Source organism: Trichosurus vulpecula, chromosome 2 (genome assembly GCF_011100635.1).
Source record: "Trichosurus vulpecula isolate mTriVul1 chromosome 2, mTriVul1.pri, whole genome shotgun sequence".
NCBI lineage: Eukaryota > Metazoa > Chordata > Mammalia > Diprotodontia > Phalangeridae > Trichosurus > Trichosurus vulpecula.
This window is the reverse complement of record NC_050574.1, coordinates 309,838,971-309,983,149: the sequence shown is the minus strand read 5'-3', so window position 1 is coordinate 309,983,149 and position 144,179 is coordinate 309,838,971. Positions and strand designations below refer to the sequence as shown.

The 144,179-nt window shown below is 37.1% G+C and overlaps 4 pseudogenes; all 4 read left to right on the top strand.

Moving 5' to 3' along the window:
- The first annotated feature begins 26,886 nt into the window (after window positions 1-26,886).
- LOC118837080 lies at window positions 26,887-27,448 on the top strand (annotated as a pseudogene).
- A 562-nt stretch (window positions 27,449-28,010) lies between these two features.
- On the top strand, window positions 28,011-56,213 carry LOC118837079 (annotated as a pseudogene).
- A 1,299-nt stretch (window positions 56,214-57,512) lies between these two features.
- LOC118837078 lies at window positions 57,513-62,179 on the top strand (annotated as a pseudogene).
- Window positions 62,180-62,205: 26 nt separating this feature from the next.
- LOC118837077 lies at window positions 62,206-111,082 on the top strand (annotated as a pseudogene).
- The last annotated feature ends 33,097 nt before the right edge of the window (window positions 111,083-144,179 follow it).

The window sequence follows — 144,179 nt, the reverse complement described above, 5'->3', positions numbered from 1 at the left end:
TCACAGAACGAATCCTCTTAATAAAAGGGTTTGTTCTGTAAATCTTGGACTCAGTCAAACATCCCAGGACCTAGAAGGCCACATGTGGCCTCGAGGCTGCAGGTTCCCCACCCTTTTTCTAGTAACTTCCCTTAGTCAATTGTTTCTTATTTATCCTGTACATAACTCATTTGTACATATTGTTCACTTTTTGTCTCATTTTATTGCAAACTGCTTGGGGGCTAGAATTTTCTTTTGCCTTTCTTTGTATCCCTAGCACTTAGCCCAGTTCATGGCACATACCAGGCCCTTTGTAAATGCTTATTGACTGACTGACAGAAAAGGGCTATGTAACTTTTCATTTTTGCATCTCCAGCTTCCAGTACAGGTCCTGACACATAGAAGTAGTTTGTTGAATTTAATTGAAATGAATGTTATCTCAAACCTCACATGAGTGCATAGGCTCACAGAGCAACAATTTAAAATACATATTTACACCTGAATGGAGCTAAAAGAACAGTGCAAATGAAATAACTGTCATCTTAATAAGTAATCAAATGGCAAATTAAATAACTCTACATACATAAAAGACTACTATTCTAACAATCAAATGCAATGGTATCTCTCATATTTTTTTTTCAGGATACAGGACAGTTTGAGTATTATTAGTGGGGTTGGTTATATAGTGGTAACATCACCTTATGGGCTTTTGAAAGAAAATGTTAAGTGGAAGGATATTATAATTTTTAAGAGTCTGCCAACTAATTGTATGCATTGAATTCCCCAATCTTACATAGTTGTTTTTTTTTTTCAAGGAACAGAATGGAGGAAATGTTATGAGGCAGTTAATAGTACAACAGGGAGCCACTTATTGCTTGAGAGTGCTTTTGGCCAGGTTTCTGAAGGATAAATATTAGACACAGGGAAAGACTGCATGTAAGAATATCACAAGCAGGCTTTGCAGGCTGCAGCTGTATCAACACAAGGACAAATTTTCTTCTCGGTTTATAAATAAAATAGAATAAAGTCACTCTACTTTTGATTTCATTGAATGAACTGAACTGTCCATTAATGTATTATATGGACACAACAAAAGACCACAAAGGAGTAAATTGTCACACTCCATCCAGAATGCTGGTTCCTGGTTCCAGAGTGAGGTGTTAGGGAGAGGAAAGATATGAAGGTATGAGAAATAGAAGTTGGTAGGGAGGAGATTGTCAGAGAATGGAAAGTGAAAGTGGAACATGGTGGTAGGGCTTTGCCCATATAGTGGTCTGGCAGAGGCAGTCTCCAGTAAGACCAACCAGGAGGGTTCCAGGGAGGAAGTTTCTTAGAGTGGCAAGGCAGTTATTCAGGAAGAGAGGGACAAAGAGTAGGAAGAGAGGGTATATATGTAACCATAATACTAGGCATAATATGATGGTCATAGCAAGGCAAAAAAAGTGCTACCACCATTATAGTACCACAATGTAGGGAGAGAAAATACCTGGTTGAAGGATCAAGGATAGACATGTGGATGATCCTTTTGAAAAGAAATTTTAAAATGTTTGGGTTTTTAACACACACTGATATATGGGGGTGGTAGGTGGTTGAAATAGTACGGGCAAAAGTAAAGATAGTTTGCAACACAAGGCATATTCATGAAATGGCAAATAGTTCATTTTGTCTGAAGTTCAAAGTGTATCTAAGGCCTGATGGGAAAGAGAGCAGAAAATAATGTTGGGGCCAGAGAATGTAGAAATACTGAGGGTTTGGTTTAGGCACTGGGATAAAACTTGGTAGGATACCATTGATATTATTGTATGGAAACCTGATGTGACCAGAGCAGGATAATATGCAGATAAACTAGAGAATACAACGTTGATGATTACAAACAATAACAACTATTTAATGTGGCAGGGTGAAATGCCCCTTCAGGGCTTCGTTTCCCCAAAGTGACTTCCAGGCTTATTTCAAAATTATACAAGATTTAATACAACAGAGATCATTTTGTTCATCGGTCCTGTGATTGTTAATATCAATGAGGCATAAAACAGCAAGATGCATGCTTGCCAAAGGCATTCAGCGCTATTATGGAAAAACATGGAATCTAGGTTCATGAGGATTTCCCCAATCAATGGTGACCCCTTCCAGAGACTTTTATATTAGGAAGACACTGGGCTTATTGCATAAATCCCTGAACGTTGCACTACCTCGTCAATGAGATCCAAAGCGACTCAAAAGAAAGATACTCAAAAAACCATCTGTCCAGGGAAAACAAAAACAAGTGGATAAAAAATGTTTATTGTCCAAAATCTAATATATAGTTAGAAAATCTTTATATTTTATATATCAGTATGATGTGCGGCCATAATTAGAAGAAGACAGAAAGCTAATTTGACTGGGAAATTGCTTAGTTCTTCTAATGATAACAACCTATTCTCTGAAATAAAGGCCTATCTTTTAAATACCCTTTTTTCCCCTCCTCTACAGCTTTGTGTCTAAGAGTCAATAACACTGAAGAATTCAAAATGAGTATAAGAGCTAATTACATTTTCTTCTCGAAACCCTTCTTTTGTGGGGTGAGGGCACTACCACCCTCTTATTAACCAAGACTTACAATTCTGAGTGTCATCCTTGACTCCTCACACTCCCTCAACATTCAATCTTTTTGTCAAATCCTGATTTTACCTTCACAATATCTCTTACATATGTGTTGTTTTCTCTCCACCTACATAGTGGCTATCCTTGCATAAACCCTTATCACTTCTCACTTGCACTACTGCAATGTCCTCCTGATTAGACTCTCTGCCTTGGATCTCTTCGTCCTCAATCTGCCCTCCACTCAGCTGCCCAAATGATTTTCCTAAAGTGCAAGTCTATGTCAGCCCCTTACTCAATAAACACCAGTGGCTCCTTATTGCCTTCATTAACAAAAATCAAATGCTCTAACTTTTAAAGTTCTTCACAAACAGACCCTTTCCTACAATTACAGTCTTACAATTAATCCTCTTCCACAAACATTAGAATCTAGCAATAGTGGTTTACATTTTGTGCATCACATAATATATTATTTCCCAACTCTGAATTTACACACACTGACACCAATGCCTGGAATGTTCTCCTTCCTCATTCTTAACTCCTGACATCCCTGACTTCCTTCAGAACTTAGACACAATTTCCCCGACTGCCAGAGGCCTTCTCCCCTACCCTCTCTCACCTAATGCCTTCTCTCTTCCATATCTTCTGTTTATCTTTTATGTCCTGATACATACATAGTCATCTGCATTTTGTCTCCTCCATTAGAATGTGTACCATATGAGAGCAAGGACTATGCTTTGGACTGTTATTTGTTTCTCCACAAAATACCTGCTACCTTAGCAAATGCTTGAAAAATGCTTGTTGGCTGACTGATTAGGTGGGAGAGAAATGGAAAAAAATGGAAAAGTACATGATTGGTATTTTTTGAGCCACAAGTTGGATGAAATAATCTCTAAGGTACCTTCCAATTCTGAGATCTCAGGCACCTTTGATTCCTAGGCCCAATGTTTTCTGACATACTCTTTAAAGACATTGACCTGTTCTTATGATTCAAAATAGAATTGTGTCCCTATAATTCATGAAAGGGAATCCTCAGAGGCTTTAAGACACTCCAAATAGGTAATTATAAAGGACAAATCAGTTAAATGATTATACCAAAGAAATATATGAATGGAAAAGAACACAGGCTGACCCTGTGGCTAGATGGAGGGATAATTCTTCATGCTCCGCTAGTTATCATTATGATATCAAGAAAAAGTAAAGAAGGTTCCCAGCATAATGTACGGTTCTTCTGTGGCAAATTTATAGCAAGATACATACAAGAGTCACACAGTTTAGACTGTGTCCATAGTCATCATCACTATCACTGGAGGGAATATTTATTGATAAGATCACCAATCTAACTGGGTGTCTGAGCTAAATCTGAGGATTTAGCACACAGTAGATAATAAATACTTGTTGGGTTGAGTAAAATATGAGAGTTCACTGGGCCTGTGACAAATTTCTCCCATCCAAGGGAAGTTGGTCCCAATTATTGTGTGTCAACTATCACATGAATGGAGTCACATAAAACATTTAAAGAATCTTATAGATAATATTTTCATAATTATACATTTGGTTTAAATGTATGCTATATACATCCATTATTTGATGCCTCATCCTTGCATGGAGGAGACCTTGGCCAAAAGATCACACACTATGGTTGATCCTTCAGATTTCAACCGCAAGTCCCATTGCCAGAAAGGTTGGGTCATATATTAATTAATTTTTTGCAGGGGGAAGAAGTAGCTCATGAAATACATAAATCATGTGAAGCTTTTCATCTGGGTTAGGGGAGAGCCTATATTTGCTAATGACATCATTGAGAACTCAAAGGATCAAAATAAAAAGGTACTACTCTCACTGAGGATTCCCTTTCATGAATCATAGGGACATGTAAATGGCTTTAAAGGTTATAAAGGAAAATATTGTGCCTGGGAGTCAAAGGCTCCCAGGATTTATGGTTAGACCATTTCATCCAACTTATGACTGAGCAAAAACCTCATCTATAATATACTGAACAAAAGGTGCTTGAATACCTCTAGGAATGGGCAATTTCTTACCTCCAGACAGCATCTGTTCCACTTTGGGACAGTTCCAATCATTAGAAAGTTTCCCCTCATATTTAGTCTAAATTTACCTCTTTTTAGTGTCTAACTATCATTACCAGTTCAGCCTCTTGAAGCCAAATGAAACATACCACTTGTGTTCTCATTCCAGTTTAGCTATTATTTAGTTTCAAGGCTTGGAGTACACTTCACTTGCTGGTCCTCAGTTCCCTTGTCTAAAGAATTAGTGGCTTGAACTGAATAGGTGATTTCTGTAGACTTTTCAATGGCTACAATTCTATATAGTCCAAATCTTATTTTTCCCCAATTGATATGTTTTTCACTGCTTTATTCCCAATTAGAAAGGTAGGAGAGCTATAATAAATTCAGTCCAAAATTGTTCAAGGCAGTGCCAGCTTAGGTTCAGAAAAGGGCAAATTGAAATACTTTCGGAGGCTACTCCTGAGAGAAAGTGAAGATAAACAGCCAGGCAGAAACTGAAGATGGGGGCAGATGGTGAGAGAGGATTTTGATTAGTTGTTCAGATTGGCATTAAGGAAGGAACTAAGAGGCTCAGGGAAAAGGATGAAAGTTTATTTTTTCCTGTCGTTTGACTGATGTTTGTCTGAAGTTTAAATACGTTGGGGAGCTCATAACCATTCAGAGAAGTAAGTCTTATGGGCTCAGAGAGAGGAAAAGACGCCTAGTGTCAGTGGCTTTGAAAAGGTTTTTCTCATTTCAGAATTACTTAAATCTTATACAAGGGAAGAGAGTTTCACAAATACTGGGGATCTGAAGGATTATAAACTAGGTACAAAGAAGCTTGATAATTGTTCTAACAGCTAATTCAGTAGTATTCAAGCTGCAGTATAATTTTCATTGCTTTGATCACTGAAAAATAAATATGGCAGTTTTGTTTTCTGTAAATGCAGAGAAATTCACATTTTATTGCACCATTAAATTTCCTATGAAATAGTATTGGATAATTGTTTTCAAGAAGCTTCTACTGTAATCATGAATTGAAAGGTAGGCAAAACTCAGGAGATCCAAACCCAGCCTCCTTCAAAAAACAAACAAACAAAAAGCCAAGAAACCAAACAAAACAAATGAGCAAACAAACAAACATACAAAAAAAAAATCTTGCTGCCTATAAAAAAGACCATTAAGAATGTCTTTTATCTTATGAACACAGGGCAAACAGCAAGATCTCCTTATGGAGAATGTAATGAGGTTCTCCCATAATATATAGGGAGGGAATGGTAGCCAGACTAGAGAGAGCTAAAATATAAGAATGATGGAGCCAATGCCCTAGGGAAATAGGTTTTCTGACAGGAATCATAGCAAGTGAATGGTAGCCTTAATTGGGGGGCACCCAGAGCTTCTTGTGGAAAAACATAGGCCATGACTATGGTCAGTTTCATATGAAAGCTTAGCAGAAAGTCACCTGACTGATAACTTAAATTCACTTAAAAGAAACAAAGCATTTCCTTCTTATTTCAGAGATAAGATTTATAATGCAAATACTTCTGGAAAGGTAACTCAAAGGACTTAAGGCCAGAAAGGATCTTAAATGTCAAAGTCTCCATTTTACAGGTAAAGAAACTGAGGCCTAGAGAAGTTAAATTAGTTGCTCAAGGTCACATTGGTGGCTGCACTAGTATTTAAAGGTGTGGACATTTGCAGAACAAGAGTTCCCCAGCATCCTGCCTATTCCACTCAACCTACTAGAGCTCTGCGAGTCAAGCTAGCTTTATTTCAAGAGTTATGATAGTGGTCCACAAGGTCTTGAAAGGATGGAGTCCATGGGGTCCTTCCCACTTTGGGACTATCTCCCAATCTTAAAAGCAAGGGTAGAAATTTTGGTCTAATTTCTTTACACTTTAGAGAGGTCCCAGCAGCTGGTAGCTTGATCTCTCTTCCTTAAAGTGAAAGCCAGTTATGACTAAATAGGTCTGTCCAGGTAGTAGCTAAGGTCATGAAACTCTTCTACTTCATAGATATGATTGTCTGAGGAATATATGATGATGTGAACTAAGCCAGGGCTGCAAACAGTATCTCTCAGGTCATTCACTGCTTCAAGTTTGGTCCATGGTATCATGCTAAGGGATAAATGACTTATAAGTATATGTAGGAGGGGAGGATACATATATTCTGGGGACCATGGCTATATATAGGTTTTTATGGTGTTTAGAGTCCACTAGATGCAAGGCTAGATGTAAGCAGTGTGTGTAAGTGGGAGATCTTGGACATCACAGAAGCAATCTTCTGTACTTCACTAGTCAGTCAGCCAATATGTATTTAATAAGGGATTCCTTGCAAGAATCTTGCAAAATACTTACAGAATTGTTCCCCTGATAAGTTTCTCTCTGGTTCATAAGCATTCTAGTGGGTTTGAATATGCTTTTTCAAAATGAAGAAAATTGTTACTTTGACCCTGATTAAATTTGTTATATCTTCTCCAAAGGAAAAATCAGTGATTTTTTTTTTCTCAAACAGATAAGTTATATATAGGCTAAGGAGCCCTGATTGAATGAAATGAAAATACAGACCACTGAATAAGCCCTCCCAAACACCATTTAATAAGACTTTTATGTCTAGAGAATGCTAGACTATCTTGGACCACCAGGTGAGATTTTCATTAATTTCTCCTGAATAGCAATATTACAATCCCCCTACATCCCCTCCACACTTCATTTTTCTCCTCAGTGTATTGAGTTTGCCATCATTAGCTATAATCACAGTCATTTTCAGCCTTAAATTTAACTCCCTGGTTCTTATAGCCATTTCCAAATTTTTCCTTTTTTTTGCATTTTTTTAAAAATTAATTTTTCAATCAACAAAAACCTGACCTTTTCACTCATACTTTCCTCCCCTTCACTAAAAAAGAAGATTCCTGTTACAAATATTGCCCATGTCCTCCAACCCCCCAAAAAGAAGCTTTATTTTATACAAAGTCCTTTGTTTTCTATCAGCAAGTCAATAGAATATTTCATTAGTGCCCTGGAATCATGGGGGAAATTTTCATTCATCATACTTCCTATATACTTTAACTAAAAATTACTTTACAATATCTTGTTGTATAAATTGTTCTGGTTCTGCTCACTTTGTCTTGCATCAATTCATACAAGATATTTTTAGCTTTCTCCGGAATCATCATCTTCATCATTTCCTACAGAACAATTATAGTATTCCATCACCTCTGTATCACATAACTTTTTCAAGTATTCCTCAAATGATGTTTGTATAGACTAATGCTTGTACACCTTGATTATATAAAATAATTTTCCCTAACCTTACTTCCTCAATTTTTCTATTCTTCTAGATTCTCTTTCCTGATCTTTCTACTCTTCTTTTAAGATCATCAAGGAATAACAGAAACAAGACCTTTCTAATTAGATTCTGTCTATGACCCCCAAAGATGATAGGGCTTAAAGGGGACATATCATCACCTGATACTACAATGCAAGCCATTTATCCTTGTTTAGTCCCTTTTGATAATTCTTTCATGTTTATCTTTTTTATATTTCTCTTGATTCCTGTTTTTGTACTTCAAAGTTTCTACATAGCTAAAGATTTTCATCTGGAATTCTTGGAATTACTCTATTTCATTCCTCCATAAAATTATACTCGGATTTACTGGGTAATTTATACTTCGTTGTAATCTCATCTGATTTGCCTTCTAGAATATTATGCTATAAGCTCTCTACTCCTTTATAATGGTGGCTTCTCAATCACATATGACACTGGCTGTGACTCTTCAGTGCTTGATTTTTTTTTTTCCTGGCTGCTTGCAGTATTTTTTTCTTTGATAGTGATGCTTCAGACTTTGGCTATAATGTTTCTGGGAGTTTTCACTTTAAGATTTCTTTCAGAAAGTGATGGATTCTGTTTCCATTTTATCCTTTGGTTCTGAGAGGCATAGGCAGTTTTCTTTTAGGATTTATTGAAATGATGTCTAGGCTCTTTCTTTTAGTTATAACTTTCACATAGTTTAATGGTCCTTAAAATTTTATTCCTCAATTTGTTTCCCAGGTCAGTTATTTTTGCTGTGAGATATATTAAACTTTATTCTATTTCATCTCTTTTTAATGTTTTAATATTTCTTATTATGTCATGAAATCTTTAGCTTCTGCTTGGTCCAATTAGCATCTCCCTTAACCTTGGTGCTCAGAACTAGACACCAACACTACAGATATGACTGATTGAAGAAAAATACAATGAGAAAATCCCTTGATTTCTATTAATACATCAGACTTTTACATAGTCACATTGAGCTCATAATTAAATTGTCAATTCAAGTGTCCACATCTTTTTTACATGAAATTCCATCAATGAGACCTCCTAAAACCTATACTTCAGCAATTGTTTTTCTAACATAGCACTTTAACATTTATCTCTATTGAATTCAGTTTTTTAGTTTCAGGAGAAGGATGAACAACAACAACTCCAGTTAGTTTCAGATCATAGAGTCAGATTTCTAGTTTTGCCTCTATTCTGTTTTCCAAAATACCATTCCTTTCTGTCCTAGCCTTCTGTCATGTGATAATACCAACACCACAACTAGTTTTTATTTAGTACTGACTCCCTTTGACATGCACAAATCTGTCAACTTGTCCCTTAACACCCAGTGCAAAAAACTAGCCACCAGTATCACAGATATTTACAAATGTTCTTTTTCCACCTCCCCCCAAAATATGTATATATTTTTAATATTCATTTTTTTATTTGAGTTCCAAATTTTCTCCCTCCTTCCCACCTCTCCCCCATCCACCGAGAAGGCAAGCAAAATGATATCAATTATCTATGTGAAATCATGCAAAATATATTTCTATATTAACCACATCACAAAGAAGAATAAACTAAAGCAAGAAAATTACACTTCAATTTGTACTCAAAATTTATCAGTTCTCTTTCTGGAGGTTGATGGCATTTTTTTTCTTCATGAGTTCCTTGAAATTGTCTTGGATCATTGTGTTGATCAAAGTAGCCAAATTTTTCACAATTAATCATCATTACAGTATTATTCTTACTGTGCACAATGATCTCCTAGTTCTTCTCATTTCACTTTGCATCAATCCATAGAAGTCTTGCCATTTTTTTTAAATCCACCACCTTTATCATTTTTAAAAAAAAATTCTTTTTTCTTTTTATTTTTTTAATGTAAAACATATTTCCATATTAGCCACATTGCAAAAGAAAACACAGAGCAAAAACCAAAACAAAAGAAGAAAAATAAGGAAAATAAAAAAGTAAGCTTTGATCTGCATTCAGATTCCATCAGTTTTTTCTCTGAAGGTGGATAGCCTTTTTTATCATAAATCTTTCAAAACTGGCTAGGATTCTTGTATTGCTGAGAATAAGTAAGTCATTTACAATTCTCCATCATGTAATCCTGCTTTTACTGTGTACAAATGTTCTCCTGTTTCTGCTCAAGTAACTTTGTATCAACTCATGTAAGTCTTCCCAGGTTTTTCTGAAAGCATCCTGCTTATTCCCTTCCTCCCTTCCTCCTTTCCTCCCTCCCACCCTCCCTCCCTTCCTTCCTTCCTTTCTTTTTTGAGTTTTCAACATTCATTTCGACAAGATTTTGATTTCCAAATTTTCTCTCTTACTCCTACTCTAGGTGCATTCTGATTATCCCCTTCCTTCAGTTTGCACTCCTTTCTATCAAGCCCCCCCCTCCATCCCCTTCCCTTTTACTTTCCTGTAGGGTAAGACAGTTTTCTATACCCCATTGTCTTCATATCTTATTTTCCAGCTGCATGTAAAAAGAATTTTTGAAATTTGTTTTTAAAACTTTAGTTCCAGATTCTGTCTTCTTCCCTCCCCAACCACACTCATTGAGAAGGCAAGAAATTCAATATAAGTATAAATGTGTAGTTATGGGAAACATTTCCATAATAGTCATATTTTGAAAAACTAACTATTTTTCCCTCCATTCTGTCCCACCACACATTTATTCTATTTTCTCCTTTGATCCTGTCCCTTTTCAAAAGTGTTTGCTTCTGACTACTACCTCCCCTAATCTCCCCTCCCTTCTATCATCTTGCCCTCTTATCCCCTTCCCCCCTACTCTTCTGTAGGGTAAGATATCCAATTGAATGTGTATGTTATTCCCTCCTTAAGCCAAATCTGATGAGAGTAAGGTTCACTCATTCTCTTTCACTGCCCCCTCTTCCCCTCCATTGTAACAGCTTTTTCTTGCCTCTTTTATGTGAGATAATTTACCCCAACCTATCTCTCCCTTTTTTCTTCTCCCAATATATTCCTCTCTCACTCCTTAATTTTATTTTTAGATATCATCCCTTCGTATTCAACTCACCCTGTGCCCTCTGTCTATATATACGTATATATAATATATATACATATACATACATACACACATACACACACATACACACAGATATATATATAATATATATATATTATATATATATATATATATATATATATATATATATATATATATATATATATATATATATATATATATTCTCTTCAAGTACCCTTATATTGAGAAAGGTCTCATGAGTTACAAATATCATCTTTCTGTGTAGGAATGTAAACAGTTTAACTTTAATATATCACTTATGATTTCTTTTTCCTGTTTATCTTTTCATGTTTCTCTTGATTCCTGTATTTGAAAGTCAAATTTTCTATTTTCCTCTGGTCTTTTCATCAAGAATGCTTGAAAGTCTTCTATTTCATTGAATATCAATTTTTTCTCCTGAAGGATTATACTCAGTTTTGCTGGGTAGGTGATTCTTGGTTTTAATCGTATCTCTTTTGGCCTCTAGAATATCATATTCCCAGCCCTTTGATCCCTTAATGTAGAAGCTGCTAGGTCTTGTGTTATTCTGATTGTGTTTCCACAATACTTGAATTGTTTCTTTCTGGCTGCTTGCAAAATTTTCTCCTTCACCTGGGAACTTTGGAATTTGGCTACAATATTCCCAGGAGTTTTAGTTTTGGGATCTTTTTAAAGAGGTGATCAGGGAATTATTTCAATTTCTATTCTACCCTCTGGTTCTAGAATATCAGAACAGTTTTCCTTGATAATTTCTTGAAATATGATGTCCAGGCTTTTTTTTTTTTTTTTTGATCATGGTTTTCAGGTAGTCCAATAATTTTAAAATTATCTCTCCTGGATGTATTTTCCGGGTCAGTGGTTTTTCCATTGAGATAGTTCACATTGTCTTCTACTTTTTTCATTCTTTTAGTTCTGTTTCTTGATTTCTCATAAAGTCATTAGCTTCCATTTTCTCCATTCTAATTTTTAAGGCATGATTTTCTTCAGTGAGCTTTTGGACCTCTTTTTCCATTTGGCTAATTCTGCTTTTTAAAGCCTCCTTCTCCTCTTTGGCTTTTTGGACCTCTTTTGCCATCTGGGTTAGTCTATTTTTAAGGAGTTATTTTCTTCAGTATTTTGGGGGGTTTCCTTCAGCAAGCTGTTGACTCGTTTTTCATGATTTTTTTGCGTCACTCTCATTTTTCTTCCCAATTTTTTCTATACTTCTCTTACTTGATTTTCAGGCTCCTTTTTGAGCTCTTCCATGGCCTGCAACCAATTCATATTTTTCTTGGAGGCTTTGGATGTAGGAGCTTGAATTTTTTTGTCTTCTTGTTGTTGTTTGTTTTGATCTTCTTAGTCACCAAAGCAAGATTCTATGGTCTGATTTTTTAAACTGTTTGCTCATTTTTCCAGCCCATTACTTGACTTTTGAGCTCTTTGTCAAGGTAAGAGTGTTTCCAGAGTGAAGCATGCTCTGTCCCAAGTTTCAGGGGTTTTGTGCAGCTGTTGTCAGAGATACTTCTAGGCACCTGTACATTTTCAGTTCTTCTAAGATGGTATGATCCAAGAAGAGGTGTTTACTCCTCTCCTGGCCTGTGGTCTGGTCTGTGAGTGACCTTAAGCACTCTTTTCAGCACTGGAACTGTAAGGAAGATTCCCTTTCCACAGCTGCCACAAGCTCCACCATGCCAGAACTCCTCCTCACCCCAGGACCACCACCCAGGACTGTGACCCAGATCCAAGCAGGGCAAAGTGAGAGAATCCTGCTTCAGTGCCAGCAAAGAGATCCCTGCACTCCCTCTCTGTTCAGCCCCTGACTCCCCCACCATCTGTGGGCCTGGAGCTCCAGAAGCATCAGGCCCTGGTGCTACTGGTGCCATTGCTACTACTTCCTCTGCCTGGGGCCTGAACATGCTCTTCTCTCATCCAAGTCCAACAGAATTTCCCTACTGATCTTCTACTTTGTCTTTGGCATTTGTGGGTTGAGAAGTCTGGAAACTGCCACAGCTTCCAGTGATTCAGTTTCCTGAGGCCTGCTCTGGCACAGTCTATGCTGGCACAGGCCATGCTGGACTGCACTCTGCTTCTAGCCCTGTGTGATAGACCCTTCCTGTGGGCCTTCCAGGTTGTCGTGAACTGGAGATTTGTTTCTCTCTGTCATTTTTTGTGTTATGTAGCTCTAGAATTGCTTAGAGTCATTTTTTATAGGTATTTGGAGAAGTTTGGGAGAGAGCTCAAGCAAGTCCCTGCTTTTACTCTGTCATCTTGGCTCAGCTTCCGCCCTGCCCCCACCTTCATCATTTCTTGTAGCACAATAGTACTTCATCACAATCATATGTCACAACTTGTTTAGCAATTCCACAGTTGATGAGTAACCTCAAATTTCCAATTTGCCAAAGCAAAAAAGTTGCTATATTTTTGTATATACATATACATGTATATATACATACATATATATGTATATGTGTATATATATGTATATATACACATACATATATACATATATATGTGTATATATATATATATATATATATATATACACATATATATATATATATATGTATCTCCATGGTTTCTTTTCTTTAATCTCTGAGGTTCAGACCTAGGAATGGTTTTATAATGGATTTCTTTTTTAAGAAAGAGAAGAGAAATGAAAAATTCATTGAAATCAGCCAAAACATGGAAAAAACTAGGCCTTATATGTAATGTTTCACTCACATGGCCCACTTCCCTCATTTCTACGAAAAGTTTTTCGAGATATCTTGTCATATTTCTTTTTGTAGACAAAATTTTTCTTTGTACCTTCGCAATATCCATTTTTCATTGTTTTGTGGTGGTTATTTCTTTTTACATTGTTTCAGTTATGGTATATGTATACTATTTTCATGCCTGCACTTTAAATCTGTTCATGTAAGTTTTTCTATGTTACTCTGTTACTCCATGAATTCTTAAAGGTTTTTAATGGTTGATCTATGACTAAAATTGCAGGCTCTTTCAGTACCTTGGCTTGTTATTCATTTAGCCTTAAATCTTTTTTTTTCTTTTTTTTCCTTTTTTTCTTTTTGAGATTTTTTTATTTTTAGTTTATAACACTCAGTTCTACATAATTTTAAGTTCCAGATTTTCTCTCCCACCCCTCCCCAAGATGGCATGGAATCCTATATATCTGCTACATGTGACTTTGCATTGAACTTTTTTACACAATAGTCAAGTTGTAAAGGAGAATTATGACCAATGGAATGAATCATGAGAGAGAAGAAACAGAACCAAAAAAAAAAAAACCCAAAAACAAAAAAGAAAAAAAAAAAACAAAGGGGAAAAAAAAGGCAAGCATAAAGTATGCCTCAATCTACATTCAGACTCCATAGTTCTTTCTCTGGATGTAGATAGCCCTCTCCATCACGAGTCCTTTGGAGTTGTCTTTGCACCTTGTATTGCTTGAGAAGAGCAAAGTCTATCAGGGTTAGTCATCATAGAAACCATATATCTGTGGTTGTGTATGATGTTGTCCTGGTTCTGCTCTGCTCACTCAGCATTGTATCGTGTAGGTTTTTCCAGGTCATTATGAAGACCGTATCATCCCCATTTCTTATAGCACAGTAGTATTCCACTACTATCATATACCACAACTTGTTCGGCCATTCCCCAATTGATGGGCATTCCCTTGATTTCCAATTCTTTGTTACTACAAAAAGAGCCGCTATAAATATTTTTGTACATATGGGCCTTTTTCCCACTTGTGGGATCTCTTTGGGATACAACCCTAGAAGTGGTATTGCTGGGTCAAAGGGTATGAACATTTTTATAGCCCTTGGGGCATAGTTCCAAATTGCCCTCCAGAATGGCTGGACCAGTTCACAGCTCCACCAGCAATGTAACAATGTTCCAATTTTCCCACATCCTCTCCAGCATTTATCATTTTCTTGTTTTGTCATTTTGGCCAATCTGACAGGAGAGACATGGTACCTAAAAGCTGTTTTCATTTGCATTTCTCTAATCAGTAGTGATTTTGAGCATTTTTTCATATGCCTATAGATATCTTTAGTTTCTTCCTATGAAAACTGCCTGTTCATACCCTTTGACCATTTCTCATTTGGGGAAGGACTTGTATTCCTATAAATTTGGCTCAATTCCCTGTATATTTTAGAGATGAGGCCTTTGTCAGAGACACTGGTTGTAAAGATTTTCTCCCAATTTTCTACTTCCCTCCTAATCTTTGTTGCATTGGCCTTTTTTATACAAAACATTTAAATTTAACATAATCAAAATTATCCATTTTGCATTTTGTAATGCTCTCTATCTCTTGCTGGGTCATGAATTCTTTTCTTCTCCATAAATCTGATAGGTAAACTCTTCCTTGCTCTCCCAAATTGCTTATAGTATCAGCCTTTATTTCTAAATCATGAACCAGTTTTGACTTTATTAAGATATTGGTCTATGCCCAGTTTCTGCCCTATCATTTTCCAATTTTCCCAGCAGTTTTTGTGAAATAGTGAATTCTTAGCCCAGAAGCTGGCCTCTTTGGGTTTATCAAAGAGTAGATTGCTATAGTCATTGACTTCTCCGTCTTGTGAACCTATCCTATTCCACTGATCCATGACTCTGTTTCTTAGGCAGCACCAGGTAGTTTTGATGACTGCTGCTTTATAGTACAGTTGAATATCTGGTATGGCTAGGCCACCTTCCCTAGCATTTATTTTCACCCTAGATATTCTAGACCACTTGTTCTTCCAGATGAATTTTGTTATTATTTTATCCAGCTCTGTAAAATAATTTTTTGGTAGTTCGATTGTTATGACACTGAATAGATAGATTAATTTAGGTAAAATTGTCATTTTTATTATATTAGCTCGGCCTAACCATGAGCAACTGATATTTTTCCATTTATTTAGATCTGACTTTATTTGCGTGAAAAGTGTTTCATAATTATGTTCATATAGGTCCTGGGTTTGTCTTGGCAGGTAGACTCCCAAATATTTTGTAGTGTCTACAGTAACTTTGAATGGAATTTCTCTTTCTATTTCTTGTTGTTGGGCTTTGTTAGTAATGTATAGGAATGCTGAGTATTTATGTGGGTTTATTTTATATCCTGCAACTTTGCTAAAGTTGTTTATTATTTTAGGTAGTTTTTTACTTGATTCTCTAGGATTCTCTAAGTAAATTATTGATTTAGCCTTAAATCTTAAAGTTGTTTAAGGAAGTTTGTCTTCTTTTACTATCAGATCATTTATCTTGGTCTTTGATTCCCTTACAACAATGCTTATTCCACCTTTTATGGTCGGAATATTATTGTCTTGTTAGAAAAAATGGAAGGAAAATCAGGGATGATCATCTGTGTTTTAGATTTGTCATCTGTTAACATTCCACCATGTGGTCCAAGGAGGGGTTCTGTTTTTCTTTCTTCCTTGGACATTACTTAAATTTTCTTTTTGTTGTCCTTCACATTTTTTTACAGAGTTAGCTCATTTGAGGCTTTAGTGTTCTTGATGCTGTTCTTGTGCTATTCTTTTGTATTTATTTTTGGTTATATTCCCTTCCTTTCACATTTTGTATATATGTCCTTTAAATATCTACTTATTAGAGAGTTTCCTGTAAAGGCACAACAGGTGCTGCCCCATTTTAGAAGCAGCTAAGTGACATGGTGAATAGAGGAATGCTCAATGTGGAGTCAGGAAGATCTGAGTTTAAATCTCACCTCACACACATAGTAGCTCTCTATTAAGCATAGGCCAGTCAAAAAACTTCATCTGTCTCAGGTGCCTTGTCTGTAAAATGGGGATAATAATAGTACTTGCTACTCATGGTTGCTCTGAGGATAAAATGAGATAATATTTGTAAAACACTTTGCAAAATTAAAGCACTATATAATTGCTAGCTATTATTATTTTCTTCTTCATAGTAGTGATTTTATACTCAGAATTTATTTTTTGAAACTCCAGCCATTATAAAGTCTGATTTATTTTTAAAAAATATTCTTTGTATATTAGATCTTATCTTTTCTTTGCATTTTAAAAATCATGGGTATATTTTGTATATACCCATTTCCTACCTTTACAATTCTCAATTAGCTTGATATGGCTCCCTTCTGAGGTTTTTGCCATCTCCATTTCTCTAAAAATTTCTTCTTTTTTGTTGTTTAAGTAAAAATTTGACTTAGGTTACAAATAAATCCCCTCATTGCCTCCTCTAAGTTTTGTGAGGTGTTATCAAGGAAAGCCAAGAATTTGTTAGATATTTCATCATACTAAAGAAAACCTTCTAGTGGATTTTTAGGCAATTGGGATCTTCTGTAATTATTATATCTCATCTGTGCCAATATTATGATATGTGTTAAAGAAGTATATTCATATCCTCCATCTTACTATGTGATTTAGAGTGGATCATTCTCCTGCAATATCATTTTTGCTGATTTTTTAAAACATTTCTCTTCTTTCAAATAGTCTGCACCATACTTCCACTAAGTTGTTTAGATTTCCATGCAGATGTGTATCTTTTTGATATTAAATGTTTCTCTTAGTTATATTTTTTCACTATGACATTCTAATCATGACTATTTCACCAATTTCTGGTGGTAACTATGTGATTGTATATATCTCTGCATGTTAAAATCCCCCCTTCCCCTCCCTCTTTACATCTATTTCCATTTTCTATATTCATAATATAATTGTTTGAAGTCACAAACATTATTACCAACATTTTTGGTGGAAATTCTACCCTAAGAAGCACCAGATGTTTCTATTACAAAGTTGTTATTTCATTGGATACCTATGTCACATTTATAAAATTCTCTCCAACACCCTCATTAAAAGGTAATGAAGATCAAGAACTTAATCAGAGACCTAGTCTAGGGCTAATTTGAATTACTATAGACTGAATCTGAATTATCAGGTTCATAGACTCCTCTGTAGGTGAACTGACTGACTCACTAACATCACAAAGGGTACCTAGGACAGTAACAACACATAAGCTAATTGGGATGAGGTGATAACAGACCCACCATAATTGAACCTCCCTTTCCACCTTTTTTTTCCCCAGTTCATCCATACACCAAAGCAGCACAAACAAAATCAATATGTGGAAAGCTTCTGGGTCACTGCCATAGTTTTTGCTGTGCCTTTCTCTGGTGAAGGTTAACCTATTCCAGTTTTGCCCTAAAATAAAGTCTGAACATGCTCAAGGACAATAGAAATGGGGCCATACTACATATGCTAGTGGTGGCATTTGCCTTGTTTTTCTATACCCAACCAAATGTAGCTTTTATATCATGAAAATGTCATCACTTTATTTGTGAAATAGATTTGCCTTCTCCTTTTCCTGCCAGATAGCTATTAGATGCCCCTATTTACCATGTTAAAAAAAAAAAAAACTGTTGTGTTCTTTAGTTAACCAGTTTATAAAAACCTGGTTTTATATGGGCATTTTCTCTTACAGATTATAGTTTCAAGTCCTGTTAGTCAAAAAATCAAGTGTTATGGCAAATATGTTCTTCCTGGTCTGTAGAAGATACATTTTATTCCTTGCCAGATGCCCCTTCAGACTGGTTTTATAAGACATGATGCAGAAACACAATCTTGCTCTTCAATGCCATCTATAAAATAAGCTCTCACCTTCCACATTAATTTCTTATTCAAAGTCATTGCTTTCAGTTGAATAAGAGATAAAGCCATTACCTCTCCCCTAAACCCAAGCAGTTTTGCTCTTACCTAAGACTTCAAAATCACTACAGATGAGATAGAACATAGCTTAATAATTGAGGTAATAATAATTATTACAGTGGACAAAAATCAATGTTGCATTAATGAATCAACGGTGAACTATTAGAGCTGTCCCATAATTGCCGAAGTTTATGGTGTTAAAAAATCATGTAACTGAAAGTGAGAACACATGAAAAATCTGACTTGGTCCTTTTTAAGTAAACAGAAAGTAAGCAGCATCCCTGCAAAAGTGTTCATTTTTGTTAGTGTGAAAATTTTCTGTGAAAATTATTAAGTCACCAAGCCTCAAAGGAACAGATAAAGACTTTGAGGTGGGAAAAAGTAAATATCGAAGACTAAAAAAAAGGTCATTGAATTGACTGAAAAGCATGCTAAACTACAAATAAAACAGAGGCAATTTACCAAGTCTTAGTAGAACACCAATTAGGGACAAAAGTATAATATAAGGAACTGGTTTATATATAAAATATTTGAGCAAAATTTATTGGGATGTTTTATATTTTTTTAAAGGTGAATGGAAAGAGATTTCTTTGAGAATTCACACAACAGAAGTTGCTTTTCCCATCAAGGCTTCTGTTTATCTTTCTGAAGTGAACTGGTTACCATATGCTAATGATCTTTGGATTGTATGTGATCAAAAGAATGCAAGTTGTGGTTGAGAGCCATAGAGTGGCGGAGTACAAGCAGCAACCCAAATGAACTCTCCTAACATTCCTCTCCAAATAACTTTAAAATAACTCCATAAATCCAATTTCACAGCAGCAGAATCAAAAAAAGTTCAGAGTGAGATATTTTTTCAGCCTAAGACAACTTAGGAAGTCAACAGAAGTCTGTGACACCAAAATGGTTGTCAGTCCAGAGTGCACATAGCATCAGTAGCAGCAGAACTTTGGGCCTTGGAAGTGGCTGCCATAGGGGCAACAGCAGCAGCTCCAGAAACTCTCAGCCAAGAGATGACAGAAGGGGTGGACAGAGAGATTCCAGTAAATTGTTTGCTAGCACTAGATGCAGCCAGCACTGATTGACAACTCTACTGCCCATAAGATATTCTGAGTTGCAATTCCAGGGCAGAGAGGAGCATTTACGGTCAGTCACAAAGTGGCCCTAGTTGTAGTTTCAAGGCAAAAAGGAACAGAGTGCTTGTGGCTGCAGCAGTCCTGGTTACAGTTCCAAGGCAAGAGGAAAATTAGTGCTCATGGCTGCAGGGCAGAAAGGGCACAGGGGCCCTTCCTAGGTAAAAACCAGAGTATAGACTAAGAGAGCAGTAACTACACCTCTTCCTGGATCACACCATCTTGAAAGCACCAAAACTTGTAGACCCCCAGAACTAGTTTTGAAAACAGCAGTACTGAAAAGCCTGAGGCTTGGGACAGTGTCTTCCCAGCCCCAGGTGATCAGAAGTCAATTTTAACATAAAGTTCAAAGTCGAGAAATAGGCTGGGAAATTTAGCAAGCAACAACAACAAGAACTTCCCCATAAAAAGCTACTATGGTGACAGAGGACATCAAGACATAAATTCACGGAAGAAGAAAACAATGTGAAAATAGCTATAAACAAAGGTTCAAAGAAAATGCTAATTAAATCAAAGCCCAATAAGAATTTCTGGAAGAATTGAAGAAAGAGATGAGTGGCAGCAGAAAAATAGAAAAAAAGAAATAAGAGTGAAGCAAGAAAATTATGAGAAGAGAATTAACAGCTTTGTAAAAGAAAAAAATCCTAAAGAAAATAACACCTCAAAAAAAGAAATAATCCAATGGTAAACAAGGCACAAAAATCACAGAAGTAAAGAACTCTTTGAACAGCAGAATAGAAGATGAGGTACAAAAATTCCCCAGAGAAAAGAATTCATTAAAAATCAGAAGTGGACAAATGGAAAATCCAAAAGACACCAAGAAACAATAAAACAAAAGCAAAAAAAAATAGAAGAAAATGTGAAATATCTTATTGGAAAACCAACTGACCTGGAAAATAGATCAAAGAGAGATAATTTAAGAATTATGGGACTACCTGAAAGCAATGATTGGAAAAAGAGCTTAGAAATCATATTGCAAGAAATTATGAAGTAAATTCCCTTTATGTCTTAGATCCAGAGGGTAAAATAGAAATGGAAAGAATTCACTGATCACCTCCTGAAAGAGATCCTCAGATGAAAACTCAGAAAAATTATAGCAAAATTACAGAGCTCCCAGGTTAAGGAGAAAATACTGCAAGCAGCTAGACAGAAACAATTAAAATATTGTGGAGCCACAGTTAAGATGACACAAGATTTAGCATCTTCCATGTAAAAGAAGTGGAGGGTTTGGGATATGATATTCTGGAAGGAAAAGGATTTATGATTATAACCAATAATCACGTCCCTGTGAAACTGAGCACAATCTTTGGGAAAATAGATATGTAGTGAAATTGAGGACTTTCAAGCATCCCTGATGAAAAGACTCGAGCTGGATAGAAAATTAGATATCTAAACACAACACTCAAGAGAAAGATAAAAAGGTAAATATGAGAGTAGTCATAAGAGACTCAATATTAAAATGTTTTATGTTCTTATTTGGGAAGATGATACATGTAACACCTAAGAACTTTACCATTATTAGGGTGGTCAGAAAGAGTACACATTGACAGAGAGCACAGAAAATGAGTCAGTTATACTGGGATGACATTGAAAAAAATGAAGAGGTAAGAAAGAGGGATTCCCTGGGAAAATGGGGAGAGAGAGAGGTAAAATGGGGAAAATTTTCTCACATAAAAGAGGTGAACAAGGAAGATCTTGTATAATGGGGAAAATGAGAGATGGTGGCAGGTAGTACATGAACTTTATTCATCAGAAATTACTCAAAGAGGGAAGAATACACACACACACACACACACACACACACACACACACACTCAGTTTAGTATAAAACTATTACTAACCTAATAGTGAAATAGGAGGGAAAGAGGATAAGAGGTATGATAGGTGGGAATGATAAAAGGGAGCTATAAAGGAGGCAATGGTCAGAAGCAAAACAGACTTTTGAGGAGGTACAGGATAAAAACAGAAAGGGAAGGATAAACAGAATGCAGAGAAACATAAAGTAATCATAACTGTGAATGGAATTATCTCATCCATAAAATGGAAGTGGATAGCAGAATGGATTAGAAAACAGAATCCAACAATACGTTGTTTACAAGAAACATACTTGAAACAGGAAGACATTCACAGAGTTAAAATTAAGGTTGAAGTAGAATCTGTTATGCTTCAGCTGAAGTAAATAAAGCAGGCATAGTGATCATGATCTCAGAAAAAGGAAAAGCAGAAATAGACCTAATTAAGAAAGATGATGAGGGAAACTACATTTTCCTAAATGTTACTGTAGACAAGGAAGTAATATGAAAATATAGCAAGTTTCTCTGATACTGGCCTCATAGAGAACTGGGTAAAATTTATAAAAATAAAAAGCCATTTCCCAATTGATAAATAGTCAAAGGATCTAAAGAGGAAGTTTTCAGAAGTAGTCAAAACTATCTAAAGTCACATTAAAAATGTTCTAAATAAGTATTGATTAGAATAATGCAAATTAAAACAATTCTGAGGTACCACCTCATACATATCAGAAATGATAAATGCTGGAGGTGATGAGGGAAAACAGGTACACCAATGTAGTGTTAGTGTAGTTGTGAATTGGTCCAACCATTCTGGAAATCATTTTGGAACTATGCCCAAAGGACTATAGTACTGTGTATACCCTTTGACTCTGCAATACTGTTGCTAAGTCTGTACCTCAAAAGGAATCAATGAAAAAGAAAAATGACCTATGTGTGCAAAAATATTTATAGCAGCTCTTTCTGTTTTGGCAAAGAATTGGAAATTGAGGGGATGCTCATCAATTGGGTAATGGCTGAACAAGTTGTAACATGGTTGTGATGGAAGTAGTATTGTGTTATAAGAAATGATGAAGAGGTTTGGTTTCAGAAAAACAAACAAAAATGGCAATACTTCTATGAACTGATGCAAATTGAAATAAGAAGAACCAGGAGATCATTATACAAAATAACAGCAACATTATATTCACGATCAATTATGAAAGACATGGCTACTCTGTTCAATACAATGATCCAGGACAATTCCAAAGGACTCATGGTGAAAAAATTCTATACACCTCTAGAAATAGAACTGATGAATTCTTAGTGCAAATTAAAATATGTTTTTCTTGCATCTTTCTTTTCTTTTTTGTGATATGACCAATACAGAAATGTGTTTTGCATGATTTCACATGTATAATTGATGTCATTTTGCTTGTCTTCTCAGTACTGGGGGAGGGGTGTGATGGAGGGAGAGGATTTGGAACTCAATTTTAAAAAGAAAAGAATGTTAAAATAAATAATACTTTTTTAAAAGAAAAAAAGCAAGAATGGTAGTTGTTTTGCAAGGATCTAAATGCACTTGTCATTTGATATTAGAATCACAGAATCTCTGAGTTGGAAGGACTTCAGAGGCCATCAAGTTCAACACATTTCTATTCAACAATCCTTATTATATGATTCTTGACATGTGAACATGCAGCTTTGTTTGATGACTTCAAGTGAGGGTGAAGAACACATTACTTCCTGAAACATACCATGGCACTTTCAGATATGTCTCAATGTTAAGAATTCATTCCTTATATCCAGTCTATATTTACCTCTTTACTGCTTTTCCCCACTACTCCTGATTCTGCCTTTAGTGACTATCTATGACATGCCTACTTTTTTTTTCCTTATTATAACTTTTTAATTACTGACCCTAAAATTTTCTTTCTGCTAAATTTCTCTAGTACCTTTAATTGATCTTCATATAATACAAAATTTATTCCCTTCACCATCTTGTTTGTATTCCTCTGGATTATTTCCTACTTATCAACCTTATTCATAAAATGTAGTACATAGAACCAAATACAATACTGAAGTGTGGTTTTATGAGGGCAAAGTGCCGTGGGATTATTGCTCCTCAGGTCTGGACTTTCTCGTGCTGCCACCTAAGATTACATTCACAGCAATCTCTGAAAGTTAGTGCTATTATTATTCCCATTTTATAGATGAGAAATCTGAGTCTGAGAGAGGTTAAGTGAGTTGTCCAGTGTCACGTAACTACTTAGTGCCTGAACTCAGGTTTGAACTCGGGTCGTTCTGCTTCCAAGTCCAGAGCTGATTATTATGCCATGTGCCTATATAGGCTAGACCGGTGATTTCATCAATATAGGGACTCCTGATGAGGAAAATTTGCTCCGTACTCTAGCTACTCCGTATCTTAAAGTCTTACGGAATTGTTTAGGGTCACTAAGAGGTTGTCTTTGACTCAGGGTCACAGTCAATAAATACTGGGTGCAAGATTTGAACCCAAATCTTTTATCATGCTGAGACCAGCTCCCTATTCACTATGTCAACTATCTCCCCCTTTATAAGTATCTGTAGCTTAATAACTATCTGTTGAATAAATAAATAAGAAATAAATGAATCAACAACTGGTTATTTGACAGAATATATGGATCATATGTAAGCATGTATAAATATGTTTAGTTCGGTGTAATTTCTTAGATTCAAATTAGTTAATATTTCTTGGAAATTGTAATCACATGCTGATTGGTGGTTTATTCTAATCCTTTTCTATTCCAGTTTGGGGGCATTGATAATTTGACAGAGATATAGTCTGTGTTGCCTTTGATGGTATCATTCATTCTCACATCGGGTAAAAATCAGTCAGTGGGTTTGATCAATCTCAGCAGGCTCTCCATCAGGTCCCAGACAAACACCCTGGAAAAACAGGATACCTACTGATTAACTATATTAGGTATGCAAATGCAATCTCAGCTGCACCCTTAATCAGAGAGCCATCAACCACCAGGAGTCTCTATTTCCTGCTTTTGTTACTGAGATTCCATCATCTTCCTAATGTCTGTGAATGTTCCTCATTGTGCTCTGGGGTGTGAGATGTAGCTTCTCTTTCTGAATGCTCATTCATCTTCTGTGGGAAGATCCTTATATCCATTGTATGGCTTCAATAACTCTGAGATTTTTCCACTCTATTATGTTCTTATACTTTCAACTTCTTGACACTGACTTTATTACCTAGATTTGAATGCCAATTCTGCCACTAAACTAGTTGTATGAGGTTGCAGATGATGCTTTACCTCTCACAACTGTCACTGAGTTTCTTATCTGAAAAATAAAGAAGCTAGAGTAGGCAATCTCTAGATTTTCTCTACTGCTATGTATCAATTGATATTTTTATTCCTGGCTTTCTTCAATAAATAATAAATTCAGCAAAGCATTTCAGAAGTACCCAGTATGTTTAATTCACTGTGCTAGATCCTCAGAATAAAAAGGTCAGTGAGATGATCCACCTCACAATAGGAACTCACAATCTAGAAGGTAGAGATATAAGTTATTAAAATATAAATTAGAATGTTATAAGTAAAATTAAAAAAAAACATTATGAGCCATTCAACAAAGAAGGGTTAACTTCCAGAAGGGGAGATCTGATGAGGATTTATAGAGTAGGTGTAATTTAGTCATAGCCTTGAAGGAAGAATTTTGTTAGTAGAAAATGGCAGAAAGAGATAGCATCCAGCATGCTAGATTGGATATGGAATATACAAAAGGATGGCATCTGGACAGGGCAGCAGAAAGTCAGAGAATTGTCGAGTTTGACTGGAATATAAAATGTTTGTAGGGATGTACTGATCACTAAAGCTAGAAAGTTTGGTTGGAACTGGATATGGAGGGTTTTAAATTCCAGACTAAAGAGTTGTATTACATACCCTAGGCAGAGGAATATCCTGAAAATTTTTGAGCAGGGCAGTCATAGAATTGGAGCTGTTGAAGCAGCCTGATAGTGTTGTGTAGTAATGATTTGATGGGGGAGAGGGGAGAGACGAGGAAGTCAATTTGAAGTCTAAGAAGTACTGAAGGGCTAATTTAGGATACTGGTAGCAGAAGTGGAAGAATGGATCAATGTAAGTAGAATAGAATTGTAAGAAATTGGGAACTGATTGGATCTTTATATGAGTCAGTCAATATTCATTTATTTATTTTTAAATTTATTTTTAGTTTTCAACTTTCATTTCCACAAGGTTTTGAATTACAAATTTTCTCCCCATCTCTACCATCTGCCCCAAGATGTCATGTATTCTGATTGCCCTTTTCCCCAGCCTGCCCTCCCTTCTATCACCCCACTCCCCCCTCCATTACCTTTCCCCTTACTTTCTTGTAGGGCAAGATATATTTCTATACCCCATTGACTGTATATCTTATTTCCCAGTTGCATACAAAAACAATTTTTTAACATTTGTTTTTAGAACTTTGAGTTCCAAATTCTCTCCCTTCTTCCCTCCCCACCCACCCTCCTTGAGAAGGCAAGCAACTAACATTTATTAAATGCCAACTATGTGTTAGGCAATGTGCATGAAGGAGGGAAATGGGTCAAAGATGATTTTATGGATTCTATTTTTGGAGAATAGTTATGTCATTTATAGAAATAAGGAAATGAAAAGAGGAAATTTTCAGGAATAGATGAAGAGCTCAGCTTTAGATCTATTGAGTTTGAGTTTTCATTGAAACATTAGTATAGATGTTCACCAGATAGTCAGAAATTTATAATTAAGACATACAAGTGTTTGAGACAAAAGATGAAGGCTTAACAGTTATCTTCATAGAATTTATCTTTATGGATTTGATAGTAATTGTGGGAACTTGTTAAAATAAAAGTATTTAGAAGGAACAAAAATAAAGCCAGAGATGGAGTCTATGCACACCCATATTCCCAGAGAACAAGAAGAAATAAGAAGAGCCAGGCAAGAAAAAGAGATAGGAGAGCATATCACAGGATCCCAGGCAGAAGAAAATTAAGAAAGACTTGGTGGTGCTACAGTGGGGATCTTGTAGAGTGGTGGTGGTGGTGGTAGACCTGGAAACAAATCAGATGCTATCTAAATGTGAAGGAGGCTGAATTAAAATCCCAGTACTGTTGCTAATTATATAATTTTGGAGAAGTCATCTTTTCTTTTTGGTCCTTAGTATTATATATCTGAATCAAAATGACATCATTTGACTAGATGACCTCTAAGGTTCATTATATCTCCCAATACCAAGTTAGAAACACTGTGTTTGGTGAAAGGAAGACATTGATGTCCCTGGAGAGAACAGTGTTAGTAAAGTGGTGGAACAAAAATTAAATACTTAGGGTGAGAGGAATGACTGAATAGTGAGAAAGTGGAAGAAGTAAGTATAAACTACTTAGAGCAGCAGCTCTGACCCAGGGGCTCTGACTTAGTAATCATGGGGCAATCTGGAGTGTACTGGGCAGGTACCATGGATTTGGCTGAAAAGGAACTGGTCATCACCATTCCCAATTTCAGCCTGGACAAGATGTACCTCATTGGGGGAGATCTGAGACCTTTTAATCCTTGTTTACCTGTGGAAGTACCTCTTTGGCTGAGAATGAACCAAAAACAAAGACAAATGTTGAGAGATTCCTCCTGAATGATGGATGTTGAAAAATTGTGGGAGATACAAGATCAAGAGAGAAAGGAGGAAACATTTACCCTAATGTCTAGTCCTTACTACATGGAACTTACCAAATGATTATTAAGTCATGTTTTGGATAGCATCCCTAAGGCAAATGAGATGTGGACCTTGACTAAGGATGTATGGGATATTTGAATAGCTAAATTCCAGGTATCTGAAGACAGTTTTGTCAAACAGCAGAAAGCCCATACCAAGCCGGAAAACCTCATCTTGATGGAGATCACCACTATGGGGAGCATTCCTCACACAAGCATTAAGTTATATACACAAACTCCACACAAACTTCCATCCTGCAGAGAGTGCTCAGTCTTAGGACTTTTAGAGGAAAATGTTGTAGCAAGAGAGACCCTCTTAAGTTTTGTAAGACTGAGGGTAGACAGTGAAAAGGAGGCTCATTTAGTACCTTGCCCACTTTTCAGGAATGAACTTTCTACAGTTGAGTTCTCAGAATGTCAGAAGCACATGTAGATGACAAAAGGCAGAGTATTACCCTTTCCTTTTCAGTAAGAGAAGCAAGTGTGAGACCGAATATTAATCATCAGGCCTCCCTCACTTTCAGAGGATGTCTTTGGAACCATGTCTATCTTGAGTACCCATATTGCAAAACAATTTCTTCTCCCTGGCAGATTCCTTCCCCCCACCCCTGTCCTGCTGAAATGAATGGTGGTATAGTGGTTAGATAATGTTGGTTCAAGGTTTTTGGATTTACCCTTTTCTTACCAGCAGGATATTTTTCTTTTTCATGCATATTTTTATAAGATACCAGTGACACAATAATGAAGGTGTGATCTAGAAATTAATTCTATCTACTTTTTTCATTTTCTATTGGCCTAACATCACCTTAACAAGTTTATTGTTAAGTTAGACTTAGAAAGATGGCACACTGTGACAGTCTTACTGGATTGTTACGGATGTTAGTGTGTCAGTATTTGCTCAGGCTCTTTCTAGTGAAACACAAAGACTGAATGAACCCCAGAAATGATGGAATATTTGTTTGTTTTTGCCCAGTATTACAGATAATAGTAAATAGTCAACTGGCTGTTGTGTCAAAATGGTTGAAAGAGCTAGACCAACCATTTCATTATTAGGCCATTTTTAAAGGCTAAACAAACACCTTGTTGGTTGTTTGCCAGTAAACTTGTAAAGTCTTCAAAATATATATATATAAACTACTTACTATCTTTTCTTCAAAATTCACCTCAAGTACCACCTACATGAACCTCTACCAGACTCCCTCTAGCTGGTAGTTCCTTCTTTTTCAAAACTACAAGGTACTCATTTAAATATATATATATATATATATATATATATATATTCTATCTATAATTATATATTCATATTTTGTCTCATCCATTAGAATGAAAACTCCTGGAGGGAAAGGACTATGTCACTTATTTCTATGAAACTGTAGTGATTAACACAGTGAATGAGCATTGTAGGTGCTTAAAGAGTGCTTATTGATTGATTTTGAGAAGTCTGACCATGGAAGTGAAGAAAGGAATAGATAGACTGAATGAGTAGGATCAAACTGTTTTTAAAATTATTTCTGCCTATCTATCCATCTATCATCTATCTATTTGTATGTTTATTTGTTCATTCTTTTGGATATGGGATTTTTGAACATGTTTGTAAGTAGAATGAAAAGAATGAATAGAGAGGGAGAAATCAGAAATCCACGGAAGTAGATCAATGTGGTTCCGAGAGGACAAAGGGGATATGATAAGATATATAACTACCAGATGTAGCCTTCATTAAGTAGATTACCTCTTTTTCAAAAATAGAAAATGAGGGGAAGATGTCAGTTTTGATTAGATGGGGGCAAAGAACAAGAATTTATTAAGGGCCTACTATATGCCAGACATTGTGAACTTTGCAAATACTATTTTATTTGATTCTCCCAACAACTTAAATCTATCTGCAATGTAGATGCTATTATTACCCCCATTTTGCAGTTGAGGAAATTGAGGTAGAGAGAGGTTAATTGATTTGCCCTGGGGCAAGCAGACTCAGCTCACCTCTTAGTTGGTGCTAAGGATCAGGGCATAGAGATGTTAGGAAGAGAAAGAATAATTGCTCACAAGCTGATTGACCAAAGGATGATAGAAGGGTTTTGGGAAGATATATATGGAATTTCTCTCTCAATACCCTGATATTGTTCTCTTCTGTATCTCTTTTCTCAAAATTGCTTGGTTTAGGACCTTTAGAATGAAAGATATTGTGTCAAGTAAATGATCCTGATAGAATTCAATGGAGAGATACACATTTTTTAGGGGCAGCTAGGGAGTCAGACCTTTGGAAATCAATCAATAGCACTTATTAAGTGCCTGCTGCGTATATAAACTGTGTTAATTACTACAGCTATATAGAAATAAGTGAAATAGTCCTTGTCCTCAAGGAGTTTACATTTTACTGGGTGAAAAAATGTGAATATACAATTATATGTGTATATATGTATATTATATATATGCACATACATATACTGTAGTTTTGCTAAGGAAGGGACAACTAACCAGAGGCAATCAGGAGAGGCTTTATGTAGAAGGTAGTACTTAAGGAGAATTTTGAAGAAAGACTAAGTAGCTGATGCTTTCTTTTACTTTTTCACTATTCATTCCTCTTCCCCTCAACTAAGCAGTGCAGTGGATTAAGTGCCAGGCCTAGTCAGGAAGACTTGAATTAAAATCATACCTCAGATACTTACTGTGAGGAAAATGGCAAGCTACCACAATATCTTTTGCCAAGAAAACCCCAAATAGGGTCACAAAGAGTGGGACGGGACTGAACAGCAATACATTTTTAATCTAAATACATTTATTTTTGTGATTACTCATGTGTATGTGTCCCTAAGGTCATTGTTATGGATTATATCCTCAGTTTATAAAAGTCATTTTCAAACATAGATCTCTATATGAGCTGGGAAATTTTGTGAAAGATCACCTTTAGTGTATACCTCTATATCTCTCCATTTATTAAGTAGGATTCAAGCAGCTAAGTCATCAATTGGCCACCTGCTTAAAAGTCCTGATTTTGCCTTCTGGAATTGATGGTATGTTTTAATCCAGAATCCCCTCCTGGAGCAGTATTTGTAATATTCTGGAAGAGAATGGGGCTGCCGAATTTCAAAAGATTGATGTACCTCATGGCTAGTATTTGGAATGAATGACTATTTTTAATGCTGTTGCAGAATTGATTGTATTAAGGTAATTAAGACCAAAAGATCCAGGTGAGACTTCTTGATGATGGGCAAGTAGAACTCCAGGGCTCTTGTGTTCCTGAGTGCCTATCCTTGAATGTTATTTCCTTAAGTTTCCATGTGTGCTTGTATAATGTAGTTTAATATGTTATCTCTTCTACATGTAGGTTATTTTTATGATTCCTGTCCTTAAAGAGTGCTCATCAATCATTCATCCAGTAAGCATTTATGAATTACCTTTTATGCACAAGACATAGTGTTTGGGGCTACAGAGACAAAGGAATGATATATTTCCTCAAGAAGCTTAGGTGTTATTGGGGGAAAGGTAATTTATCCAAGTAAATAAATGTGCGTGGCAAGTACAAAATAGTTTGGAAGCAGGATGGTGAGCATACTAATAGCTGTTGGGATCAGGATTGACACCTTAAAGGAGGGCCAAATTGAGCTACTCCTTAAGGGAGACTATTGAGGGGGAGGGGAAGAGTAAGTGGATTCTATGCATAGAGGATAAACTATGCAAAGATACTGCAATGGGAAATTCAGTGTTAGGTATTGAGGATTAAAAACAAGCTGGTTTGATTTGAATAGTGAATGAAGATTATGCAATAACAAAACAAAATACCCCCCCCCAAACAACAACTTTAAAGGATACATCAGAGTTAGAATATGAAGGGCTTTACACGGCAAACAGGGGAATCAATGTTTCGTCTACTGAAGTGGTATAGTGGATAGTGCTGGACATGGAGACAGGAAGATGAGTTCAAATTTGGACTCAAACCCTTGTGATCATGTGCAAGTCATGTGAACTCTCCTTCAGAATCCTCATCTATATAAGGGGTATAGAAATAGCACCTACCTCTCAGATATTTTGTGGGGACAAAAATAATATTTGTCAAATTCCATGTAAATATCAGCTATTATTATTATCCAAGAAGTAAGATGGACTCACTGGAACTTCTTGAGCAGGGGTGAGACCATTGCACTAGGGATACTAAGTCCCATGACCTCTATCTAACACAGGCGTACCCAAGGTAATTGTCAAGGGCTCTTGATGTTGAGGATGAAGCCGTCATTGGCCTGTTAGCACAGTCATCATCACCAACATCTGTAATATTTTTTATGTATAGGATCTCTGTTAGGATGTAGGAAAAACTAGTATATAAGTCTTCTCCTTTGACACATAAAACTTCCCAAAGGATGAATACAAGTACAGAAGGACACACACAAGGAAAATCACTCAGGAACAATAGATCTCTATAGTTCTACTTCTGTGACAAAGAGGTCTTGCCTGGCTCTCTAGTTCTTTTTTCTTTTGTGACATATAGTTCAACTGCAACAGTAAAATGACCTTGTCTTAGAATTCTGGCTCTCTCTGTTTTCATTTCAATCTGCAGGTAGCATTAGATTGAAAAAAGAAATTGGGAAATTGTGAGGATTATTGTTGTTTTCCTATTCCTCCTTCTCAATTATTCTGGCTGCCTAATTTGTGCATCGGTAGTTTGCTTTCTCAGATTCCTCCTTGCATTTCCTCCTTTGGAAAGGGAACATGGCCTGATGGGGAGGAGTAACATCAAACTGTTATTAATTGTTGACATATTAATGTAAATTTGTTAATGAGATTCATTCGCTCTACATCAGCTAGTTGAGATCATGACAACAAAGGAATGGTTATTTTTAATGGGTCAGAAGGATAGAAATGGGATCAATTGAAAATGTTGGATGCCATCTAATAAGAGCAGTTTTGAGTGGGGGCCTTAGACAGTATGGGAATATCTTGACAGCAATGAAGACCTTAAAAGGAAGTGAATGCTGAGATGTGGTAGGAGTCAAAAAGAAAGGTGGAAGTGTTTAAGACAAACTTCACCTTTACTATTTGGAGTTTACAATTCTCCCTCAGTTTGTAATAGTATACTGCAATTGTGTGACTTTCCATCCACGAGACCCTCTATTGAAACAATCTGTCTGGAAATCAATCTTATTAATTAGATGATGGCAACCCAGAGAGGTTGACATGGATTGACATAAAACAATGCTTGGCAGCTCAATACCGCCACTGGAAAATATGATTGATGGGTTTAATCTGAACTCTCTTCAGTCAGGACTCAACCGCATTAGGAGTCTGGTGCAACCTCTCATTTCTCATTAATTATAGTGGTGTCTCTTGACTTCTTCAGTAAGAGTCTCAGGCACTAAGAAATAAGCCAGATACCAGAGTTTCCATCTATCAATTTGCTAGGGGTTTGCAGGTTTTATTTTGTTTTGTGTGTTTTTTTTCCTTCTTTACATCCTTGTGAGTTCCAGTCTCTCACTAATGTCATGAATTTAGTGGATAATCTCCTGGGAGGAAATAGTGCAATGCCTAGCCAGGATAGATTGTTTAAAGCAAGCTTTCATAGAGAAATTGAGACTTTCAAACTCATCGTAAAGAATTTTTTTCCTTTAAGAATTTCATAGAATCTTGAGGACCTTAAAGGTCATCCAATCAATCTGTCATATAAAGGAATTATTCCTTCTATAGCATCATTGATTGGCTATTCAGTTTCTGATTAACCACCTCTAGTAATGGGAAGCAGCCTTTAGTCTATGAGGACACTACTCCTTTGTCTACTATTCTTAATTTTCAGTAAGTCTTTCCTAATATTTTGTAAAATCTACCTCTCAACTACTTTGATAGATTGCTACTAATTCTTCCCTTGAAGACAGATGCAACTGAATATTTAGACTGTGAGTTCTAGATTTTGTAGTAGGGAGATAGCATTCTCTCCCTGCCCAGTAAATGATTACAATGAAGTGAATGACAACAATGAGAGGTTGGGAGCATTTTGCTTTGTCTTTTGGAGAAAAGTAAATGGTAGGGTTCTCTGATAGAGAAAGCAAGATATCCAGATGATTAATTTTGAATAGATATGAAGATGTCAGTATAGAAATGGTTAATCCATAGCTGAATGGCTAAGAGGTGACTGAACTGCCCCTCTTTAAGAAACTGAAGGACCACTTAAGTGTTTCAATTTATTCTTTCCTCTTTGCTCCTCTGTCTTCCAGCAAAATACCTGCATTTTGCCTCCCTTTGTTTTTTATGGCTGTTTGTAATATCTAGTTTAATTCATATCTTTGACAGTATTTTACCTTGACACAAAATTTATGATAGATTTTAACCAATTTGTGGTATAGGTGTATGTTAATTCTAAGCCATGGAGATCCAATGGAAGACACCAGACACTCTCTGGAAATGCAGAGAATGGAAATTGATCAGGGGCTTAGAACTCTATCCTGATCATCAGAATCACATCATGTCCTGGTGGCTCCATAAGATACAGGAGAGAAGAAAATCAAGTCAATTCATTGAGTCTTTATTAAATATCTATTATGTGCAAGGCACTGTGCTAAGTACTGGAGAAAGCCACCTTATGATTTTTTGTTAATAACATTTGCTTATAATACTCAAAAAAAAACTTCAGAGGGAAAGACTCACACAAATGAGGACCAATTTGTCCCTTGACTAAAGCCTAGGTAGGAAGCCCATGGTTTTAGGAGTTAGTAGCAAACATTCAGGCAAATTTCTCATTTTGAAGCAAGAAGCAGGGGAAAAAGGATGCCTCTGAGGGAAGAAAAGTGTTTGATCTTTTAAGAATCATCCAGTCTCCCTTTTCTGTTGGGAAAAGTAAAACAAAATAAACAAAAGAGCAAACTCTTAGCCAAAATTTGCTGCAAGGTAATACCTGCTGCTTACAGTTAAAATATTTCTTTCCTTTCTGGGCATCTCCTCAGACTACTCTGTTCTAGTTTACTTCAAGCAAATTGTTCATTACACTTTCTTATGTGCTCCAGGTTATCAGTATTCCCTTAAAATCAGGATGTAGGACCAGTTAGGCCCCAAATTGTTAACTGATTCTACCCCTCAGAGCCTCTCAATGAAAGCAAGGGAACTCTAAATCAAGAGCTTGCATGAGCCAGCTGTAGCTGTCTAGACAAACTACCTAGCCTTTAGCATTTTGATATCTATATCTAGCCTTGCCCAAACACCTCTGGTATAAAATTTCCCTGTAGCCAAAGCCCACTGTTATCTCAGTCTCCCTGGTATCCACATTTCTTGACTCTGCCAGTTGTTACTGATTGTTTCTGACCACAAGCTGAAATTTCTGGCAATGTTGCTACTATTATAAAAATTCCTGCTATGAAATCTTGGGTGGGTGATATGAAGCTAAATTTCCAATTTCTAAATGGAAGGTTGGGGTGGTAATTTACTCCAAGGACAACAATATTACTATTCAAGTCATAATGGTACTGTTTTTGCACTAAGTCCCAGCACCAAGATCTCTCCCTACCACCCCCAATTTGTGAAACTTTCATCCTATTTTGAAATGCAGAAAAGTATTAAATAAATATTCAGGGCTTGATTTTCTCTGCATGTCTGGGTGATTTGTTCCAGCAGGTTAAGATGAGAATTATTCTACTACATTTCCACTGGAAGTGAAATGCCCTACCTTATCACTTAAAAAAAAAGTTGGATTAGAGGATTAGAACACAAATTGTACACCCAGGTAGTAAAAGTCCATTATGAAAGTCCAGATATTTCTGGAAGAGGAAAGTAGAGGAGAACGATTATGTCCATTTCTTGTGGACATTGTATGTTATAATTGTCATTGAAATTTGACTTATTTACGAAAAAGCAACTGTCACACTCTTGACTAGTGAGTCATTATGATACAGTTAGCAATAAAGTTAATGTAATCTTCATATGTAACTAATGTGGCTAAAGGGGCCATATCCTGGAAGTTATTTACTCATTCATTTTATAGATAACAGTTGTGCTATTACTAAATAAGGACATATAGAAAGCACACATAAAAAGTACTTTTTCCAAGAATTCCTCTAAAGAAAAGTTCCAAGACATTCCCCTTTCAGATAAAGCATTATAGCAGTTCACAGAGAGTAAATACTAGCCTTGGGAACTGAGGTGAGGAGAGTGAGTAGCAATTTTGAAGAAAGTGCTTTTAAGAAACATATGAGAATTTGGATGAAATTTTTTTCTCTGGAAAAAAAAAGGTATATTACTTTTGGAATGTGAATAAAAAAGAATGGACAAAATATCACATTTGAAAAATGGAAACGTCTATAAATAACTTCCAAGAACTCAATGTTGTCTAACTCTAGAAATCACTGAACCTACATGATATGTGTGTATTTGATATATATAATTGTGGCCAGAATGGCCTTTGTTTTCTTTGAGTGACTCAGCTTACCTCATTGAGCCTCGCTGGGTGCGGGGGGCTTCTCTTCTGGGGCAGGAAGCCCAGAAACCATGCCAGGGAGAAGAGAACTTCCTGTGTGATGAGTCATGGGGCTGGCTGAGGGGAGGTGTTGACTCCAGAGCCATGCCCTATTGGATGTTAACCTAGTCTATGCTGGGGGCCAACTCAAGAACCAATTGGCCCTGGTCATTCAGGCAGCGCTTGATGATGTCAAAAACTCTAAAAGAGGGGAGAGGACAGCTTGAAGAGCTCTCTTTTCTTTTCCGGTTGGCACAGCAGCGGTGGGGAGCGTGACTCTGGGCCAGGCCTTGCTCTCGGCCGAGCCCAGATGTTGGTAACTATGAATTATATTGGGTCTGTCTGTTGATATTTGTAATTTGTTTGTATTTTGGTTTTGAGGTTCGGGGTGCTGGTTCTTTCCCCCAAAACTAAATGAATATTCTGAACCTCAGGGTGCTGGATTTTTCCCCTGAAGTAAGTCAATGAAATTGTATTTGGTCTATCTCTTGATGCTTGTCTCTTTGCTCCCCTGAACTAACTGAATGCTAACTGAATGCTGGCATTTTCCCCTGAACTAAATGAATGTTGTCTGTATGCTAATTGAATGCTGGATTAAAGTAAGCTGGTCAGCCCTTTCACCATGCTTTCCTTGTTTAAGCAGATAAAAAGAACCTGTGCTTTCCCGGCATCCTGGCAGCCTCCTGGGTGCTGGCTGTGGCGGGGGGGGGGGATCTTACGCCCCCACAGGAGCTGCTAGCTGGGTTATTAATACAATAATGCATATAGTACCAACAGAATAAGCTATAATGTAATTTGAGACTATCTGGAAAAGATTTTTTTTTTGCCCAAAGGAATCTCTCTGACTAAATTAACATTTTATCATTAGAGTTTAATTTTTGATGAGAAGGGTCTTTAAGGCTTTTTGGTTTTCATGATTTTTCCTAATAAAATGAAAATCTCCTTAGGATCGGGTATAGCATTAGACAATTTAAGTGTTGGAAGGGTTCTTATAAAACATCCAATCCAACTGCTTCCTAAAGCATCCTTCCTATAACCTAGCAAAAAAGGAACCATCATTTTGCTTGAAGAACTCCAGTGATAGAGAACTAGCTACTTCATGAACCTCCTCAGTATAATTTAGAAGGCTCTCAGCACAGATATTAGGATAAACCATTTTAAAAAAAAATCACATCATTCTGGTGGTATCAAGCCCTGAAATTCCATTGGGTCTCCACACTGCAATTAAGGAACACTCAAATAAGAGTGGCCTGCAACTTCAATAGATTAGGAAAGTCTGGTAGATAAATAATGAGTATCGCTCAGATTATAATATACAGTTAATTAAAAAAAATAGTGTGTATAAAAGACTATTGCACAGCATGGACAAGAACTGATCAGAATGTTTTGTTCTATACTTGTATAAGTAGTAACCACATTCATGATATCATGACTGTTTTGTCCTTTAAAAACATGTTACTATGTCCATCTGTTACCTCATTATCTATATACTTAATATGTATGTGTGTATATATGTGTGTAAATACATATACACATATATGTATATATGCATATATATGTTAGTTTGGAAGAATAGGCAAAAGTAAGTCTTGGTGTATTTATTTAAATAGAGATGTCATTTTAAATGTTTTGGTAACTTTAAAAAAGCCTTAATTTTTTTTGTATTATGCTCTATATATTAAAGATTGGATAAGGAATAAAAGGCCCTAAAAATGACCGCAACAATAACAACAAAACACTCCGTAGAGCTAGTTCTATGATATTATTACTTTACAAGTCATGTTGAAATATTTCTGATTAGGGTTAGAACTGCATAAGCCTGAATTTGTCTTATATTCCTTATCATTTGGGGTTGGCCAACTGAGCTAACTGATTTGAAGCTCTGTTTCTACAAAATGTTAAATTTAAGAAGGTTCCCAGATCCTCACCATGAAATGAAACTTGGAATCCTTTTACCTACATTCTCATCCTGAGATATTAGCATGAGCTCATCATCAGGGTTTGGTCCTATACATAAATAAATTAGTCTAACAGCCTATGATGAGGAATATAAACGGTATCCCAAGGTCCCATCTATCTATAGATACCTCCCTGATTGGGTTGTCCTGGTGCCAACTTCCTTTTCTACAGGGCTCTCAAATTTCTACCATTAAATTCACCAAAGGGTTAGATAACAAAATGAGATGTACTATGGCTGTAACACTCCCCCACCCCTGTTCCCCCACAATACTTGTTAGATTGCTTTCCAATTAGTATATACATATAAATTAGATTTAGTGGATTATCTGCCACATTTAATTCAGGTCAATGAAAATTGATTATATATTCCATTTACATATATATACACATGTTTGTATATGTGTATATATATATGTGTATATACATATACACATACATATATAGACACACATATCTATATATATGTCTATATGCTTGACTATTTTTGTTTTCCTGTGGGCCTAAAGAGAGGAATATAGAGGGAGAGAACAAATATTGCCTCATTGCCTGGTCATTTTTGATGATCCTAGCAAAGAAAAAATAATTAATTGCTTCCCCCTCCTTATTTGAAATCTCGGTGAGCCTCTCAGTTGCAAAAGGAGCACAAGTTGCATGAAAGAAAAAAAAATGACATTATATGTATGCTCTGGCACAGATTTTTCCCTATCTTTCTTCCTTTGATCTTATTCTTCTAACTTCATTAGAGATGGTAGTGTCTGAGTCAGAGCCCAAGGCTTTGGTGCCATGAAAAAAAGATGACCAAGAGGGAGTCAGCCGAGCTGGGGGATACTTTCCTATGAGAAAATACTGCTTTGTGGACCAGTTTCACCTACAGTCAATGAAGGCCATCAGAGCTAGAATTCCTGTGGAATTTAAGCCAGCGATCTGAGTATATCCTCCTATGTTCCTTTGAGACATGAGCATGCATGGATTGAAAACATTTCCTATTTACACAGAAAGTCCAGAAGAGGCAGATGAATACAATGAAATGAATGAATGAGTGAAAGAATGAATGAAAATAATTATGTGCTTATTATATGCCAGATACTGTGTTGAACACTGGGGTTACAAATAAAAATAAAAGTTGTTACCTTCAGTGAATTTGAATTCTAATAGAGGGAGAAAATGTATATAGGGAATGGTGGCCAGGAACAGGAATTTTGGTCTGGGGATTTATAAAGATGTTGGAAGGCTTTCTTCGTTTACAATCCAATATCTTTTCCATGAAACATTACTTGATGTACCAGCTATATTATCTGTACATATAAAAAAAAACCTCCTAGAATTCTCTATTTAAACTCTACTTATTCACCTACCTAGCAGTTCACAACTTTGGTATAGTTATATCTGTTTTGGCTCCCCTATCAGATTGTAAACACATTAGAAACAGAAATCGTGATTTGTTCCATCTTTGTATTCCCAATACCTAGCATAATACAAGGCACATATGACCTTGACTCCTTCAAAGGTGCTTTGGATTGTATAGCTCAATGCAATCTTCCTTAAGCCTATAGAAAACTATCTTTTTCGTTAATCTCTCCCCCAGACTTTTCATGTGAATAGAAAATGCTCCCAATCCATGCATACACTAACATCCCATAAAAAGGTAAGTGTGATGATTATGCCTCCACATCACTATGTTAGGTTCTTGAGCTTAAAGATAAATAGGGAAACAAATAACTAATACACTGTATCACTAGAAAGAGGAATTCTAACAGTTTTAGTCTTCAATAGTTCTAGGTGAAGCTCATCTACAGAAAGATAGTGGGTCACTATGAAAATTATCCAGCAAGGGGATTTAGTTATGAGTACAAAGTCTCAACTTGAAATAATTGGTCCTCTACTAGTGCTACCAACTGAATCATTGTCAACTGCTCCCTGCTGCATGTGTGAGAGGTAGTTTTCCTGATTGGCTAGACAACTGATTCACACTACACAGTCAGGGGACCCCCTTGAGGGTCCCTGAAGTGCTTTCTGTGAGTCTCCCAAGTAGATGTATAGAAGGGAGGTAATATGGCCACAGATATTAAACTGACACAAGTGACCAGATAGCATAGGGCAGAGGCAATTGTCTACAGATGCCTCTTTAGAGTAGCCATAACTGCTCAATTCATCTTCATATTCCTGTAGTTTTGGAGAGGATAGGTTGAGAAAGAATTTGCACACTGGACCATTTGATGAGTCCTTTTGTTCCCTGAAGAAAAGAGAAACAGCTTTTCTTAACATTACCTCAGGTCTTCAAATACTTTCTCAGTAAGTAGGACCAAAGTGCAGCACCCTAATACATCCATCCTCTCCATATTGTCTGTACCAAGCTTGTAAAGGATGATTTATAAAAGAATTTCAGCCCTATAGTGGCATCAGGGAACTGCTACAAGATAGCTGTGCCCAAAAAGTAAGTGAGAGAGAATTCAAGGAGGTACCCAGTGGTTTATATGGAGAGAAGAGTAGCCTATAGACTTAATATGAAGAGTAATCCTAGAACAGGTGTGTAGAGGGAGAATGCTTAGCAATTTTGTGCAATGCTTTGGCAGAAAGATGCTTTTTCTGTTGGGATCCTCTTCCTTCTTTAACTCTCAGTGTATACACACTAATAACTGTTTCTGAAGCTCTGTTGGGATTGGTCTGGTTAAGATGGTATAAAGTTTTGACAATTACATGTTGATCATCAGAGACCCCACTCTAACCAAGAGGAAAATATGTGAAAAGTGCAGAGCAAGATAGAGATAGTGAGAGTAGTTTGATTAGACAGGAACAGAGAATGAATAAAAGGAGGTAATCAATCAGTCATTCAGCTGATAAGCATTATTCCGGGCTTCCGTGGTGCTAGGTATCATGAAATTATAAAGAGAAAACAAAAACAAACAAACCAGTCTCTGTCTTTAAGTAAATTCTAGTAGGGGAGAAAATGTGTAAATAAATAGAGAGAAAAATGTGTATATAGAGCAGATGAAAGATAATTTCAGAGAGGAATGGATTAACAGCCCAGGGAACTGGGAAAAAGTTTGGGAAAATAAATTGTAGTAAGATTGTAGAGAGCCTTGAATGACAAGCTAAAATTGTATCTATTTTATTTTGCAGGCAATAGGTATCCAATGACATTTTTGAGCAGGGGAGTGACATATGCCTATGGGAAAATTATTTTGACAGTAGCATAAAAGATGTTTCCAATTTCTGGAATGTATTTCCATCTCATCCTCACCTCTTAAAATTCCTGGTTTACTTCAAACCTGAGGTCAAGCACCACCTTTTACATGAAAATTTTCTGGGTTCCCACAGCTACTAGTGGCTTCCTACCTAAAATTACTCTGGGATGATCAATCAACAGACATTTGTTAAGCACTTACTATGTTCCAGGCCCTGTATTAAGTGCTGGGGATAGAAAAAAGATAGCCTCTTCCCTTGAAGAGGTTACAATTTAGTGGGAGAGAAAACATGCAAACATATATATCAAAGCAAGCTATATAGAGGATAAACAGGGAATAATTAAGAGAGGGAAGACACTGTTATTAAGAGGAAGGCTTCCTGTAGAAGATGGGATTTTAGTTGGGAATTAAATTAAGCCAAGTAGGTCACTTGTTAGAATGAAGGTGGTAGAGCATTCTGGCATGGAGGACATCCAGCAAAAATGACTAGAACTGAGAGATAGTGTCTCATTTGTGGAACAGCCAAGAAGCCAGTATCACTACATCTAAGAAGACATCTTGGGGAGTAATATATGAGACTGGAAAGGTTGGAAGGGCTAGATTATGAAGGGCTTTGAATGATGATGATCTAGATTAGAATGACAGCGGGAATAGAATGAAGGGATACATAAAAGAATGAAGGAATAATGTTCAGAGCTTAGTGATTGATTCTGTGGTGGAAAAGAAAGGGTAGAAAAGTCATAAATGACACCCAAGGGGTGATAAAATGTACTATGATGTGTTATCTGGCCCTTGCTCTCATAGGTGTGAGTATAACCATCATGGATAGCAACCCATCCATATTTTTTCTTGCCCGTAACATTTCACAAATTTGCCATCGAGGACACCACCTAATGACAAAGAAATGTTTCTTTGATTGTATCAATGTTTCATTAATACCAGCTTATTTCTCAGTCTGTTCCTTTCTCAGCACATGACTCACATACCTCCTTTTCTGGTCATAGGATTGGTGTCCTTACTGATATTTTTTGTCCCACTTTTTGGGCACACATTCATTGCTGGCAATATGCTGAGGACTATTTATATGCATTATACATTTTTCCTGTGTTTCTAGAAGCCAGGAAGAAGAGTAATGTCAGTAACTCAAATGGACATGTTGAAAGTGAGAGTCAGATACGGAAAGAAGGAAATGAGTGCAGATTAAGCAATCTAGAGTTTAAGTGATAGTGGAATATTCAAGAGGAAATGTCATGTATACACCTTTAAAAAAAGACTTGAACCTGATTGAGTGAATGGGACTAGAGGCAACCTCTTAGAGCTAATGGTTGGCAGAACATTATTTCCTATGTCTAAGAACTTGGCCATATGACTTAGCTTCTCAGGTCCTTGATTTTCTTGCCTGTAACGTGAGGAATGTGGATTAGATATTATCTAAAGTCCCTTTCTAGCTCTAAAGCCTACGATTCTACTTCTCTAAGGAAGAAAGAAAAGAAAATAGGTTCCTAGACTGAACCTTGGGGACTCCACACTATCAGAGCCAACCAAATGAAGACTTCAGGAGTTAGTGCAGGAGACATCAGAGGACTTCGAAGAAAACCTAAATAATGTAGCTTCATGAAAATCACAAGAAGAGTTTCAACAATAGAGTGAGAATGAGAATTCCTTCTCTAAACAAGGAGATGTTGTTATTTATCTGGCTTTTCTTGGCCAAGATACTACATTTGTTCAATTAGGTTGCAATTTCTGGTAACCTATGGAAACCTACAGTTTCTTTTTTTTTTAAAGCAAGTGCCTGAGGAAATTCAATAAGTAATCCATTTTTCTTAGCAAAACTAGCTTCTTAAAAGAAAATACAATAACCTTACCATAACAGTATTAAGTTAAACAAACTATAACTCAATAAAGAACTCCCTGTTTTAATTGTTCCTGATCATAGAATGTGATGTGGCCCAGCAAGTTGCTTAAAGTCATGAATTCCCAGAGTTCTTCATATTCCAGTAATGCTCTTTTCATTGTACTGTACTACACTTCTTATTTTTATTGTTCTGACAGTATAACTTACAGAATTAACTAAAAGAAATATCAAATTCTTCTAAGTGTTCTTCTTCATGGCCTCTATGTTTTGGTTTGACTTTCTGCTGCTAAGTTTTCCTATCTGGTTTTCTCATTAATTTCTTTAGGAAATATACCTAAGTGATAATCACCATGTTTCTCCAGTTTTCCCTGGTAGATCAGCTGGACATAATTTTTTTTAAATAACTTCCAATCTCTATTCAAGTCAAGTTTCAACCAACTATAACATTCCTTGTTTTTTCTTTCCTCATGTGATTTTCTGGTTCATTCAGGAGACTTTGGGGAAGTAGCAGATTAGCCTAATTTTTATGCGTATTTTTAGAACTCCAAATTATAAAGAGGTTTGATTAAAATATATATAATTTTAAAATAATTTATGGCATTCTTTCTATCAGAATTAGAAAAAAAAGAGCCAACTTAACTCTACCTCTTTCTCCTGAAAGTGCTCCTTCCCAACATATGCAAGAAATATCAAATTTTGGTATTTGATATTTTATCTCAGATGGAAACTCTGTTTAGTAAGAATTAAATTTCTCTTCTATACTGTGGATCAGTTGTGTCCCCTTAAACCTGATGTTGATATCTCCAAAAAATCCCTAGACCCAAGTAAACAAGAACAATGTTGAGGGGGAATTGTGATGATGGGGTATATCTTTTTTCCCCAAGAAAGGGTAACTCTTCTGTTGATGATAACGATGGATAAGTAGGACATGGGATGGGTTGGGGGACAATATAACCAGCAGCCCACCAATTCAAATAGACTGGGAGTATTTATTTACTTTTCTCTCTCATCTTCCTGTGTCAAGACATTTTCAAGGGACGGCATGGGACTACTCTTTGATACTCACAAAGGAACAAAAAAATCTGATTTGTTTTGTTGAAGGCAGTCTGGACCACCTAATAATATGTTTATTCTTCATGATGAATCTTCAAAGAACATATGAACCAGCTGGGCACAGCAGTTGACTTTGTGTATTAGAAAGAAAACAGCCCAGAGAAGCCAAAGAGGCTACAGTATTACAGGAAGATTTTCTATTTCTTCCTCTCTTCCTTAAAAGCCAGAATAGCAAATATTTATATTTGTACTGGTTGCTCTTTCACATGATCCTAAGACCAGGTGTGCAATATGTGTACACCTGACATAAAAAGAAATGAAACAAAAACTGAGCAAAATTTTTTCTCCCTGTTTCAAAAACTAAATGATTTACTCTAAAGGAAAAAGAAAACAGACACACAAAAGATATTCCTGTGTAATACCTGGTGTTGAATAGGCCTTTCCAGGGCACCATGTGGTTTATGTGGACCTGCAATGGATTTACCTATTGTATGTCTTCAAGAAGGCCATATGTTTCTTGTCAAGGAATAGTCGGTCTGACACAGCTCTTTTAAATACCCCGCATGTCAAAGATGATTGGAGTGACTTCTATATTTCAAACAGTTGGGATTGAGTCAAAATGCTGCCTTTTACAATTTGTTTCCAACCCCTATTGCCTGTAAAATAAAGTTTATGTGCAAATTTATGATGTCCACAATGGAGATTTATTCATATTGCCTTTGATTCCTTTTTAAATGAAAAAAAGTCCAGATTTGCTTTAAAATTCATTTATAAGGGATAGACGAATTGACTTTAAGATTTCTACTTATTGGTTGTGCATGCTCTCTGCCATTGTCTAGTTATAATAAAAATTGTAAAATGAGAAGATTTTATAGGTTTATACAGGACAAGACCAATAGTTCTCAAAGTGTGGAGTAAGGAGTCCTGGGGTCCTAAGCCCATTTCAGTGAATACACAGTATCAAAACCATCATCCACATCAACATCATTTTAATTTCTAATATGTAAATGTTGAAATAGTTCACATAAAAATTTCTTTGGGGGGGGATCCTTAATAATTTTTCAGATTATAAAGTGGTCCTGAGACCAAAAGAATTTGAGAAGTGCTGCTCTAGACAATTTTGTTTTTCCTCCCAGGACAGTTGACTTCCTTTTATTTATTATGTGTCCTACTGTATATTGGTTGAACAGCAAATATTTAGTAAGCACTTGCTGTATGCAAGGCACTGTGCTCAGTGAGGTGGAGGAGACACTGAGGAATACAAGTTGGTTCCTTTCTTCAAAAAATTTACCCTCTAGAGAAGAAACTAAGACAAGCATACATATAAAGCTATGATCCTAAGTAGAATTTGGAAGTAATATAAGAAAATAAAGTAGAGAAGGCATTTTGTGGATGGAGAGATGGCTTTATGCTGATTATAAAAGATTTGGTGGAGAAATTATAATTTTCTGGGCACCTCAATTTCTCCACATGCAAAATAGAGATAATAATAGCAGCAACCACCTCTCAGAGATATGAGAAACTTGCTTTGGAAAACTAAAAGTACTACACAAACGAATGTTGTAATTAATTTTTTTGTGAGCTTTTGAGAGTTTTTGAGAGTTCATAGGAGAGAGTAATGGTCAGGGAATTGGGGTTAGAGCCAGAAGAAATGGGCCTTTATGCTATTTGCAGCACTTATTAGCTGTATGACCATGAACAAGCCATTTAACATTTCTATGATAGAGGTTCTTTAATCAATCAATCAATATTTGCTAATCATTTTTTTGTCTGTGTGCCAAGAACTATGTTAAGCACTGATGATACAAAAAGAGGCCAAAGACAGTCAGAGTCCTAAAGGAAGTCAATCTAATAAGGGTGACAATGTGCAAACAAAGTATAGGAAAAAAGCTGTATAGCAGATAAATAGGAAATACTTAATGGAGGAAGAGCAAGTTCATGTCTCTTTTACAGGGGCCTCTCCATTCTCCAGGTTAATAGAAAGAATAAATTCTTCCTAAAATTAAAATAAATAAATAAACAGACAAATAAAAGGATGGTTTCCAATATGAAAATATATAAGGGAAAGAATCTGAAGAGACAGAAGAGAAACAACCTTTGTTAGGAGGTTGTAGAATAAAATGTCATACAAAGATGAAAGGGAAGAAGGATACCTGATCGATTGTAATTAAGAAATGTATTTAAACCTTTCCCTGAAGAGGAGGGAGCTGTATACTCTGAGGAGGAAGTAGTTACTTGTCCTTCAAGGAGTAAAAATGTAGAACTATTGGTGCTGTCTGGAAAGAGATCATCCAGTAAAGATCAGAGGACAAAGAGAGAAAATGGTTGGTAACTCCCTATTAATTGGCACTGAAACAGTTATATGTTTGCACAGTAACAGCAATAGAGATCTCTAAGGCATATATCCAAGCCATAGCTAGTAGCAATAGCTAAAATTTATATCTATATATCTATACACCCACACTCTCACACACACATATATACACATACATATATGTGTGTATGTATACATACATATACACACTACATACACAAACATATAAAATCTCAACAGTCCAGTGAGGTAGATGTCATAATTTTCTCCATTTTACAAATAAGGAAACTGAGACTAAGAGAGATTAAACTGAGGCACAATTCAAGTGGGGGACTTCTAGACTTCAAATCCAGTGTTCTATCTACTAGGACAGAAAAACTCTCAAGATGTGTCAGATGCGATTCACGTGACCAGAGATGATATTGTCATAAGGAGTCTACAAAAGATTATTAAGGATTATGACTTTTTATGAAGAAACTGAAGACCTGCAAGGAGCACAAGTGATGTTTTCATTACTTCTGCCAATCAAAAGCAAGGACTTCAGGAGAAGTCCTCCATTACATTTGAGAAGTGAACAGTTCACTATGACCTATCTGAAGAAAGTAATTTGGAATTACACTTAAAAGTGGTTAAAATGTCTCTGACCTTTGGCCCAGAGATCCCACGGACAGGTTTATACCACAACAAGGATGAAGACAAAATATCCCATAGATAACAAAATATTCATAGATGTACTTTTTTTCTGGAGGCAAAGACTTAGAAATAAAGCAACTTTATATTGATTGTAAAATGGCTAAGTAAAGAATGGTAAATAAATGTAAAGGTACTACAGCATCATATATTAAGAACATATGTAAGGAAATCTAGGAAACCAAAGTGGGAGGGGGTGATGGGAGAATTTGCATGAAGATTAGTCCAATCACTGTGATACTGCATTTCTCCCTGCCAACAAGCAAATTCTATCCTAAGTCACTTCTTCCAATTTTTCTTTCCCACCTCTCCCTACTTAATAGCATTTTATTTTTTCCAATTACATGTAAAGATAGTTTTCGGCATTTACTTTTACAAGATTTTTGATTTACAAGTTTTCTACCTCCCTCTCTCAACTCTCCTCCCCAAGACAGCAAACAATCTGATATAGATTATAAATGCACAATCATATTAAGTATATTTGCACATTTATCATGTTGTGAAAGAAAGATAAGAACAAAAGGAAAAAAATAAGAAAGAAAAAACAACAAAAAAGAGAAAATAGTATTCTTCAATCTGCATTCAGACTCCATAGTTTTTCCTCTGGATGTAGATAGCATTTTCCATCATGAGCCTTTTAGTATTGTCTCATATCATTGCAATGCTCAGAAGAGAGAAGTCCAACAAACTTGGTCACGGCAGTGTTGCTGTTATTGTGCACAGTGTTCTCTTGATTCTGTTCACTTCATTCAGCATCAGTTCATGTGGGTCTTTCCAGGTTTTTCTGAAGTCCTTCTGCTCACCTTTCTTATAGTACAATAGTATTCCAATACATTCATATATAACAACTTGTTCAACTATTCCCCAATTAATGGGAATCCCATCAATTTCTGATTCTTTGCCACCACAAAAAGAGCTGTTATAAATATTTTTATACACATGAGTCCTTTCCCCCCCCTTTTTTAGTCATCTCTTTGGGATATAGACCCAGAAGTGGTATTGCTGGATCAAAGGGTATGCATAGTATGCCCTCTGGGCATAGTTCCAAATTGCTCTCCAGAATGTTGGATCAATTCACTCAGAGTTTATTCATTCTCTCTCTGGAGGTTGATAGCAGTTTTTCATCAGGAATCCTCTGTAATTGTCATGGATCATTTTTTGATCATGTAGCTAAGTCTTTTATAGTTGATTTTTGTTACAATATTTTTGCTATGGTATACAATGTCCTCCTGTTTCTGCTCACTTCACTTTGCATAAGTTTCATATAAATCTTTTCAGGTTTTTTCTTTTTTTCCTGGCACCATCCTCTTCATCTTTCCTTATAACACAATAGTCTTCTATCATATTCTTTTACCTTACTAACTTGCTCATTAACTACCTCATTAACTTATTCAGCCATTCCTCAATTGATGACCATCCAGTCAGTTTCCAATTCTTTGTCATTACAAAAAGAGCTGCTATAAATATTTTTGTGCATATAGATCTTTTTCTTTTCCTTTTTATCTCTTTGGGATACAGATCTAGTAGAAGTATTGCTGGGTCAAATAATATGCAGTTTTATAGCATAGTTCCCAGTTATTCTCCAGAATCGCTAGATCAGTTCACAGTGCCACCATCAATGAATTAATGTACCTATTTTTCCATCTCCCCTTAAATTAACCAATCTGATAGGTGTGAGGTGATACCTTAGGGTTGTTTTAATTTAGGCTGCCTATCTTCATTTTTCCCCCATTGATTTCCTAAATATTTATTCTTGAACATTTTGTCCCTCCAGACTAGTTGTTATTATTTTCTTCTAGTTTTAAAAAATAGTAATTTGGTAGCTTAATTGGTATGGTAATTGCCTACGAGCAATTAACATTTCTCCAATATTTTAGACTTATCTTTGTGTGAAAAGTTCTTATATTTGTGTGTGTGTGTGTGTGTGTGTGTGTGTGTGTGTGTGTACTTCTGTTAATGGGATTCCTATGTATGTCTTGGCAGATGGATTCCCAAGTATTTTATACTCTCTACAGTTATTTTGAGGCAGCTGATAGCTCCATGTATAGGGCACTAAGCCAGGAGCCAGAAAGCCCTGAGTTCAAAGCCAGCACCAAATACTTCCTTTGATTGCCTGACAAAATGAAGACACTGGATCCACAAGAGAAGGAAATGTCAAACTACTCCAGTATCTTTTCCAAGAATACCACAAATGGGGTCATGAAAGGTCAGACATGATGGAAAGGACTAGACAACAAAGTTATTTTAAATGGAAGTTCTCTTTATATCTCTTCCTGCTGTTTTGTGTGTGTGTGTGTGTGTGTCTGTGTGTGTCTGTGTCTGTGTGTCTGTGTGTGTTTGTGGCAACATGTAGAAGTGCTGATGACTTGAGTTTATTTTATGTTCTGCAACTGTGCTAAATTTATTAATTGTTTCAATTAGTTTTTTTTAGTTGATTCTCTAGAGTTTTCCAAGTATGTCATTACATCATGTGCAAAGAGTAATAGTTATCTTTCCTCATTGCTTATTCTCATTCCTTTAATTTTTCTTCTTTTCTTCTTGCTATATCTAGCATTCCTAACACAATTTTGAATAATAATGGTGATAATAGACACCTTTTTTCACCCTTATTTGGAAGACTTCTAGTTTATCCTCATTACATATAATACTTGCTCTTGGTATTAGATAGCTACTACTCGTCATTTTAATTAAATCTTCATTCATCCTTATGCTTATTCTAGAGTTTTTTTTAAATAGGAATAGGTATTTTACTTTGTCAAAAGCTTTTTTCTACATGTACCATTTTTGTCATCTTTATTGATATTGTCAATTATACTTTTATTTTTCCTAATATAGAACCAGCCCTGCGTTTCTGGTATAAATTAAAACCTGGTCATAGGGTATGATTTTTTGTGACATACTGCTGTAGTTTCATTGCTAGTATTTTATTTAAAATTTTTGCATCTATATTCATTAGAGAAATTGGTATATAGTTTTTTTTCTCTATTTTTGCTCTGTATTTGTGTCATAGAAGTAATTTGGTAGGACGCTATCTTTCTTGATTTTTTTCCAAATAATTTATATGATATTAGAATTTATTGTTATTTAAACATTTGATAGAACTTACATGCAAATCCATCTAGTCCTGTTTTTTCCCCTTAGGGAGATTATTTATACCTTGTTCAATTTCTTTCTTTTTTTTTAAAGGTAGGGTTCTTTAAGTATTTTATTTCCTCTTCTGTTATTCTAAGTAATTTATATGTTCGTAAATATTTATCCATTTAATTTAGACTGCCAGTTTTATTGGCATGTAGTTAGGCAAAATAGCCCTAATTGCTTTAATTTCATCTTCAACGGTTTTTTATTTACCCTTTTTATTTCTGATATTAGTAACTTGGTTTTCTTCTTAAAAACAAAATTCCCTATATCCTGTCATCATCACCACTTATGTCTCTTCTTGCTTTCTCAGACAACTTCATTGAAAAGAAGCTCATTTTCTCTACTTTTCCTGTAATTCTCTTTTAAACACTGTGTAATATGGCTTCTGATCCAGCCTTCAGCTAAGGTTGCTTTCTCCAAAGTTACCAATAATCCCTTAATTGTAAAATCTAATGGATTGTTTTTTCCTCAAATACTCATTCTTCTTAATACTCCTGCAACATTTGACACTTCAATATTCTCCTTCTGGCTAATCTTTCCTCCTTATATTTTTATGATGCTACTCTATCGTAGTTCTTCTCATACCTGTTTGCTCCTTCTCAGTCTCCTTAGCTTAATCATCATCAATATCACAGCCACAATATCACTAGGAATATACTCCAAGGATCTGTCCCAGGCCCTCTTCTCTGTTTTATCTATATCTCACACTCAGTGAACTTATCAATGCCCATGGGTTTCAATTATAATTTCTAAGCAGATGTCTCACAAGTCTCTAATCCATTCCTAGTCTATCACCTGAGTTACCCAAAGAATCTCAAACTCAGCATTATGGAATTCATTAACTTCTTTTTTAAACTCACTCTTCATGAACTTTCTTTTTATTTTAAGGGTACCTCCTTACAATCTTCTAATACTGAAACTTTGGTATCATTCTCATGCTTCATCATTCTCACTCACCCAATATATCCAATCCATTGCCAGACCTTGTCATTTGTATACTCACTATATCACTTTGTATTCCCTTTTTTTCTTCATTTACACAGCAACCACATTAGTTCAAGTCCTCATTACATCTTGCTTGGATTATTACAACATATCCCAGAAATCCACAAAAATTACATTCTTAAAGCATAAGTCCGATGATGTCACTCCTTGATCAAGAAGTTTTAGTGCCTTCCTTTTGCTGCTTGGATAAAGTACAAACTCATCTTTTTGACATTTAAAGCCCTTCACAGTGTGGCTCCAACCTACATTTTCCAGACTAATTTCACATTACTCCCAGTCATTTTATGTTCTGGTAAAACTGGTCTACCTGCTGTTACCTATACATGACACTGCATTTCTGAATTAGAAGAATTTTTGTATGCTGTCCCCAATACCTGAAGTGCTCTTCTTTTTTTACGTCTGCTTCTTGGAATCTCTACTCCCTGAAATATTCAGCTTTGGACTTACCTCTTAATAAAGGTCGTTTCTGTTTCCTGTCTCCTCTCAGCTTCAAATTTGCACTATTTTTCCTAAACTCACTCACTCACTCTCTCTCTCTCTCTCTCTCTCTCTCTCTCTCTCTCTCTCTCTCTCTCTCGCATACATGCACAAAATCTTTGATTTGCTTTAAAAATATTCTGCATCTTCTTTGGGCATAGATTGCTTTCTTTCAGTAGAATGTATACTTCTTTACAGCTGGAATTTTTAAACTTTTGTTTCTGTATCCCCAATGCCTAATACATAGAGAGCTTAATAAAATATTTGTTGACTTGAATTAAATTGCTTTCCCATTGCATCTAGAATAAAATGCAGACTTCTCAAGCTAGCATTCAAGACTGCCCACACTCTAATTCCAATTTACCTTTTCAGGCTTATTTCATATCACTCTTTCAAATACTCTACTTTTCCAGGCAAACCACATTACTAGATACCTCCTGAATTTGACATTCCATTCCCCACTTTTATGTATCTTGTCACTCCCTGTGACTATATTCCCTTCTCTTTTCCACCTCTATAAGTCCTTCTTCCTTTATGGATTAGTTTAGATATCTTCTATTTCAAGCTTTTATTTATGTTTATCTTCCCTCCCCCAGTCATTAAGACTCTCCTCCTGAAATTCCTTGTATTTGCTTATCTTGTATTTATTATAGTCTAGATTCTAGACTATAACTCTAATTTAAGCTCTTTAAAGACAGGGACAACTTTTTTTTTATTCTGGAACCTAGGCCAATTTTTAATATATTGTAAATATTTAATAAATATTTGTGGAATTAAATTGAATTAAAAAGTAGAGTGATACCATATTTTGGAGGGCCAAGATCAAAGCTATATATATATATATATATATGTTGCAGCCATGTGAAAAGTTTAAGATTCTTAACAAATATAGAATATCATCAAACAGGAGTGTAGAAAGAAAAACCTGACTTTGATTCAGAGGACCTAGTTTCAAATCTCAGCTCTGTCATTTGCTCTCTGTGTGACCTTGGGAAAATCACATCACCTCTCTGAGCTTCAGTTTCTAATGTTTAAAATGAAGAGGTGAAACTGGAGGATCTAGCCAAGTCTCTTCCAGCTTTAAATTTGTGACCTTATGCCTATTCTGTGCAAATGAATTTCCTTGTTCACTCTGGGTTAACATTCAGACTTTTTTTGGGTGCAATCTTTGTTCTTTAAAATCATGCTACAATGATTCAGACACTTTCCTGACTTAATAAGTGGACTTAATTGAGACTTTCTTTGATGACTGAGAAACTTAAAGGTCACCCACAGTCAACATTCTCTATTCTCACTGTGAGGACTGCAGATGAAAAATGTGTAGGAGATTGGGCTCTACCATTTCTTTTATTTTTGAGGGGGGAAGGCAGGGCAATTGGGGTTAAGTGACTTGCCCAAGGTCACACAACTAGTAAATGTGTCAAGTGTCTGAGGCCAGATTCAAATTCAGGTCCTCCTGACTTCAGGGCTGGTGCTCTACTCACCGTACCACCTAGCTGCCCTGGCTCTACCATTTCTAACTCAAGAATATCTCATTAAAAAAAAAACATTCTTTTTTTCAAATGCATCCCAGACAGGAACCTGTTTTCTTGCCATTTGTTCCTTTCTCTTTAAAAGAGGAACAAGAAAAAATACAATTCACTGAATGTTCTATCAAATTTGATCTCATTTTTCTCAGATTTCTTCCTAAATGAAAGAATAACTCACCTTGGTACATGGTATCAGGGAAACCACAGGGCCCCCATCTATGCCCAACAGTTTCACCCCTGTTAGCTTTCTCTTAATTGTATGACCCTGCTACTAATATGAGAAAAAGTCCCATATTTTCAGTCATTAAGAATGTGGAGGGTGGGGGGGTGCATCTAGATGGCACAGTAGATAGAGCACCAGCCCTGGGATCAGGAGGACCTGAGTTCAAATCTGACCTTAGACACTTCCTAGCTGTGTGACTCTAGGTAAGTTACTTAACTCTGATTGCCTCAGAAAAAAAAAAAAAAAGAACACAATGGACATGAATTGAGGAAGCATTATGGTAGAGAGAAGGTTAGACTAGAAGTCAGCAAGATTTCATTCAAACCTTGCCTCTTCACACATTTCCTGTACTGTCCTGGATTAGTCAAAACCTCTTAGTGTTTTAGGTAACTCTTTACGATAAGAAATTAGAGAAAAATATGCTAATGTGTATTAGTACAGAGACTTTCCACATTAGATGTTCTCTATGTTAATTAAATTATGTCTAGACCAAAATTAAAAAAATAAGTAAACAAACACATGACAAAAAATAAACAAATGGATAAATGAGCAAACAGATGAACGAATGGATAAATAAATGAGAACATATAAAAAATAAATGATTAGTAGGTAAAATTGATTGGTAATGTGAATGAGTCTGCCAAATCCAGTATTGAGCATATATTTTATTAGTTAGCATAGGGTATTCAGATGAATGAGGTATCTAGGTGGTGCAGTGGATAGTGCACTGGGCCTAGAGTCAGGAAGACCCTCCTATCTAGCTCCAATTTACACACACTTATTAGCCGTGTGACCTTGGGCAAGTCATTTAACCCTGTTTGCCTCAATGTCCTCATCTGTAAAATGAACTAGAGAAGGAAATGGAAAGCCACTCCAATATCTTTGCCTAGGAAACCCCAAATGGGATTACAGAGAGTTGGGCACAACTGAAATTGCTGAACAACAAAAATCCAAAATTACAGACAAATAAAGAGGGTTCAGTTGGGAATGAGGAAGGGATCACATATATGCTAAAAAAGAGAGGCTGGTAGGAAGAGAAAAAACAAACAAACAACTAGCTACAACTTAGTTTTGCCCAGGAGAATTCCTGTAGGTCAGATTTATCTTGCCATGCACGTTGCTAAGTTTTAAAGCCATGTGCAGAGAGATATTTAAGGAAGATTAAACAAAAAAGAAAATACTGATTGATCCAATTTTCTCAATCACTTACATAAAATAGATCCTGAGAAGGAAAAAGGTGTTCTTTTCAGTACATGACTGATCCATATTGCTTCTAACTTCCATCACATTCTTTAGGTGATTGAGTAAGTCTCTCTTTTGTACTTAAGCAAAACTCCAAATAAAGCTGAGATATCACTTGTAAAATTTGGAAAACAGGAGTAAGAGTATACAGCACAATTCAATTGAACCACAGTATTTCAGAGCTTAAAGGATCTTTATAGGTAACCTTCCATGTAGGGAATCTGAAGCTAAATGAAGGCAAGACTCTTCCCATTCTTCCATGTTTCGTCTCAGTGAATTAGACCAAAGGCCCAAAAAAGGTGAAGGGACTTGCTCAAGGTCACACCGTACAGCAAAACATCTGTCTGCCACCAGTGGCCATCACCTTTTTTTCCCTTATGTGACCTCATTTCCTTTCTTGCCATTTCCAAACCATGCCTTCTGTACTCTGATCTTTCAATTCTTCCCACTAGAACTTAGACTCCTCCTACTTGAACCCTCAGATCTGATAAGTGATCTATGACATCATCTTGTTTTGAAGAACTGCACCACACCAATTCCTAGATATCTCTAATGTATACCACAACTTACCCATCCACTCTTTCCAACTGTAGATCCTCAAACGTATTGTCTTTCCTTATTAGAATGTAATGTCCTTGTATTTCTTGCTTGCTTGTATTTCTATTCCCTAGAACATAAACACAGTACCTAGCACCTAGTCAGTACTTAATAAATGATAATTTATTCATATGCTTCTACTGAAGCATTCATCTTTTCCACTGCTTGACCTTGCCTCCATCCCTTCTTTCTAAAGAGGTCTCTCCTCTTTCATCATCAATCCACCATGGAAAAAGTCAGTACTTCCTCTCTTTACCCAAAACTCCACCTTTTTCTTGTCTAGAATGCTTGATTTGATCTCCAAAAACTCCACTAAGACAGCATCAGTAAAAAAGGTACTGGCTCTGGCTCCACCAGTTTGACTTCTACAGCTGGTGTGGCCTCCAGCAAAGGAAAAGGAAAAGCAGATTGGGAGATTCAGCCATGAATCAAGTGTAGATAGATGGAATGGTTATTTTGAAAATAATTAAACATTACCAAGAAGGACAGGGGAGTAAAGTTATCTAGGGAGTACTTTTGGATCTGTTGAAGACAAACTTGAAACTACCAATTGTCTTACCTTTCCCCAACAAATGGAAGATGATGATGATTTTTGATGAAGTTCAATATCAGATGGAAATGATGTGCAGTCTTTGTCATGTAAATATTGATCATCTTCATGCTGGTTAGTACCAGTCGACATACTATGGCTATTTTGTCACCTGGATTCCTCTCCTGGATTCCCAATTCAGTAACATGCAATTAATGAGTCTATAGTTTTCATTTATGATCCCATAACAAAACTTCTCAAGGGTCTCTATGAAGGCATACAGGTGGACTCCTAAGCTGATGGAAGTTTGTAAAGAGAGATTTTTTTTCTAAAACATTGAAAAAAGCAAACACCACTTTTTGAGCATGTTTGAAGAAGTGCCAATTATAATTAAAAATTCACATCTGATCCACTTACTAATGTGAGAACTAGAAAAGAAATCAGCTGTGGCAGATAAACATGAATCGCTCAATCTAGCCAGCAATAATCATCTGGTGAGGAGCCTGCCTTTGTTGATGGACAGAGTGGATGAAATGAACCAGGATATTGTTAAATATAACATTTATATGAGAAACATCAGTAAGCAGCAGCAACTGATAAATCAATATTAGCAATGCAGTCAGCAGGAGAATCTAGAGAACCAGAGCTGAGAACCTCCTTTTCCTGAAGAGGACATTTCCAAACTCTTCAAACCTCCTCAGCCACCTGACAGGATGGATTTGACCTTATTGCAGGCCAGATTAATGCTAATTGCCTCAAGGAATTCACTGCATTGAACTTGGGCAAACTGTTCAGGCTCTCCAAGAATACAACAACTAGAAAGAGGAAACCTGTGACTTTTGTTTTCATAAGTTGTTTCCAAATAAGGTGCTGATATGTACTCTGAGATCACCTGTGGACAGCTCTTTCAAGAAATAGAATTTTCTTAATGAAAATAAGAGTACTCATTTGAGATCACTGACTCACTTTGACAGTAAAATTGTTCTTATGAAAAAAATAAAATTTGTTTTTAATAGAAAAAAGCAGCTTTAGATGTAATTTGTGGGAGGTTGACTGAGTCTGTCAATCAAATCATCCAACCTCATTAAAAGTAACTGAAAGGATGTTATTCCCTGTTACTTTAACCAGGTGGTGTAAAAAAAATCTCAGTTGAATTAATTAAAGGTATTCCTAGATGTCATGTTAAATCAATCAATTAAAGATGTTTCAACTAGATGTGAGAAGTCTTTGAGGGAGTAGGAAATGTTATTGGACTTAGGGGGATTACTTTATCCCCTTATCTCAGGCTAGAGAATGATTCTGTGAACTTTGGAGGGCTTTAGGATTAGGATTTTTCCATACCTAGGACAGTAATTACAGCAGTTTTGGCACTGGCAGCAAAAAATGAACTAGAGACACTGAAGAAAGGCAACTCCAAGACTTTATGAGAAGGCCAGTAGAAAATGTATATCATACCTAAATGGAACATCTTAAGAACTCTCCCTAAGGAACTTGGAGATGTGAATTTACCCCTTTAGCCTCTAAGCTTGAGCGTACTTTTGCCTGGACACTCTATTTACCATTGAGAAACTGTGTCACAGATTTTGGGGGGTGGGTACTTTGTACTGATGTTGTTAATATACTACTTTAATAAATACCCCTTTCATCAAGCTAAATGATATCAATTAGCTATTTAATTGATATCAACTGATATGGTGGGAAGCATACCAGTGGGGATGTGTGTGAGCAATTACAGTATTAAAACAGTTCTCCTTGCCCCCACACCTGGCACATCCTTTAGATCTACCTCTAGAACCCTTAGAGAAAGTAGTACCTGCTTCTAGGGATATAACCTGCCAATTTGAAAGGGGATTGAGAAGGTAGTTCCAGAGTGTTTTACATGGGGTCTAACTAGAAGGAAAATTAAAGCTCATTTAATTGAAGAACTTCATTTGAAAATGAGGAAATTAAATATCAGGGAGGATATAAAGCTCACTTACCATAAAGGTAGAAAGTATAGATTTTAGGTGTGGGTTGTATTGAAGGCCCCTAAAATGCCTTTTGAATCTGAGAGTCTAGAAAGTAGAATTGAGATTCAAACTCCGTTCTTTCAACTCCATATTCAGTGTTCTTGCCAAAATGAAAATTTGCTGCCCAGTATCATTAATCAACTCTGGTGTCGATTCCACCACAGCACAAGTAAAAGTAACAACTGAAGAAGTATGTTCTTGTAAGCCACAGACCAAGAACTAATCCTCCCTTTTCCTTTATCCCTCTCATTCTTGAGCTTCTTGAGTCATAGTCGCTCTATCATGATACTAATGCAGGAGTGTTAAGGCTTGAACTAGGGAGATGTATAACTGGTAGAAGCACTAGTATTTTTATCTCCTTAGCAAGCCTCTAGCTGTGGTGGGGCGAGAATTTCAAAATTCGTTGCTAAGTAGCTGGGTAAAATGAGAAGAAGAATGTCAGGAATCTTTTTTTTCCTTCCTGGTATCATTTTAAATTTAATAATATATGGCTATGTGCTATAACAACATAATTTCATCCACCCCCCACACTAAAGAACAAGAGTTTCTTTGTCTAAAAGATAAAGAAAGTCCTGTTCTTCAGGGCCCCTGTCTGCTCACAATGAGTGATTAACTGAGCTTAGAATCCTTGTCATAAAAACTGGCTCTGGGCTCTGGAATGATAGGGGGAGGCAAAAAGAAATTTTATTCTACCTGTCAAGGATGTTTCTGGGGATACTATCAATTTAAATTGATTATTAATGATCAAATTCTAATAAGCATGAAATTCTGGGTAGAAGGGGGTAGGAGTCTGGAAGTTAATGGAGATTTCAAAGCATTTTTAAGTTGAAGGAGGAGGAAATAGGATGAGTTGGTCTTTGGGATAGCGTGGCGAGGAAGAAGTAAAACAGGAAAGGACCCATTTGGTAACTTTTGATTTTAGTCATTTCTGCTAAGTGCTAAAATTAACTGTTTCTCTAAGACTAAAAAACTGTTAAGTGCTCTTAGCACCTCTTAAATTCCACTGCCCTACTACTAAGCTCCATTTGCCCTACCCTAGCTAGACTCACTATAAACAAAATTGTAAAATCAGCTAAGTTTGTCTTTTGAGTTATCTACCTCTCTATTTTGGGTATCCTCCTGCCTTCCCTACACTGTTCTCTCCCTGAAATAATCAGGGTTTCTCCCCTTAGTTTTCTATTTAAACCTCTCATATCCTTTATGCTAAGGCATTAATAAGTAAGAAAAACTTAGAATTTGATTCCTTTCATGGATACTTGTAATTTGAAATAGATCAAAGCACTAATCTAAAGGGATGGTTATCTAATTGTGGAATTCTTGAAATGAAGTAGGGAAAATAAATTTTCTATACCCTTTTGAGATTACTGGTTATTTCTCCTATCTTACAAGTCATATTGTTTATACAAATCATGAAAGTGGTATCTTTGTACACACTTCACACCCAAAACTATTATGTATCATGAGGTTTTGGGGCAGAAGGAAAGGAGAATGAAAGCAATTCTTCTTGTTTCTCCAATAAACAACTGTCTTAAAGGCTTTGAGTAAAATTCTTCCTGTAACATAGGTTCACAATACTAGTTTACTTTCTATACATAGGAAGGTTGGGCTCTATGAATCTGGGATTTAAACAAAAGAAATCCCATTTCACTTCTCTGGAGGCTGATGTAAGAGGAGATAACATTGGAAGCCCCATAATTCTGAAGCTTCTGTACTCTAATTGGTCAGTTCTGTGAAGAGATTACATATGGGATTACATCTCATTTTAGACCAGAATGAGACAAAATGAGTGAAGTTTTAGTCTGAGGGGCTAAGGCTAGACACATGGACTTTCACTCTGCCTTGGGAATTGCTAGGATTACTGACATTGGAGGTTATGGAAGTTCCTTAATGAAAAGACTTGAAGAGGTCTTAGCAGTTTGCCCATCAGTCTTGGGGGGGTGGATAGAGTAGGTGACCTAAAATATTATTCCTCTATCCATGGAATTATACAGGATGAGAAAGAATTTTATTGTAACACTGAAACCCTGAAAAGAAGTTTAAATGACTATGAAAACTTTATACCATGCTCAGTAATTACAATTATAAAAAAATTAGGTAACCATTTGGTCCTACATCATAATGAGCCATTATATAGAGGATGAATATTGCATGCATTGGTTGTGTCCAATAAAACAGCTCAAGTTACCTTTCAAGTAGATGTTGCTTGAAAGGAGGGTAATCAATTAGAGATATTAAGAGGTCATGGTCAAGAAAATACCATTTCTCTAATCTTTCCCTCTTCATGTAATAAAAATGATGAGATGATAGTGCAATCAATCATTTATAATATTTAATTGGCTGATCACATTTCTACCAGCATTTTCACAAATTATGGATAGAAAATTAAGCAACCCTTTTTAATTGTGTGTTTATCTTGAGTTTCAAATTCTGTTTCTTGTCCAACAGCAAAACCCTGTTAAAATAGAATTCTATCCCCTCTTCCTCCACCACAAACACAAAATAAATGAAAGAAATATTTATGTGTACATGTCAAGGTCCAAGTCCTAGCTAATATGTCATTGTTAGTTGTTGAATTCTAATATTAGTCAAAAATTACACCAGTACTTTGCACATAGCAGTCACTAAACAAATATGTGTTGATTGATTCATTCATTTCCAGGAACAAAAAATGGTTTGCCCATTCACTGGTTTTAGGTTGCTGCCTTTCAAACATTTGAAGTGTGAACAGGAGCTGTTCTTTATCAGTGCCAATTTAGTGCAAACTACTTGGCAATTTCTGGTGAAAAATTATTCTGCTAAAAACCAACATCATGTACCTTTTTTTTGGGTGGGGGTGGGAGGTTCAGACTTATGATGTCATTGGTAGATGGAACTCTTGGTGAAGAAATAAACTCTATCTATGAAGATCAAGGACTGTTCTGCAATGAATTGTGTAGGGTCACTTACATTTTATGGGACTTCAATAAGGTTGCACAGACAGTATATGTCAGAGGTTTTTTTGGTTCTATGGACTCTAACAGGAATACTAAGAGGACTTGGCCAAAAACAATTATCATTTCTCCAATCCTTTCCTCTTTGTGCAATAATGAGTGATGACATTATAGGGAAAGGCATCATTTATAATATTTAGTTGTCTGGCCACATTTTATATCAGTTTATGCAGTCCATTTTCCCCAAATAAGGATTAAATACACTATACTACATTTCATCTTATAAACTCTATACATATTTTAATTTTTAAAACTCTCATATTGATTCCTTTTTTTTGATCTTCAGTTAGAGGCTTCCTCTTCCCCCTCCTCCTCCTCACACTCTGCCCCACTTCACCCCCCACCCTCAGCCAGACAGCTGCCAAGGTTGTGATCCTGAGTGTTGTTCCAGGCAGGTTGTTATTTTTCAGATGAAGGAACTGAAGTTTGCAAATGTTCTCCTGACAAAGCTAATATTAACGACATCACCCCGATTGCCCTCAATGCAGATTTGAGAACCATTGGCAAGAAATTCTTTCCCAATGACATTAATGACAGAAAAGCTTGAAGACCCATGGTTTCTATAGACTCAAAAAATCCTCAATGTTGCTGCCCCAAAGGATAATGAAGAATGTCAAGTTGCACCAAGGATGCTGTGCTTGCAGATTACTGATGGCCATATAAGTTGCACAACAGTAGAATTTAATATATATCAAAAATTAGCCTGAACACACAACCTGGAATCAAAGTTAAGCTCTCGGGCACTACTGATATTTAAAATAATGGATTCCTGCTTTTGAATGACTTAAACACTGTAGTCCTTGGTGGTGAGGTAGAATACCTTATTGAAAAATCAAATTAACAGAGAAGCTTGTCAAAACAAAATAGAAATAGCATTGGAATAGAAGGTGAACCACCTTCTTTTCTACCTCTTTGACAGAAGTGTGTGTCTCATGTCCAAGTAGATAACAGAGGACATTATTGGAGAAATACATTGCAAACCTTCAGATGATAATGATGAATTTGGAAAAGCAGAGAACAGCTGCCATTGCAGAAATTCCAAAGAGCAGAAAGACTAAGATATTTGAAGAAGGTAGCATTAATGCTAGAAGTAATCTCAGCATGAGTATGGGGTGGGGGGGGGAATCTAAAAAGGAAAGTTTTCCAGAAAGAAAAGACAATGAAATCTGAAGGAAAAGATGAAGGTGTCTATCAAGAGCTGGATGATGAAAAGGCTCTGAAGCACATAACAGAAATGGACTTCACTAGAGAAATATCTTGGCAAACCCTTGTGATCAATGATAACAACTTAAAAGCAGAATTAAATATTCTTTTCAACAGCCATAAGCACAAACCTGTTTTGGGTTCACCAATGTGAAGCAAAGGAAAAAGCAAGGGACAAGGAAGATGTGAAGATGAAGAGGAGTTAGGAAATTCCAGGCCATCAGTACCCAACACATTATTTGATTTATTGGAATTGAAAATGGGATCTTTAAACATGGAACAACGCAAATCACAGTCTGAGTCACTTAATCAGGGATAACACGAAGTGTTGAATGATGAAAAAAATGTAGTAAAAGACTATAATCAAACAAGATATCTTTCTCAAAATGTTGCCAGACAACAAAGAATGAAAAACCTGTTTTCAAAGGGGCACACAAAATTCAACACATTCCACAGAATGGTTAGTTACCTGGGAGCTCTTCTGTGGCATGAAGCATGGATGGATGAAAGAATTAAGCGTGATAGACCTTATGATGGAAATGACAGAATTAACGATATTGTGTATCTTTCAATTTCTTACTAGAATAACTGTGATTTTAAAAAAAAGAGATGACTCTATGCAAAATAGACCAGACAAAGGTCTTACTTGGAGGTAAGAGAAAGCCCACTTCCTCGAGAAACCCATAGAATACAGAAATCAAAAGCATGGAAAAAGGGAAAACCACAAACTAAACCTTGATCAGTTTTATGAAAGGAAAACATGAACAATAAGTAATGAAGCTTTTAGTGGTATGAAAAATGAGACATATTTTATAGGAATACTAAGTACCCAAATTCTGTTAGAACTGATAGCTTCAGTGATGTGCCAAATGGAGAGGTTGAAGTTACGATGAAAGGAAGATGAATTGAACCTGCAGGATCCACTGGGGCTCCATCTTTTGATGATAAAATATTGTTTTATAATAGTGGGTCCAAAAGAAGGACTGGGCCAATTAAATCTGAATAACTTTTGGAATCTTCCCTTCCTGTGGAATGTGGAAACTAGGAGATGAATGTTTTATGCTTTGTTGCGATTACGACAAAGTTTTTATATATTTATTATTTATTTTTTTTGTTAATTTATTTAGTTTTAGTTTTTAATATTCATTTCCACAAAATTTTGAGTTCCAAATTTTCTCCTCATCTCTCCCCTCCCCCCACCCCAAAATGGCATACAGTTTACCCCTTCCGCCAGTCTGCCCTCCCTTCTATCACCTCCCCCCAACCTCTTTTATCCCCTTCCCCCTTACTTTCTTGTAGGGCAAGATAGATTTATATACCCCATTGCCTGTATATCTTATTTCCCAGTTGCACAAAAAACCCCGTTTTTTCTAACATTTGTTTATAAAAGTTTGAGCTCCAACTTCTCTCCATTCCTCCCTCCTCACCCATCCTCACAGAGAAGGCAAGCAATTCAATATAGGTTATACATGGGTAGTTATGCAAAACAATTCCATAATAGTTATGTTGTGAGAGACTAACTGTATTTCCCTCCACCCTACCACACCCCCAATTTATTCTATTTTCTCCTTTGACCCTGTCCCTTTTCAAAAGTTTTTGCTTCTGACTACCCCCTCCTCCAATCTGCCCCCCCTTTGATCATCCTCCACCCACTTTACTCAAATTGTTTCTTTCTGGCTACTTGCAATATTTTCTCCTTGACCTGGGAACTCCGGAATTCAGCTACAATATTCCTAGGAGTTTTACTTTTGGAATCTTTTTCAAGAGGTGATTGGCAGTTTCTTTCAATTTCTATTTTACTCTCTGGTTCTAGAATATCAGGGCAGTTTTCTTTGATAATTTCTTGAAAGATGATGTCTAGGCTTTTTTTTTTATCATGATTTTCAGGTAGTCCAATAATTTTTACATTATCTCTCCTGGATCTATTTTCCCAGTCAGTGGTTTTTCCACTATATTTTCCTCTATTTTTCATTCTTTTGGTTCTCTTTTATAATTTGAGTTCTCATAAAGTCATTAGCTTTTATTTTCTCCATTCTAATTTTTAAGGATTTATTTTCTTCAGTGAGCTTTTGGGCCTACTTTTCCATTTGGCCAATTCTGATTTTTAAGGCATTCTTCTCCTCCATTGGCTTTTTTTGACCTATTTCTCCATTTCAGTTAGTCTGTTTTTTAAGGTGCTATTTTCTTCAGTATTTCTTCGGATCTCCTTTAGCAAGCTGTTGATTTGTTTTTATGATTTTCTTGCATCACTCTCATTTCTCTTCCCAGTTTTTCCTCTACTTCTTTTACTTGATTTTCAAACTCCTTTTTGAGCTCTTCCATGGCCTGTAACCAATTTATATTTCTCTTGGAGGCTTTTGATGTAGGATCTTTGACTTTGTTGTCTTCTTCTGGTTGTATGTTTTGATCTCCTTTGTCACCAAAGTAAGATTCTGTAGTCTGAGTTTTATTTTTTACACTGTTCATTTCCCTAGCCAATTACTTGACTTTGGAGCTCTTTGTCAAGGCAGGACTCTGTTTCTAGAGTGCAGCATGCTCCATCCCAAGCTTCAGGGATTTTGTGTAGCTGTTTTCATAGATACTTCTAGTCACATGTGAATTTTCAGTTCTTCTGAGTTGGTATGATCAAACAAGAAGTGTTTACTCCTCTCCTGGCCTGTGCTCTGGTTTGTGAGTGACCTTAAGCATTTTTTGCTGCCTTGGAACTGTGAGGAGGATTCCCTCTCCACAGCTGCCACAAGCTCCACCACACCAGCACTCCTCCTCATCCCAAAACTGCCACCTAGAACTGTGACCCAGACTGAAGCAGGGCAAAGCAAGAGAATCCTCTCTCAGCACCAGTAAAGAGATCTTCCTCTCCTTCTCTGATCAGCTGCTGATTCCCCCACCATCTGTGGGTCTGGAGCTCCAGAAGCAGTCACTGCTGTTGCTGTTGCTGCTGCTTACCACCACCTCTACCACCCTGGGGCTGGGGCTGGACCACTCTTCTCTCACCCAGGTCCCACACTTTTCCCCTGATCTTCTACATTGTCTTTGGCATTTGTGGGTTGAGAAGTGTGGAAACTGCCACCGTTTCCAGTAATTCAGTCCCCTAAGGCCTTCTCCAGCCCCATCTGTGCTGGTAGGACCCATGCTAGACTGTACTCAGCTCCCAACCCAGTGTGATAGACCTTTCCTGTTAACCTTCCAGGTTGTCTTGGGCTGGCCATTTGTTTCACTCTGTCATTTTGTGGGTTCTGTAGTTTAGAGTCATTTTTACAGATATTTGGAGGGGTTTGGGGTAGAGGTCAAGCAATTCCCTGCTTTTAACTTCAACAAGATTTTTAAACAAATAATATTTTATTTTTTCCGTTACATTTAAAGACAATATTAACATTCATTTTTAAATAAAATTTTGAGTTCCAAATTCTGTTTCTCATTCTCCTCTCCCTGAGACAGTAAGTGGATTGATACAGGTTGTATACGTGTAATCATGCAAAATGTATTTCCGTATTAGTCATGTTGTAAAAGACAGACAAAAAAGCATGAAAAAATAGAGTGAAAATAATATGCTTCAATCTGCATTTAGACTTCATCAGTTCTTTCTCTGGATGTAGATAATATTTTTTATCATGAGTTCTTTAGAATTGGAAGACAAGTTTTACTGGGCAGAAATTGAAGCTCTTCATTCTTCTGGCATGAGTGCAGTTGTTAATTCATATACATAGAATACAGAAATCAAAAGCATGGAAAAAGGGAAAACCACAAACTAAACCTTGGATTCTATGGATTCTATGAAGATGAGCTTTTGGGAAACATCAGGCCCATTCAAGCCAATGGTCAAAAAGTGGGAAGGGAAAGGAATAAGCATTTATTTATAGTGTGTGACAGAACATAGCTCTTCTTTAATATGATCAGTATTAAATGACATCCTTTGTTAAATAGCTAGTTTGTGTCAGAACCAGGACTTCAAATAGGTTTTTCCAGACTCCAAGAATGTCTCCCTATCCACCATACAAAACAGCCTCATATTCAAGAAGAGATATGTTCTGTCATATACTATCAAATACGATAATATTTATAAAGGGCTTAGCATAGTGCCAGGCACATAGTAGACTCGAATACATGCTTTTTCTTTTCCCTTCTCTTTCCCTTTCCACTTTGTGACCATTGGCAAGTAATTGCTCAATTTCTAGGCAACTCTCTAAGAGTATAAAATACAAAGGAATTGTCAATCTGTGTTGGTTCCTGAACGAAGAGTTTCTCACAATAATGAAATCAAAGGTCCAGAAAAAAGCCTAAAAACATACCTGAGTATGTCTACATACACATATGTACGCATATTTCAAAGACCTAAACTTAATTCCATGTGTTTCTTTGTGTAGATTCTGACCACAAACGTAAATTGAAAACCCATTGCATCTTAGAAAATGGTCCTCAATTATTTCTATGGCAAAAAAGATCACTGTACTCTTGCTAATGGAATGAGTCTGTGTGAGTTTAACTTGGCTAGGACTTAATCATTATCTAGTCCATCATTAAAGCCACCCTCAAAACATTCCAAATTTGTAGCACCCATTCAAGTTTGTTTTCTGCAAACATAACCCAAGTTTACCTCCAGACCATGAGAAACCAGAGGATGACTTTAGTGGAGCAAATAGCTGCAAACACATTTAAATACACATTTTTGTAGACATGTGTTGCTCATTTACAATAATTTAAGTCACATATGATAGAAAACCTAAAGCAAGAGACAATTATTTTTCATTATTCAATTCTTGAGAATTAAGCAATGTACCATGTGATTCTCCTACCTTTTGGAAAATCATCAAGATATTTTAGGTTCAGATTTTTAATTAGAAAAAGCAAATGGCCACATGATATTTTTCAAGATTTAGCACTAATATGTAAGAACTTGCCTAATAGTCATTGCACTCTAATTATTTTTAAATTGTATAAGTAATACAGTGACATGTAATGAGTGTTTCCATGTAACTGATTAATTTTGAATTCAATGGTATTTAACTGAATGTTAGATAATGCAACTTAGTTGGGTAATATTCAAATAACAGAAATGATCTCCTGCTGGTCTGAATATTTAAGAACTATATCAAGCAACATGCAGAAAACACTTCCAAAGAATTTCATCTAAGGTTTTATATATTTACATTTCCAGTGTAAGCAATTGTGAAGAAGTATATTGTCCCTGGTTTGTCTTACTGCTCTGTTTTGTTTTGGTCTAGAAGTTTGATTTTACTGGCATGGGGTATTCCCAGAGTGGAAATTCTCTCTACCAATGAAGATTGGCATCTTATCTGCAACTTATTATCTTCTGTAACTTATTATCTTAGATAACTGATTGGGATATTAAGATGGTGGGTGACTTGCCCCAGGTCACACAGCCAATATGTGTCAGAGGTAGGATTATTAACAAGGTTTTCCTATCTCTGAGGCTGACCCCCATTCTCTATGTCATGCCTCCCATAATTTTGTCAATAAAAAAGGCTTTTGCTCTTGATCCTGGTGTATTAGGAGGGCAGAGTTTATAATCTCAAAGAGGATCATAAACATGTCTGAAACGTTCGGAACCGCCGGATATAAGAAACTCTCAAAGTAGAAGGCAGAAGAATCAAAACATTTATTTAGGCTCCACAGTAACCAACCCATGAACCAGCAACCCCATTTTGATATATTGATCAAAAGCTTCCAGGCCCAATAAGTACGCCTTGAAAGAGTAACCAGGAGGCTACAGAGAAGCATGATTGCGTAAAGCAAAATCATGTTTCCCCCTCTATGGTAATAAGATTACCCACTGGACTGAAGTCTTTGTTCAGCTTCCTCCCGTAGGTCAGCTCTGCTACTGGCAGCTCCTGCTTCAGCTGTGGCTGTGGCTGTAACTGTAGCTGTAACTGTCGCTGTAACTGTCGCTGTAACTGTCGCTGTAACTGTCGTTGTAACTGTCTCTGGCTCCAACCGGAAAAGGAAAAGAGGATCTTCAAGCTGTCCTCTCCCCTCTTATAGAGTTTTTTGACATCATCAAGCACCGCCTGAACGACCAGGGCCGATTGGTTCTTGACTTGGCCCCTCCCCCTAGCGTAGCCGTTAACACCTCCCCTCAGCCAGCCCCATGACTCATCACACAGGAAGTTGTCTGCTTCCTGGAATGCTCTTTGGGCTTCCTGCCCCGGAAGAGCAAGCCACAGTGTCCAGAGGCTCAATGAGGTAAGCTGAGTCATTCAAAGAAAACAAAGGCCATTCTGGCTACACTCCACCCCTTGTTATAGGATACATAATCTAATCAGCCATGTATCCTAGAACATACATTGTGATCCAATTACAAAGGAAACTAAAACATATCATTCATTATAAAGCAAAACATATCATTTGGTGACATTCCTAAATATTGGTTTACGATTCAAATGTGATCCACCCCTAGGTCCCAGCAAGATAATCTCTTCAATCAATCATCCCCAAAATAATTATTAATAATTCAAATGTCCACCCCTAAATCCTTGTATCCATTACATAGGATCAATAATATCATAACAATAAAACAACACAGCAAGGATAACACAAAATAAGTAAACAGAACACTATCATCATTTCCACCCCCCTTGAACGATTGGGGCTCAAAATCTTGGGGTGAGGGGTGAAGGTCTCATTTTCCATAGCTTCTTCATGCTGAAATTGGATGTAGAGATGGCCCTGCCCCCAAAAAGTCCCATTCCAGAGGTCATTTCTTTAACAAGCTGGCAGGAATTCCAAGAATGCTACATGCTTAGGCAGTCACCGGAAAGTGCAGGGTGCTTAAGCCTGAAGGAAACAAAACTAGCAACAAGGTTAGCCAAAACAAAGGACAAAAAGAATAGACAAGTATGGACTATAATTCTTCAAATAAAATCATCTCAAGTTTGGTTGAGATTTCAGTTATGCAAAGATCCAACATCAGAGCCAAACTCAGGTGGGAAATGTTTCTTTTCAAAAGGAACATAATGAGGAAGCCAAGAGGATCCCATCCTAGACAGAGACTAGGATTGTCCTCCCAGCCTTTCCCCAAATGTACAAGTTTTCATCCGTTAATCACACAAAGTTACCTTTCCTCTGAGTGGCTTATGGCATTTACCAGCATCAGCCATACCTGTGGAGTCTGTGAATCTATTATTATAACCTATTCACGGTAAAATATATGGTTCAGGGGTACGATTTGGTAATTATTTTCCCCTGAATAGACAACTGTTACAGTGTTGTCCTTCCCATGGGCTATAACTTCTGCAGCCTTTGGAATATCATCTGGCTTCCGTTTTACCCATACCTTAGCTCCTGACTTTATTCTATCAATGGAGCAAGACCCTTTTGCCCCTCTAGTAGTTATTTTGGGAGGAGGGTCAGTTTTCACAAAGGGTATTTTTTCACAGGGGATAATAATGACTTGAACCATCCTATCATTTCTACAAAATTGTACAGGTTTTTTACCCATATTCTGGAGTGTCACAACAATTTCTTTTTGATAATTAGAATCTATCACTCCAGCCAATACATGTATTCCTTGAGCCGCTAATCCTGGTTTAGGTAATATCCGTCCAAGATGATTCTTGGGGATTCTCATACATACTCCAGTAGGGGTTTTTCTTATCTCTTTCCTATTTAACCTAAAATTCTCTATACAATGTAAATCATATCCTGCTGAACCAGGTGTTCCTGGACTTGGTAGTGGGACATCTTCCCTCACAGTCCAAAATTCAATGTTTTGGATCTCACATGTTTGCTGTTCTCTGATCTGCAGATTTGGGGTCATCATTCTGGCTAGAGGTGTACTCCCCCCTAAGGGCCTATTATTCAAATTACGTAAGGCAATAGACAAATTATCCTTCCAATGTCGATATGAATTATTTGAGCTTAATTTTCTCAGCTGTTCTTTCAACAATCCATTCATTCTTTCAATTAGCCCAGATGCTTGTGGGTAATATGGAATATGATATATCCATTCTATATTATTCAACACACAATATCTTTTCACTTCTTTGCCCTTGAAATGTGACCCATTGTCACTTTGAATCTGCATTGGGGTTCCATAATATAAACTTACAATATCTAAAGTTTTACAGGTGTTTTTCTGAGTTGCGTCTTTATAAGGACAAGCCACTAGTACACCGGAATAGGTGTCAACACACGTACATACATATTTACATCCTTTATCCTGGGGTAGTGGGCCAATATAATCTATCTGCCAAATTTGGGCTGGAACTTTTCCCCTTGCTATTTCTCCAGTAACTATCCTAGGAAGAGTTCGTTCTTTTTCTAATTGGCATATACAACACTCCTCTGTTATTTGTTTTAACAACGCATGAGAAATACTGATACCTCGATCCTGTGCCCATCGATGGGTGGCCTGGACCCCTAAATGGCCAGCAGTCTGGTGGACCCATCTTGCTAAGGCTGGGTCATCAGTTGGAGTCGGAGTAGGGACAATACATTCAGTAGCAATCTTTGCTAGTCGATCCGCATGTGCATTGTACTCACGTTCTGGTGTGGTCAGGGTTGCATGAGCATCAACATGAAAAACTGACAGATCTGTAACCAAAGACATGTCCCATATATTTTCCCATAACTCTTTACCCCAAACTTGTTTGCCATGAATCTCCCAATTCTGATTCCTCCATATAGGCATCCACGTAGCTAATCCATTAGCTACCGCCCACGAGTCAGTAAATATATGACACTGTCCTCCTTTCTCTGCTCTGATGGCCTGATGCACTGCCATCAGTTCAGCATATTGGCTACTTCCACCTATCCCAGAACTTTCCAGAGTTCTCCTTGTACAGGGGTTATAGGCTACTGCTTTCCAATGTCTCTTCTGTCCTAAATATTTTGCTGTCCCATCAGTAAACCAAGCATGTTTCTTCTGTTCTTCATTTAGTCCGTCATATCCATTATTCCATTTCACTAAGGATGGTACCATCTGTTGCTTAGATTCAAGGGGCTTTTCATTGCTCTCAGTATCAATGTTCGCCACAGATTCATGTAGAGCAGAAACTCCATTTTTGCCTGCTCTGGACCTATTCTGAATATACCACTTCCATTTGATTATGCTTGCCTCTTGTGCATGTCCAATTCTGTGAGAAGCTGGGGTACTCATTACCCAAGTCATAATTGGAATTCCAGGCCTTAATACCACTTCATGACCCAGAGTTAGTTGCTCAGTTTCTACTAAAGCCCAATATGCAGCTAACAGCTGCTTCTCAAAAGGTGTATATTGCACTCCAGATGAGGGCAGTTTCCTTGACCAAAAGCCTAAAGGTACACTTCAGCTTTGTTGTTTTTGCCACAGACTCCAATTTGCATAGTCATCTTGTACAGTCACTTGTAACTCCACTGGCCCATTTTGCATAGGCCATAAGTCTAGAGCTAATTGAATAGCAGCCTTTGCTTCCTCAAAAGCTCTACTTTGTTCAAGTCCCCAGTCAAATTCATATTTCTTTCTGGTGACTTTATACAAGGGTTTTAAAATCTGTCCCAAATGTGGGATGTGGTGTCTCCAATAACCAAACAGCCCTATGAACTTTTGGGCCTCTTTCTTATTGGTAGGGGTGGGAAAATCCTGGATTTTTTGTCGAGCTTGTGGGAGAATTTCTCGCAGTCCTCTATTCCACTGTATCCCCAAGAATTTTACAGTTTGAGCTGGCCCTTGAACCTTTGCGGGGTTGATTTCCCATCCTTTGCTTTTCATATGGTCAATTAATAATGCTAAACTCTCCTCCACCTCCTTTATATTCTTTCCCTGTATCATGATGTCATCTATGTAATGTGTAAGCTGTACACCAGGTAACTTTAATTCATCCAAATGTTCAGCTACAATCCTGTGGCAAATAGTTGGGCTATGAATATATCCTTGCGGCAGGCGTGTAAATGTATACTGTCGGCCTTGCCAAGTAAAAGCAAACTGATTCCATTGCTTGGGGTCTATTGGGATTGTAAAGAAGGCATTGGCCAAATCAATAACTGCATACCAAGTCCCTTCACGTTTTTGTATTCTCTCTATTAAAGTAACCGTGTCTGGGACAGCAGCGTACAAGGGAGGAGTCACTTTGTTCAGCTGTCTATAATCTACTGTCATCCTCCATGTCCCATCTGACTTTCGGACTGGCCAGACAGGGTTGTTCCATTGAGTAGTTGTAGGGACTAACACTCCTGCCTCAACACATTCTCTTATAGTGTTGGCAATTTCATCTTGCCCACCTGGCACACGATATTGCCTCAAAGTAATTACTTCAGAAGGTTCGGGCAAAGTGATTGGATCCATCTTGATTTTCCCCACTAAGACTGCATTAATGCCCATTTTCCTCACAGCAAATTGGTATTTCCCTTCGGGTAAATTTAAGGTCATACCCTTCAATATGTCTATTCCAATGATGTATTCGGGAATAGGCACAATAACCACACTATATTCTTTCTTGGGCAACTGTCCAATTTTCATCATTAATTTAACTTGCCTGGCTGATATTTCAGTCCCTCCTAGTCCTGTAATGGTAATAGGAGTTCCATGGCTGAACTTGTCTGGATTTCCATAAATAAGGGTGGCCTCAGCCCCAGTATCTATTAATGCCTCAGTTACCGTACTTGACCCATTTTTCCAATATATGGTCAAGTTAATGTGAGGTCTACAATCCAGCCTGTGTATTTCCTTAATTTGGACTGGGGCTCGGCCTGTTCCCTAGTATTCCCTTTCATATGATTCACTTGGGTTTGAAGGTTCAACATCTGTAGTATTTGCAGGAGCAGTTCTTATTTCCCTATCTCTCCTGTTATCAAGGCCTTTATCTCTGTACATTCTATATAATTCATTGGTTGGAATTCCATCTATCATTTCAAAACCTACCCCTGCTCTCAATAAAGCAGTAAACATTTCTTTCCTTGTTACTCTCCTTTGGCGCCAAGTTTGCTGGTTATTCACCCTTCTCTCTCGAGGAGATCTATCCCTTCCCCAGTCACCTAAGTCATGTAACTGTAAAATCTTATTTATCACTGTTGTAAGACGGCTCCCTACTTCTCCAAGTAATAAATTCAAAATTAGTTGTTTATAAGCAGGGGGAGCTGTCCTAATTATTAAATTCCTATGAGGCAGTCCCATTGGATCATTGTAATATTTGTCTGCAGTTCCTATCATAATGGCAGTCTTCATTACCTCCTCCTTTAGTCTCATGATACAATCTCTAAGTGAATACCAGGGTCTGTGCTCAGTGGGCCACATAGAATCAGTAGCATATCTCTTATTGCATCCCACAGCGGCTAATGCCAACAGAGTAGTCCTGCTATCACCATCTCCTTGCTGATGATGTTCCCTAAAAGCTTGTTGAACTAGAGGATCATGGCTGATACCTATGAATCTCATGCAGTCTGTCCTATCTACTGATATTCCACTGGCCCCTTGATCACTGAGTCTTACCATCCAAGATATCAATGGTTCTCCTATTCTTTGGCTGAATCTACTCAAAATATCTGTGACCTCTTGCGGTGAGAAATCTTCCTGAATTTCCCTTGTAACTGAATCTTCACCTCGGGTTTCTGTCTTCCTCCTTTGTATGGGTCGAGCCCTTGTCTGATCATTTAACCATCTCCTATTCTCTGTGTGAGGCACATCCTGAACCCCAGTAGTGTTTTGTGCCTCAGCCCCTAACATTGTCTCATTCTCTCCCCACTCACTTCCTCTGCCACCATGGCTAGGACGAAGCAGGCAGTCAGGGTCTTTCTGGGCTGGGTTGAAATGCACTCTGGGCTTTTTTGGTCTCCTGTTGCTCTTAGCCACATTAATAGAAAAGTTCTCATTTGAGTCAGTTTGGTCTCCTGCTATCTGAGATTCCCCTTCTTCCTGTGGGGTAGGAGTGCCCCCATGTCTTTCACTTAATCTCAATCTTTCGTATACTAGCCGGTAGGCTGATAACACTATCCAGCTTTGCCTAGATAGTGATGCCCCTGACTGAATCCCAACTTCTCGTAAACACTTTTCCAAATCCCTAGGATCTCCTCTCCGTAGCCTTGGTTCCCAGTTTTCACAGGGTCCAGCTTTTTTAGCCAATTCTTTTGCTAGGGAGGAATAAAATGGATCCTCCCATCCTGGGATATTCATCTCTTCCTCTGGAATTGTTCTGCTTCTAAATAGAGATCTTATACCTAGCGGTCCCATCCTCGTCGCCAAATGTATTAGGAGGGCAGAGTTTATAATCTCAAAGAGGATCATAAACATGTCTGAAACATTCGGAACCGCCGGATATAAGAAACTCTCAAAGTAGAAGGCAGAAGAATCAAAACATTTATTTAGGCTCCACAGTAACCAACCCATGAACCAGCAACCCCATTTTGATATATTGATCAAAAGCTTCCAGGCCCAATAAGTACGCCTTGAAAGAGTAACCAGGAGGCTACAGAGAAGCATGATTGCGTAAAGCAAAATCATGTTTCCCCCTCTATGGTAATAAGATTACCCACTGGACTGAAGTCTTTGTTCAGCTTCCTCCCGTAGGTCAGCTCTGCTACTGGCAGCTCCTGCTTCAGCTGTGGCTGTGGCTGTAACTGTAGCTGTAACTGTCGCTGTAACTGTCGCTGTAACTGTCGCTGTAACTGTTGTTGTAACTGTCTCTGGCTCCAACCGGAAAAGGAAAAGAGGATCTTCAAGCTGTCCTCTCCCCTCTTATAGAGTTTTTTGACATCATCAAGCACCGCCTGAACGACCAGGGCCGATTGGTTCTTGACTTGGCCCCTCCCCCTAGCGTAGCCGTTAACACCTCCCCTCAGCCAGCCCCATGACTCATCACACAGGAAGTTGTCTGCTTCCTGGAATGCTCTTTGGGCTTCCTGCCCCGGAAGAGCAAGCCACAGTGTCCAGAGGCTCAATGAGGTAAGCTGAGTCATTCAAAGAAAACAAAGGCCATTCTGGCTACACCTGGCCTCTACATGTGGAGGAGCCAAGCTAGTGAAGCCCGGTTTAAAAGTTCTCTCATTGATAGATTTTGAAGTGCTTTCAGCTGCTCAGTCAATCATTGTACTGAAGTTAATGTGAGGAGGGTATTTTATGAATGACTATATCTAGTATGAATTTGTGAAAAAGCAATTCAGAAAGTAATCCATTTTGCCTAGGAATTAGTTGGTCTTCCTAACTTCTCTACATCTCAGTTTCTTCCTTAGTAGAATGGAGGCAATAATTTCTGTAGCATTTGCCTTACAAGAATTAAATTAGATATCATGTATGATTCTTTGCAATACTTAAAGTGTGATATGTCAGTTATTATAATAAAATTTTCCTCATCTTTATGTTGAGTAGAGCTCAGATAGAAATGATCCCAGGACACATCACTTTCCTACTCTTGTTTTCTTATGTTTAGTGGCTGGAAAATTATTGCAGAGGTTGAGAAAATGACTGAATTTTGTAATTTAATCAGTGTTGACATGTAGGTTCATCTTCAATAGACTTACTGAAAGCCTCTTTGCATCCATTCCAGTGTCAGACAGGAGGATGAGAATGATATATTCTTTATCTTGTTCCCATATGGTCTTGATTTCTTCCTTTAGATTGCTATATTTTGAAAACTTTTCATTTCATGTACTTGGGAGGTTACAAGTATTTAGTATGGAAACATTATTAAAAATATCAGTCTTAAATTTTTCATGGATCAATGTTATATCTAGGCAATTATGGGTGAAAATTTTATTTGTGATAAAGCTTCAGTTTCAGTTAAGTTTTTTTTGTTAAATTTATATGGATATTTTGAAGTTTATATTGTAGTACTGAGAGTTGTTATTTGTTAGTTTATGAAGAATTGTAAGCTTCTGGTGTAAAATTCTACTATTTGTTTATGTCTTCCTAGATATTTGGTGAATGAAAATTTTTGCAACAGTCAGAGATATGTTGCACTGTTTATACCATTTTCTTGCAAACTGTGTATCAATCCAAATATTCAACCTCTTTAAGAATGAGTTTTCCCTAGATCTAGGTAACACTGATACAATCCTCTATTACTATCATGCACTCCTCTACATATAAATCTGCTTCACTTGGCCATTTGTTCAATGCTTCACTCTTTACACTGTGTGTTGAGTTAGTGTTACATACTACCTTAAAGAGTCTCTTGACTTCATTTTTGGAATACTGAACTTTTTTCACTGTCCCCCACTTCAAACTGATCATCAGAATGGTTTCAGATAGGGTCAACCTGCAGCCTTCCAGCTATGGCTTTGAATCTTAGGAGAAGTTATATCAACATAGGTGTGTTCAACATATTCTACTGTGGGTGAATCTGCTCAAAATGTCTGTGATCTCTTGCTGTGAAAAATCTTCCTGAATTTCCCTCATAACTGAATTGTCACCTTGGGTTTCTGTCCTCCTCCTTTGTATGGGACGAATGTCTGTTTGAGTATTTAACCATCTCTCATTCTCTATGCAAGGCACATCCTGAACCCTAGTAGCATTTTGTGCCTCAGCCCCTGACATTGTCTCATTTTCTCTCTACTCTCTTCCCCTGCCACCATGGCAAGGACAAAGCAGGCAGTCAGGCTCAACCTGGGCTGAGTTGAAGTGCACCATTGGCCTATTTGGCCTCCTGTTGCTCCTAGCCACATTAACGTAAAAATTTTCATTTGAGTCAGTAGACTCTTGAGCAACAATTTGTTCTTCTGCTATCTGAGATTCCCCTTCTTGCCGTGGCGTAGGAGTGCCCCCATTTCTTTCACTTAATCTCAATCTTTCATATACTAGCCAGTAGGCTGATAACACTATTCAGCTTTGCCTAGATAGTGATGCCCCTGACTGAATTCTAACCTCTTGTAAACATCTTTCCAAATCCCTAGGATCTCCTTTCTGTAGCCTTGGTTCCCAGTTTTCACAGAGTCCAGCTCTTTTAGCCCATTCCTTTGCTAGGGAGGAATAAAATAGATCCTCCCACCCTGGGATATTCATCTCTTCCTCTGAAGTTCTTCTGCTTCTAAATAGAGATCTTATACCTAGCTATCCCATCCATGTCATCACCAGATATATCATGAAGGCAGAATTCATGATTTCAAAGAAAATCACATGTATGCCTGAATGGTTCAGAACTGCAGGATATGAGGAATTCTCTAAGTAGAAGGCAGAAGAATGAAAGTATTCAAGCTCCAAAGTAGAAGACCCATGGACCAGTATCCCCAATTTGAAATCCTGGCCAAAAGCTTCCAGGCCCAATAAGTCTTCCTCACAAGAGTAACCAGGAGGTTACAGAAAAACATTATGACATTAATCCAAATCATATTCATGCTTCCCCCCTCCAGTAAGAAGATTACCCACTGGCCTCAAGCCCTTGCTCAGCACTCTCCAGTTCCCACTCGGGTCAGCCCTGCTCTCAGCAGCGCCTGCTGCTTCAGCTTCTTCTGCTTTGGCTTCTTCTGCTGCCACTGCTGCCACTGCTGCCACCACTGCTGCTTCTCCTGCCTTCACCACGTCTAAATCTCCAAGCTGTGTTCTCTCTTTTTATACAGTTTCAGATGTCATCAAGCATCATCTGAGGGAACAGAACTTAAGCTCCTATGATTGGTGTTGTTTAACATCTCCCCTTAGGAGCTGGGGCTCACACCCACATCGGCTTAGAACCTAGTAATTAGGGGTTCGGGGCAAACTTAGGAGCAAAGATCTAATCAGACCTCCCTTAGTTGGCCCCACCTGGGGCCCTACCTTAAGCCTATTCAAATGGGTGGGAAAGATCTTCTCATTTACTGATTGCCTTAACACCAAAGCAGATCATTTTTTTTTTCTGTAACTTATAAGAGAGTTGCCTAGAGAACTGTGAGGTTAAGGGACTTGCACAGAATCATACAGTCATTATATAATAATCAAATGAGCAAGCAGAAGTAAGACTTGAACCCAAGTCCTTCTGGCTATAAAGCCAGTTCACTCTCTATTGTACCATGCTATCTCTCATGTTAAAATGGATGTTGTCCCAAATCTTACTGCAGTTCTAAACATTAATAGCTCAAAACTGCACTAAGGATTTTGGAATACCCTGTATAGCACAACCTTTTTATTCTTATTTTCTTGGCTAAAAAATGTTTCTTTATAACTCTACCTTGGCCACCTAGATCTGTATTTTGGTATGAAGGGCTGATGATGTAGTTGCATTTTTAAAATTTATTCCCCTCCCCCTTTCTTTACTTGTTCTAAGTTCACTGCAAATTCATGATATACAACCTCACCTGGGCCCCCATTGCTGCTAGGCAATCCTATTACACCTCCATTATCAACTCACTATCCCACTCTGCACAGCCACTCTTCCAAACCTTTTCATCTCCTCTCAAACCTCCCAGGGTTTCTCTTCCTCCATTTTCTCAGCTAAGATCTTTACCTCATATTTACAGAAAAAAAAATTGAGGCTGTTCATCATAAGCAGCCAATGTTCATAAGACTGATGTTATGGGCTTAGGTGACTGGGGTTAGAATGGTGATTATCGATGATAATAGGGATATTTGGGAAAGGATTAAGTTTTGAGGAAAGATAGACATTTCTCTTTTGGATAAGTTGAGTTTGATATGATTATGGAACTTTCAGTTGGAGATGAGAATTGGTGATATGACCCTGGAGCTCAGGAGATAAACTGGTTTGGAATGTATAGATCAGATTAAGGATGATAATGGAACCCATGGAAGCTTAAAAAAGACATCCTTTAAAAAGTCTTCCTTTGACTCTAGTATCCCCCTAACTTTTTCTTATTTCCCTAAGCATTTTCTATTCTTCTCAAAATTCTTTAAAATGTGTTTCTGCCTCTATTGCTCCCATTTCTTCACTTCCCACTTATTTCTCAATTCCTTTCAAGGTGGCTTTTAATCCCTCCACTTGATTGAAACTGTTCTCTGTAAGATTAGTAAAAATCTATTAACTACTACATCTACTAGCCTTTTCTCAGTCTTCATTTTACTTGAGGACTCTGCAGATTTAGAAGATAATCATCATTTCTTTCTCCTGGATACTCTGTCTCCCATGGGCTTCCTTGCTATTTTGCTCTCTTCTTTCTGTCCTAGGATGCCTTCTCTTTTTTCTTCACTCTCTCAGTGATCATATCATTTTAATTTTCATCTCTATCATAGTGACTACAAAGTAATCATCAAGATTAATTAATTAAGGTTAATCTAACCTTAATCTGTCTTCAGAACCCCAGTTCTGAAAAAAAAAAAAAACACCTTTCTGCTGAACACCTCATTTTGGATGTCCCATGGACATATTAAATTCAACACGTCCAATATAGAACTCATCTTCTTCTTTTTTTTCTGATTTTTCTTTCTGATATTACCATCCTTCCAGGTTCACAAATTTGAACTTGATACTTCCCTCTCATTCATTACTCTAATTAGGTTTTTTTTCCCTTCCAATCTGTTTTCCTCTTAGCTGCCAAACATATATCTAAAACACAGATCTCACCTTGTCAACCTTCAACTCTAAAAGGTTTAACAACTCCCTGTTGTATCATCTAAAGCCCTCCACAATCTTGGTACTGCCTATTTTTCTGGTCTTACTTCATATTACTAAGCCTTCATGTTCTTTCCATTCAAACTGGTCTGCTCACTCTTCCCATTTTGTCTTCAGCTGAAGTGTTGTGAGGCTCAAGTGAGATAATGGATGTAAAGTATTTTGCAAACCTTAAAGCTCTACATAAATTTCAGTTACTATATAAATTTCAGTTTTTATTGTTGTCGTTGCTGTTATACCACTGTCACCAGGCCTCCAGTCTGGTAATGACATCATTCCCTGAGCCTCCTACTCTACCCTGTTGAGCTCAGTCAGTATTTATGAAGCAATACAGGGATGGGCTGATGAATGTTTAACTAGGTTTTCTTTGGGTAAAAATGGTAAACACACACTTTTAATTTTAATCTACATTATAACCATGCTTTATATCACTTTCTTAAGTCTAGATAGTTATCCAAACAAAAAATCAGGCCCTGGGTTGCAGCATTTGCTGAGGTATAATTGTGAGTTAGAATTGACTAAATCTTCCCCCAACTATGCCTTCTCACAAGTGGTCTACCATGACTGGAATGTGCTCTTCCTTCCTCTACACTTCATGGAATACCTGGATCAGGTGCCACTTCTAAATACATGAGTACTTTCTTGATCTTCTCAATTCTTAGCATTAGAATTATTATTCTCTCTTGAAATTTCTCTGAATATACTTGCATTTATTTACTCCTATATATGTCTCATTTCCAGTGGAATGTTTGATCCTTTGGGAAAGGGACTGCCTTGGTTTGCCTTTGGATCTACAATGCCTAGCCTGGTCTTTTGCATGTCTTAGTACATGCTTGTAGAATTGGATAGAATAGAATTCCCAGAAAAGTTGTAAACTGACATTTTCTGTGTAACCAAATAATTAAGTTGATAAAGATTATCCTGTCTTGGGGGTTATATAAATAATATAATGTGATGTAAAATAATAATAAATAAACAATAAAAATAATTATGTAATATGATGTGAAACAATAAAAAGCAAACATAATTATATAAATTAATATAGATATAACTTATATGCATTCTGCTGGTAGGTTCCTGAAAAGGCAAAAAGAAAAAAATCTTCAAAATTCATAGTAAAGAACCTATAATAGTGGTGTGTATGGGGATGGGGTGTAGGGGGATTCTTACTCTGCCTACTAATAAATTCCAATTTGATTAAATGCTTAGAGACCTTCATTCAATAACCTCTTTCCTAAGGATAAAGCAGGGAACTAGGGGAGAAAATAATTTAGACTCTCTAAAACTACTTCCCTGTTCTGTCTTGGTCATCTCCAAAATAGGGTTCAAGGTGCATTCTACCTTCCTTTCCTCCTCTAAGTCCCTACCATCTATATTAATTTCATTCTGGTATATTATGAATAGAACTGGGCAGGTCATAGGACTGCTGGTTTATCGTTCCCAGCAAAATAGCCAAGATTATCAGCAACTTAAAAAGATGCCTTACTCTGATCAGGAAGCTATACAGACCACAAAAAAGTGAATATTAAAGCAGACATTTCTCAGTAAGCACAGAATGAATGAGTCCCATTTAGATTAGATAAGAGGGGAAGATTGGCTATTTTTCCTCAGATTGGAGGACCAGAGGGAAAAAAAGGACTTGAAACATCTACATTTCAACTAAGTCTATGTACAGAAATTTAGCTCGTGATAAAAAGATGAAATTGGACTATGGTTTAGTTAATCACACAGATTAATTCTGAGAATTGAGACTGCATTTCTTCTGGCTTCTCCCCTTTCCTTTCAAACTCTGAGAAATCTCCCCTTGTCTCCCTGGGACCAAGGTGCATTTTACCTCATCCCATCATGTAAGTGCATTTTCAATTTGAGAAATTAAATTTCAAATTTGAGAAATTGCTGCTGCTCGTACTCATTGTGACTGCTAGCATTTCACTGCAGGAGATTTTCGGCCAAGGCTTTGAATGAAAAAATGTACATATCAGGCTTTGAGACCTTGGCTTAGAATTCTGTTCCCTCAACTGCTATAATTCTCAGGAGACTGAGATCAGGAAGAATATTGAAAAAGGGCCTCATCGTCTTCATACAGGAGTTAAAAAAGCTTCAAAGAAGGAGATTTTCTTTTAATTTGGAGAAAACTTTATAACAATTAGTGCTATTAAAAAATTTGATGCCCCATCTTGAAATGTAGTGAATTTCCCCTAAGTAAACACTATGAAAAAGAGGATGGGAAATGATGTGGTTGATGTGTGATAGAAGGAATCCCTGTAGTGGATGGAAGTATGGAAGAAGTGATCTCAAAAGTAATGTTCAACTCTAAGATTCTATAATAAATGAATGTTAATGCCAAACTGTATTTTACCAATTTTGTCACTTTTTTACTTTTTCAAGTTTCCTATTAGTTACCCCAAATTATCTTGGGGTAATGAGACATATTTGAGGGTACAAGGGACTCTGCTATTTTGGACCTCTCTCTCTCTTTTTGTCTCTGTCTTACTCTGTCTCTTTATCTCTGTCTCTCTGTCTCTCTCTGTGTGTCTCTCTTTCTCTCTCTCTCTCTTTCCTCCTGCCTCCCTCCCTCCCTCCCTCTCTCTGCCTCTCAAAAAGAAATTGATTGGCTATTAGATGAATGTTAAATAAAATTGTTTCTGTCAGACTCGTGCCTAAATGCAGAATACAGTATTAATATTTTTTTCTTTGACATGTCTCCTCCATGTGCAACTCATTAAGTGTTTGAAAAAAATGGTTATTTAGTTTTCCCCAAATTGCCTCTTTCCCAGGCCAATGACCATAACTTCCTCTCTGTTATTATAACTATGCATTGCTCAGTTTTGTGAGCTTTAAACAATTATGTAATTTTCAATGTGTATTTTGTTTTGCCTAGAGACAGCTAAGTGGTGTAGTGGACAGAGTGCTAGGTCTGGAGTCAGGATGATCTGAATTTAAACCTGACCTTGGACCCTCATTGGTTCTGTGACCCCAGGCAAGTCATCAAACCTCTTCCCAAATCAGTTTCCTTGACTGTAAAATAGAAATAATAGTAGCATCTACTACTCAGGGTATTTTTAGTATCAAATAAATGAGATAATATTTGTAAAGCATTTATCATAGCATCTGGTACATAGTAGTCAATAAATACTTGTTTCATTCTTCCCTCTTTTTCTTCCTTCCTTTTTTTCCTTCCTTCCTTCCTTCCTTCCTTCCTTCCTTCCTTCCTTCCTTCCTTCCTTCCTTCCTTCCTTCTTTCTTTTTTTCTGTTGTAACTTTACAGAAGTTCAAATAATTCTTCCCAGGCTTCTCTATATCTATTTTATTTGTTTCTTATATCACATTGATATTCCATTATATTCATATAAAACAATTTTTAGCCATTCCACAGTATATAGACATCCACTTTTTTTCTAGTTCTTTGCTAATACAAAAAAGTAATGTTATATAAAATGATTTCAAGAAAGCTACAGATGAATGAAAACACCCTTCAAGGTTGTCCTTGAAGTAGTGAGGAGGGGAAGAGAAGATGGGTTAACAGAGGCCAGAGGCTATAATTAAATTGATGACAGCCTAATGGTTCACCACTAGGAAGGAGGACTAGGTAGAGGTAAAGAAGATTTTAGTTATCAGTCAATCAATCCACAGTTATTTGCTAAGCACTTAATAGGCCTTCCCCTCTCAAGCTGGGCCTTGTGAATGCTAGCCAATGTGAGGATTGGAAAGTGTCGCCTCTAGTACTATTATTTTTTGAGGGGAAGAAGGGGGGCATCAAACTTGTAGTCTGAAGTCAGGACAACCTAATTAAGATTTGCTTTAAGATAAGGTAAGAAGAAGTTAGCTAACATTGATCATTTATCTCTGACATAAACATTGATGAGACGGAAGCTCAGTGAGGTAGACTCAAAGAATCTCTAAAACTTTTGAAGGGTGGGGGCTTTCTTTTCCTCAAAGAGGAATCCTGGAGGACAAATTATCTATACAGCTATGTTTCTGAGGGAGCATAACTGTGTGAATAACTGGGTCCATAGGAGGAGGCATGAAGAAGGATGTACTAGGAGAGAGAGGGAAGGAGGGCTGAGGAAGAAGAGGGATGCAGAATTCTGCAATTCTGATAACCCTTTGATAACAAAAGAGGTAGAGGAAGGAAATTGCACTCAATGGAATGAATTTGACTACAACTAGGAGGTAAATTTTTCCTTGTGGAACATTCACTCTGAATTATCTGTTTCAATTCTGTGCTGGGCTCCCCATAATAATGAACCATTATCTTACCAGGGCCATCCCCTTGCAAAATTCACTGTCATAAAAGTCACTTTTTAGATTTCTGAATTTTTCTTTGTGGGTCTTACTGTCCTCTCCCTCACCCTTGGGTACCTTATTCTTTCAATTACTCCACAATCTATGTACTCACCATCTTCTATGTCAACCTATTCTCAAAGAAGCCTCAATGTTATTTTCTTTCTATATTTATTCTGCATATATATACATATATGTGTGTGTGTGTGTGTGTGCACTTGTTTCCTTTCATGTTAGAATGCAAGCTTCTTAAGAGTAGGGAGCAGTTTCATTCTTCATATTTGTATCTACAGCACCTAGTACAATATCTGACACATAGTAGGCCCCTAAGAAATGCTTATTGATGAATTGTTGAAATCTTTTTACATTCAACTTTTTTTTCTATTGGACTGAGAGCCTAAGGAACCATTATTCTTATGTATGGATACTGCAGATTTCAAAGTAGGTCTCTGTGTAGACAGATTGGGAAGATGTCAGCAGGATGTGATTTGTAGGACAACAGGAAAGCTCCCTGAAACAAATATTTTTCTATCCAAATGATGTTATCTGATCCCATCCTTAGAATGAAATCTTTCCCTTGGCTTATTTACCATAAAATTAGTGTCCTTTGTCAGTTGACCAGTATGTAAGTACTTACTATCAATTCCACACAAGTTATTGTGCTTTTTTGGTGAGGTCTGTGGAGGAAAGAAAAAATACATGAGACCTAATCTCAGTGGAGGCTGTGTGGTATAATGGAAAGAATACTGAATTTGTAGTCAAAGGAACTGGATTTGAATACTTACTCTGCTGTCGTCTGCCTATGTGTCATTGGACAAATCATTAAACTCCTTGGGTCTCGATTACCTTACCAGTAAAATGGAGTTAGACGGTGGGAGACAGTATTTGACTACTAAAGTTCTAAGACACCTTCCCCTAGCTTCCTTCAAGTTGCAGCTAAAATCCCATCTTCTACAGGAAGCCTTTTCCAATTTCTCTTGACTTTAGTGCCTTCCTTTTATTGATTATTGCTAATTTATCCTGTATGTATCTTGTTTGTACATAGTTACATACATATTGTTTCCTCTATTAGATTTTGAGTTCCATGAGATCAGGTCTTTTACCTTTCTTTCTATTCCCACTGTTTAGTAAAGTACCTGCCGCACAGTAGGTGTTTAATCCATGTTAATTGTATGACCAACAATTCTAAAGCCTAAGAATAGAGGATTAGGGGTATCTTGCATTTAAAGCAGTTATTTCAGATTTTTTAAAAAACAAATCTATTCGGTCAGTAGGGTTCTAAGAATGTTAATGTGCCAAGAATGTTTTCCCTTTTCCTTCTCCACCCTTTTCACATACCTTTGATGACAACTTTTTTTTTTTTCCCCTTTAAGGCTTACATAGATGGGGCAGTGGCTAGAGCGGTAGGCTTTCAGTCAGGAAGACTTGAGTTCACATCTTGCCTTAGATCATTCCTAGCCCTGTGATCCTAGACAAATAATTTAACTTCTTTGGGCCTCAGTTTCCCTATCTGTAAAATTAGGGATTGTACTTGATCACATCTAAGCTCTCTTCCAGCACTATAATCTTTCATGTGAATTTAAATTAGATTTCATCTGCATAAAAATATTCAGGGATGGGAGGAGGATATGTTCTGTCTTGCTGCCCTTACACTCCTTTTTTCCCCACACTGCCTTCACAAGGAGCAGTAAGAACAGCCGTCACCATTGTTTGCCACACATGACTCTACTCAGAGTGTGGATGGTGGTGATGTCCAAATTTGTGACCGCCAGTGAGTAAAAATATCAGAAGCAACATGATATGATGGAAAAACAAAACAAAACAGAACAAAACACTGGGCCTGGAGTTCGAAGGCCTTTATTCACTCCCTACCCCCCCCAGAAACAACCTGTTTGACCTTAAGAAATCACTTCATCTCTCTGGGCCTCAGTTCCTCATCTGTAATATGAGAGCATTGACCTTTGTAACCCTTGAAGTCCCCACCCGGAGTCCCTAGATCAATGTTTCTGAATCTTTTTCTGGTTTGACCCTCAGCTCCATGTGTGACCTTGAGTTGAAGTCCCTTAAAGTTCTCCATCAATAAAATTCTAGCTAACTAGACTTTTGACCTATCCTAGGGTGATAGATGGCTTAGTATTGCATGAGAGCTAATGAGTTAACATTTGCAGAATGCTGGGAGCTATTTGAGTGAATGACATTCTCCAAGCATAAAGGATTGTTATTCATTACCCAGAATGCATACAAATAAAATAAGTGCTTCCTAGAATAGGAAAATTGGAGCAAGAAGCCATGATATGCCCAGTATGAAAGACAGGTTGGAGATTAATACAATGGATAAACTGTTTTAAGACCAGCAGTTTCACGCTAATGAAAAAAAGGCATGAAGACTATATTTTGGTCTGGCGGTCACAAGCAGAACTGGAAATGTCAAATCAGTATGATTTACTTCTTGTATTCCTTCTAAGTTTTATTGAATACCCTCCAGGCTATGCAAGCTGGGATTTCTAGATAGAAAATTATGCTGAAAATAAATGTAATGATATGGAGAATACGTAGTTTCTCGTGTCTGTATCATTCTGAAAGATATGATATAGAGGCTGCCTTGACAAGAGATTAGGCATATGATTACATACCACTAGTTCCCTCACTTCTTGTCTTTCTTGCCAACTATTTTAAACTCTTTTGTGGCAGTGTTTTAACAAACACAAAAGCAGTTAAATCTATTGGGGTATTCTTTTGGCTGAATTGCTTTGTCTTACATCATCTTCTTTCATCTTTCTATACCTCCTACTTGGCACAGTACTTGGCTACTTAATATTATTCAAAGTACTTTCTGTTCTCATTTAATCCTCCAAATAATAGTGACATAGGATTTACAGCTGGGACAACCACTAGATAAGGAAACTGAGGCCCAGAGAGATTCCCATATAAATGACCTCATTAGCACAGAGACTAGGAATTGTTGTATTCAAGAGCTTTCAGAAATAGGATTAGAGCCAGAAGGGGTCTTAAAAACCAAATAGTTCATACCCTTCATGTTATCAGTGAGCAAATTGAAGTACAAGGAGTTTAAGTGACTTGCCCTTGTTCACAGAGCTACTAAGCATCAGAGCCAGCTTTTGAACCCAGGTTCTCAAATTCTTTCTGCTATAACATGGTGGCTTGTCCAAGATCACACAGATAGTAGGTAGGTTCAGTAGATGTCATAATGCTCATGTTACAAATAAGGAAACTGAGACACCAGAGTTAAGCAACTTGCCTAAAGTCATGTAACTTAGATAAGGGTCCAGGACTAGGGCTTGTTTATCTTGAATCCTAGTTCAATTCCTCAACTATAGTAATAAGTCTCTTACCTAGTGTGAGAAGAGGCAATATTGTGTAGTGGCTCGAGAGCCAGCCTCAGAAGGAGAAAGATGGGTTTACATCCTGCTTCTAGTAGATACTATGTGATCCTATACAAGGTATTTATTCTCTGCTTTAAAAAACAAAACAAAACAAAACAACTTCATTAGGAAACTAGAAGTTCCTAGACAACTATAACTTTAAACGTTTTAATACCATTTTTGGATGGAAAGCTTTCTCAAATACAGTTCTCCTGTCTCTACCATCTGAAACCAACTACATTGAACATGATTTAATCTTTTCACAATGTCCCAGTTCATTCCTATGGATGATTGTTATGCTATAACGAAGAGCTGCTCTCAAGAACCACTGAAGTGATAGGACTATTACTTTCACACTATGTGACCTCCCATTATCTAGTTTACTACATTCCTTCACATGTCTTTAGTTAGTATTCTGTCTCTTCCATTGTTGTCAAGAAATTTGATATTAATTCTCATTCCTTGACATGTATAGCACCACTCCCTACTTCTGTCTATGAGCTAGAAATAAAATAGCCAACATTTATTAGAATTGTATATTAAGTAAGAGTAAATAGGATCCATACTCCTTAAAGCCAAGTGGGTGAGCTTTACTACATAGATTTTACCTTTTTTTTTTTAGTTCATTCAAAGCCTCCCCACCCCACCCCCATTCCCTTTCTTATTTATATGTTTTCAGTTGTGCACTGAGGTCAATGGAAGAATGACCTTTGGTTAATGAGATCTTGCTGTAGATTTTAAAAATCTTGATCAGGTGACTTAAACTTTCTTGGCTTCATTTTCTTCCTGGGAAATTAGAGGATTGGATTAGGTGATCTCTCCTGATTTTAAAGTTTTACAAATCCATGATCATGAAAAGGAGGGATAATTTCTCTTATAACCTGTTATTTCTCCTCATAAGGAATTCAAAGGTCTTTTGGCTTAACCAAGAAACTCCTAGAATACTCAAATTCCCAGGATCACCTTGACCAAATAAGATAAACAGCAACTGCTGATAACCTCCTGGGGTGTACCTCCTAGGGGAATTTGGGTATCTACTATTCTGCAGACATTCCCCTCCCCGTTATGAGTCAGCACCAGTCCCTTGGTCCAGGCTCTGAGCTCCCTTCCTCTAATGCCTATTTCTGCTAGAACTGGATAAGAACCCTATAAAAACCAGTCTGACTTTACTGTTTTGGCTGCTCTCCTCCATCGGACTCCCAGTGGACCTGACCTATTTCCATCGTCTGTGATTGTCCTTCTTTGCTGTCTTCTCAATAAAGCTGGGTTGCTTTACTCTTTCTGTCTTGTTCCTTCTACTTCAGTATTTCAAACTTTGTTCTCATTTAGTCATTTTCAGTTGTTTCTGACTCTTTTAGGGGTTCTTTTGGCAAATATACTGGAATGATTTGCCGTTTCCTTCTCTAACTCATTTTACAGATGAGGAAACTGAGGCAAACAGGGTTAAGTGATTTTCCCAGGGTCACACAGTGCCTGAGGCCAGATATGAACTCAGGTCTTCCTGACTCCAGGCTCAGTGTTCTACCCACCGAGACACCTAGCATTCCCATTTCAAAAGTTACTAAACCTGTAAAAAGACATTTCTCTGCAATACTTACTAAAGAGTTCCATAGAAAATCTGATATAAACAAGCAAAAACAAAGTTTGCACATAGTCCTATTCATTTCTTAAGACATGATTTCATGTAAATCTCAATCTACATGTCTAGAATATAAATAATCATGTCTCTCCCCTGCTACCGCTGCCATACTGGTTCCTTCTCTTGGACTTCACTATTTATGCTAAATTCAAAAGTACTACCTTGATTCCAATCTCACAGAGATCACCTCTAAAATCATCTTTGCTGACCCCTTCTCCCCCACCTACTTTTGCCTAAAGCTATGGGCAAGTTAAATTATTTATTCCCTGAATGAGCTATGTTTTCCCATCTCCACACTTTTATGCATCATAACCCATTCCCTGAAATGCCTAAACTGAACTCGTTTTGAACCACACTTCAAAACCTACGTCTTCTGTGAAATTTACTTTTTATGATACTTTCCATTTTTCTCATAGTCAGAAGTAATCTCTACTCTGGATTCTCTTCACATCTTTCTTATCATACTTATGACATTTAGCCCTCTAGTGTAGTTTTGTTTTTGGTAATGATCTTAGCTACTCCTTTATTGTTTTCTGCTTCCCTTGCAAAGCAAAGTGTAATGCATACGTAATACAGTGACTTACACATTTTTCATTCTTCTTCAGGCTGTAATCTAAGCTTTCTCAACCATGCCAAGAAAATTCTTCACCTTGGGATTCTCACATTGGAAGTACCCTTCCTGCTTAGGTCTTTCCCTCTGATTGGATGACATTCCCTAGAACCTCCAGGCCAGCCCCATCCTATTCCTCACCAGGCTATACTCCCCCCAGACTTTCTTGCTGCTTTCTCAACTCATCCCCTCTCCCCACTCACTCCATTCAGTGTCCTTTTATGTGTAGTCTTCTATAATTAGAATGTAAGATCCTCCAGGGCAGGGACTATCTTTCTTCTTGTATTTGTATTGTCAGAATTTAGTGCTGGAGCTCTTAATAAATTCTTGTTGATTGAATGAGTTAAATATTCAATAAATATTTGTTGAATGGATGAATGAAAGAATGAATCATTCCTGGTTAGTTGCGTGTGAATCTGTGGAATGAGCTACTGATCTCCTCATCCTGAGTTGTCTGCTCCTAAAAGCAAAATTGACAGTCTCTAGCTCTAGTTCAGTCTTGCTTAGGTCTTGTGCTTCATTTAATTTGATTTCAAATGCCAAATACTATCTAAGTACATAGGCACAGGCCAGCATGAGGAGGAATACTATGTTTTGAGAACCCAGCAGAGGTACTTGAAAGTCATCAGCAGCTCCTATTTGTGGAAATCAGGTGGCTTAGCTCAGCCAGGTGTGCTTGGACTTTTGATGACCTATAACCACATGGGAGAAGCATCATGGAAAATACCCCCCCACACACATAGGGCTGAATGATTGCATACATGTAATTGAGGACTAACTTTTATATGTTGTGAATGGCCTTATACCTAATAAATATGTAAGCTCAACAAGTAACCTACATTATACTCCAAGAAGTAATTTGTGCTATTTATCAGTTGGTCTACAGCTAGAAACCAAGATGCTTTTCCTGTCCCTTGAACATATATTTACCAGTTTGAAGGGCCCCAGGTTATTTTGATTGGTGTTTGCACATGTATTGATGTACATGCTATTTGTAGCTAAAGGGACCCCTGGAATCTGATTCTATCTCTTCTTAACCTCATATATATAGTACAGGCTTGGGGACACACCTAGTTGGCCCTAACTCATCTCTGATTCTGGTGCTTTGATCCTACCTTTTTGCTCACTCAATTTTGGTACCACTTACAGTTCGGATCCCTGGAAGCCCTTGACTTATGAGTCTTTTTCTGTTTTTTTTTTTTTAACAGTTTAACCCAAATAAAGAACTATTTTTTTTTTTCTGTTTGTGGCGTTGCTAGATCTATAAACCTATTTAGTTTACGAGGGCCTGTGCTCTCATCTATATTTGAGCATTAAGTAAGTCTCTTTGTATTACAAATAGCTATCAGTATTGCAGATAAGACATTCTCAACATTCTGGCTTATAGATACTATTGATTTAGTCATTACTTTCTGCATTTCTCATTTACTATGCTTCAGGATGTGCTTTGCACAGCTTTTGGGATAATTATGTTGTGGAATTTTAAATAAGTGTCCTCCTTCACCCTTGTATTGCATTCATAGAAGTGAGCAAAAGAGGGTATTGTTTCCATTTTCTGAAGATTGAGTACTGATCCAGTTTCAAACAAGAAATTAGATGTAATAATGTCCAGTGGTAGTTGAAACTTAAGTTCCCAATCGAACATAGTGAAAACAGCATATATCTTACATTGTTTTGTTTTCATAGAAATCTCACAGAAGGAAGGACACCAAAAATATGACTGAATAGGGAATATGTATTTATGTGAATTGTTTTGGTGGTGATGTACTAAGTAGAGAGTTGATCTCAGAACCATAAAGGACTGAGTTCAAGTGCCCACTGTAACATATATGGGCTATGAGCCCAGGGAAATCACTTTCAGTGACTTCTCAGTGTGTTAAGAATATTTGTTTAAGAGAATTTGGCATAGTATTTTTACAGGGAGTTAGTCAATGAAATCATGGTTACAGTGCCATACACATATGTATAATAAATGTATGTGCATATATGTATATTACACACATGTAAACATATGTGTATACGTATTTAGGTTTGGGTGACTGGAGAGAATTTATACATGATCTCCAACATCAGTTTCTACACCTTCTAGACATTAAGGAAGTAGGCCAATCAGTCAGCAAGCATTTATTAATCACCTATTATGTGCTACGAACTGGGGATATAAAGAAAGGCAAAAAATAATTCCTACCCTCAAAAACATCACACACTAATGAAGGAGACAACGTGCAAACAAAGTACTTAGAAGACATGTACAATAGAGACTTTTATGCGTATACATATGTGATCATGGACACACACACATATAGCTGGGAGAGGGGTGTCATAGGCTGAAGGAGGAGTTAAAAGGTTTGGGATAATTAATATGTGAATTGATTAGGGAAGTGTAAAAGGATTGTCTTGCTAAAATGAGGGTCCATTTGAAATAACATAACATAAATTTTCGACGGAGCAGTCAAATGTATATATTTTTTAAATTTTCTCCAGTTCTCTTCAACCATATATGAAGCAAAGGCTGCAGATAATGGGAGTAATCCACAGTTGGGGCTTATCAGTGAATGATTGGTAATAGGATATAGGTGAAAAGGACTTAAGTATATAGGATAATGAATTGAACAGGATTCTGAAAGGGTCAAAAGAGCAAATGAAGCTAGTACAGGGATGATGGCCTGAGTCCTGAGGGTGGAGAGATTGGAGATCTTCACGAGAGTTATAATATATATATATATATATATATATATATATAAATAATATATAAAAATAATATATATAATATATAAATATATAATATATAAATATGTATAAATATATAATATAATATAATATAATATAATATAATATAATATAATATAATATAATATAATATAATATAATATATAAAGTTATAAGATGGAATAATATAAGATTATGATCAGATAAAGAAATTTTGAGGTTTGCTCCAATGGAAGCATATTCCTTGTGGGAGAAGGCAAGATCAAAGGTACGAACATTTTGGTAAGGTTGGCTAGAGTACTAGGTCTTTGTTACTGAATTAATTGAGGAATTGGGAAGTTTAAATGGTTGAGGGAGTATCACTATATATGTTGTAGTCCCTTACTATGAGTACAGGATTTGGGATGGGGACAAATACTGATCCAGGCCCTGAATACATTGAAGGAGAAAGGAGAGTATCCTGGGAGTCAGTTGATAATAGCTACCTGGATATTGATTGGTGCTAAATTTTGATTCAGTGAACTTCAAAGGAGGAGAGAATACTTTGATGGTGGTTAATGAAGAGATGTGAAGTGGTAATGGGGAGCAAAGACTATTCTGACTCCCTAATCATGACTGGCGAATAAAGGGATGTGTGTAAAAGTACAATCATTACTGAAGAGGGTGGCCAGAGATATCATGTCAGTAGGAGGCAACCATCAGAATAAGTGGGAAAGGAAAAGTTTTGAGATGAAAGCAAGCTTACTAACTATGGAATAGGCATTTGAGTGAACACAAGGGAAGGTAGATTTGCAGTAGAACATTGTTGGGATAAGGTTGAGTGGGATGGAAATAGTGAAGCAGGCTGTGGGAAATAGGAAATGGGGTTTATACAATGACAAGTAGGAGTTCAGAATGATTGAGATGGGGTCATCAACACTGAAAACAAACAACCAAAGAGTCACAGAGGTTTTGCAACAACAACAACAACAACAACAGAGAGTTCCCTCAGGTTATCAAAACCACAGTTAACTCTAAACATAAAATAAAATAAAACAAAATAAAACCAAAGAGCTAACAGTGGTTATAAGCAAAAAGCTTTCTTTATCCCATCAGAGGAGAGAAACTAGATGTGGGCCAGGGCCTCCTCTCCTACCAGGAAGACCTGCTTTAGCATGAGCAAGTGTCAATACACATACTAGTGGCTATGCAGTGAGAGGATAACAGCAACAATGAGACAAGTCTGATTCACAGCAGGACTTCATGATTGGAACATGGATACTACAGGGGCTTGCCTGAACTCAGGGGCCACCTGGGGTTGTTCAGAAACAATTCTGGAATTTTGCTGCAGCTAAGGTCATCCAGAGGGTGAACACAAAGGATTGTTATGTCAAGCTCAAGGAACAGCTTGCTTGCTGGGTCTTAGCTCCAGAAAACAGGGTGTCTTCTAATAGTAAGTAGAGAGGAGTAAAAAGAGAGGGGTGGTCTTGGCATGGGGATCCTGACAGGATGGAAATATGCTCACCATTAAGTAATGAATCCTAACAGAGTATTAGTGACTGGAGAGAGGTCCATTGAGGGAAACAATTATTAGAATGATTAAGGCCCTCCCCTTGACTTCAAGATAAAGAACTGAAAGGTACAGTAATAGGAGATTATGATATAGGTGAAAAATAGATTTAGGAGGGGTAAGGCATATGGAAAGGAGAAATAGTATGAAGTTATGGTCAGATATAGGAATGTTAGATTTTTTGAGTATAGATGTAGAACACTGGCAAGAACCAAATTTTAACCATCCTTTTGTGTGGCTGAGGTGTAGATTATGAACTTTGATGGTGAATATTATGAGCTGGATATGATTTAGGCTAGTTTGCTGGTAGCTCAAGTTTAATACTGGGGGGAAATCATTGATTAGTAATAGGATTTGAGTGAAAAGGACTTAAGTATATAGGATAATGAAATGGACCTTGAGAGGAGGTAGAGATTCTAAGATGTAGGTTCCCCAAGTGGGCAATACCACCCACTGGGGGTGCTAGAATGATGTATGGGTGTGGTAGTAGTCTTGGGTACAATTGGGGGCATGGAATAAAAATAAAGGGGTGCTGGAAGTATAAAGAAAGGAGAGAAGAGAAGAAAATTTTGAAAAACTGATTGTATTGCATAACAGTTAGAGTATTTTCCAAATAAACACACAAAATGCAAGTTAAAACCCGTCAGTGGTCAAGTCTGACCACAGGTCTTCCTTCCTTCCTTCTTTTCTTTCTTTCTTTCTTTCTTTCTTTCTTTCTTTCTTTCTTTCTTTCTTTCTTTCTTTCTTTCTTTCTTTCTTTCTTTCTTTCTTTCTTTCTTTCTTTCTTCCTTCCTTCCTTCCCTCCCTCCCTCCTTCCCTCTTTCCTTTCTTTCTTTCTTATTCTCCTCAGCACACTACTAGGCAGCCTATATTATCTCTGAAATGCTCTTGAATAGCCCTATATATAGGGCATGAACTAGAGCACTTGAGAGTCAGAGAGTACTTTGAAATGAATATGCTCCTTTTTATAAACATGTGATTCTGGTAATTTTACATCCGGAATCTAACCTGTTTCCAATTGGTTTAAGGTGTACTGGTGCATATGAAACACCTGGTGTTTAATATGAAATCTCCAAAATTCCATTTGCTGGAAAGAATCAAGAGGCACAAACATGTACCAGGGCTTTTGGTGCCAGGACTGAGTTTTCCCTAAGAAACCTATTTCTGAGGAGCAAATTGTTCCTCCAAGCTATGAGTCAAGCCAATTAAAGAACTCCTTAGTACATGACAAAGTGAAATTTCATTGTTTGCTCTGGCATCCATATTTCAGAGCGCAGTAAAATGCCTTTTTATTTAGTCATTTTTGGGGGGCCTCTTTACTTTGTTTTATAACCACTCAGTGCATTGCATAGTACAAGCTCATACTATCATTTTTCAAGCCATTAAATGTTAACTTCATTTGCTTGTATGAATTATGCTCTGCTCTTTTAGTTTTGTAATGAAAAATAAGTACAGGTTATGCAAGCAATAACCCCTGTGTAAGCAGCAGCTATCTTTTTAAACGGTTTATTATGCCACAGTCTGGTACTCCATTAAATATAGATTACAGACTGCTGAATAAATGAATATCAACTAGGCATCTCCATCCTTCTGTACATATCAATGCAAATAATGAATCGTGGCATCTCATGAAAATGTATAACTAGGAAGAGTGGGTCAAGAAGTAATTACACATTTGTCTTATCTAATGCTTCTTGTCCTCAAAACAGCAGAATATATCATGGAATTTGAGGGGACACTAGAAATATTTTTTTCTGACCTGTTATTATTAGTAGAAGCAGATACTATACTCCAGAGTAATAACTAGTATGAGATAAATTGGGCATTGTCCCAGGGAGACAAAAATCTAGGGGAATATGCTTTGAATTTCGTATTGGTGTAGGGGTAGTATGCTTCCTTTATTCCCTTCCCTGATTTTAACTTCAAGCCTACTGTAATGTGTCTGGGGTGCTACGGAATAGGCACCTGGGGTCTAGATTCCTCCTCTGCCGGGGTCTGGAATCCCCTGAATTCCCTCAACACTCCGCAATTGTTTATTTTTTTCCCTTTATATAAGAACCCCTAGTTACATCTGTCCCCCTTCCTATTCCCTGGTTACTTCTCCTGTTGTACGGGAATACAGGCTCCAAAAAAAAAAAAACAATGATGTTCTTATTTGAAAATGACACAACATTGTTACCTCTGCCTTGCTCTTGGCAACTGGTTGAATATCCTTTCGTTGCCTATGTAGAAACTGGAAGCTTTGGAATGAGAAAAATGAGAGAGTGCCATAGTATGCAGGGAAGTGTAGGACCATTTCTGTTGTCTTGACTGTGACACATTCATTATTTGTCCCATTGGCCAGCTTCCTTGTCCTTGGTCTACTATTCCTCTTTCATTTGCTGTAATTACTCACATTATCAATGATAAAAACTATCAAAGGAACCCAAATCAGGAAGACCTTGCTAACAGCTGTCTATTGCTTGAAGGGTCACAGCAGCATTTTTCAGTTTATAGCTCTGCTGGCAAAGATGTTTTCTGAAAAGTATTTTTTAAGTTATTATGAGTTAAATCTAGTGGGATTCAGTACCTTAAAGAACCTCATGTGAAGCAAAACACCCTTCTATATATACAGAATTATCCCACCATTTGTCTGTCTTGCAAATTTGTATTTTCACGTTTTAGGTTCTTATAAATTGGGGGCACATGTGTTAATAACACATTATTTTTCAGAAACAAAGCTGATCTATTTTTCTTTGTTCTGACACTTACCAGTTCTGTGACCATGGTTATATCACTTAATTTCGCTGAGCTCAATTGTTTATCTGCAAGATGGAGGTGACAAAACTTGTACTACCTGACTCCTAGGACTGTTGGGAAGATTATAAGATTACAGAACTGGAAGGGATCTTGGAGGACACAATCTAGTTTAACTTCCTTGTTTTACAGATTATGAAACTGAGGTCTAGAGAGCTTAAGGGATATGCTCAAGGTTACATAGGTAGTAAGCAACATTTTGATCTCAATCTGACTCCAATTACAGTATTTTTTCCCAAAACTCTTTGTAAAATGAAAAATGTTTCTTCCTTCCAAAAATATTTGGGGACCACTTCCTTAGCGCTAGGGAAGCAGCAGGTTGGTTTCAATTCCATCTGGGGCTCCTAGTGAGTAGTGGATCAAGTGTTTCCATAATTTGCAAACCATTTCAATCAAGGTTTTACATTTTTACAAGAAATTGATGCAGAATGCTGATTGTCATGACCAAATAAGCAGAGTATGGTAATGGGGGATTAATTTGTAACTGTCTTGGATCCCAAGCCTGACAGAGCTCACTGATTTGCCATGCAGCAACCATGGACATTGACAGAAGAGGAAATTAATCAGTCACTCTCTGCTTTCAGAGCCCAACTTGATGCCACATCCTCTCTTTTTTTTTTTTTTTTTTTTTGATGTGAGAGAGAGCATGGTACAGTGGAGAGAGTGCTGGGCTTGGAATCTGGAAGAACTGAGTTCACAATCCTAATTCAGATTTTTACTAGCTAGTCAAGTCACTCAATCTCTTAGAATCTCAGGATTTTTTTTTTTGTAAAACCAAAATAATAATAGTATCACATAGGATTTTGTAAATTTTAAAACACTATAAACATGAACTTTTATTTGCATTTCCTCAATTTGAAAGTGATATCTTTTTTATATTCTCTAAGGTTTTGTGTTTCTCTCCTGGTTGTCCTCTCACTTCTCTGAATCCTCCTTCTTAATCCCCTTTTGGTTCTTCATCCAGATGGTGCCTAGGAACCTAGGTGTCCCCTAAGATTCATCTTTTCTTTACATATTATTTCCTTTAGTGATCACACCATCTCCCATGGTTTCAAATATCGACTATCATCTCTATGCAGATCACTCTCAGTTCTTCTTGTACAACCCTAGTCTTTCTCCTGATCTCTACTGTTGTATCTCTAACTGCCTAATGGACATTTCAAACTAAATATTCTATAAATAATTTTAAACTTAACATGTCCAAAGCAAAACTGATTTTCTTTTCCCTCCCAAAAAACCCTCCCCCATTTCAAGCTTTTCCTATTACTGTTGCGAGAACCTCAATCCCTTAATTCTCCAGGTTTTCAATATATTTGTCATCCTCAACATCTCACACTGTCTCACCCACCTTATTGAATCAAGCTCTGCCATTTCTACTTTAATAATATCTCTTGTATATGAACCCCTTCTCTCTTCTGACACTTCAATCACCTTGGTACAGGTCTTCATCACTTCATACCTGGACTATTGCAATAGCCTTTTGGTTAAGCTCCTTTCCTTGAGACTTTTCCTACTCCATTCCATCCTCTACTCAGCTGTCAAATTGATCTTTTTGAAAGTTCAGGTCTGACTATGTCACCCCCATGTTCAATAAACCTCTTCTGACTTCCTCTTACTTCCAGAACCAAAAATAAAATTCTATGGCTTTTAAAGCCCTTCATAGCCAAGACATTTCCTATTTTTTTTTCAGGCTTTTTGCCTCTTGTTGCATTCAATATATATTGTGACCTAATGTAGCTTCCTTACTGTTCTTTCAATATGTCTCACCAACTTTTGATTCTGAGCATTTTCACAGCCTGTGCCCCATTCTTGGAACCATCCCAGATTCTTTACCTTAATCCTCATCTCTGATTCCTCCTTCTCTGGTTTTCTTCAAGTCACAGGATAAATTTGACTTTCATTAGGCCCTTCCTTGTCCCTCTAGTCACTAATACATTCCCCTTTCAGATATACCTCGGTATGTACATATTACTTATTCTTATTAGAATGCATATTTCCTGAGACAGACACTGATTTTGTTTTCCTTTTCCTTTTTCTTTCATCCCTAGTGCTAATATAGTTTCTGTCACATAGTATAAGCATAATAAATTCTTGTTGACTGACCAACTGACTGACTGACTGAATGAATGATAGGATACATCCAGGATGTGGCCAATGAACACCAGGTGCCTCAGGTCATTTTATTGCTATAATTCACTATGCCTGGCTTATCAAAATGTTAAAGATTTTATATTTTCAAATTTCATTTAGCTCAATAGGTTTCAGAAGACATTTTGAACTCCATTAATCCTGGGGTTTGGCAACCTTTTATAAAAAGTGGGTACATATAGTTATGGGCAGTCATACAGAAGGACAAGGCTTGGAGTTTGAAGAACAGGTTAGAGATCTGACCCTGACATGTATTCATTGTGTAACCTTGAGCAAGTTATTTACCCTTCCCTGGACATTAATTTCTCTATAGAATGAGAGAACTGGAATAAGTACCCTCTGAGCATATTCTCAGATTTAAATGATGTCTCGTTATCCAGTCCTAGTTCCTCTGACTTTCTGAAACTATATCTATGGAGTGTCCAAAAATCTGAGGAACAAGTGAAAAGTCAATCATTCATTTGATTTTTTGTTTAAATGATGTCAACGATCCAGAGGATTGAATCACTTTTCACTTTTAATCTAAATATTTTCCATTAAGAGACTTCAGTTTCCTAAAAAGCGAAAGGCAAGAGTAAGGTAGGGGGAGACATACCAGAGATAACATCAGGAAGGCTGACTCTATTTCTGTCTCTTTCTTTCTCTGTCTCTGTCTGTCTGTCTGTCTGTCTGTCAGTCTCTCTCTCTCTGTCTCTGTCTCTCTCTGTGTGTCTCTGTCTCTGTCTTTTACATACAAGCACAGAAGTTTGATTTCTTCTAATTTGTTGCTAAGGGTAGCAGGGTGGTACAGTGGATAAAGTTCTGGACCTGAAGTCAGGAAGACTCATCTTCTTGAGCTCAAATCTAGCCTCAGACATTTACTAGTTCTGTAATTCTTAACCCTGTTTGCCTCACTTTCCCCATCTGTAAGATGAGCTGGAGAAGAAAATGGCAAACCACTCCAAAGAAAACCCCAAAAGGGGTCACAAAGAATTGGACATAACTGAAACAACTGAACGACTATTTGATACTACCTTGCCAAGATCATTTCATAAAGTACCAAAACAAAGCACAAGAGATGATGCTTTTATTTTCTCTTTCCCTGGCTATGTTCAGGGCTAATATGTAATCTTGGGCTTATGCGTAAGTGTATAGCTTTCTTTAACATTCTGGGTACTGTAATTCCCTCTGAAATCAGTTATAGATATTGGCACTGGATCCCCACAGAGTCTCAGCATGTGACAATGGTTTTAAAAATGTTCTACTTGATAGTCCTCCCCTCCTCAAATTCCCCAACAAAAGAAAATTACCCTAATAGTTACCAGAAAAGGTGATGATAAGTGGTGTGTAATAACTGAAATAAGAGACCCCCTACCAACGAAGTAAAGTAAATTCCTTGTTGCTGTTAGTTGTCATTCTTGTTCACCCAGCAGGAAGCCTATTAATAATTCTAATATTACCCATTAAAAAACTTCATCTATTTTGGTTTATTAGTCACGGAGATTTGATGTCACCATAATGATGGCAGCTGTAGTCAGTTTCGCTTTATAGTGTTGGCATTGAGAGCTAAGAAATAGACTTCAATGGTACCATCCTTTAGAGGGGGTCTATAATGTATGTGCATACAAAACTGAACAAACCAAGTAACTTCTATCTTTTAACTCCATTGTTTGGCAGCACTATATTTGTCAATCTATGCCCCATACATAATAGACATTCAAAACTTATTTCTTGAATCAAAGAGACATTAATTTCACTGTAATTTTCAATCAACCATACAGATTAATGAGGAAACTAAAAAACTTCCTTTTTAAAAATAGTTGGCTTATTTTAATAATTTTTAATTCATTTCCAAATACTAGGCTTCCCTTTCTCCTTTCCCCAATCCATTGAAAAGGCAAGCAATATAATAGCAATTATACATGTGAAACCATACAACCATATTTCCATGTTAGTCGTATGTCAAAAAATAAATACTAAAAATAAGAAACATAGATTGAAAAAAAGTATATTTCAATTTGTAATCAGTGTCTATCAGATCTTTCTCTGGAGGTTGATAACATTTTTCATAATGGGTCCTTTGCAATTGTTGGGGATTGTTATATTAATCACAGTAGCTAAGTCTTTCACATTTGATGATCCTCACAATATTGCTGTTACTGTGTATAATCTTTTACTGTTTCTGTTTACTTCACTTTGTATCAGTTAATAAAAGTCTTCCCAGGTTTTTCTATAACCATCCCCCCTGTCATTTCTTGTAGTACAATTGTATGCCATCCCAATCATATAACACAAGCTGTTCAATCATTCCCCAATTGATTGGCAACCCTTCAATTTCTATTTTTTTTGTCATCACAAAAAGAACTGCTATAAATATTTTTGTGCATATAGGCTCCTTTCTCCTTTTGTTTGATCTCTTTGGCATACAGACCTAATACTGGCATTGCTGGGTCAAGGGGTACACACAATTTTGTAGCCTTTTGGGCATAGTTCTGAATTGTTCTCCAGAATGTTTGGACCGGTTCACAACTCCACTAACAGTGCATTAGTGTCACCATTTTTTTTACATCCCCTTCAGCCTTTATCATTTTCTTTTATTGTCAGATTAGTGAAATAGTAAGGCAATAAACACATCAATGATAATTGTGAATATGCGTATGTAGTTCCGTATGGCGAAGTATATGAGCCTCTCCACATAGAAGGTAGAAGAAGTAAACCATTTATCCAGACACCAGATAACCATGTCCCACAAACCATTTATCCAGTCTACCACAGCAGTAAAATATTTCACACTCAATATCACAGTCTGGAAACTTGCCATCCCAAAACCTCTCCGACCCACTGCTGGGGTCTTCTCCAAAACAAACTCACAGTACAGCTAAGTTAGCCTGTTCAGTTCTAACAATCACGAGGGCAGCCATTAGCAGCCACCAGCAGCCATAACATCTTTTTCTCTCACTCTCATTATTTTCTGTGACATAACTTCCTTTTCCTGTCAAGAAGCTCCACCACCATGTTAACTGAGGCTTCCTGTGACATAAGCAGGCCACATGGCCTATAAATGGGTGGGAAAGATCTTCAAATCTAATTGCTACTACAGTTAGTCAATCCAATATATGTGAAGTTGCACCTCACAGTTCCAATTTGAATCACTCAAATAAATAGTGATTTAGAGCATTGTTTCATGTGAGCTTTGATTCGTTTTTCTGAAAATTGCCTATTCATATCATTCATATCTATATCTATCTCAATTTAGGAATGGTGCTTATTTTTAGAGATTTGGTTCAATTCTTCATATACTTGAGAAATGAGGCTTTATGAGAAAAACTTGCTATAAATCCCCCCTCCCCACCCAGGTTTCCTGATTTCCTTTTAATTTTAGTTGTATTTGTTTATTTTTCCAAAACTTTTAAATGTTCTGTAATAAAAAAAAAAACTAACCATTTTACTTCCCATGATCCTCTCTATCTCTTGTTTGGTCATGAACTCTTCCCTTATTCATAGATTTGACAGGCATTTTCCATGCTCCCTTAATTTGCTTATGATATCACCTTTCATGACGAAATCGTGTGCCTATTTGGACCATATCTTGGTATATGGTGTAAGATGTTGGCCTATGACTAGTTTCTGCTAAACTCTTTTCTAATTTTCCCAGGCATTTTTGTAATTGTTATTATATTAGCTCAACCTACCCATAGGCAATTAATGTTTTTCCAATTATTTATATCTGACTTTGTGTGAAAAGTATTTTGTAACTGTTTTCATATTGTTCTTGAGTTTTTCTTGGAAGGTAGACTCCCAAGTATTTTATATTGTCTGCAGTTATTTTAAATGGAATTTGTCTATCTCTTCCTGTTGAACTTTGTTGGTAAAATATAGAAATGCTAATAATTTATGTAGATTTATTTTATATTCTGCAACTCTGATGAAATTATTAATTATTTCTACTAGTTTTTTAGTTAATTCTCTAGGATTCTTTAAGTATACTAACATATCATCTACAAAGAGTCATAGTTTTGTTTCTTCAATGCTTATTCTAATTCCCTTTGTTTCTTTTTCTTTTCTTGTTGCTATAGTTAGAACTTATAGAACAATATTGAATAATAGCAATGATAATTGGGATCCTTGCTTCATGCCTGATCTTATTTGAAAAGTTTCTAGCTTATCCTCATTACACATAATACTTGGTGTTGGTTTTAAGTAGATAATGCTTATTGTTTTAACAAAAGTTTCATTTATCCCTATGCTTTCTAGTGTTTTTAATAGAAATGAGTGTTGCATTTTGTTGAAAGCTTTTTCTGCATCTATTGAGATGATCACATGATTTTTGTTAGTTTTGTTATTGATGGTCAATGTTGATAGTTTTCCTTATATTGAACCAGAGATGCACTCCTGGTATAAATCCCACTGGGTAATAGTGTAAGATCTTTAGGATATATTCCTGTAGTCTCCTTGCTAACATTTGATTTAGAATTTTTACATCAACATTCCTCAAGGAAATTGATTGATAGTTTTCATTCTCTGTTTTTCCTTTTCCTGGTTTAGGTATAAGCATCATATTTGTGTTGTAAAAGGAATTTTGTAGGTCTCCTTTGCGTTTGGTTGTGAGAGGGAAATATCATATTCCAAGCCCTCCAATCCCTTAGGGTAGGAGCTGCTAAATCTTGTGTGATCCTGACTTTGGTGCATGGTATTTAAATTGTTTCTCTTTGGTTATTTGCAATATTTACTCCTTGACCTAGGAGCTCTGGAAGTTGAGTAAGATATTCCTGGGAGTTTTCTGTTTTGGGATCTCTTTTAGGAGGTGATCAGTTGATTCATTCAATTTTTCTTTTATCTTCTGGTTCTAGGATATCCAGGAAGTTTTCCTTAATAATTTCTTTTACTATGACATCTTCTCTCTCTCTCTCTCTCTCTCTCTCTCTCTCTCTCTCTCTCTCTCTCTCTCTCTCTCTCTCTCTCTCTCCCTCTCTGTCTCTCTCCCTCTCTCTCATTTTTAAAATAATTTTTGAACTCTTCCAGGAATTCTTCTAAGGATTTTATCTAATTCACTTTTTTTCCCCTTTGAGGTTCTGCTTGTAACTGTTTTAACATAGTTGTCTTCTTCTGAGTTTATGTCTTGATCTTCCCCATCACCATAGTAACTTTTTATGATCAGTTTGTTTTTCTTTAAATTTGCTCATTTTTTCAGTCTATCTCTTAACTTTTAACTTTATGTTAAAGTTGGGCTCTGCCCCTGGGGTGGAGAAAGCACTGTCATAAGCTTCCAGTTTCTTTTTTGGGCTGCTGTTTTCAGAGCTAGTTCTAGGGGTTTGTAAGATTTTAGTGCCTCTAAGGTGGTATGATATAAGGAGAGTTATGGTCACAACTCTCTCAGCTTGTGATCTAGTCTTTACCCCCAAAAGAGTCCTTATTCCCCTCTACCCATAAGTGCTGGCACTCCTGTTGAGTCTGAAACTGTGACCAGGGTCCCCACTCATGTGTGAGTGACTACAAACACTCTTCTCCACCAAGGAACTAAGTCCATAGTCCCTAATTTACTGTGGCTACACATACTAGTATTTCTCTTTGCCCTGGTACTGTGACATGGAACTGTGTAGAAGCGATGGAACAGTACTGGCAAAGGGTACTTTGTAATATCTTTCTGACCAGTTGTCCAACCCCCTGAGATCTTCTGAAGTTGCTGGTACCTTTGATGCATCCATTTCCAAGATCTGCTGTTGGTGTTGTCAGGGCTTGGCCTGCACTGTGCTTTGGGTAGGACCATCACCCTGGTGTTATACATCTTTCATGCTGCCTCCTGTGTTTGTTTCAGTTAACCATTTTTTTTTTATTTTGCCACTCCAGAATTTGACTTGAGACATTATTTTTAAGTTCTTTCAAAAGGAATTTGGGAGACTTCAGGTGAGTTCCTGCACACACACACACACACACCCATACATATATGCACACATTCCTATAGGAATATATAATAGAAGAACCTCTCCCTCCCTCCCTGCATATATATATATATATATATATATATATATATATATATATATATATATATATATATATATATGCATATACACACTTATACACACATACATACACACACCATATTACCACATTGTCGTGGATGAATGAGACACTTCAAGGACCTAATCTTATACCTGAATATATAACGATTAGCAAGGGAATGGTAAGTCTAAGAACTCTTATTTGGTTGCTTAGGATAAGGAGTTGACCACAAATTCAGGTAAAAAATAGTAATCTTTCATACTTGCATCCCATTACAGTAACACAGGTATTTTAGCATTAATCTCTTAGTTAATGTAACAACAATGTTACTAGCAGTTGCTGTGGAGGTGTAAGATCAACAATACCAGCCCACAGGAGGTCTGCTAGCACAGGTTCTTTGATCTGCTTTTCTAAAGGAAGCAACTTTAAGAGGTTTATAATCTCACTTTAATTAAAGTTACATATATTTTTCACTTAGTTCAGGGGAAAAAGTCAGCACCCTGTACTTCAGAGAAAACACAAACAGAAATTACAAGCAGAAATTGTACAAGCAGAGCAAATAACACAAATCAGCAGACAGGGCTTCTAACTGTGTCCATAGCAATACATGCATAGTTACCAGAGAGAGAACCACCAACATCTGAGTTTTCAAAGCCAGGGGGCTCCTTAATGGCTACCCAGAGTCTCATCTGGCCAAATCACAGCAACACTCTTCCAAAGAGTGAGCTGCCGAAAGAAAAATGCTAACCTCAGAGTATATATACACTTCTTCAGAGACAGAGGGCATCACAACCATGTGACTCAAACTCAGGTGACTTAGGCTTTTTTTGTCACTTAAGCAGGTCATGGAAGACTCTTGATTCAATCAAAGACTCTTGGTTGAAACAAAGGCAAGACTCAATCGAAGATACTTGATTGTCTTAGTGCTGAGAAAAACTGGAACTCCAAAAGAAAAAATAGCGAAACAAAAAGTCCCACTTTTCTTGCGATTGTAGTTAACTGAATGAGTATTGCAATTACACAATTTTCACCATTCATCTGCCCTGATTATAAAATTTTGCTATAAAAGGAAAAGGAGGGATCTGATTATAATAATATTAAGACTGTTGCTTCAAGGGCACAGGCTGATCTGGCCTAAGCCATGACAAGGGGAAAAAAAAACTCAGCTCTCTTTGATTCCAGGAAAGAACCATATTCAACAGCCAAACATGCAGCACATTTCCATATTATTGACAGGGTAGCATAGCCAGCCTCAGAATTACTCAGGCAGGAAAACTTTCCTGTTTAGAAAGGAAATAGAAAAATAAGGAAACAGAGTCCAGAGAATCCTACCTTTGCTTACACAAAGTCATCCCCTCAACTTTCCCAGCCACAGACATTTACCTATAGTTGTTCTCATACTCCATTCCCCCTTGGCAGGACAATCCAACTTGAATGTTAGATTATTGGCTTAATAAAAATTCTGATAATTATACCTGAAATCAAATCTCCGAACAAAAATCAAATTATATTCCTGCCCAACTAGAATATCCCCAATTTTTATCCATTTTAAAGCAAAACATACCCAATTAAATAATATTTTTCAAATATTATGACCACATTTTTTCCAAGTTAACAGCATTCCTTATACAATTGTTTCTATAAGAAAAATTAGAAATTTAACAATAACATAAACATTATAATAGATTTTAAAACATAGCAGACTTTTTTAAACCAAATAAAATCCATTCATTTGAATGCATTTCCAAATCCTCTCACATAGAAAGACATCATGTATCAATTTGGTATTCTATACCAGTCACATTCAAAGCCCCTTATAGAGTACTTACACTTAATGAAAATAATAATATTTAACATTTGAAATAGTGATTACAATATGCCAGGGACTATGCTAAGCAATTTGCAAGTATTTTGTGATGTAATTATCACAACAATCCTGGGAGTTAGCTGACATTATTATTCCATTTACAAATGAGGAAACTGAAGTAACAGAGATGAAACAACTTACTCAAGGTCACACCGTTAATAAAATTTTGAGAACAGATTTAAACTCGGGTTGTCCTGATCCATGTATTTTCCAAAGCATATTTTGTCAATACCAACTTCTTTTTATTTATTTATTTTTAGTTTACCACACACAGTTCTACATAATTCTGAGTTCCAGATTTTCTCCCCTTCCCCCCCTCCCCAAGACGGCCTGGAATCTCATATGACTACCATGTATAACTTTGCATTGAATTAATTTATACACTAGTCAAGTTGTGGAGAAGAATTATGACCAATGGAATGAATCATGAGAAAGAAGAGACAGAACCAAAAAAAAAAAAAACCCAAAAACAAAAGAGAAGCAAAAAAGGTGAGCATGTAGTGCACCTCAATCTGTATTCAAACTTCACAGTTCTTTCTCTGGATGAAGATAGCATTCTCCATCGTGAGTCCCCTGGAGTTGTCCTTGCACCTTATGTTGCTGAGAAGAGTGAAGTATGTCAGGGTTGGTCCTCACAGAATCCATATATCTGTGGTTGTGTACAATGTTCTCCTGGCTCTGCTCCGCTCACTCAGCATTATGTCGTGTAGGTTTTTCCAGGTTGTTACAAAGTCCGTATCATCCTCATTTCTTATGGCACAATAGTATTCCATTACCTTCATATACCAGAGCTTGTTCAGCCATTCCCCAATTGACAGACATCCCTTTGATTTCCAATTCTTGGCTACCACAAAAAGAGCCGCTATAAATATCCTTGTACATATGGGTCCTTTTCCTGCTTGTGTGATTTCTTTGGGATGCAACCCTAGAAGTGGTATTGCTGGGTCAAAGAGTATGAACATCTTTATAGCCCTTTGGGCAAATACCAACTTCTAAATGTATTTTGCATTAAGCTCTGATTTATCCAAATTATCTTTAAATGATACCAGTTAAGTGTTATACATTACTTCTGGAGCTGCATAGTCTATTTCAATTTAGGTCACTTTGCTAGTAATTTACCTAAACAATTAAATTCAGTTCAGTCACTTCTGCCTAGGTTCAAGGGTTGTTTTATTGTGTGTGTGTGTTTTCTCTAGTTGTGAAATCATCTTCTACTAGAATAATGCATCTATAACTCTCCAGGAAGGGGAGAGAGACAGGTACTATTGCCCTTCTTCTTAATCCTACCTGAAGACCTTCCCAAAAAAGGCCACAAAGAATATTTTTGCAGTTGGAAAATCTTCAAACCATAATTTGGAAAGTGGCCATAAAGACATTGCATTTTAGTTACAAATTTTAGCTTTTAACTAGTTTACAATGCCATAATTAAAAATAACAACAGGGAACAATGGGAAAAAAAATCCTTCCTTTTCTTACCTGTCTTCATCTCTGCAATCTCCAATCGGCTAGGGTTGTAAAGGCAGGGAGAAAGAAAGGATCTCAGAATTTTATTCCTTGTCTTCCACTGAAAATCTAATCAAAAGTCAGTGAGAGTAAATCCTTTTTTTAATATTGCCAACAACTGGATTTAATGTTTGTGGTGATCATGGGCACCAAGGTGAAGGTAGGGGAGGGGCTCCGTGTGGCATTTGGTTACTCACCAGTGCCTCCTTCAGAAAACTTGGGAGATATCATCCTTAGCTAGAGTTTTCATCCTGCTTGCATTTCCTGCAATCCCTCTCAAAGCACCTTCCTATTATGTAGTAAGGCACTTTGGCCTCCTTACTCCCCTTCACCCACCACTTTGGCTCTAAATCTCCCTGTCTAGTCATTCTTCTCTGATTATTCCCTTCAAAAATGGTGTCTTAAGATTGCTGTAGTCTCTGTTCTTAGAGAAATCTTTATTATATATACATTATAACGAGGGGCTGCCTCGGTTGGAAAGTCCCACCCCACAGAATCAATAATCTATTTTTCCTAGTTCTTCAAGTCTTGTTTTTATATGTTCAGCTGACAACAATCAAATGTCATGTGTTTATCTGGCCAAATTTGTTTCCCACAATTATCAAAATACAGAGAACGGTCTGAAGTGACTTCTACCACTTGAGGTTTAAACATTCTAATGGGCAGTTTTCCTTTATCCCAAGCTTTTAATAATTTGCCTAATCAGGAGTGAGCAGGTTTACCCTTTCCCAATGGAATATTGATACTAGGATCATTTTGCCTTGTGGCCACTTAAAGTTGAGAAAGATCACCTACCCACTCTTGCCTTATTTCTTTTGCACAATGTCTTTCTTTCATGCACAAACGAGAAACAATCAGTTTTGGATTTGGGATCTATTCCTCCTTATCTTTCCTGAGTCTGGGGAATTTATTTCTCTGACCACTTCAGAGCTCACTGACCACTGAAAGTCCACCCCAACCTGCAATTGGACAAGAGTTTGAGTGTTTACTTCTGAATCAGATGGTGACATTCAGTGATAGCTTGTGAGGGAGTAGATCCTCGCTTGCTAGCCAAAATTTTCAAAAGAAACTCTTTGTCCTGGCCTTGCACTGATTAATGAGACAAACTCAGGAAAAAAAAAGTAAAAAGGTTTTATTTAGCATGCTAAGGCAGTAAATGTTGGATAGGCTGGCCATGAATTCAAACTACTCTGCTTTTATAGACAGGAGTAAATAGCTTCTATAGACTAGAAAAGAAATTTTCCTTGATACATATTTTCAATGATTAGATGGGATTAGTACCTCCCCTATTAGAGCATCCTAGAAAGATGAGATTACTCCTAAGGAGATGCGATCAGTGCACATGTGGACTGCCCTCTCCTGCAGACCGGCAGCTAGTACGTAAAGTCTAAAGGTCATGAGGTCACTTTGACTCTGCATTTTGTATAATAAATGTTCACCATGGAAGGAAAGGGCATGGTATGTGAATCAGGAATAGAGAAATAGTTTATATTCACTTACTTTTTTCTTTCCTCTCTTCTCAGGGTAAATTATGAATGACTGGTATTAGTTTAGGAATTCCTGTTGCTAAGCATACAAAAGATATTAATTTAGCTTTTGTATACACTCTTTGAAATGTGGTTCATTTAAAACTTAAGAATATAAACCAACTCAACCACTCCTTAAGCAATTATACTAATAGTTGTTCCTCCCACAGCCTCATCCCCCTTCCCCAACTTCTTATCTCTTTATATCTATAATATCCCTTATATCTTTCAATAACCTTGTGAAGTGGGCAGGAGTAGTGTTGTTTTACTTCCTGCTAAGAAACTTAGAACCAGAGAGGTTCCTATGTAATTTGCCCAAGGTCATGCAGTTAGTTAGAAGCAAAATTTGGCTTCAAACTCCACCCTGTTGCCTCACAGCATAGTACTCTTTTTACTACACTAGGAATTAAGGCAGAAATGGATGAGGCAAAGATTTCAAGATGTTTGCACATTACATTTTTATCCAATTCTCTGAAGGTTAGCTGGGATTTAATATTGAATTTCTTGTCATTTGGGATACCTTGAATTTCATTATTCTCTTACTTTCCCTTTTGCTCTCTGCCTTGGTCATTTCATGGTCAAATACTGACTTAGAAAGAGGATATTTAGAAAAGGAAAACTGAATTTTGCATCTTATAAGCAATATTGGTGGAAAGAAGGATGGAAAAAAAATTTCTTGGGGAGGGATTAGGTTACTGCAAACCTTGGCATCCCAAGACTGTTAATTTTCAATGTATCCTTGTCCTTTAGAATGAGTAGTTAAGAACTGATGCTATTAAAATAATAAAACATTTATTGATTTGATTGGCCATATTTTAGATATCTGCAATTTAAATTTCTCAAGCCATTTCCATTTATTATATAATATTATTCTCACAACAATTTTATGAAGCAGGTAGACAAAGTGTATTACTTCAGCTTCAGATAAGGAAATTGAGGACTAAGGGGCTTGAGACATATAGTTCATGGCAGAGTCATAGGGAAAAATCACAGAATATCAGAATTGAAGGTACTTTAGAGACCATTTGGTCTAATTCATATCTGAATAAGACTCCCTTACACAATAATGATGAGAAATAGGCAATTCGCTCTTCTTGAAGACTTTAGCGATGGGTAGTTAATTTCTTTTAAGATAACCCATTCCAGTTTCATATAGCTCTCATGGAATGTATTTCCCCCACCCACATACACAGTGGTCAAATCTCTTGGTCTCTATCTCTCTCCCTGTCTCTCCTCTGTCTCTCTCTGTCTCTGTCTCTCTCTGTCTCTGTCTCTCTGTCTCTCTCTGTCTCTCTCTGTCTCCTTGTCTGTTTGTCTGTCTGTCTGTCTCTGTCTCTCCCTGTCTCTCTGTGTCTCTGTCTCTGTCTGTCTGTCTGTCTCTCTCTCTCTGTCTGTCTCTCTCTCTCTGTCTCTCTCTCTCTCCCCCTCCCTCACTCCATGTTACTCCTAGTTGCCTAGTTTTGCCTTCAAGGAAGATTCAAGACAATGAACCTTCTACATGACACATGAGAGGTCTTCAAATATCTGAAGATAGTTATCATTCAAGTGTCCTTTTCTCCTGGTTTCTTCAACCAGTTTTCCTATAGAATAACCCTGAGCCCTGTTAACATGCCTTTCTCCTTCCTCCAGATGGTCTCCAGATTATTAATATTTTTTAAATCCCTTGCTAAAAACTGCAGATGTACTCTGACCATGCTAGCACTCAATGAGTCTACTACTTCTCTTACACTGGGCAATCTGTCTCTTTTAATGCAACCTAAAATCACAAAAGTTTCTTTTTATTTTGGTGCCATATTGCATTGTTAACTAATATTTAACAGTTCATTAAAACTTCTAGATCTTTTTTTTTTCCAGGTAGAATGCAATGTAGTTGTGTCTCCTCCATCTTGTAATTGTGAAAATGATTTCTTTGAACCTAAGCGTACTCTGTTCTATTTCACTGGATTACATCCAGCTCATTCATCTTTCAAGATCTTTGTTATCTTGACCATGACATCCAAAGTGTTACCTCACCCTGCAAGATTTGTAATCTGAAAAACTTGATAAAAATGCTCTCTTTTCTTTATCTGAATCATTAATAAAATGTTAAATAGCTCTGGGCCAATGTAAATCACTAGAGCCCTCTACTAGTGTACACTGCCCTCTAAGGTAATATCACCTCATTAATGATATCACTTTGAGTTCAATCATTCAACCAGTTTTGAATACATCTATTATCTAACTAATACATCTCCATTACATCCATAAGGACAGAATAAGCTAAATGAATTTAATCTCTCTCTTTCTTCACCCCTCCTCCACCCAATGAAAAGGATATATATGTGTGTGTATATAAACACAAACACATATATGAAGGATATGTATATTCATATGTGTATGTATATGTGTATGTTTGAAGGATATGTATGCATAGATATTCATTTTATATATATGGAGTCATAAAAACATTTTGAAACAAAACATTTTCACATTGGTCATGTTCTGAATGAATAAAAGAAAAAATAGAGAAAATATGCTTCAATATGTACTGTGAGTCCATTAGTTCTCTATCAGGAGGTGAGTAGTATTTTACATCATGAGTCCTTTGGAACTGTAGTAGATCATTTTATTAATGAGAATTCCTAAGTCTTTCACAGTTGATTATCATATAATATTGCTGTTATTGTGTATGTTATTCTTTTGGTTCTGCTAACTTCATTTTCCGTCAGTTCATATAAGTCTTCATCTGGAAAAAGCTTTGCTGGAATCTAGGTAATCTATTTCCACAGTACTCCTCTGACCTATTAGTGCAATAACTGTAAAAAAAGAGGAAAATGGGATTAATCTATCATCTTCTTGTTGAAGCCATGGTGGCTCTCTGTGATCACTTCTTCCTTTTCTATGTGCTCATTAGACTTCCTCTGACAATACAAATTACAGTTTTACTAGAAATCAATCTCAGCAGCCTATAGATTATAGACTCTAATATTTCCTCTTGTTAGAGAATCAGAACAATTATCCTTTACTTGTTTTTCCTCTTCTCTCATTTTTCCATGAACTTTCATGGAATATTGAGAGTGGCTCAGCTAACCATCTCCCAATTCATTCAGTACCTTGGAAAATTCATCTGATTCAAATTTATTTAGCATAGCCTGGTTCAATAAATATATCTTGTTTGGTGTCAATTCTATATTTGTCATTGTTCTTTCTTTATAATTTAATACTATTCTTGTTACCAGAGAAAACAGAAAGAAATCAAGTGGTGAAATTTTCTGCTTTCTTTCTGTTGGCCATCATCATAATGCCATTTGTCCAAAGCTAATGTTTTATTCCTCCTTTGATCTTTCTCTTTTGTGTAGTATAGTTAAAAACAAAATTACCCTCCCCTATTACTTTTCTCCTGTTTACATTCTTCACAATTATTAGTGCATCCCCAGGACCTAGGTTTTCTAATCCTTCACCAACTTTTAGCTTATATGATTTAACTCACTTTTCCCCTCCACACTGATTGTCATCCCTTTAATGTATGGTCATGCCCAAGAGAATGAGGAAAAGCTCAAAAGCTGCTGTTAAGGGCATAATTGCTGTTGACCTTGTCACCTGCAGCTATCAGCACATCCTACTTCCCAAGAGTTTTCTCAGTGTTGCATCTAACAAAAAAATAAAAATAAAAAACCCAGATAAATAACAACAATGGCCAAAAAACAGTGAACACAGAACTTCGATGCAACCCATTTAGATAACTCTCTCGCAGCATGTTGTTTTCCTATTATGAAATCCCAGCTACCTCTCACCTGTTTCCTGTCATCCTTCAGCTCTATTAACAATACTGGAATTGCAAGGTTAAAGAACACCATGCCAAATAAAGACCTTCTTTCTCCTACTTTGAAAAGCCTCCAATGGGCAGTTCTAGGGTGGAAGAGAGGCTGAGACTCTTTTGAGGACTGCTGGCACTAGCTGCTTCCTCCTTGCTCCTAAGGTCAATTCTCCTATTTTCCTCTGTTAAGGAAGTCAGAAAACTTTACCTTTTTGTGCAGTCTAGGAAGCAAGCCACTTCACTAAAATAAACTTTGAAGCAAATAAGATACAGTTGCTGGCCCTTTTTAGATGAATGAAAATATATATCATTCAGAGGAATGGGGCCTTGCAGCTCTGTATCTCCAAAGAGAATTCCTGAAGGTGGACATGATCATCTGAAAATAGGATGGGAATTAGAGAGTATGTGACATGTTCCACTTAATGATAGAATTTTAGAATGTAATACCTATATTTGAACCTACTTTTAATCATTGTTACCTCGCACTTTACCCAGCCAGGCATAGATACTTCCCTATTTCCCTTATATTTGTTAGCTCATGCATGCCTGGGGAGTAATACCTGATTCTGATGAGAAAAACCAGCTCAAAATTAGCCTGATATCATGATAATGAATTATGAGTGTAACTTGGTCACTTAGCTTATTTTTTTGTCAGGGTTTGAGGAATTTACCTCATAGTTCAACAGTTCTTGTCCTGGTTACTGAGATTCCCTATCTGCTACCTCTTTCTGGCCTCAATCAAATGCACCTCGTCTTTTCTTTTTGTCTGCTTTATTCTCTTAACTTTGTGTTTTCTTTGACTTCTGATAACTTCTTTCTGGTAGTCCCCATCTAGTAATCCATTTGGTGACCCCATCTTGTTGCTGCCTATTACCACAGCATAAAAATATCATCAAGGAGAAATTTATAGTCTCATTGAGGAGACAAGTCACACCCGCACCTAAAAAACATAATACAAAACACTATCACATCAAGTGCTAGATTAATATTGTTACTTTATATTTGTATGGTACTTTATGCCTAAGCAAGCTCACATCCATTATTGCCTGAAATTCACACAAGTAATATCAGAGTTCAGAGAAGGGCAAGATCAATGTAGGTTGGGGACCCTTTATTTGCTGGAAATGCCACATTAAAGCACATAATAACCTTCAGTCCAGGAACTCAGCACTGCTAAATGTCATAGATCTCATTTGGATGCTGGCAAATGGCATAAAACAAATATTATCCTTAGCGTGGCCTTAAAAGTAAATGAAAAAGAAATTTAGGGTTAGACATAGGCAACATGCATATGGAGTACTCTTACTAAATTCAGGAGTTTAGTGTAAAAATTGACTGAAGGAGGTGACCTTTAATTAGTTTGAAAATATGAAGTTCTTATCTGACCTACTAAGAATTATTTTTAGAGCTGAGTGATTTTTTAACAGATTACAGTTTTACTGGGTATTCCTTCTAGCCTATTCTTAGAATATGACAAAACTCCTTACTATCTCTTTTGGTATTTTTATGTACAGCTCTTTATAGGAGCATGAACATGTGTGTGTGTGTGTGTGTGCCTAAATTTATACACTTACATCTGTGCACATGTCATAGTGCAAAAATTAATGCTAAATTCATACAGTAGGTCACTTGCTAACTGTTTTTGTTTGGTTAGTGACAAACAAAACAGGTATTTTTTGTTCAGATTCAGACATTTTGGTAGTGGATAAATGTATTTTTGAGACAATATGTGAAAAATATACTACAAGGAGATTTTTTTCTTTTTGTTTATTATTTGAATAATAATTTATTTGAATTTGAATTTGAATAAGTTATTTGAATACCTCAAGGACAGCTAGGACAGAATGCCAGGCCTGAAGTTCAAATCTGGTCTTGGATACTTACTAGCTGTATGATTCTGAGTAAGTCACTTGAACCCCATTTGCCTCAGTTTCCTCATCTTTAAAATGAGCTGGAGAAGGAAATGGCAAACAGTGAGTATCTTTGCCAAGATAACCCCAAATGGGGTCACAAAGTATCAGACACAACTGAAAAGACTCAACAACAATAATAACAGCAATAACTGGCATACTTCAGAGAAAAATATTCTATAGCAGCTAAAAGAATTACAAAAAAAGCCCCCAGACTGGCAAAGGGGGAACCTCCATTCTAGAGCTGGCTCTGCTGAGAATGAGGTTTCTGGTCTACGTTTCTTTTATGAGACAAGGAAGAGCACAGGATTTTTGGGACAGAGTACTCCTGTCAACCTATAGTCACAGAATTGTAGGTGCTGAAGTTTTAATGGACCACAAGTCATTATCTAGTGTTGGCACAGCGCAAGCAGAACTAGATGACCTGATGGGTCAGGACCAAATGTTAGATCTATCATTTTAAAGATTTTATCATTACCCTTTTAGGGTGCTTGCTTTTCTAGGTCAGTGGTCTCCAAAATTTTTTGATCATATTGTATCACAAAAAAAATATACACACATATACACACATAGAACTATGTGTCCCAATATGGGTACATGGCATATGTATAAAATATGTGTATATTTACACACACACACACACACACACACACACGTAATCCTCAGCCTTGGGTTGGTCCAACCATTCACTGCCTTCACTCCTACAAGGTGCTGCTGAATAAAGATGAAGAAAATCATACAACTCTTCTGACTGGGTTCATTATGAATTTATTTCATATAACCTCAATTGGGTCTTCAGTGCTTTCAGACAATCCTAGGCTATCCCATTCTCTACAGTGGCTCTTTCATCCCTTTTCAAACCTTCCATGTCTCCCCTCTCCCTACCTTCTCAGTTAAGATCCTTGCTTCATATTTTACAAAAAAAGAGTTGAGGTGATTCACTGTAAGATCCCTCTTCTCCCCTCTTATCTCCTATTACTCAAATGTCTTTTGCTACTATCTCCTCTTTTAACCTTGCCTTATGTGATGAAGTGGCCTTACTCCTTACAAGGCTAATTCTGCTAACCTGTTCTAGCAATACCATTCCATCCCATCTACTTCAACATAATTGCCCCCTCTTTCATTCCCATTCTATCACTTGCTTTCAATCTCCCTCTGTCTATTGTCTCATTCTGTATTGCCTACACATGTTTCCTGTCTCCCCTATCATGAAAAACAAAACAAAACAAACAAACCAAAACTGAAACACCATGGATCCTCTAACTGCCTGCTAACTATTATTCTATATCTCTTCTACCTTTTATAGTTAAATTACTTTTAAAAAGTGCATCTAAAATAGGTGCTTGCACTTCCCTTTCACTGTGTTCTTAACTCCCTTCAGTTCTACTTCCAAACTTAGTCCATCTAAACTTCTCTCTTTAAAGTCACCAGAAATCTCTTAGTTGTCAAATCTGGTTGCCTTTCATCAAAACTCATTCTCCTTAACTCCTCTTCAATCTTTGACACTGTTAATTACTCTCTCCTCCTACTCATGTTCTCTTCTCTCTAGGTTTTCCGAACACCACTTTCTCCTAGTTCTCCTCCTATTGACTGATCTATTGGTCTTTTTTTGCTGGATCCTCTTCTAGATCACTCTCTCTAATCATAAATATTCTTCAGGTTTAGATCTTGGGTGCCCTACTCTTCTTTTATATTACTTCGCTTAGTGATCTCATCAACACCCTTAGATTTAATTACAATTTCTATGCCGATGACTCTCACATCTACTTATCCTGCCCCCAGACTCTCTGCTAACCTACAATCTCACTTCTCCAATTACTTTTCTGACACCTCAAACTATATGTCCAGTAGACATCTTAAACTCAGCATCCAAAACTGAACTCATTATCTTTCCCCCTAACCCCTCCCCAACTCCTATCTTTCCTATTCCTGTAGAGGGCAACACCATCCTCCCAGTCCCTCAGGCTCACAACATAGGAACAAACCTGCAGTCCTCAATATCTCTTACCCCTCATATCCAATGCTAAGAACTGTTGATTTCACTTTGGCAACATTTCTCCAATAAGCCTCCTTCTCTTCTCTGACACTGCCACCACTCTAGTACAGAACCATATTACTTCATCCTGGAGTAATAATAGCCTGCTGGTGGCTCTGCTTGCTTCAAATCTCTCCCCACCCACTCTAGTCTGTCCTCTATTCTGCCAGTAAAATGATTTTTCTAAATGGAAGGTGCATTTTTATGTCACCCCCCGCCCCAATTGATCGAACTCCAGTGGCTTCCTATTGTTTCTAGGATCAAAGACAAAGTGCTCTGTTTGCCATTCAAAGCCCTTCATAACCAAGTACTCTCAGAGTTTTCCAGTCTTCTTATACCTTGCGCCCAACATACACTCTTCCATTCAATGACACTGGCCTCCTGGCTGTTCCATGAACAAGACATTACATCTTTTGTTTGGAGGGATTTCTTTGGCTGTTGCCCATGCCGGTAACACTCTCCCTTCTCCTGTCTGCCTATTGACCTTCTTGGCTTCCATTAAATCCCAACCAAAATCTCATCATTTTTTGGAAGCCTTCCCTAAACCCTCTTAATCCTGGTTCTTTCCCTCTGTTAATTATTTCTTATTTATCTTGCGTATGACTTCTTTTGTATATTTTTGTCTTAGGGCAGGAACTGTCTTTTACCTCTTTTTTTTTTGTATCCCCAGCACTTAGCATAGGGCTTTACACTTAGTAGGCACTTAATAAATGTTTATTGATTTTTAAGTTTAATCTGCATTATTGTAATTGCTCCATCACTTTCATAAGTCTAGTCTAAACCAGTGGTCTGAAAACTACTCCTATCATCTATTTTGTACATCTCTGAGTTGAGTACTTTTTTTTTACATTTTAAAATACATTAGAACTTTATTTACAAATATAAAAATCATTTCAGTCACCCTTCAGTGGCCCATATTTGACTGGCCACTACTTTGCTGATCTCTGTTCTAGACATTCAAAAAACCCAATAAATCAAGCTCAATTTGTAGCAGTTGCTAAGTTCTGAGGATTTCTGAGCCAGTGTGAGATGGCTACATCAAACTGCCATAAATACCTGAGAAGGAAATATTATCTTTGTACTCAACAGCAAAGATTCTAGGGAATAGAAAAAAATGGGAAATGATTTAAAGGAAAGTATACGTTTTCTATGATAAATCCAATTGGATTCTAGCAGTTCTCCCCATGTCAAGTCTTCTTTCTTGAGGTGTCATAAGATGTAGACTTGGAGGGAATCTTAGAGTTACGAATTTGTCTAATCCAATTCTCTCATTTATTTATTTATCTTATAAAAATCCTCTTGAGGAACTATTGAAAGATTATCTTTACGTGATCATTACAATGTTATCTAGGAAGAGGAGTGTCTGGGGAAATTTACCCTTAATAGGGAATATCTCATCCATTTGGACTCATCACAGAATATCCCCCCAAAAAAACTTCAAATGGCTTTGGCAAACTCGTTGTTGTTTTGTCACTTTAGTCATGTCCAACTCTTCATGACTGCATTTGGGGCTTTCTTGGCAAAGATACTAGAATGGTTTGCCATTTCCTTCTCCAGTTCACTTGACAGATGAAGAAACTGAGGCAAACTGGGCTAAGTGCCTTGCCCAGGGTCACATAGCTAGTAAATGTCTGAGACCAGATTTGAACTCAAGAAGACAAGTCTTTCTGACTTCAGGCTGGGCAATCTATCCACTGGGTCACCTAGCTGCCTTTGGCAAACTTAGACCCAGCAGTGGGATTCAGATGAATTAACAACCTGTTCTCCACAGAACTGAGTTGAGGTGCTGCCCCACTGCTGATGTGGCAGGCTCAGGCCCTGTCCCTGCTAACAACCGGTTGAGAAACTCAACACAAAATTAGGTACAGGTTCTACTGAACAGGTGCTAATGGGCTGAATCCCACCACTGCTTAGACCTCCTTGTTTTATGTATCATTTGATATTGATAATGACTTACATTAGTTTGTAGATAGTAATGCTTTATTGTGCCAGCCCACACTTGCCTCCAGCTCCTGTTGGAAAGAGAGGGGGAGAGAGAGAGAGAGAGAGAGAGAGAGAGAGAGAGAGAGAGAGAGAGAGAGAGAGCTTAAGGAAATACTCCTCGCCTTCATTTAAACTTTCATATTCCTCCATTTAAGCTTTCCTAATGCTATTTTCCACACCATTCCACATGGGGATTGGATATAAGCACATACCATGTATGATCATGTTTTAGCTTTAATTTCTATTTGGCTGTATTCTAGGATTCATACCTATTACGTATAGGTATCCATGCCAGCTTCTGTTGATAATAAGATAAATTCTCCTAATTTCCACCTGAATCCCTTCAACCTTTAAGCCCATCTGCAGAGCTAATGGTTCCTGTATCTTCTCCATATTTGTCTTTCTTCCAAGAGAATCTGGTTATGGAGCTCACCTAGTGCCTAATCACTCTTTCTCTCAGTCCCTGTTAGGCTCAGCTCATCTTTCTTCCTTTCTTTCCATTGGCAGCTCCCAGTCCTCTATCTTCTACTTACCTCCCTCTCTCAACCCCATCTCTCCCCTACTCACACTTGAGTGAGAAACAAAATTAAATCACCTGTTTGGGAAGTTTTTTCTGCTCACCACTGTATCCCATAGCATATTCCAATAGACACCTGTGAAGGACACAATACAGACACACACACAGATACTTTCTTCCTATCTTTTATGAGATTAAAATCATGCCACAAGCAATAGGGTTACACAAATAGATACACATCAAACTACTACCTAGTATTCCATACATTAGAGAAGCAAGTGTCGAATTGTGGCATAATAAATTGTTGGAGTCTATGAGAACATTCATTTAGAGTAGGGATTCTTAACCTGATGTACAAAGACCCCAAAGAATTTGTATATAGTTTTCATTGGGTTGCTGAACTTAGAATAGAAAATGTGTTTTTATTTACATAAAAGTAGTCTAATTTGTAATATAAGCATTTTATTTTGTGCATTCAAAATAAAGCATTTTTTGAGAAGTGTTCTGTCCATAGCTAATGTTACATGACAAAAAAAAATTGTTTGAAAAAAAACTAAAACAAAGAATACCTTTTTTAGAGTTAGAAGGGGATTTAGAGGAAGGCTGAACCTATATCCTCTTAGAGAGTTGAGGAGCATAGGTTTGTATAGTACTTATAGTGGGCAAGTCAGCACACCAGCTCATGATGAGGAAACAGAGGTCCAAGATGTTAAATTTAGGTTATCTGATTCTAAATCCAACGCTATCTGACAACTTAGGGAGATCAGTGTGGACTAGGATAATCATGGAATGTTGGCAAACAAAGGCCAGAGAAACTAACTTGCCCTTGAAGCAAGATATTTGAGTTAAGAGGAGGATGAGAACATATGGTAGAGGAAATAGAAGGAGCATATGGGGATATTTAAGTCCCCTGACTCCATATATTGGTGACTGCAGATCTTTTAACTTCTTTTCTTGGGAAAAGTAAGCATCCCATAGAACCATCTTTCCCCTGTAAAGATTGGGGTCTATAGGATAGATGGGCTTACCAGAAAGCTATAATAGGAAAGTGGTAAAAATTACCATACAGGAAGATAGATTCTAGAGATCTCCAAGAAAAGATAATTCCCCTAGTAACTATTTCCAATGTAAAACACTTCCAACTCTACCCACTTTCTCTTCTGTCCTGAACTCTCCCTTCTCTCATTCTTGTTCAGTTCTTTCAATTAAGCTTTAATTAGATGCTAGTGGGCTAAACCCTCTCTTTGACATCTGTTAATCTTCCTTTTAACAAGGAATATATACCCGGAGTTGGGGGCAGTTTATAGATAGTGCCGGGAAGCAAATATTCAAAAGTAAATGCCAAGGATTTCGTCTGTAATGTTCTTCACACATCCAGTTCGGATGAGTGACTGAGATCGAACATCGGTGATTGATTGCTCAGTACTCCCTGGTTATGGCAGCTGTAAAACCCAAATCAACTCCCAAATGGTCAATTATAGGAGTGCCATACACATATAGGCAGATAAAGCAGCCAGGCCTGGGGAGGAGATGATTTTCAGCTCTTTCGAGCTTCACTGCTTACTTTTCATTAAGCTTACTCTAATTTACTTGGAGCCCTGGGCATGAGGACATTGGTACTTTCTGATTTTCATGTATAAATGAAATTTTCTAAGCTCCTACAGCCCTATACTTTGTCAGGCTCCTAATGGGACCTGCTATGCTGATTACGCAGTCTGAAGTACAGACGTTTGCCATTGGACTGTGTATCCTACTGGCAAATGCATTCATTTTGCTAAATTCCCATAAATGAATTTTAAGTAATTGTCAGAGCTAGGCAGATTTGTGTTTAAAAAGAAGCTTGTAATAATGGCTTAACACATGCGTGCTCTCTCTCTCTCTCTCTCTCTCTCTCTCTCTCTCTCTCTCTCTCTCACACACACACACGCACACACACTCACAGAACAATATTAAGTCCAATTTGATAATGATCTTACGACCCTCATTCATTGAACTGACCCCAAGTAAAGGGTCAGGTTTTAGAATGAATCTTGTAGAATGAGGAGAGACACTTCTTCCTGGAAAATGGTCTCTCCTTTTTGTTGCTGAAAATCAGTGAAACCATCCCTGCTGGCTACCTCTAAGATTCATTAACCATAAAAGCAGGTCTGGAGAGTATAAATTTGCCTTGTTATGATGAAAAAAAGTGTTATTAAACAACTGAGATTTGATTTGTGCTTTCAAGAAAAATATCTATCTATACTTATGAATGCTAAAAACCAGTGAGGTTTGCTGCTCATTCAATGCAGAGAATATTAGAGACAATAAGCAGTGTGAACTCTATCCCCTGCAGAGCAGCTTCTGACATCAGGTCTCAGCTGAGATGGAAAGGTATTGGATATTGGTAGGAGAAAATGATTATTCCTCTTTTGAAAGTGAAGCCACTAAGAAGTCTATCCAGTCTTTTTACCCACTCACTCCTTTCCTACCCACATCCCAAGCCATACTTGAAAAGGTTCAGCTATCAGACCTTATTGTGAAGATGTAATTTTGACCTGCTTCCCAAGGAAATGGACATTTTACAATTTATCCCAATTGTATACACACACACACACGCGCGCGCACACACACGGAATTAAGAACATTGGGCAAGGAGGTATCTTGGGGTAGAGAGTGCTCTGCATGGGAGGCAGTGTGATGCAGTATAAAGATATTGGATTTGCTATTAGAAGGCGTGGGTTCTACTAATTCCAATTCTGCTACACCAGATTCCTCAAATGACCAGGAGTAAATTAGTTTACATGGGTTCGACAATATCCAACTGCACAATTAAACTCAGTTCAACAAAGGTTTATTAAGGACTGGCATTGCTTCGCCCTAGGGATACGAAATTGAGGAAGAGAACAATGATTACCCTCAGAGAATTTATACTATCCTGGAAGGGGATAGAGATGACATAACTTGCACACTGATGAGGAAATAAAGAAATGTATTTGAAATAAAATACAAAGTAGAATAAGGTAATGTGGTGCAAGGGAAAGCAGGCAAGATATAAAGTGATAGATATATCTGGATTCAAATTCTAACTCTACTTACCTTAGTAATGAAAGAAATTATTATTTTTTATTATATTAATAAGCCATTATTAATTAGGATCCAGGCTTTTTTATTTCCTCATTCAGAGACCAGCCCCACAGGTAAATCAACCAGTCCCTGAAGCACATGGCTGATAGAAGAGATTGCTCTAATCCTCTGGGAACATGCCTCTAGATCTGGGGAAGGACACCACCCAACTAGAAGACTTCACTTTCCTTTAGAATGTAAGCAGAATCTAATCTAGGTGAATTTCTGCCCCAAAGCAATGAACAAATACTCTTGCACCACTTCATTGGAGTTTAGGGTGACTCAGCTCATAAAGGAGAAAACCAACCTGAGTGGTCTGGATGGTCTCTTATCCAGGTTGCTGGAGGGATGACTGAGTCTTGTGATCCAGCCAAGTTCTCAGCAGGAGGACCTGCAAGCTGTTAACCTATTTCCTCTTTGAAATATCCACCAGCCAGGTTGATTCCTCCTCTCAGGGGCAATCTTTTTCAAAAAAAAAAATATTCAGGACATTAAGTATCTCTATTAGTTGTCCTTCCTTACCCAAAGAAATCACTGGCCATCAATTTATTGATATTAGCTAGCCTAATTAATAAATTGATTACTAATTACCCAGAAACTCCCTCTCTCTGGCTTTTGATTTGTCAAAGTCACCTTTTGTTAACTTAGATAAGTCAGTTAACTTCTCTGCTTTGCTTGTCTGAAAAACAAGTTTGGACAAAATAGTCTCTGAGATCCCTTCTACTTCTAACTGTATGATTTTGCGGTATCATAAGACATTTAACCTTTCTGGACCTCAGTTTCCTAACATGTAAGAAAAAGCATTGGTGGAGTTACAAAATAAACTATATTGAAATTCAGCTATCAAAATATTTTTCTTAAAAAAAAAAAAAACCCTTCATGGACCCTAGTTTAAGAACCCCTGGTATAGTAGATAGAGTGCTGGACTTGGAGTCATGAAGACTTTGGTTATTAGCTGTGTGGGCATGACAGCCATGCAGAAACCTAGTGTTCTTAAAGTCCCAACTTAAAGTATTTAGAGTCCCAATTTTCTTTAGACATCCCCTCTCCTTAAGTGCTAAAATGTCTGGAATACGCACTCCTTTGTGTTAATGCAGTATCTCCAGAAGGCTCTTGCCTGATTTTTAAATGCCCTTCTGCTTTGAAATCTATGATATTATTAAACTATGGGATGTTATTGTTTTACTTATTCTTTGTATTCAATGGATTAAAAATTAGGAAAAGCATCTTCATAATAGTATTTTTAAAGTCTTTAATTTATCTGAGATATTCATATGAGATAGTTATCATTATGAAGTGGGAAGTGTCATGGAAATAAGTGGAAAAGGTGCTGCTTTATTAGTCCCTTCAGAGAAAACACCCTTTTTCAGTAATCCCCATATTGTCTAGTACACAGAAGATAAACAACAAACATCTGTTGAATTGTCAAATGGAGGAATATGTAAATGAATGAAATGGAAGAAAATGTATATAAAAGAGGAAGGAATAAGGACATGCCACTGCTTAGTGAACATGGAACAATTTAAGATAGGATAATGCTCAAAGACTAACAGAAGGACTAAAACAATAATTAGTATCTGAAGAGTAGCTGGGAATAATCTACAGCAGATGGGTGAGACTGAATTAATTTATCTTGTTATAATAAAAAAGCAATGCTTATTAAACAACTGTGATCTGATTGTGCTTTCAATAGAAATACTTAGCTACTTCTTGCTGTTGTTCAGTCATGTCCAACTCTTTGTGACCCTGTATGGGGTTTTCTTGGCAAAGATACTAGAGTCATTTGCCATTTCCTTCTCCAAGGGATTAGGCAAATAGAGATTAAGTGACTTTTCCAGGGTCACACAGCTAATGTGTGTGTGAGGCCAGATTTGGACACAAATCTTCCTGACTCCAGGCCCAACATTATCCACTGAGCCACCTAGTTGTCCCTAAGTTAAATACTTCTACCTGGTTAGTGTTATTAATACTTGGGATTTTGTTCTGTATCATAATAGCTGGATGAGCTCCCCTACAAACAGAAAATAGAATTTGTATGTGTCATTTTATAAGCAAATATAAAATGAAAAGGCAGACCTACTCAGTATATGTATTGAGAGGCAACATGAAAGAATGGAAATATTGCTTTCCTTGGAATCAGGAAGACTTGGTTTCAAAAGCTGTTAGAACTAAAAGGGACACTACAGTTGTCTTTTTCAACCCCCCCCCCCCCAATTTTACAGCAATGAAACAGTAACTTTCTTTCACCTTTACGTGTTATACTTCATCAAGTCTTTGGCATCAGGGCAATTTTATTCACCTCCACACTGTTTGTTTTTTTTTTTTTTAAATATATATATGTATATATATATATGTTTTTTAAAATATATATATATGCACACACATATATAATATTGTATTTTCAAACATCTTTATTTCTCTTTTCTATACCCATTTTTTGAGAAAGCAAGAAAAAAAAACATAAGTCCTGTTACAAACATATAGAGTTAAACAGAACAAATGCCCACATTGGCCATGTCCGGAAAGAACATCTTGCTCTGCACTCTGAGTCTATCTATCATCTCTCTATCAGGAGGTGCATAGCATGTTTCATTAGGAATAATCTGGAGGAAGAGTTGACTATTGAATCACTAAGAGTTCCCAAGTCTTTCAAAGCCATTTGCTTTTATAATAGTGTTGTTTTTGCAGAAGATGTCTTTTGGTTCTGCTCACCTCACTCTGTATCAGTTCATACAAGTCTTCCTGAGTGTTGCTGAAAATGTCCCTTTGTCATTTCTTATAGTACAATGCATCTTTTGCTTTTACAAAATAGTTTTGAGGCCTTCCCAGAGTATGTGAGATGCCATGATATAGACAGCCACCTACTCTGACTACAGATAAACCCTGTATGCCTGGGTTGTTGTTGTACATCATTCATTTTTGAAGAGGACCAATGAGATCACAGGATGATTGACATCTTGCCTTGTCTATGAATTGGACTTAGGTGAGGCAGAGTTGCCCAAAGTAGTCAGCTTCACTCTCTCTTCCAGAGTCATCAAAATACAGTGACAAGACAAAAGTCCAAATAATTGGTGATGGCCTAGGATGAAATGGATGACCAGGGTCTTTGATATCTGACTAGGTTCTAAGTGCTCCACAGTGCCTGCTTCAGCTACCTTCATGGCAATTGGAACAAATTGTTCTCATCTACCCATTAATCTGGTGGAAGCCTCTGCTTGGGTGGACATGGTCCTGACTCACCAAAGCCTGTTAATTATCTTCACCTTGGTTTGGTCCATCTACCGAGATGGTTTTACCAGGTTGTGGTCAATGCTCAGGTTACTACTTCTTTGAGCCACAGGTAAGAATTATGTGATAGGTGGACACCAAAGGTGGATAAGCAGCCATACAAAAGGCTTATTCATTCTCCTAGGGCCAAATTACCCCTCACCAAAAATAGAAGACTGTAATAGTTGGTCCAGCCCCCAAATGAAAGAACTGTACTTATCCAATAGGGCCTAACAAAAGCAGAAGTATGGCCAAGAAGATTGCTAAAGAACAATCTCCTTGACCTGGGAACTCTGGAATTTGGCTACAATATTCCTAGGCATTTTCTTTTTGTGATCTTTTTCAAGAGGTGATTGGTGGATTCATTCAATTTCTATTTAACCCTCTGGTTCTAAAATATCAGGGCAATTTTCCTTGATAATTTCTTGAAAGTTGATGTCTAGGCTCTTTTTATGATCATGGCTTTCAGACAGTCCAATAATTTTTAAATTATCTCTCCTCAATCCATTCTCCAGGTCAGTGGTTTTTCCAATGAAATATTTCACATTGTGTTGCAGTTTTTCATTTTTTTTTGGTTTCTTTTTTATAATGCTTGATTTCTTGTAAAGTCACTACCGTCTACTTGCTCCATTCTAATTTTTAAGGTAGGTAGTATTTTCTTCAGTGGTCTTTTGGACCTCCTGTTCCATTTGGCTAATTCTGACTTTTAACGTATTCTTCTCCTCATTGGTTTTTGGAGCTCTTTTTCCCTGTGGATTAGTCTATTTTTAAGGTGTTATTTTCTTCACTATTTTTTGGGTCTCCTTTAGCAATCTGTTCACTTGTTTTTCATGATATTCTTGCATAACTCTCATATCTCTTCCCAATTTTTCCTCTACCTCTCTTACTTGATTTTCCAAATTCTTTTTGAGCTCTTCCGTGGCCTGAGACCAATTCATATTTTTCTTGGAGGCTCTTTGACTTTGTTGACTTCTTCTGGCTGTATGTTTTGATCTTCTTTGTCACCAAAAAATATTCTATAGTCTGAGTCCTTTTATGCTGCTTGCTCATGTTCTCAGTCAACTACTTGACCTTTGAGTTTTTTGTCAGGGTGTGAATGCTTTCAGAGTGGAGAGTGCTTTGTCCCAAGCTTCAGGGACCTTGCACTGCAGTTTTCAGAGCTACTTCTATTCTGAGGTGGTATGATACTCCTCTTCTGGCCTGTGTTCCCATCTATGAGTGCAAGCACTCCTTTCTGCTGTGTAGCTACCAGGAGGATTCCCTCTCTACAGTCACCACAAGCTCTGCCGCACCAGTGCTCCTCCTCCCCCAAGAACTTCCAACCAGGACCGTGACCCAGATCCGAGCAGGGCAAAGCAAGAGAACCCTGCCTCTGTGCCAGCAAAGTGCTCCCTGCACTCCCGCTGTCAACTGCCACTTGATTCCTCCTACCATGTGGGCCAGGGACTCCAGAAGCAGCTGATGCTGGATCTCTGGAAGCAGCCCCTGGAGCTTCCTGCTGCTGCTGCTGCTGCTGCACCACCTCAGCTGCCCACCTTCTCTCACTCAGATCCAGCAGTTTTACCATTGACCTGCTCTGTGGCCTTTGGCATTTGTGGGTTAAGAAGTCTGGTAACTGCTACAACTCAGTGATTCATGGCCCTGAGGCATACTCCACTTGATCTCCTCTTCCCCATCTCCTCCTGGCCTGGTCTGTCCTGGAGTGGCCCATGTTGGGCTGTGCTCTGCTCTCAGTATGGTGAGATAAAGCCTTCCCAGCAACCATCCAGGCCATCCTGGGCTGGAGACCTGCTCCCCTCTGTTATTTCATGGGTTGTGTAGTTCTCAAATTTGTTCAGAGATATTTTTATGGGTGTTTGGAGGGATCTGGGGGAGGGCTTAAGCAATCTCTGCTTTCTAACCTCCATCTCAGCTCTGCCCCCTCCTCCCCATATGGGGGTATCTCCAGAAGGTGACCACTAGGATGCTGACTTCTGAAGTGTGAGAGGAAACCATGAGAACCAATTGAATCCATCAGCAGCTGAGAGTCATCCTGAGCACCAGGTTCTTTATCTGTAAATTGAGAATAATAGCAATACCTGTAGCTCCTGCCTTACATGAAATCACGTCAAAACTCAAATGAGATCATTTCTCTGAAGTACTTTGTAACCTTAAATATCACGGTTATTCTTATTGTTGTTGTTGTAGTTGTTAATTTCTGCTCAAGGATACTGCTATTGTTTCCTGGGATGTTCCGTCATAACCTCTGTGAGAGGAAAAAAACAGCAAAGTATGTATTAGAAAAAAACATTGTGTTTCTAGTGCATGATTTACCTCACACATCCTTCAAAATTCACAGAATAACCCCCAAAGGCCACTTGGTCTAAATCTATATTTTTGGGCACGACTGAGTCAGAACTATCACAAATGAATTATTGTGTATTTTATTTTAATACTTCAAAAGATTGGTGACTTCGTTAATGCATATGCTACTTCTCCATAACTTAGTCATTTTGTGAGCTTCTGTAGCCAAACAACTGAATTACCTAATGACCAAACCTCTTGTGATGTGACTCCACAACCTTAGATAGGCTGACCTTCAACCAAAATATATATGGTCTATCCATAGGCCCTACTCAAAGACTTTACAAATTGGTAGGATATGCTTAAGCTTGTGTTCTGTCATTGCCTTTGAAAACCTTTAGGTATTTTTAGACCATGATAAAAATTGTGACAGGACATTAATAGAAGAATGTTGTTCAATCATTTTTCAGTTGTGTCCCACTCTTCATGACCCCATTTGGAGTTTTCTTTGCAAACATACTGAAGTGGTTTGCCATTTCTTTCTCCATCTTATTTTATAGATGAGGAAACTGAGGCATACAAGGTTAAGTTACTTGTCCAGAGTTACACAGCTAGTAAGTGTCTAAGGCCAGATTTGAACTCAAGTTCTCCTGACTCCAGGCCTAGCACTCTATCCACCATACCACTGAAGGGATAAATTTTCTCTTGAAAAACATTAACTGGTAATAACCATTTTAACCATAACCAACATTTATATAAAGCTTTCCATTTTTTAAAGGACCTTACATATATTATCATATTTGGTCTTCAAACAACCATATGAGTTATGGCACAAGGATTACTGATCAGTCAATTAACAAGCATTTATTATTTCTCATTTTAATGATGAGGAAACTGATGGAGAGGAAAAATTACTTATATATGGTCATGCAGGTATTAAGCATCAGAGGTGTGATTTGAACCCGTCTTCCTAAGTACCAGATGGTCTTTTTAAGCATTATGCCATTATCCTAATTGTCAACTCTTAGGAAGTTCTCTCATGTCTAAAGTAGTGGTTATCACCCTTGACTATGGAGTTATGACAAAGACACCATGATTCCATATGTATAAAAATGTAATAATCTGATATGTATTTGGTGGCAAAAATATGCAGCATAAATAAACTATCGTGTAGATCCACAGAATATTTTAATATTTAGAAGGATTCTTTTACTAAGTGAAGTGGCATATATCTATAATACCTGCTAATATAGAATATGAGGTTGATTAATCTCTTGATCTCAGGATTTCTGAGCTGCTGAGCTGATTGGTTGTCTATACAGGATCTGGAACCAATAAAGTAAGTAATCTGCATTAAAGGTCATCGGGCTGCCTAGGGAGGGTCAAACCCACTCAGGTCAAAGCCCTAGAGTTGATGACTGGTGGGATTAGATTTGTGAATGAATGCTGTAGTTCCAGCCTGGGCAAGATAGGGAGATTAAGTATTAAAAATAAAACAAAACAAAAGGAGCCCTTTTAATAAAAATAATAATTTTTAAATCCTGCGAACCACTGGAGGAAGACAAATCCTCTGTTTTACTATAAGCCCATTCCAAATTCATTTGCTCAACAAATATTTGTTGAGAATAGAGTACATTTACAGAATGGAGTACTGAACAGAGAATAGAGCACAGACAGAGAATAGAGTACTGACCTCAGTGAAAACAGGAAAACAGTTGCTGTCACCCAGCAACTCTCATATTCTTAATGATTAACAATTGAACATCAGGGAAGCTATGTGATTTTGCCAAAGATCCTGAGGTTAGGAAGTTGGAACAAGACCTAAGACTAGAATCTGGGGTTTTCAGATTCCTGGTTCAGTACTTTTCTAATATGCTATGACTCCATTCTTGTTACTATAAATAAGAGGAACCAAATATCTTCTTTCTCCCCTATCATCATAAAACTGCAATGTTACCTTTGTCCTTAATAGTGTGCAAATAAGCCTTCTTCAGAGTAAAGATTCATTTGTTCCTCCTGAAAAACAAAGCAGAGAGAATGCATACACATCAAGCCTATATGCATAGCATATATTTAATATTTGACTTTTAGAGGAAGTTTCAAATTAACTTCAAGTGAAAATATAAGGTTAAATGAAAATATAAAGCTTGATTTTAACTTAACCATCATTTGAAAATTTCCACAATACTGCAATCAAACTTGTAGTACTTACTCTACTCTCTCTCCCTGGGGGTCCAACTAACTTTAGACTAATATGCTCACCAAATTGTTATAGGTAACACATGGAGTATTTGGTAACATGGATCTATATGGTGATGAAATCTGACTGGCCACTTTAATTTCCCTAAGGACCTCATCTTTGTAGAATACCAAGAATCGAGAAGTCACTTTTTATTCACAGTGCAGAACTTAGTTCTACCTGCAAACACATACATTCAGATGGGGCATTGCAGTGTAAAATTAATTTTATCTTTTTTGTAGCAATCTCTTTAATAACATTTCCTGTGATACATGGAGTCTGTGAGAAAGAGGTGTCGAGTCTGAGAGAGGTATCCAAAGGGAAATGGGCAATTCCTAGAGATGTCCTAGTGAAAGAGGTTAAGAATTCGATCTTGGGAGAGACATTTCTATCCTTGTCACTTCTCCCCTGGTATTTTGATAATTATTTCCATATGTTGATTTTCTTTGTAATCCTATTTTATACATAAAAAATTATTCTGAAGAATCTCATAAACTTCACCTGCTGCCAAGAGGATACATGCCAAAAAAGACAAAAAGTTAAGAAAATCTTCTTTAATGGGGCAGATTCTTGACTAAAATAACCATCCATAAATGGTGGATGGGTCCTTTGTGGGGTCTGATTGCTATGCTTCCATCCACTGGTTTTCTAGGCAATCTAACTGGCAACTTTATGGGACAGGATTGGTTGTGAAGACTTGTCTTTGTAGGACCCTGACCATTCTCTGGAACTAATTTGTAGGCTCATACATTACCTAATGTCTTCATTGTTTACTATTGGTTTGCTCTCCATAAGCTAACTATCTTGTGTTTTTTCCTGATCACCAATATTTTGATAGCAGTACCTAAGCAAAGTAGAGAGTTGTACCATCTCTAATTCTTCTGAACTGGGAGGATAGCTAAGAGGATAGTTAGTAATTGCTCAGCCAAGTAATATAGTAGTCATGAGCCCCAAATACTTTTTAATCCCCAGAGACTTAAAAACATAGGTTAATAGGGAGCTGTGACATTAAACCAGATATCTACATGTAGAGAACAAAGCCTGCCATGCCTTTCCTAGTGACATATTTATGGACATGCACTAGAAAAGCCCACATGCTGAGTCCATTAAACCTTCTGCTTATGCTTCAGTGTACTCAACATATTTAGGAGAGTGTCATTAAAATGCTTGGCTGCTCTTCCCTTTGAGAATGGTATGCTCCAGGCTTAGATTTCATGATTCCTCCTAAGCTGAACATCAACTTGAGTAGCTGTCTTTCAAAACCTCCAACCCGATTGCAATGAATCCTGCTAAAGAAACCATACTCTTGTTTATCTTGGGAGGCTCAGTCCTTTTTTTGGTAATTATGTGTATAATTAGAAACTCCCCCAAATCACCACTGGAATGTTGCCTATAGGACCATAGAATTGGAGCTGGTAGGGACCTTCGAAAACATCTAGTTAGATCTCCTCATTTAATAGATGAAAGAACTGAGTTTCAGAGAAGTTAAGAGACTTGCCTGAGTAAATGGAAGAGCCAGTTTTTGCACTCAGCTCTAGTGACCCCAATTCCCACCTTCTTTCCATTGCATAACGCTATCTCTTTGCTGAGACAAGAAGTTAATGCATACTAGACTCGAACGCTTGCTGCTCTTAATGCTTTCAGAATAGGCAGCCCACATGCCTAATACTCTCCTTTGAAGGCAATAAGCATAAGTATATCTAACTTCATGACACAAGCAAAAAAGATTTTTGCTTATCTCTAGCTGAAATCAAACATCATATAAAACTTTTCATTGACCACCCATGCGAAAACCAAGAGGACAGGATACCAGGTCTAACTGATAATAATTTCCATACTGGCAAATATAGCCTTCTTTAAGCTTTTGCACAGGAAGCATATAATGTCAGAAGTTTCAGGTACTAATCTGCCACTGGCTACCAGCAGTACGCTGCCATATACAGGTGAGATTTATATCCAATCACTGTTTAATGCTATAAAAATATCTAGTGGATCTGACTCTAGCAGTGTAGTGGTATCCCTCTCTTCACTGGCACCTCTGTCTTCAAATAATATTTCAATCCTTAACAAAAAAAAAAAACAAAAACAAAAAAAAAAACCCAAACAAACAAAAAGATGTGTAGAAGTAAGGGATGAGAATACCTATCAGCTCCCATGGAAATACTCAGGCTAATATGATGAATATGGACCGAGTTCAGTTTTTCCCAATGGAAAAGGCCAAAGACTCATACCTGAGCTTCAAAATGCTCAAGTCAACTTGCTTCCTCTGGTTGAATCTCCAGGGACCATTCACCTGACTCATAGGACCAGCCCCAAACTAGAATTAGCATTTACTTCTGCTTCAGGTCATAGCTGCTTCTTTTATTGGGGGCTTTTATTGACATTCAGCTTAGGATGAATCATGAAATGTAAGCCTGGAAACACAATACATCCAGACTCTGGCCCTATTAGCTCCTCTTACTGGTTCTGTTTCTCTACTCCTACTAAGTGGGTTTGTGTCTGGAGTTCTTATGCTCTATCTAAATCAGGGATTCTTAACCTGTTTTTGACATAGGCCTTTTCGCTAGTGAAGCCTGTAAACCTCTCTCAGATTCCTTAAAATTCATAAAAGAAAACGCATAAGACTGTAAAGGAAACCAGTTATATTGAAAAACACCTAATGAAAACAAAAACAAAACAAGACACAAATGTTCTCAGTCCTCAAGTTAAAAACTCCTGCTCTGGAGGGTCTCTCTCACTTTTTTCCTTCCTATTTTCTTCTACTTTCCTGGGAGTTTTTCCATTTCCTTGGAAAAGCACAAATCAAGGCCAGCTTCAGTTTATGGATTTCATCATCAAATTGGTGTTAACTTGTCTAGTATCATCGATGTTATAGCTGTGATTCATTTTCAATGCCAGGACATGTGATCACATAAACAGCAGGAAAAGTAGCTATTAGCTAATATTTCTGTAAACCTTTAAGATTTGCAAAGTGCTTTAAAATATTTTTTCACTCAATCCTCATAATATTCCAGAGAGGTACATGCTATTATTATCTCATTTTTACAAATCAGGAAGCTAAGGTAGAGAGAGCTAAGTAACTAGCCTACAGTCACTTTACTAGTAAGTATTTGAGGCAAGTGTCTCAGAACTTTCTGACTCCAAGTCCAGTACTCGATTCATTGTATCACCAAGTTGCCAATACAAGACAAGCTCACACATTTGACAAAGAGTTCACCTAGTCCTAAGAATTCACACAAGTTATTGTAGAAGGAAGAAGTTGTTTATGTGACTTCTCTGGGTGCATGCCTAGGCATATCCAGTTAAGAGGAAAACCAATAGCTTCATGGGTGGACAGGCACTTGAAAATGATGAATGATATTGAACAAATAATCCTTGAACTTTGAGTCAGTTACAACAAGCAGATAAGTCTCAATCATACTTTAGACTTCGTGTAGGCAGAATGGCTTTGTGAGAAGCACGTTGGATTTGGAATAAGAGCATCTGGGGTCAAATCCTGCCTCTGACACTCCCAATCACTTAACTTTTATTGGCCTCAGTGTCTTCAACTGCTAAATGAATTAGATTGGATTATGTGATCTCCAAAGTCCATTCCAGTTTTAAATTTATGATCCTCTATTCTCAATTCAAAGAAACTGAGGCCCAGAGTGCTTAAACAATTATCTCAAGTAAAACAATGACTGCAACAACAACAAAACTAACTCATCAGGGTGGGAAACTGTAACCTTCAACTCTGCAAAATAGCAAATGGTTTCTTCAATATGCAATATGAATAATATACGATTCAGCTACAGAATTACAATATTTCATTTAAATTCTCTATTTCCAAAGCTAGATTCCATTGGAGTTTGCATTTTTTATTACACCCATCAATTAGCTATAATCAGAAGCCAATCAGAGTAGGCAATGGAGATAAGGCTAAAGGAAAGAAAATACCAAATTAATTTGGCTGTTTTATAATTATTCCATTTTTAGTGTAGAAAAATGATTGAAACTAAGTCTGTTCAAAAGTAAAATAGAACAATTTTGTAATATTAGATAACAAAATCCCTTTTCCATCACTTTTTTTTACTTTCAAATAATTTGGCTACTTCTATGTAAACATGACCTATAAGTCCTATCTTACCCTGGTATTCCTTTTAAGGATTATCCTGTCTGTGTAAGACTTTGCAAAAATGTGTCCTTCTAATGGGAAATATAAACCTGCATTTATCTCCTGGGTGGGGGTAATGTGGAGGTGGGAAGAAAAAGTTATTATGTATTTGCTGAGTTAGCAAGATACCTTCCAAGCATGTTTCTATTTTCTTAAATTATATTTCTCCTGACAAACCCATTTTCAGTCATAGTAATGAGCAGATAAACAAGGGAATGGTCTGGATAGCTACAGAGTAGATGGAATAATTCAGAGAAAGGGAGGATTTTTCCCCTCCTCCTGAAGAGCAGGTCAGCTGTTAAAAATTTATGCATCCAGCCCTGAGATAAGCAAACCCCATGCATAAATAAATATGCTTTTGTGTACATTATAGGGGCATCAGTATCACTAAATATAAGAAAAAATATTCAGATATACCCATTAACAGTATATTTAATTATGGAATGAAAGAGCCATCCCTAATAATTCTCACTTATGACTTTCAGAATGCCTTGTGGTAGCCAACAGGGTATACATGTTTCTCTATGAACACTTCAATTCCCCATATTGTCCATGACTCACAGAAATGGTACAATATTTGATAGAGAGTTATGGTAAGCCATCATTATTTTGACTCCTAGATTTTTAAAAGTAGTTTCACAATTCTTAATGAACCTCACAGCCTGTTTCCTGGGAGTTACAAAAACTTCTGTCTAGTGCACTTGACGTAAATTTCCATGTTTGTTCAGTATTTATGATTCCTGGTGGATGAGTTCCTTTTTTCTTTCCTCTCATTTGAATCTAAAATGTAATTGCTGCCCTTTTTAATTAAGTAGCTACCTTCCAAATTGACTCTGCATGTGTGTCCATTTATCCATCAGTGCCAAGGGACTTGATTCTATTCTGTGTGTCTTTAGTATTTCATATGTATAGAGTTATCCTGCCATGGTGACTGGACTTCAGGCCTTGAAGTCTAATTATGGCACTTATGATTTGTCTAGGTAGAGGGAGTTCTCAGTCCCCGCCCCCCCAAACACAGATTTATTCACTTCTGTTAATAATGTCACTTTTACAACCTTTTAGAGACAATATGGTGTAGTAGATGGAAGCCTGGTCTTAGAGTCACAAAGAGATGACTTCAACTTCTGTCTCTGACATATACTGATTATGTGGCCACAAGAAAGTCAATTAACCTCTCAGTGCCCCTCAGACAATGTTCTAAGGTCATAAACTACAGAAAATTGCTGATCTGCAAAAATGGAGAGAAGCCCCACACCAGAAATTCCCAATACTAATAGAAGCAAAAGTATGGATAGAGCAAACAAACAAAAAACAAAAACCAAACTTTAGATTTTAACCTCCTTCTAGGCAGCAGCTGTTTCTGAGTTTTTTTTAATTTCCATGGCACTAACACCAATCTAGGAAGACAGTAGTTTAAGAATTCCCAATTAGTCAAATGTGAACCATCAGGCAGTTTTTTATGGTGAGGAGGATATAGTGGGGAGGCATCAGAATGGTCCATTTCCTCACAATTTCAAGTAAGAACACTTTCAATTTTCTGCTGTCACCAGTCCTACACTGTCAGCACCCTTTCTGTCCTTTCAAACTTATGCCTAGATCCTCTGATTTATTAACTTCAGGGAAGTAAAAAATAAATCTTTTTTTTAAGACTGAGGACCCCAGCAGCAAATGCTTGATAAATAATTTATGTCATAAGCTAGGAGACTAGGTGTGATTAACTTGCTCTAGAGAGTGCCTACACAATCTTGTGAATGTTGACACTTAATACATGCTTCATATTGATGAAGTTGAGAGCATTTCTAAGCTTAGAGAACAGAATGAAACTCCCTCCATTCTACTGGAATGGTCCATTCACAAAGTAATAGGGGATGGTTTTTGCTCGGTCTTGTCAACTTTTATTCTGCTGAGATAACCAAATGGAGCAAGGAGCAAATGCACTGGCTGAAATGTGAAAGAAGATAGATGAGATAGAGGTTGAAATAGCATGACTGTATTGGCTACAGAGGCCACAGGAGGGGATGAAATGTCAGACCCTTGGTCATGTCTGGCTAGAACCTTCAGAAGACAAGATACAAAAAGAAGGAAAGAAGGTAGGAAAGTAGAAAGGAAGGGAAGAAGGAAGCATTCATTAAGCATTCATATATATATATATATATCTAATTAAGCATTTATTAGTTATTGATTAAAGAAACATTTATTAAGTACTTACCATTTGCAAAACATGCTGAATTCTGAGGAACACAAATAGAAAAATAATTAGCAGAGTCTGTGCTCTCAAGGAGCTCATAGTGGGGGAGACAAGATTTTGGAAATTTCAGCTGCGAGTGAAAAAGGTCCCATGTTCCTTAGTGTGTAGCAGCAAAGCCAATTTTAATGCATCTTTTAAAATATTATTTTCATCAATAAGTCAACATCACCCTAAGAGGAACTGTGCCAACTCCCAAATCTGATAAAAACAAAACAAAACAAACAAACAAGAAATAAATAAAGCCTCTTGTCTCTGCCATTTGATGCAGGGCTCATCACATTTGCATTCTCTTTGACAAGAGACATTCAATCTTTTTTTTTTTTTAATGTAAAACTGCACTCTTTACTATGGTAGCTAAGTAGTCAGTGCATAACTACATAACTATTTTTATGCTTATTTTAAGCCACAGGAAAGAAAAAAAAAAGCTAAAACAGCTTGGGCTAGAGAAGGAATAACCCAAAGACATTCCATCTTTTAAGGCAAAGTTTACCTGCCCAAAATAATTTGACTTAGTTGACATAGTTATTCACTTAGTTAGCTATGAGCTCTCTTGGCATAGTTGTATTGATTGTTTTCTGTGAAATACTTCTTTCACACATATGATCTTCCACTAACCATCATTCTAACTCCTATTCTAATCAGAATACAACCAATAATTCTGAATGATTACACATTTTTCCCCTTTCACTCATTCTGTGCTTCAACTAAACTAGACTCTTTGCTGTTCCTCATACAGATTATTTCATGTATCCTCTCCATATCTTGGCATAAACTGACCCTTGCTTGGAATATACACTGTACTTACCTCTACCTCTTAGAATCCCTAATTTCCTTGAAAGCTCAGCTCATGACCCAACTTCTTATGATACTTTTTCTGATCCTTTTTCCCTCCATATTCCTAACCCGCCCCCTAAAAACATGTATTTTGTTTATGTTTGTGCAAATATGTTCTCTCTAGATAAAATGTAAGCTCCTTGAGGGATGAGTTGTTTTTAGTTTTTCTCCTTGTATCTCATGTCATGTAATACTGTGTAAACACTGCCACATAGTAAGTGCTTAATAAATTTTTGTTGATTATTCAATTTATAGTTTGATTAAGACTCACTGCAATCAGAAGACCAGGATTCTAATCTTGGCTTTATTTCTTACTAGCTCTGGGTCCTAAGGAAAGTCAATTAACTTTTCTGAGACTTTTTTTTCTTCTGTGCCCTGATACTTTATTAGGTGAGACCAGCTTTTTGTTTTGTTTTTTTGTTTGTTTGTTTCATTTTTTCCCTTTTTATTAATTAATTTATTTTTAGTTTTCAACATTCACTTCCACAAGGTTTTGAGTTCCAAATTTTCTCTCCATCTCTTCCCTCCTCCCCACCCAAAGATGGCATGCATTCTGATTATCCCTTCCTCCAATATGTCCTCCCTTCTATCACATATACCCACCTTCTCTTATCCCCTTCCCTTCTATTTTCCTGTAGGGCAAGATAGATTTCTATACTCCATTGCCTGTATATCTTATTAACCAGTTGCATATAAAAACAGTTTTTAACATTCATTTTTAAAACTTTGAGTTCCACATTTTCTCTCTTTCTCCATCCCCACCCAACCCTTGTTGAGAAGGCAAGCAATTTGATATGTTACACATGTGTACTTTCATAACAGTCATGGTGTGAAAGGCTAACTAAATTTCCCTCCACCCTATCCCACTTCCCATTTATTCTATTCTCTCCTTTGACCCTGTCCCTCTTCACAAGTGTTTGCTTTTGATTATCCCCTGCTGCCATTTGCCCTCCCTTCTATGATCCCCCACTCTTACCCCCTTCCCCCCTACTTTTCTGTGGAATAAGCTAGATTTTCATACCCAATCGATTGTGTATATTATTCCCTCCTTAATCCAAATCTGATGAGAGTGAGGTTCATTCATTTCCTCTCACCTCCCCCCTTTTACCCTCCATTTTAAAAGCATGTTCTTGCTTCTTTTATGTGAGATAATTTAAGCTGTTCTCCCTTCTTCCTCTCCCTTTCTCCTTCTCCCAGTACACTCTTCTCTCACCCCTTAATTTTACTTTTTAGATATCATCCCTTCATATTCAACTCACGCTGCACCATGTGTGTGTATACGCACATACACACACACAACCACTATATATATATATATATATGCCTATACATAGGCCCCTGCCCCATATATATCTATATCTACATCCATATCTATATCTGTATCTATATCTGTATCTGTTATCTGTATCTATATCTATATCTCTCTATTTGTATATACATATGCTCCCTCTAACTACCCTAATACTGAGGAAGGTCTCATGAGTTATAAATATCACATTTACATGTAGGAATGTAAATAGTTCAACTTTAATAAGTACCTTATGATTTCTCTTTTTTGTTTACCTTTTCATGCTTATCTTGAGTCTTGTATTTGAAAGTCAAATTTTCTATTCAGCTTTGATCTTTTCATCAAGAATGGTTGAAAGTCCTCTATTTCATTGAATATCCATTTTCCCCCTGAAGTATCATACTCACTTTTGCTGGGTAGGTGATTCTTGATTTTAATCCTAGCTCTTTTGGCCTCTGGAATATCATATTCCAAGCCCTTTGATCCCTTAATGCAGAAGCTGCTAGATCTTGAGTTATCCTGATTGCGTTTCCACAATACTTGAATTTTTTCTTTCTGTCTGCTTGTAATATTTTCTCCTGGACCTGGAAACTCTGGAATTTGGCTATAATATTTCCAGGAATTTTTCTTTTGAGATCTCTTTCAGGAGGTGATTGGTGTATTGTTTCAGTATCTATTTTGCCCTCTGGTTCGAATATCAGGGCAATTTTCCTTGATAATTTCTTGAAAGATTATGTTGAAGCTCTTTTTTTTATCATGGCTTTCAGGTAGTCTAATAATTTTTTTATTATGTCTCCTGGATATATTTCCCAGGTCAGTTGTTTTTCCAATGAGATAAGTTACATTGTCTTCCATTTTTCATTCTTTTGTTTTTGTTTTATAATTTCTTGATTTCTCATAAAGTCACTAGCTTCTATTTGCTCTATTCTAATTCTTAAGGGATGATTTGCTTCAGTGAGCTTTTGGATCTCCTTTTTCATTTGGCCAATTCTGCTTTTTTAAGGCATTCTCCTCCTCTTTTGGCTTTTTGGACTTCTTTTGCCATTTGGGTGAGCCTATTTTGTAAGGTGTTATTTTCTTCAGCAATTTTTTGGGTCTCCTTTAGCAAGCTGTTGCCTCATTTTTCATGATTTTCTTGCATTACTCTCACATCCTTTTTAAGCTCTTCCATGGCCTGTGACCAATTCATGTTTTTCTTGGAGGCTTTTGATGTAGGATCTTTGACTTTGCTGTCTTCTTCTGTCTGTATGTTTTGATCTTTGTCATCAAAGTAAGATTCTATGGTCTGATTTTTTTCCCCACTGTTTCCTCATTTCCCTAGCCAATTATTTCACTTTTTGGCTCATTGTTAAGGTAGGTCTCTGTTCCAAGGTTCAGGGGTTTCGTGCAGCTGTTTTCAGAGATATTTCTAGGGACCTGTAAATTTTCGGTTCTTCTAAGGTGGTACGATCAAAGGAGAGGTTTTTACTCCTCTTCTGGTCTGTGCTCTGATTTTTGAGTGATCAAAAGTACTCTTTTCTGTCTTGGAATTCTGAGGAGGATTCCCTCTCCTCTACCGCCATAAGATCTGCCACACCAGCACTCATCTCTGCCCCAGGACCAAGACCCAGGATTGTGACCCAGATTGAAGCACAAGCAAAGCAAGAGATTCTTGCCTCAGTGACAGCAAAGAGATCCCTGCAATCTTCCTCTGATCAGTCACTCAATTCCCATACCATCTGTGGTTCGAGAGTTCTGGAAGCAGCCACTGCTGCTGCTGCTGCAGCCCCCTCTTTGGGGTTGGGGCAGGTCCATACTCCTCTATCACTCAGGTCCAACAGACCTTTCCTACTGACCTTCTAAGTTGTCTTTGGCATTTGTGTGTTGAGAAGCCTGGAAACCACCACAGCTGCCAGTGATTCAGTCTACTGAGACCTGATACGGCCTGTCAGTGTTGGCATGGCCCAGGCTAGACTGATCTCCTGTCTCAGACTGGTGCAACAGACCTTTCTTGTCAATCTTCCAGGTTGCCTTGGGTTGGAAATTTGTTTCACTCTGTCATTTTGTGGGTTCCTGCTGCTATAGAATTTGTTTAGGGTCATTTTTACAGATATTTGTAGATGTTTGGGGGAGAGCTCAAAAAAGTCCCTGCTTTTACTCTGCCATCTTGGTTCCACCCCACTCTGAGAATTTTTAATGTGAAAAATGGATATAGTAGTACAATATTCCTGAAAATTTCACAGGACTATTTTAAGGATCAAATGAGATCATGGAATCACATTTGTGAAAGCTCCGCACAAACTACAAAGGCCAATCCAAATGGAAATTTAGGCCCCTAGAGGTGTAATGTCTCCCTCAATTCATGTAGCTACTTAAGGATCAAACCTGGGATTAGGACCCAGATCTCCTGGTTTCTTCTGCAATATTTTGACTCTAGATTTTTATTTTTTAAAAAAATTAAAAATGTATATGTGTTTGTGTATATACATATGTGTGTGCCCACATGTATGCTGGTGTGTGGGATATTTTTGTGTGGATGTAAAAACTATAGAATTGCCTTGAGTTCCATACCATCTATGAAAGACTTACATTTGAAATGTTTCAAGATAGTTCTTTTTACTCTACAATTTCTGGGCATTTGTCTTGCTCTCTTAAAAAAAGAGTAAAAATAAGATATAGCCAATTTGCCTTGTTAGTGGATCCATCCTCTACCCCAGGAATTTAGAAAATTGCCACTGGAAATTTCTTTTCTTTCCTTCCTTTGCTTTGCCTAGCATTTAATCACTGTACTTGGTATTTTCCCCACTTTAAAGGAAAAAAAAGTGTTTGTATGTGTGTGTATATTCATATATACATACACATATATACACATACATATACATACATGCATACATATATATATATACATACACACACACATATATGGGAATTTAGGATACTAATTTCCCATAGATGTACTCCCAGAATTCTAACAGTGCTTATTTTGGGGGGGTGGCTGGAGCTGGGGGTGACTTTTAAAGAATTTTGGTAGGCCTGACTTGATTAGATTTTTGTGTTTTTCCTTGGTTTCACACCTCGTACTTTCTGACAATTCAGTCGACAGGTTGTTTTTTTTTATTAATGACTTCAGTGTCCAAAATACCATAGATTGCTTTAGATTGCTGAGTGAAGACACAGATTCAATAGTACAGGATTGTACTTTTTTCTACATTTAGTATAGCTTTCCTTAAAATAATATTAATTCAGCATCAGTACCAAAAACCCTGGGAAATTTTTATCCCTTCTTCAAAGTCAAAACAAAAAAACAACTCCCTTCCACCTCCCCATTTCCTATTCTTTTGTTAGATAAGGCTCACACCTGCTCTGTGAATAGCAATCAGTGATTCTTTGCCATCTTCCTACAGCCTTTAGTTCTGATACTTCAGTGAGTGGGCTTTATTCTGTATGCCTGGTGGGCTCCTGCTTCCAGGTTGTATCTGAAAGCATGACCAGCTGTGGGCAAAATTATCAAGGAAGGAAGCTATTTTATTTTTATTTCTCCTGTTTCTTCCATCTCTGCTTACATTATTCTCTCCTATGTTTTGTTCCTAAAAACCTTGATTTTCCTCAGGTAACTGGTGAATTGCTCTCCTAGCACTTATCAGTGACAGAGCCTGGCTTGCAATAGGAGCTTAATAAATGCTTGCTGACTTGACTGAAGCCTAGGTGGCAACATGTTTGAATCCATCATGAAGCCTACATGAGATTTGCAGAAAAATAGAAAGAAAACATGCACACACGCACAGAGAGAGAGAGAGAGAGAGAGAGAGAGAGAGAGAGAGAGAAAGAGAGAATCAGATTTGGGTTCAAATTCCACTCTGATCCTTACTATGACATTGAAAAAAACTAATTTAATCTCCCTGGACCTGTTTCCTCAACTATAAAATGAGTTGATTTCCCTAAATGGTATCTGAGGTTTCTTCTAGCTTTAGTTTTATCATCCTACATACCTTAGTAGGCTGGCAGAGTCTAATCACTTGTCTGCCATTAACATTAGGTAACTGATTATGACAAAGTGTCCTATAAGCTTGCTTGGATTAATTATTAATTAATGGCAGTTATTGAAACTATATGTGATGACATATAATTCAATTCATATGACACACACACATATGTTCATGTATATATACATTTATATATGTGGTATATATGTGTGTATAAGCATGCAAATACATATATAAATACACATTTACATATATATGTACACATGTATGTATATTATGCGTGTATATGATTAGATGGTACATTATTGACACTTATACTTGATTCCCATAAGGTACTTGCAGAGATTATTTTAAAATAGTGAAGACATCACATGCCAAGGTATACGTAAAGCTTTTCAGAGTCACTAACTATATGGCTATTGAAGCAAATGGAGAGAGATAGAGAGGCAGAAAGAGACAGAGACAGACAGACAGAGACATAGAGAGAAAGGGAGACAGAGAGCCAGGGACAGACAAACCGAGAGAGGGAGGGAGTCACACATGCACACAGAGAGAGACAGAAATAGAGACAGAGAGATTGAGACAGACAGAGACACAGAGAGAAAGAGAGACAGACAGATGACAGAAACAGATAGACTAACAAAGGGGAGGGGGGAGGGGAGAGAGAGAGACAGAGAGAGAGAGAGAGAGGGAGAGGGAGGGACATAAAGAGACAGACAAATGGATAGAGAGACAGAAAGATAGACAGTAGAGTGAGCAAATATATATACAGACCTAGAGACAGACAGATAGATACATAGATAAATATACTAACAAAAATACAAGTAGACAAAAGAAAAAAAATTGCTATACATATGAATAAATAATGAATAACAAAATTTCTGAGCTTCAATTCAGTGTAATGAAAATACTAGATATTAAAGTTGGGTAACAAATGAAAGACTATGTTTTTATCTTTTTCCTGATAATCAGTTGAATAAAAGTACTTATCAAGTAGCTACTTTGTTCCAGGAGCTATAGTAGGCACTGGGGATTCATACAAAGACCAAAACAAACAAACAAAAATAATACATTTTCTCATAGAGTTTATATTCCTTAGGGGAAAACATTTAATTGTAACAAAAGCCCTCCCATGGAGCATGTGTGAAGAATAAGGCTGGTCCAAGATCCCACGCATCCCTAGAAATAGGCAAAGTATAGGGCAAATGTAGTATTGGTGACCCACCCAGAAGACATGTACCACTTGAAGTAACCAGGGCCTAAGCCTGTACCCATGTATGTTCCATGGTATGACTAATCTTCGTAAGTTAATTCAAAGTACATACACAATAAATTCAAGATAAGGGGTGGTAGGGGTGAGGTTTTAGGTTCTAGGAAAATCAGGAAAGTCTTCATTTAAAAGGTGGTAGATGGTCCTGGAGTCAGGAAGACTTGAGTTAAAATCAGGCCTCACTTACTAACTGTGTGACCCTGGGCAAGTCACTTAATCTTGTTTGTCTCAGTTTAGTCATTTG